The sequence below is a fragment of the Schistocerca gregaria genome, chromosome 3 (genome assembly GCF_023897955.1).
Source record: "Schistocerca gregaria isolate iqSchGreg1 chromosome 3, iqSchGreg1.2, whole genome shotgun sequence".
Classification (NCBI taxonomy): Eukaryota; Metazoa; Arthropoda; class Insecta; order Orthoptera; family Acrididae; genus Schistocerca; species Schistocerca gregaria.
Genome location: NC_064922.1, coordinates 257,597,070 through 257,741,248, shown reverse-complemented (window position 1 = coordinate 257,741,248; position 144,179 = coordinate 257,597,070). Strand labels below are relative to the sequence as shown.

The 144,179-nt window shown below is 39.7% G+C and overlaps 3 protein-coding genes across 4 annotated transcripts; 2 read left to right on the top strand and 1 right to left on the bottom strand.

Annotated features, from left to right (window-relative positions):
• Positions 1–12,146: 12,146 nt before the first annotated feature.
• On the top strand, positions 12,147–35,165 carry LOC126353824 (probable E3 ubiquitin-protein ligase HERC3). The gene is made up of 7 exons (XM_050002945.1): positions 12,147–12,565; positions 12,671–12,759; positions 17,375–17,654; positions 18,087–18,213; positions 25,158–25,444; positions 33,517–33,786; positions 33,955–35,165. The coding sequence occupies exons 1-7, from the start codon at positions 12,400–12,402 to the stop codon at positions 34,161–34,163; spliced, it is 1,428 nt and encodes a 475-aa protein (XP_049858902.1). The 5' UTR covers positions 12,147–12,399; the 3' UTR covers positions 34,164–35,165.
• A 33,590-nt stretch (positions 35,166–68,755) lies between these two features.
• LOC126353823 (ADP-ribosylation factor-like protein 3) lies at positions 68,756–95,638 on the top strand. 2 transcript variants are annotated; one of them, XM_050002943.1, is made up of 4 exons: positions 68,756–68,800; positions 79,467–79,727; positions 85,733–85,969; positions 94,280–95,638. In XM_050002943.1, exons 1-4 carry the CDS (start codon positions 68,771–68,773, stop codon positions 94,319–94,321), a joined length of 570 nt encoding a protein of 189 aa, XP_049858900.1. In that variant the 5' UTR covers positions 68,756–68,770; the 3' UTR covers positions 94,322–95,638. The 2 variants fall into 2 exon arrangements, with proteins under 2 accessions (XP_049858900.1, XP_049858901.1); XM_050002944.1 differs by lacking the exon at positions 68,756–68,800 and adding an exon at positions 69,089–69,273.
• Positions 95,639–103,282: 7,644 nt separating this feature from the next.
• LOC126353822 (uncharacterized) lies at positions 103,283–128,500 on the bottom strand. The gene is made up of 5 exons (XM_050002942.1): positions 127,200–128,500; positions 120,495–120,684; positions 116,291–116,532; positions 113,607–113,694; positions 103,283–103,410 (listed from the first exon to the last, which is right to left on the bottom strand). Exons 1-5 carry the CDS (start codon positions 128,081–128,083, stop codon positions 103,330–103,332), a joined length of 1,485 nt encoding a protein of 494 aa, XP_049858899.1. The 5' UTR covers positions 128,084–128,500; the 3' UTR covers positions 103,283–103,329.
• Between the last annotated feature and the right edge of the window lie 15,679 nt (positions 128,501–144,179).

The window sequence follows — 144,179 nt, the reverse complement described above, 5'->3', positions numbered from 1 at the left end:
TGGTTTGCTGTATTTGTAATTACTTAGTATGTTTATTGTTACAACAGTGCTTATGGTTTAGATTTTCTGTAAGGTTTTTGTAATGAAGTTGTATAGTTCTGTCTTTCACTGCAGTGATAACTGTTAAAGAGACATTTTGTGAATTAGTTCATGTGTGAGAGGTGTGGAAATCTGCGTTTTAGCTATTTCTTAATGAAGTTCAGTAACAACTTAAAGTGTAGGTTCAGTCTTGTGTCGGTGAGATTAGTATCCGATTTTTCATTTAGATTTATGGTTTATATGACTGCACACTCACCTTGCACTGCATGAGTTGTGTGCTGAGAAACATTTTTGAGTATTGATGCAATGTCGTCTCGCATTGCACATTGCGGGTACTATAAAAAAAAGATTGCAGAGCATACGAGCAGTACTTTGCACATAGGCAAGCCACAAATTTCATTACCATTGTACTTCATAGTCAGAGTCAACGCAGTGATTGTAAGAGAGCACTTATGAGAATTATATCAACAGAAGTTTAGAGGTTTAATGTGAGTGAAATATTTTATGAAAGTTTGCACTTTGATTTCAGACAATTTAACAGATAAAGTCAATTGTGTAAAGATGTGTAAAGATAATTTGCTGTGTAATTAATGTAATAATTGTGGTACAGCAATTGTTTTCTAAACTAACAAAGATCGGCAACAATTTTGTGCCAATGTTTAACACATTCATTTTGCCACAGAGGCAGATGGCATATATAAATTTCACTGAGAATAGATTCCTTTATCGCTGTCGTACTGTCTGGTTGACAGGTTACTCTGGATTTAACGTCGTATAGTGTGGGCTTTCCATATTTCTGTCTCAAATAAGACATTTTCAGAACATTTCTCAATTACTCCATCTTTGCATATGTTACTGTCAGACTTCACAACTATGAGTATTAAAACATTTTGAAGTGTGCTTTCAAGATCTCATTGGCTCTTGTGATTGCTGAATACGTTTAGTTTCAACAAGATGGCCGGGACTGCCACATATTGAATGCAACAACATAGTCCTTGTAGCATCACATGAATGTCCTGTCGATTTTAAAAAAATAGACTAGTGAGTGAGTGTTGTTCATGTGTGTACATCTTGCAGACATTTGTTCAGGCTTACAGGCAATGTTAATAATTTATTCACTGATGAAAATTTTTCTCACCAGTCCATTGCATTTTGAAATAAATAGAGATTTTCACAAATAAGTCATCATCAACTTATTTTGAGAAAAAACTGACGTACTGTTAGATGTATTTAGAAAAACTAGATGGGAATATTATGATAGTGGAGATCTGAATCTAGACTTTGATGTAACAACATATAAACAAGTGTCACTGAACAGAAAAATCTGCTAAGAAACTACATTTATCACTCTGTTAATAAAGGGTGACTCGCATTTGATGGAACCGAGCATCTCGCCATTTATAATCATTACACAGTGCATTTCTGTTACTGCATTCACACAGGCCATCATTTGCACAGAATGTCGTGTCACATCACCGTTAAGGTTTCTTGGGAAGAAAGTTTTGAGGTTGGAGTGCGGGTTGGGGAACTGCATCTTTGTCTGAACGACAGAAGTTAAACAATCTTAGCCCAGCTCAGTCATTTTATAGTAGTGTATTTGTGCTTTTCCTTCTTCTATATCTTTATTTTGCTATTTTGCTTTGTTTTCATAACAAATGTTAAATGTTCCAGAAGACATGGATATTTTTTCATTGAGTGATCATACATATGTGAGTCTATGTGTCTAAAAGCGAAAAATGGTTTAGATTTTACAATAACAGAACAGAGCTGATGCCTACACACCTAAACAAGGGCATAAATTGATGAAGAAATTTTCATTAAATAATCTTTTATTATTAAGTGAAAAGTAAACTCTATTGAAGGAGAAAAATACAGTTGTTTATGATATTATTTCAAAGTATCAAAAAACGTAATGGATAAGTTAACCAGTCTCTAAATAGTCCCATACAAATATCGTTTGATCTGTTTGTGTGCTTATGTTTTCCCTGGCAAACAAATTTCAATGCTTTGAAATACTGTTTCACTTGTCAGCAGTTTAACATACGGAAGTCATCAAGAGCATCCATTATGACGTTTGATGGTACATTGTGTAATGTATCGGTCGATTCAGTTCTATTGACCTCTACTATGAATGTGCTTTGATAGACTAATAAGAAATCAAACATGTCTTGACAGTATTTGTGTCACTTTTTAAGCAAGAGAAGAATCATGTGATGTGGCAGTGTTTCCATTATCTGGTCGTTATTCTGTATATTTAAATGATACTATAGGCATATAACTGTGCCTGTCCAGAGAGTTGTTATCATATGAACTGCCACTGAGGGTAAAAGTAAAATGTTTCATAAGTCCTTCACTGATGGTCTGGTTTTGTCAGTATTATGGTAACATACGTCATAATTTTTAAAAATGATTTTCCAGATAAGATAATATTTAATATGTTTTTAACGCATTTTAACACAATTTAATGACAGAATTCCTATACGAAATGCAAAGTAAGTGCTGTGTTAAATGTGGGAATGAGTATAAAAAAGCCATTGCAGAACCCAAAAAAACACAATCTCAGTAATATTAAGAGTTCCATCAATAAGATTCATAAAGCATAATAAATAATGTTACTAAATATGCAACAAATAACAAAATTTATATCTCTCCTCAAAAAAATCTAGTATTTTCATATTGTATCAGTCGAAGAATTAGTAAGTGTCCATATCAAACTTGGTTCATCAGAATTACATCCAACAAATGTATGCATCTCATCAATAAATACAAGTGTGCTTATCTCCTCTGTTACCTTTCCTGGGTTTGTCCCAAGAATAGTAAAGCTGTTCAAATCATTGGACAGTGTAAGATATGTATATAACATCTTGCGGAAATTGAAGAAAATAATAGAGTTACTGCACATCACTTAATGAACTACACTCCTGGAAATTGAAATAAGAACACCGTGAATTCATTGTCCCAGGAATCGGAAACTTTATTGACACATTCCTGGGGTCAGATACATCACATGATCACACTGACAGAACCACAGGTACATAGACACAGGCAACAGAGCATGCACAATGTCGGCACTAGTACAGTGTATATCCACCTTTCGCAGCAATGCAGGCTGCTATTCTCCCATGGAGACGATTGTAGAGATGCTGGATGTAGTCCTGTGGAACGGCTTGCCATGCCATTTCCACCTGGCGCCTCAGTTGGACCAGCGTTCGTGCTGGACGCGCAGACCGCGTGAGACGACGCTTCATCCAGTCCCAAACATGCTCAATGGGGGACAGATCCGGAGATCTTGCCGGCCAGGGTAGTTGACTTACACCTTCTAGAGCACGTTGGGTGTCACGGGATACATGCGGACGTGCATTGTCCAGTTGGAACAGCAAGTTCCCTTGCCGGTCTAGGAATGGTAGAACGGTGGGTTCGATGACGGTGTGGATGTACCGTGCACTATTCAGTGTCCCCTCGACGATCACCAGAGGTGTACGGCCAGTGTAGGAGATCGCTCCCCACACCATGATGCCGGGTGTTGGCCCTGTGTGCCTCGGTCGTATGCAGTCCTGATTGTGGCGCTCACCTGCACGGCGCCAAACACGCATACGACCATCATTGGCACCAAGGCAGAAGCGACTCTTATTGCTGAAGACGACACGTCTCCATTCGTCCCTCCATTCACCCCTGTCGCGACACCACTGGAGGCGGGCTGCACGATGTTGGTGCTTGAGCGGAAGACGGCCTAACAGTGTGCGGGACCATAGCCCAGCTTCATGGAGACGGTTGCGAATGGTCCTCGCCGATACCCCAGGAGCAACAGTGTCCCTAATTTGCTGGGAAGTGGCGGTGCGGTCCACTACGGCACTGCGTAGGTTCCTACGGTCTTGGCGTGCATCCGTGCGTCGCTGCGGTCCAGTCCCAGGTCGACGGGCACGTGCACCTTCCACCGACCACTGTCGTCAACATCGATGTACTGTGGAGACCTCACGCCCCACGTGTTGAGCAATTCGGCGGTACGTCCACCCGGCCTCCCACATGCCCACTATACGCCCTCACTCAAAGTCCGTCAACTGCACATACGGTTCACGTCCACGCTGTCGCGGCATGCTAGCAGTGTTAAAGACTGCGATGGAGCTCCGTATGCCACGGCAAACTGGCTGACACTGACGGCGGCGGTGCACAACTGCTGCGCAGCTAGCGCCATTCGACGGCCAACACCGCGGTTCCTGGTGTGTCCGCTGTGCCGTGCGTGTGATCATTGCTTGTACAGGCCTCTCGCAGTGTCCGGAGCAAGTATGGTGGGTCTGACACACCGGTGTCAATCTGTTCTTTTTTCCATTTCCAGGTGTGTATATAAAAGAGTGTATACCTGATAGATATTTTTCTGATGAACCTTAAGTATCTCAAGTAGTTACAGCATATAAAAAGATAATTATAGACTCTCCTTCAAGTTGAAAAACAATTTCTACAGTACCAGCTTTTCTAAAGAATTGGAATGTATAACTTACCAATTGTTATCTAGGAATAATTAGTACATCACAACATGATTTCAAGAAAAACTTGTCCTGTGTTGATGATATAGGCTCTGTACTCAAATATCTACCTTAAGTATTTGAGAATAAGTGTTCTGCTCAAGTCACTTTTGTGGCATAAGGAAAGTCTTTGCCTGTGTAGAGCATGCACTACTTCTAGAAATAATAGACTACTATGACATTAGAGATAACAGCCTTAAACTAATAAAAACAGATCTGTCGAACTTCAAGCAAGTTGTCTGTGTTGTCAAAGAAATGTCCAGTACAGAACAAGTTGATGTAGGCGTTTCACAGGGAACTATACTGGGCCTTTTTTTGTTCCCAATAACGATTTAACTATTTACTGGCTATTTCCTTTTAGTCCATTACCTATAAGCAAAAATAGACCAAATGTTGTATATTAACTGGCATGAGCATAGCACGTAATATTCTAACACAATTTCAAATATGTTAGTATAACTAAGCATTACGATCAATAAGTGGAGGATCTACATAAAATGGCTACATAAAAAGAAAATAATAATGAAAGTCTATGTACTACCATTTGGCCATCTGGTGCACAGATGTATGTTCTTCCACAAACCAGAAGGCATGTGCCACTAGTATACTACAGTATGCAGCACTGGTGTATCAATAATTTTGCAGTTTTTAATTCTGGACTATGCTACTGTAAACACTACATTACACAATACTACACTGCTGTACTTGACATCAGAACCAAGCCAGTTACCTCATTTGTACAGATGGGTAGGCCCTGGTGGACTGAGGTACAATTCAGCATTTACAGGAGTTGTGCTACTGAGCTATCCAGGTCTTCCCCGAGTCTAATCTCCTCACGGCTTCCAGAAGGTTGTTGCAGCTGTATGTTCTGCTGTGGTGCATCTCATTGTTGTGATGTATGCTCTCTTCTTGGTTGTCTCTCAGTCATGTAGGCTTGCAGTTCATAAGCTGATATATTAGTTGTCATTCCAATTCTGCTTGCGCCACAGTTCCACATTTCTTATTAAGTTATAGGCTGTTGTTTGTTTTCCACACACAATTGTTACCTAATGTCTCAAGAAATAGCCTACTATTTTAATATAATTTACCCCTTATGTTGGCAGATACTACACTTACTAAATCATCTGTATAGGCAATGCACCATGTAGTGTTTGTTATACTCAAGTTCGTTCAGTAATGGTTCTGTGTCAACATGCCAGAACTCTGGACAACAAACAGAGCCCTGTCGGTCACCTGTGGTGATGTTTTCCACAAATTTCTTTCCAGGATATTCTAATACCACCTGCCTGTCTGTACAATAATCTCATTTGCTGTCTCAGTTTTTAGAACAAGGCAGGCCGCAATAAATTATCAGACATCCTAGCTATATCAATCATCATGTCTACAACATACTTGTCTTATTAGATATTCATTGCATGACTCATGACATCGTCAGTGGATTTACGTTTTCTGAAACTTCACTACAGGGGGCTCATGCCTACTAACTCTGTGTGGTCCCTCAGTCAGAGGCATGGAAGCTTACAATCATCATAATAAAATAAGGGAAATTAGAGCTCGTGTAGAAATGTATAGGTGTTCGTTGTTTCCACGCACTGTTTGAGAGAGAAATAACTGAAAATTATTGTGAAGGTGGTTCGATGAACTGTCTGCCAGGCACTCCAATGTGATTTACAGAATATCCACGTAGATGTAGATATACGTCATTATCCCACAGGATCTTCTTAGTGTTGATAATACATTAGGTGATACAACTTTATTTGTCGCAAATTTTTACACAAAACCCCAGACATCTGTTACCACTTGGTTCTTAATGTATGCCTCCCACTCTTATACTTTTGTTTCGTATAGAAGTTCCTTATATCGTTGTTTGACTTTTCCGTAGAAACTCAGCCTTCTTTGTCATTCTGCTAAGGATCTTGGGCAGTATCTTTTTTCCTGCCTTGTTCTATGTCTTAAGGACTGTAGGCCAAGATTCCAGGGAATGTTAAATCCTTTTGACTTCCTACCAGTGCTGAGACTACCTTGTCTTCCGCCATCTACAGTGCTCACACCGATTCATCGACTTTGTCGATAACATCAAATCTGCTTGCTTGCAGTGATTGTATCTTGAATTCTGCCTTTAAGGTTCCCAATTCACTTTGCATAGATTATATAATCGCTTGGCCTGTATGTTACCGTCTAAATCATTATCTAAAGTGTGAAGTAAATGAGATTATGGTCATCTGTTCTAAGTCCATCACAGACCTTCCAGTTTGCAATGAGGTCACTGACTTTCGAATCTGAATGGTGGTATCTCTATTTTTTGCCACACATGTGCGATTTTCGAAAGAAGGGTTGAGAGGCCTCTTCATGACAATAAGGTCAGTCTCTTGCATGTCATCCTGCAAGCAGAGTCCTCTTTAATCAGGCACTCTGCTATGCCACGTTGTTGATTTTGCATTTGTGTCCATTGCGAAAAAGTGTCCTTCATGTTGATCAAGTATTGCTGCTGTTTTTGAGTTTTCTATGTTTGGTTGTATCTCGTGACTGTATCGAAAATATTGTTTCATTGTCGTAGAGATGAGAGTTGGTGATTAGTGACCTACAATCATTTATTACAGTAGCCTTATCACTTGTGTTGCAAAGACTATTGCTCAACCATCCTTTAGGTTCAATACAAATGGATTCTTAGTGAATAAAAACAAAATGCAACAGATGGTTTTCAGTCTGAAAGACAAGATTCTGTCAGACGATCCAGGTTATGTTACGTTTTTACAGTATATTTAGATGATAAATTATCTTGGGATAATATGTATGAAGTGTTAGTGGTATATTGTCTAGAATAATTTATTTGTTAAGCTGGTTTATGGTTTGTTTATTTTAAAAGTATGTTAGAAGATCCTATTTTTTCTTGTTTCCAAAACTTAATGTCATATGCTATTACTGAGACGTGACAAGGTAGTAGTAGGCAAAACGCAACAGGGAATAACAATATTAATGTACTAATAGTAAACTGCAGGAACGTCTATAGAAAGGTTTCAGAATTGCTTTAATTAATAAACGGTCACAAGGCCCACATAGTACTAGGGACAGAAAGTTGGCTGAAACCAGATATAAACAGTAACGAAATCCTAAACTCAAATTGGAACGTATACTGCAGACACAGGCTGGATAGCGCAGGGGAAGGCCTGTTTATAGCGATAAAATGTGCAATAGTATCGATGGAAATTGACAGAGATCTGAAATGTGAAATAATTTGGGTGAAGGTCACAGTTAAAGCAGGCTCAGACATGGTAACTGCATGTCACTATAGGCCCCCTGGCTCAGCAGCTGTTGTGGCAGAGCACCTGAATGAAAATTTGAAAAATATTTCAAGTAGTTCTGGGTGGAGATTTTAATTTGCCAGACATAGACTGGGAGACTCAAATGTTTATAACGGGCGCAGGGACAAAGAATGCAATGAAATTTTTTTAAGTGCATTATCTGAAAACTACCTTGAGCAGTTAAACAGAGAACTGACTCCTGGCGGTAACATATTAGACCTTCTGGTCACAAACAAACCCAAACTATTTGAAACAGTTAACGTAGAATATGGAACCAGCGATCATAAAGCGGTTACCGTATCGATGATTTCAGCCTTAAATAGAAATGTTAAAAAAGTTAGGAAGATTTTTCTGTTTAGCAAAAGTGACAAAAAGCTGATTTCAGAGTACTTGATGGCTCAACACAAAAGTTTTGTCTCGAGTACAGATAGTGCTGAGGATCAGTGCACAAAGTTCAAAACCATCATACAGTGTGCATTAGAAGAGTATGTGCCAAGCAAGATCGCATGAGCCGGTCGAAGTGGTTGTGCGGTTCTAGGCGCTGCAGTCTGGAACCGTGAGAACGTTACAGTCGCAGGTTCGAATCCTGCCTCGGGCATGGATGCGTGTGCTGTCCTTAGGTTAGTTAGGTTTAAGTAGTTCTAAGTTCTAGGGGACTGATGATCTCACATGTTTAGTCCCATAGAGCTCAGAGCCATTTGAACCAAGATCGTAAGAGATGGAAAGAGCCACCGTGGTACAACAACCGAGTTAGAAAACTACTGCGGAAGCAAAGGGGAACTTCACAGCAAACATAAACATAACCAAAGCCTTGCAGACAAACAAAAATTACGCGAAGCGAAAAGTAGTGTGAGGAGGGCTATGCAAGAGGTGTTCAATGAATTCGAAAGTAAAGTTCTAGCTACTGACTTGGCAGAAAATCCTGAGAAATTTTGGTCTTATGTCAAAGCGGGTGGGTGGATCAAAACAAAATATCCAGACACTCTGTGACCAAAATGGTACTAAAACAAAGGACAGACTAAAGGCCAAAACACTAAATGTCATTTTCCAAAGTTGTTTCACAGAGGAAGACTGCACTGTAGTTCCTTCTCTAGATTGTCACACAGGTGACAAAATGGTAGATATCGAAATAGATGACAGAGGGATAGATAAACAGTTCGATTTTACCAAGAGTACTCGAAGGAACTTGCCCCTTTCTTGCAGCGGTGTAGCGTAGGTCTCTAGAAGAGCTTAGCGTACCAAAGGATGGGAAAAGGGCACAGATCATCCCTGTTTTCAAGAAGGGACATCGAACAGATGTGCAGAACTATAGACCTATATCTCTAACGTCGATCAGTTGTAGAGTTTTGGAACACGTATTATGTTCGAGTATATTGACTTTTCTGGAGACTAGAAATCTACCCTGTAGGAATCAGCATGGTTACGTCTGATGACAACAACTACCGCCCAATCTCTCTTCTAATTGCGTTATCCAAAATTCTTGAAAAAGTAATGTATTGTAGAGTAGCTTCACACCTTTGTAAAAATAAAGTTTTAACAAAATGTCTGTTTGGTTTCCAGAAGGGGTTTTCAATGGATAATGCTATATATACTTTCACTAGTGAAATATTAAATGCTCTGAGTAACCAGAAGTCACCTCTTGGGATTTGTTGTGATCTATCAAATGCTTTTTATTGTGTAAATCATGGAATATTTCTAGATAAGCTCAAGTACTGTGGTATGAATCGGACAGTGCTCAAATGATTTAAATCATACCTAACTGGAAGAGTGCAGAAAGTTGAAATAAACAGTTAACATAATATGCAAAAAACTAGTGATTTTTCAAACTGGTGACAATCAAGAATGGGGTTCCACAAGGTTCGGTCTTGAGTCATCTGCTGTTCTTAATATGTATATTAATGACTTTCCATTCTTTATTCACGAAGATGCAAAGCTGGTGCTTTTTGCCGATTATAGAAATATAGCTATCACACCCGAAAGACAAGAATTAACTGGTGAAATTGTAAATGATGTTTTTCAGAAAATCGTTAAGTGGTTCTCTGCAAATGGGCTCTCATTGAACTTTGATAAAACACAGTACATACAGTTACACACAGTAAATGGAATGACCCCATTAATAAATATAGACTTTGCTCAGAAATCGGTAGCTAATGTAGAATATTCAAAATTTCTAGGTGTATGCATAGATGAGGGCTTGAACTGGAAAAAACACACTGAGGATCTGCTGAAACGTTTGAGTTCAGGTACTTATGGTATTAGGGTCATTGCAAATTTTGGCGATATACATCTGAGTAAATTAGCTTACCACGCTTACTCGCATTCTCTGCATCATATTCTGGGGTATCTCATCATTGAGTAAAAGAGTGTTCATTGCACAAAAGTGTGAAATCAAAATAATTACTGGAGCTCATCCAAGATCATCCTACAGACACTTATTTAAAGAGCTAGAAATCTTCACTGTAGCCTCACAATATATGTTTTCACTTATGAAATTTGTTATTAACAATCTGAACGAATTCAAAAGTAATAGCAGTGTACATGGCTACAACAGTAGGAGAAAGGATGATCTTCACTACTCAAGGTTAAATCAAACTTTGGCTCAGAAGGGGGTAAATTATGCTGCCACAAGTTTTTGGTCACTTACCTAATAGCATCAAAAGTCTGACAATAGCCATATAGCATTTAAAAGGAAATTAAAAGAATTTCTTAATGGCAACTCCTTCTACTCATAAGATGAATTTTTAGATATAGTAAATGGGTAATTTCCCAACCCCCACAAAAAACTTAAAAATATTGAGTGTCATGTAATATTTTGTCTAATGTAATATCTTGTATAGACACCTTTTATTAACCTAACATGTCCCACATCATTACAAAGTGTCATATTCATGATCTATGGAACAAGAACTAATCTAATTTAATTTAATCTAATCTAATCTCATTACTGTATAGCTACACTATTAATGACAAACCATTGGAAACAGTATCCGGCGTAAAATATCTAGGATTAACTATCCAGAGCAAACTTAACTGGAATGACCGCATAAAACATAGTTGGAAAATCAGACGCCAGATTCAGATTCATTGGAACAATCTTAATGAAATATAACTCATCCACGAAGGAAGTGGCTTATAAGGCACTTTTTCGACCCATTCTTGAGCATTTTTCATCTATCTGGGTTCCCTACCGGATAGGACTGACAGAAGAGATAGAGAAAATCCAATGAAGAGCGGCACGTTTCGTTTCAGGATCGTTTAGTTGGTGCGAGATCGTTATGGAGATGCTGAACAAACTCCATTGGCAGCCGTTACAATAGAGGCATTGTGCATCACTGAGAGCTTTACTATTGAAATTTTGAGAGATCACTTTCCAGGAAGAGTTGGACAATGTATTACTCCCCCTCCCCCCTTCCTCCCACCGCCCATATACGTCTCATGCAATGAACATGAGGAGAAAATGCGAGAAATTAGAGCTAATACGGAAACTGACCGACAATCATTCTTCCCACGCGCTGTTCTATGGAAACGCCTCAGTGTTATCTCCGGTCTATAGACGGTTATTGTTTCCGCCTGTAGCCTATTGTGCTTCGCAGCTGACAACGGGCAACAGCACTACCACCTGTCTGGAATCTACTCATCTATTCCTGCAATACAATGAAATTTATCAACATTGCTGTATAATAATGTAAATTTGATAAGGGCCCCATTGTTCTTTTAAACTATCAGTTGTATTGTATTGTGTGTGTGCCATTGTCTATTGTTGTAATGTCCTAAGAAAAATAAAATTATTACTATTTTTACAATACCGAAAGGAAAAATGTCCCCCACTTTGCTACAGAGAATCTAACTTTGGCACAGAAAAATGTGAAATACTTTTGAAAATCTGATCTTAGTAATAAAAATGTCTGACGGAAGAGCACTAGTAAGTAGATTAAAAACTTGTTCTTTAACAAGGGCCAGAAGGAGTAGGAATTAGAAGTCAGTTACAAATATGTTTATGAACAGATACTCCCACATAAATATATCCTGTTTTTTTAACTGATTCTGCAATCTCTTGGTCAACTGTTACGTTTCACACCGTAAAGTTTCTCAAGAATATGATTTACAGAGTATGAAACAAAGTAACATAAAATATTATTCCGGTCCTTCACGCTGAAGTACACCGAAGGAATGTAAGTCAACTGCGTTCACATTTTAATGTCACCCTCTTTTTGAAATAATGTGGAGGAAACTAAAATGTACGTTTCTCTTCTATTATCGACGCTCCGCGCGAGGCAGGCAGATAAATATAGTTCATCTCACCCGCACAGTCTGAGGCGGAGTTTCACATGCGAAAATTGAGATGTCTTCGTCTGATGTTCACGGGTTTATGGCAGACAAGTGACATTTGCGTTCCGGCGCTGGTAAATTAGTTTGGGTTAGGGAAGAGGAGTGCTTATGGTAGGACGAACGTAACCTTTATTTTGCATTGTGTGACGAGAATATGCCTTCGTCTTTGTGAGTGTCATAATGAAAATATAGCTTTAATAATTCTTGTTATGAAATGTGAATCGTGCAAAAGTATGAGATTGTATTGCTGCGGATTTAATGGTTTCGGACAAGTGTCACCATCGAAGCAAATTGATACAACAGGGTATACATTGTTTCCGCTGAAGAACGTAACGGATGTTTCGTTTTCGTGGAATTACATGGTGGTCCTTACAGGTATTCATAGTTATCTCTTTCTTAAGACTAATACGTCTTTCTTAATAGGCAATAGTTATGATCAATATTGGTTTTCTAGCATCATAAGGGAATGACATGTTGCAGGTACAGATGTTTACGTGTCTGGGTTTGTGGAAGATGAATCGAATATTAGAAAGAAACTTATTTTGGGCGATGAAGAGAGAGCGATACAGGTAAGTCAGAAAAGGCATTCACCTAACTAAACCTTGCTGTAATTTCCTTCCTGAGACACTCAATCCAACTAAGTTTTTTCTTAAATAATACGGTTCTGGTCACTCGAAATTATCGTGCAGCAGACAGTTTTTACAGTTTCTTTTGGGGTATTTTTATATTTATTTTAAATTTTTAAATTTATTTTAAATATTTTATATTTAAAATGCGCAGCATTACGTATTACCATTGGAGAGATGAGTTTCGCCCTTAGGCGTAATCAGAGGGAGGAAAAAATGAATAAACTAAAAAGCGTTTAGTTGCGGGCTTGTTGGTTGTCTCCTATTATGTGAACTCAAGTACCATTGTATTACATAGTTGACTGCAAAGGACAATGTCTTGTTACCAGAGTTATTTATTGTATCATTTAGTCGCAAGTCCGATACAGACACTATTGGCATTGGTAATTCTCGAAACTCACTCGTCAGTGTATGAGTAGTGAAGGCCTACCTGATTTTGGTGCGGATGGCGTAAAGTTTTAATATCAGCGTTAAAGTAAATAGTGAGTTCTGTCACTCGTATTTACAGTTCGTCAAAGAATTGAGCTCCTCTTTATATTACCTGTAACATTTCTTTTTTTCCGTTTAGGCTATATATCTAATGTGGCGTTGCCAAATAGGGACAACACAACTAAGTGAACCAGTACAGTTACGAAAGTGATGCTTTGTGTGTTGTTAAAACTTTTTTTTTCTTTTATCCTTTTAATCCTGCATTTTCTATAAGTTTCTACCCTAAAGTGCACTATACTATGACAATTCACCAAATGTCTGTTGTTGTTTATATAGAATTGGAGATCAGCAAAATTGTCAGCATCTTGACTGCTGCTTAACTATACTTGAGTACAGCGTAAAATTCGTATGTGTCCATGTGAATTCTGGCGAGTAGAACTTTTCCTGGCTCTTCCTTTATTTTTATTTTTTCAGTTCTATGGTGCTATATTAGTCACCACAGACAAATGGACCCATGTAGCATTACAGCCGCCATACAAACATGGACCCATGTAGGAGACGGGTCCTTATGGTATAAATGAAAGATCTTTAATGTAAATTTTGTGAGCTATTGTAGCTTAAGGACTTAGTGTTAGAAGAATACAGAATTATGTGCGCAGTACCATAATCACAATTGCAGCATCTTCATACACCTTGTCCCTTTCAAACATTTTATTATTCTCAGGCAAGAATGCCGAAGAAACAATGACCTTGTATTGTGTGAAGGAAGTTCATTTTCCTGTCATGCAGAAGTTGCTGATGATTTGGGAATGTATTAACAGTTAACATTTTCATAAACTATTTTATAATGTATTTCACATATCTTTCACGGAGTTAGGAAATGTTTCCTGAATTGTATTTCCTTCAAACTGGGGTACTTATGTCTCCTATTCAGTTTTCATATAAGCAATTGGAGTGTGAGATACTGAGATTTAGGCACCCGACTACATAGTAAATTTCTAAAGCTTTTGTATTTACCAGTCATCAAATAATCAAAGAATATAACATTGATCCAATGTGTGGAATGCACTGACCTGTTTGTGAGAAATATAAGAAACTGCAATTCATGTCTTTTTTTCCCCAAATAAAGTAAACATTTATTAAATACAGAGCTCTGCAAGTTTAGCACTTCACTGTATTTAATTATAGTGAAATTAAATGAATCACTTCAGAGCATCATATTTTATAATATGAAAACAAGTGTTGGTCTTGTCAGAGGTACTGCTATTGTTTCCTAATTGATCTGGTATTGAAGTAAAAACACAGAGCTGTTGTTTCTTCTTTCTGAATGAAGGATTGCGGCGGTGAAACTTCGTTGCTGTCTGTGCCTCAGAGCTAAATTTGACTATGTTAATTTATCTATGTGTAGCTTTGGAATAATTCAAAGAAAATGAATTATTACTATAGCTGATGTTCAGTGATCTGTCATATTATGTATACCTAAATTGCATCAGTGCAGCCCTTTTACTTTAACTGTTCATTTTTGTGCCCATATAAATTGCCCCAGCAATATCAGTGTATCCCTCTGTGTCACTATATCTTCCAAGGTAGAAGACTAAAGTGATCTCAAAGAAAACTTAGGCTACAGGTTAGATGAGGTCTTATTTCGGTCGTCAGATAAGAGTGCCAACTGGTTGGTGATAAGGGAAATTATTTTTCTCAGTACCTCCACTTTTGTGGTAGTCAGAGGTTTCTTTATTATAGATGTCATATGTTTGTATTCTTATATCATGAAACATTTCAATTAATTTCACTGCATATGCTTTCTGACTTACTAATTAGGACATAAGTATATACCCTTTTATAAGCAGGTGTTTTATCTCTTTTTGGCTATCCATTGGTCACAGAGACTAACACTTCCAAACATTAATTTACCAGACCACTTTTAAAATGTATACCAAAGCTCTCACCAGCTCTTGTTGCATTACTTCTTGGGAATTGGCCCTTGCACTTGAATATTGGTGAGTTCTTGCCATTTGAATTATTATATGCATTTCATACTTACTGCTGCTATTCAGTTTATTAGTAAAAATCTGTCACTCTCGTTATTAATTCATGGATAGTATTTCCTGATGTCTTTGTTGCCAAATGTCACTATTTCCACTGGTTTTTTTGTTTATTGTGTGTTCCAAAGTTTGACTGTTGAACATGCTCCAATATGGCTTTGACTAAAGAGCTTTTTAAGACAGCAGTAAAGGAACTTTGTGTGACTGTGTGTAGGTCCTAATTACAACACCCTTGTTATGGAAAGTCACATCGAAAGCTCTCTACCAGTGTCAACTGGCATCAGTTTCCTGGGTTTGGTTGTTCTTTATTAATATCCAGATGGTGTCTATGTGATCCCCAAAGTAAATATCTTGCAGTTCATTTTTACAGAAACTTGTACAATCAATTCCTTTTAAAGTTTCTCCTGAATATGGTGCTTCTTTCGATGTCTCAATCCCTCATAACATAGCTCACTGTTAACTTAGATTTTACTTTCATTATCTTTAATGCTATTGTTTAAACTTGCAACATTGTCTACTACCTGAAACCTGTTTTGATTATTTTTAATCATCAGATTGATAAACAAACACAGTACTATGTACTTTGAATTAAAATTTCAGTCTTCTCACTAAAATTCTTGTCTTCACACAAAATTTCTGCCACACAGAAAAGAGATTGTCCGTGGTGTTAGTTTCATACCACAAACATTTTTGTCCCACTTTTTAGTTATCACCTCTTTATTTGCTTTATTGCTCACGTGTGTGTGCATGCCTGTATCACAGGATCCTCCACCACAAATTAAATGCTACAGGGTGTAACAATTAATAGCAAATACTCATCTTCATTTCTCAGCAATCTTCTTTGCTGCAGTGGCTGTAAAAGAATTTGCAAATATCTGCTCCACCAAAATTTGCTGCAACTTGCTGAGTTCTTGACAGTGCAGCTAATGTTTTAGTAGTTCCAAGAGAAATTTTAAGAAATTAGTTATGTGTGTCTTGCATAATTACATGTTTAATGTATAATATGGTTACTCTGACTGCTAATTTGCCACCCTTCATACATTATTGTAATAATTAGTGGTTCCATAATCCTTTATTAGAAACAGAAAATTTTTGTATTAAATCAAAAACTTGTTGGTGTATACAGGCAGACATCATGGAATTACGTATTAGTTTACTTCTCTCATAGTGCAACGTGAAGTTTTACACAGCTTTTAGTATAGAAATTCATAAAATAGGTTCAGTAACAATGCTTTTTGCAGAGTTACTTACATCATGAAGTTTCTATGTTCATAACATAGGTACATGTTCATTCCACTAATACTAATGAAATGATGGTTTCACTTCTTCCGAAAGGTATTCTGGAATTGCAAAATGAGAATTGTTTGTTTTATGCCTAAGTACCTATTAGTAAAAGTGCAAAGGTGTATATGCGCCTGTTAAAGTCAACACAAAATTGACAGAATTAGTCAGTGTAATACTTTGAGTTCTAAAAGGACCAGATTAATGAAATGATTGTAACAAAATTGATATAAACCTGTGGATGTGACAGCCTGACACTTGATGTCAACATTTTGTCATATGTATCCTAACAATCATATATTGATACATTTCAGTCTGCCCCTTACTCCCCCCCCCCCCTCCCCCTTCCCAACCCAACAAGGAAGGAACTAATAGTTATGAAAACTAGAAAGATGTCTCTCTTAAATGTGCCTGTTCACATTACTGAAATATTACCTTCTGGAGACTGGCTGGCCATTGTCTCTCGTAATTTTAGTTTCCTTAGGTGAACTCTACCTTTGATAAAAATGGAATTTCTTAAGAGATTTGTTCCTTGATTTTATATGTGGTCTGTGTGTTACTGTCCAAAACTGACAGATTTTCTCTCCTCCACTTCCCCATTCTTTCAGGTCCTATATCTTTCAGGTTAGCAGACATAGATAATATAGTTGGAATGTTGATGATAATCCACTTTGTATTCAAGTTACCATTCGTTTTACCCATTGGAGATTGTGCAGTGGGGAAAAAGTTAGAACAACACTGATGTGCAGTATCATAAAAATTTGGGCAGAATTAGTGATCTTACAGAAGCTTTTATTTTTCAGGCTGCTTGCTCCTCTTCACGGTCATTGATACTTACAGACAGCGGTGAGTGTTGGCAGTACATTTCGTCCACAGGGGCCTTAAAAAAGCTGCCAAATTTTGTGAATGTTGAGACTGAGATGTCTACATCTGATGATGAGAGGGAAACTGTAAATAAACAGTGTAGACATGGAAAGAGGATTCAGGATGGAGCACTTCCAAATTCGAGTAGTGGAGAATCCCACCAAAAAATTGTTAAAATATGCTGTGGTGAAGCTATTCATGTGGCAGTAACTGCGGCAGGTGAGGACCTTTGCACTGTAGTTTGCGTTATAATAAAACTGTAAGGAGGTAATAATGTAATTTTAAGCTCACACTGATAAATATACACTACAAAACCAAAAAAAATTCGTAGTCAATACAAGAATATCACCACCATTCAAAATAAATGTTTTGATACAAACCGTCTATAATCAAAAATGGCGAAGTGTGTATTCTTGATTGTTCATCACAATTTTGGTATTTTATCTTTTTAAATTACTTCAAGTGAGTGACAGAAAAATTCTGTACCAAGACTCTCTCTAAATGCTGAAACAGTTCTTTGGCTTCGTGAAGCATACCTCTCTGATGGGATGCATAAAATCAGTTTTTTTTTTGTTAATGATCAGAACATATATTTTCATTGTCAAACAAAAATAGATATCATAAGTATTGACTTCCTTTGTTGCAAAATAGGTTGTGCCTTCAGTATTCCATCTCCATTGCCTCTCACGAAACATCGTGTGACTGCTGTTGCTTGTGGTATAGAACATTGCCTCCTACTGACAGATGCTGGAACTGTTTACTCTTGGGGAACTGGCACGTAAGTAATATGGCACTCTTGCATTTGACTCCATTACAAGACTTTAATATGAAGCTTTACATCTTACGTGATTTACACACATTAAGCAGTGACAAATTTTGCCTAAGACAATGCTGAAGTCACAGGAATGAAATAATGCCACTTCCTTCAAAGATAACCATTAATAAAAAGTTTGTATGGCTAGTTTTGCACAGTTCTTAAGTTATCTGGCATATAACTTGAAGTGAGGCAATTGTTTACTTAAACATCAGAAAATTAAAATATTACCAGAGATGAAAAGGTTGAGGGAGAGGTGAAGTTACTTCTGGTTTTATATGTTCATGCGAATCAGAAAAGACTTTAGAATATAGAAAGAAAAATTTGAACCTTTATGTGATGTTTGCCTGTAAGCTAACAATGATAATTGGTCTTGTAATAAACTAGAAATGTGTAACAGACTGTTTGGTGCAAATGTGTGTTGTGGTATACTCATTGAATGAATGTTCACAAATTAAACTAATTTCTTACTTGAAACTTCCTGGCAGATTAAAACAGTGTGCCCGACCGAGACTCGAATTCGGGACCTTTGCCTTTCGCGGGCAAGTGCTCTACCATCTGAGCTACTGAAGCACGACTCACGCCCGGTGCTCACAGCTTTACTTCTGCCAGTATCTCGTCTCCTACCTTCCAAATGTTACAGAAGCTCTTCTGCGAAACTTGCAGAACTAGCACTCCTGAAAGAAAGGATATAGCGGAGACATGGCTTAGCCCCCAGGCTGAAGACCCCTGCCCTCTGTGGCTACCGGGGTTAATTTAAGAATCGCCCGATTATAATAGTGTGTCTGATGGAGTTTCTACACATTCTCTGGACTTGGTATATATCAAACGTGTTGCTCTTGATTCAGCTTTGGAGACTTGACAGTTCAGGTAAGGGCATTTCAGGATTTTAACCTCCCAGTGGTGTGGTGCCTCTCAATACATAACTGTCTGCATTGGTTTCTCAGCTCCCCTCACTTGGCCTAATCATGGACCCATGATCATTAAAGACATTGAAAACTTACTGGTAAATCTTGACACAAGTCTCTTCAATATTGGTGCCTCCAAACTCTTCATTGTGGCACATGAAACTAACTCAGCCATGATCTTCTCCCATCCATCCACTGGAGGGTCCACAATGACCTGTGGTAGCAACCATTTTCCAATCTTCCTGTCCCTCTCTGTGTCACTCGCATGGGCACCCATCCAGATGGGCTCTCAAGAGTGCCGACTGGCACGCTTTCACCTCCACTGTCATTCTGAGCTCCCCGCTACATGGAGGCATTGATGCATTTGTCGAGGGTGCAACAGAAGCCGTTCTATTGGCAGCTGGCATAGCGATCCCCTATTTTTTGAGATACCTCCATTGGAAGAGAGTACCTTGTTGGACCTTGGAAATTGCAGAGACCATTAGAGATTGCAGGCAGGCTTCATCATAAGTGGCATCCATCAATACAGCACCTCATTATCTTTAAATGGCTATGTGCCCAGGTCCGCCGCTTAACAAAACGGTGGAAGCAAGAATGCTGAGGATAGTATGTTCCAACCATTGAACCACATGTGCCTCATTCTTAAGTGTGGGAGATCAGAACCCCTGTGGATACCAGACCTTTGCAAATGTACTTATTTCCTTGAGTGGCACTGTTTTCATTGACCCAGACACCATAGCCGAACATTTTGCTCTGTATTATGCTAAAACCTCTACATCTGAGAACTACCAACCTGCCTTTTGTGCTATTTAACGATGGATTGAGAAATTGCTGTTATCTTTCACTAAATGTCACTTTATAGCCCTATAGTGCTCCATTCAGGGAATGGGAATTTTCAGTGCCCTTTGCCCTGATACAGCTCCAGGGCCAGACTGCGTCCACACCCAGATGCTCAGATACCTATCGGTGGATTGTCAGTATCATCTCCTGACCATCTTCACTCGTATCTGGAGCAAAAGTGGGTTCCCATCTCAATGGTGAGAAAGCACCATCATCCCAGTACTGAAACTGGGTAAGTACCACCTAGAGATGGACAGCTATCACACAACTGGTCTTACCAATGTTCGCTGTAAGTTGCCCAAATGTAAGATGAGCCAGCTTCTTCGTTGGCTCAAGTCTTAGGGCCTTGAGGCTCTGTTCCGATGCAGTTTTTGTCAATGCCATTCCACTGTTAATTTGGTGTGCCTGGAATCTACCATCTAGACAGACTTTGACTTATGTCAGTACCTTATTAGTGCCTTCTTAGACATCCAAAAGGCTTAAGACATCACACGGTGACACCACAACCTCGCTACCGCTTCTGATTTTTATCCAGAACTTCTTGTCGCACTGCACTTCCTGCATTTGAGTTGGTGCTTCCCACAGCACTTTCATATCGTTTGAGGTCCCACAGGGTTCTGTATTAAGTGTTTTTCTCTTTCTAGTGGCCATCAGTGGTCTAACAGCAGTTGTGGGGTCTTCAGTATCACCTTCCTGTATACTGACAATTTCTGCTTTTACTATTGTTCCTCTAGTGTGGGTGTTACTGAACAGACGAAAGCTGCAGTCATGAGCCGTCACCCATGGCTTTTATTGCTTTCGAGAATCACCATGCAGTTCTGTTGGCATTGTACTGTTTATCCACAACCAGACTTTTACCTGAACAACCAATTACTCAACATAGTGGAGACTTATCACTTTTTGGGATTGGTCTTCAGACTGATGTGGCTTCCCCATCTCAAACTTCTTTAAGGTGCAGGTTACACCTCTGTACACTTTGCTGCCTCAGTGACACCAGCTGGGGTGCATACTGCACTACCCTCTGCAGTTTTACAAAGCCCTGATCCTGTCCAATCTCTGTTACGGGTGCCTGGCATATGGTTGGGTACCACTCTGCTGTCACTGGACCAGATCTACCAGTATGGGGTCCAACTTGCAGCAGGAGTCCTTTGAACTAGCCCTGTGAACAGCCTACTCACTGTTGGCACTGGTGCCCCTCCATGGCAATCAGGGGCCACCAACAGCTATTCAGTTGTGCTTTACATGTTCACGGCTCCCCTAAGCATCCAAATTACCATGCCCTGTTTAGTCATAGGATGATCCACCTCTCACAGCAGAGACCCAGAACTGGAGTCACAATTTTAGTTCAGTTACAGTACCTCTGCTCTGAACTCACTTTACCCACTGTTGCCTCTTGCAAAGGAGCAATCGTGTATATCCGCAGCGTGTGTCCCCGAACTTGGATTTGTCTCGATTGATCCTTTGGACAGAGAGATTCCGTTGACCCCATGGTGTTTTGCCACATGTTCCTCACTGTTCTAGACTTCTGGATTCAAAACAAGGTGCAGTGAATTACACTCTCTGCCAAGTGGATGGAGTGTCTTCCCTGCTGGATTGGTGGCCCTCAAACAAGCCCTCAGCCACGCTCATTCTTGTTCTGGTAAGGTGCGTACAATCTGCAGCAGTTTCCTGAGTAGTCTTCAGGCTAGAGACCAGTGCTACCCTTCTCTTCACAAGACCTTCTTTATGACCTTCCTCAAGCTGGATTGCCAGTCATCCTTGTTAGAAGCTGCGGACATCTTGGTATATCGGGAATGAACATGTCTACTATGTGGCAAAGTTGGCTACTATGTTGCTGATTATTGAAATGGGGCTCCCAAAACTGGACCTTCGATCAACTCTGTGCCATCAATTGTTGGAGTTCTGGAAATCTGAATGGTCTGCCCTGAACTCCCCAAACAAACTGGTGGTAGTAATGGAGACCACAATCATGTGGCAGTCTTCCCTTTGCACTTCTCGCAGGGAATCCACTACACATTACCTACACTTGACTCACCCATGGCCCTAATCCCTGACATGAGGACCTACCTTACTGCTAATGAGGTGCTCAGCTTAGTTACCTACATTGTACCATACTGCCCAAATTTGGGTGCTGAACAGTGATATCTTAACCTTCCTGACACTACCTCTGATGCTAGTGGATGACACCAAAGCAACTGACCTGATTTTACATTTCATCGTTGTTGGTGGTGTCTGCTCATCTTTGTGAGGTGGGGCACTTTGGCATCATTAACCGTCTGAGGTGTTTGAGGGGTATCTAACTGCTCTGGCCCAATGGACACATGGTGGTCCTAACACAGTGGTCTGGCTTGGCCTTTATCCATCCCACCTTTTATTCTCCTCTCTCTCCCCCCTTTTTTTTTACCACTTTTAATGTTTTCTTTCCTAAAATTTTATTGTCTTTTCTGCGCTACTCGTTCTCATGCAGTAATGGTTGGTGAGGTGGTGCTGTCTGGTTGCAGAGGGTGCGTCTCCCACTGCAAATCTTGCTCCAGGGACCTGCAACTGCATTTTGGGCAGAGCGGCTTGCCCACCCTACCCCCTCTGTCCCCTCCTACTTCTCCTTAATTTGTCTGTCTTATTGTATCTTGCTTACAATCAGGCTTCCCAGAATTTTTGTTTTGTATCCTTCTGAGAATTATTCGTGGACCTTGATGACCTCGCAGTTTCGTCCATGTAAACCCAACAACCAATAAACCAAAAATGACAAGCCCATGTGTTGTAATTTTGGAGCTATATTGCAATTTGCTGTAAATATAACCACTATGTGATTTGACTTTTCATTGCTCAGCTCATAAGGAAGTAAAGGCGAAAGGATTATTAAATATGACACACTGATAAAAGTAAAAGATCAAAAACATATTGAAGTGTGGTGTATAATGGAAAATGACCCTCCATTCACATTCTGTTTTCAGTTAGTTGCCAGTAAGTCAGTAATTTGTGTCCCCCTTTTCAAGCAATCATAAGTTCCCATTTTTATTAACCACTTGCCAATCATATTAATTATCTTTAGAAATTGACAAGCCTTTGATGCTTGGTAACAGTGTATAAGCAGTCCACAGATCAGAGAAGCAAGAGTGTGGTCATTTGTTTCCAAATCCTCACCATTATTGGCAGCACATGATGTCTTTCTTTAGTAATGTGGGTGAACAGAATGCCTAGAGAAAATATGTAAGTGTTAAGCACTATTGTATTGGTTTCCTGATTGCACCACCAGCATCACAAATAAAGGAAAAAAATTGCAGAACTGGACTGTAATATCTATAGTAAAATATTTCTTCTGTGTATGTCTAATTGAAAAGAGTTGGAAAAATTTTAGGCTGTTGTTTGGCAGGAACTGAGGTAAGAGACAAAAAGAAAATAATTTGTCTGCTGAAAGAAATTTAAATTCCTTGCTAATGGATAGTCTCAATCTACATGAAGAAAAATAGCTAAAGTTTGTTTGCCCAAGGAACATCTAGTAGTTGAATTTAGGAGAGAAAAGAACACTAGCGAGATATTAGTCGCAAAAGTCCATCCCGCCTGAAAATTTGGGCTGTTATTCTGATTGTACACAGTTACGATCTCTTTGAATGTACAGCTTGTAAACTTCCCTGCATGCACATTGTCATTTGCCCCACCCCACTGCAGCTGCCTAATGCCATAGAGTGAAGTACAGTACAGTGGCATGACACGAAGAACCCTACTATTCACAGAATATTTTTAACAGTATTCTTGTATTTCTATTTTTCAGCAATATATATGCCTCAAAATCCAAAAGAATACACTTAAGCAATTGAAGTATGAAATGAAGTCAACTGTTTTTGATTTAAAATTCAATCATGCCAGTGAAGTTGAAGAACAGCACATCTGCTGTGAATGTTCTTCACTTTAACAATACCAGCTTTAAAATCCAAAGAAACAATGCACAACATCAGTGTTAATTATTAAATAGTGCTAAACTACTTCTTTGCTAATATACTCATTTGTTTCATTCATTTACACTGCATTTGTGAATTAAAACATAAAAATGTTCAAAGCAAACAGATCTTGAGCACTAGCTACAGGTTAGAAACCACACACTTTGACGCAATGAACAAACGACATTACTGCTGTCAAAACAATATTTCATAAACCTCTTATGCACAACATTTTACAGCACTTTGCACTCGGGCATTCAGTGGCTGCAGTGGGGAAAAATGAGTGACAACCAGTGCACACACAATTTTAAAAACTGTACATTCAGGTCATAGCTGTGTACTATTAGAATATGCCCCAAATTTTCACACAGAATTGGTTGCTGGGGCTGATATATTGCACTTGTGCTGCTTTTTTTCCCCTCTCCTTAAAATATGAGGGAAGGATGTTGATCTCTTGTTAGTGTGTAATGAATGCAGTAAGGAAAATATACTGCTGCACAGTGATATGTGGTGCAATAGTTCGTACATTGGCCATGTGATCAGTTCAGGCAATGGCAGGATGATTGCTTTGGAAAGGCATGGTAGATTTCCTTTGCGATCATTGACACAGTTCAAGCATGTGCTCAGTTTCTAATGACCTCGATGTCGATCGGACTTTAAACCCCATCTTCCTTCCTTCCTCCCGTCAGTCAAGTCAGTCTGTCAGTTTACAGCCACATACTTTTTTGGACCCTTAGGTCTCTTTAGTGAAGAAAATTTTGTGGAAATGTAGTGGATGTTACTTGCGTTATTATTGTATTATTATTTGCTGGTTTTATGGGTTGTTGTAAATGATGTTTTGGTAATTCAGAAGAGAATATATGCTGACATACTTTTCATATGAAGGTTTGTGTTTTACATGCATTTACCAGGAGCTTCTATATAATAAATGGAAGTTATTGTCCAAAAATTCTTGTAGCTACTCATTTAAATAGTGATAATGAAAGTAAAGTGTATAGAACCAATCAAAAATTAACCGGTGCCAGTTCCAACCTAGAATACTTCAGTTTTTTTAATTAAGTCTTGTCATAGTTTTCTACACCAAATTTTCTTAACAATAGAAATGATCTGTAGTAAATATTTTTATTTTTGTGTTTTACTGTCCAGTAATAGGATACTTGCAGGTATATTATAAATTTGTATGTTAATACTAGATTAATTTAACATTCTAATTTTTGAATAGGCGTGGTCAGCTTGGACTGGGCACATTTGAAAACGAAGAGAAACCTTGTGAAGTGGAGGTTTTGAGTGGACTGCATGTAACATTTGTGGCAGCTGGTGGATGGCATTCTGCAGCTGTCACATTATCCGGTGATTTGTACATGTGGGGATGGAATAATTCAGGTCAGTTAGGCCGACCGGCTTTTCGTAGAAGAAAAAGTGCCAATGGCAGGCTTGATGACTCATCAAGCACAGCTCTTGAAAGGAAGCTCTCTGAGAAAGGGACAGCTAGGTCACCTGCTGACAAAGGTAAGCCACACAGGAAAATGCTGTTGTTGGTTTTGGACTCTGAAAACACCAATACATGTCGTGATAGGCCATGGAAAGCAGTTTAAATAATTGCCACTGATTGATCATGGAATTCTGTAGGGACTATAGGTATGGCTTTGTTGTTGCTACAGCAGGATGATATGCTAATGTAGTTCGACTTTGAGTCTGGATATACCACAAGTGACACAAACTCAGGAGGAAAAAGAGTTGTGGAACATTATTCCTTTGGGATCAAAGTACCTTACAAAGGGAGTGTGGCATTTTTTGGTCACAAATTTGGTAGAAATTCTACTTAAGTTGTTTTTGAGAATATCGGCATAGAAGGTTCCTCTGGTACCGAAATCTTAATAATGATAACCACATAGCAAGCTGATCCAGTGGGCAAATGCTTAGGTGTCTCATTCAATATTTAGACTTGGATTCATGTTCACTTCAACATTTTAAGAAAAAAATCTGATGTAAATTGTTCATCAAAGTAAATATTTCAGTATTAAAATTAGTTACATCCTTACTGTGGATAAAGATAGCTAATGTTTATTCCATTTCATAGTCATATATTATAATGTCCTTCCATTTATCATAGCTAGCTTAGACTACATTGTTTTGTAGTGTTACTATAATGTTAACTTGTGTCTTCTGCACTACACAAGTATTGGTGTGGAACTTGTAGAAGAGTCATTCCATGACAAGTGGTGTAGAGATTCACACATGACGATAAAGGATTTCGATGAAATTTTAAATGAACAGTTGCACAGGTTCCCAGTGAACATTGGTAATGTTTTATGGTCATTAATTCAATATTTCCAGAGATATGGTCATTTGACACCACAGTGCAGCTATCAATATTGCACCATGGAGTTTTTGATAATTTCGTGACAATACCTCTGGTAACATTTTCATGAAACAAACAAAACTGGGTCATCTTGTACTCTTAAGTGAAATAATAAGAAAGAACTTTCCCAAGCAATTTGTGTATGGATAATTTGAAGCAGTCAACCATAAAAATAGACTTTTAAAAAAACTTGAAGTTCAGCATTTTATATCTCTGGCAGTATTTGTGAGGATAAATCTGAAATTTTGCACATAACTACTTACCAATAAAAGAACTTGGAATCGAAATTTTAAATGTTGTGTTGTTTTCAAATAGTTTACAAGTTTAGGCCAAAGTTGACATTTTTCAAAAAATGGCTATATATTGCCCACTTTTGTAAAAGTCTTCTGCAAACTCTTCCAAACTGTTCCCATTAGAAAGACCATGTTCTAAACCACCAGTTGCGCGGGGTAACCATGCAGTCAGGGTAGTCTTGTTACGGTTCGTGCGGCTTTCCCCGTCAGAGGTTCGAGTTTTCCCTCGGGCATGGGTGTGTGTGTGTTGTCCTTAGTGTAAGTTAGTTTAATTAGTGTGTAAGCCTAGGCACCGATGACCTCAGCAGTCCGAGTCCTTACCACAAATTTCCAATTTCGAAACCACCTGAAAACTACATTTGGTTTTGCAGTACGAGCATTTATACTAGGTCTTATAATTAAAATTTCCACGAGACATTTAAGTCTCATCTTTATCTATGATAATGGTTGAAGCTGAGGAAATAAATTAAAATTTGTGCCATCGCTGGGACATAGAGGTCTCCCTGCTTTTAGGTAGGAAGGCTGCCCATTACACCACCACAGCTCTATGGTTAACATTTTAATTCATTTACTGAGCTTCCATAATCAATTATCATAATTAAAGATAAGACTTAAATATCTAAGAGGAAAATTTAATTATTCGACTTACGTTGTCCGTGCAGTGATGTTGACCATAGTGCTGTGGTGGTGTAATGGTCAGCATTCCTGCCTAGTAAGCAGGGAGACCCGTAGTCAAGTCCCGTGTACAGATAGTCATTTGAAATATCTTTGAACACTTATATTGAGCAGCCATCTTAGCAGCCCACTTGCAATGGAAATATCTTCAACCTTGTAACTACAAATAGGCCGGACCTTATTGACAGTGTCAGTATAGAAACAGGGATTAGTGATCAGGATGTCATTATAGAAACGAAGATTGCAAAAGTTAACAAATCAGTCAAGAAGGCTAGGAGAGTATTTCTACTAGATAGAGCAGATAATCAGTTATTAACATCTCACTTAGTGAGTTGGCATCACTTAGTTCCCTTAAGATGGATGTGGATGAATTATGGGCAAAGTTTAAGCAGACTGTAAATCGTGGTCTGGAGAGTTATATGGCTAATAAGTGGATAAAGGGTGAAAAGATCCACCATGGTTCAGGGAGGAAATTGAGAGGATGGTGAAGAAGCAGAGGCTGTTGCAATCTTGATTCAAAACAGAATGCATAAATGATAGAGATTAGAGCATCTGTGAAAAGATCTATGCATGAAGCATACAACTACTACCACTGTCACACCTTAGCGAAAGATCTGGCAGAGAACACTAGAATATTCTGATCATATGTAAAATCACAAAGCGAGTCTAAGGCTTCGATTCAGTCTGGTGTGGCAGTTGAAGACAGCAAAACAAAAGATGAAGTTTTAAATTTCATGTTAAAGTAATTGTTCACACAGGAGAATTGTACATAAATACTGTCATATTTGACCATTAGACAGACTCCTGTGTGGACAACGTAGTAATAAGCTTGTCTAGCATAGAGAAACAACTGAAAGATCTGAAAGCAAATAAATCACCAGTTCAAGATGGAATTCCAGTTCGATTTTACAGAGAGTACTCTACAGCATTGGCCCTTTAACTGGCTTGCATTTACCATGAATCTATCGCCCAGCACAAAGTCCCAAGTGAGTGGAAAAAAGTGCAGATTACTCCAGTATGTAAGAATGGTAAATGAATGGACATGCAAAATTACAGACCAATATCCCTAACTTTGGTTTGCTGCAGAATCCATGAACATATTTTCAGTTTGAATATAATAAACTTTCTTGAGGCTATGAAGCTTGTGTGCACGAATCATGATGGTTTTAGAAAGCATCACTCTTGCAAAACTCTGCTTTCACTTGTCTCACATGGTATTCTGAGAACTGGATGAACGGCAACACAGTTCCCACATTTCTATATTTCTGGAAAGCATTTCACATGATGCCACATTGCAGGCTGTTAACGAATGTACAAGCATATGGAATAAGTTCATAGATAAGTGTGGCTCGAAGACTTCTTAAGTAATAGAACCCAGTAAGTTGTTCTCAGCTGCAAGTGTTCATCAGAGACAAAGGTATCGTTGGAGTTGCCCCAGGGAAGTGTGATAGGACTGTCACTGTTCTCTATATGCACAAATAATTTGGCCTACAGGGTGTGCAGCAATCTGCGATTGTTTGCCAATGGTGCCGTGGTGTCGAAATTGAGTGACTACAGGAAGGTAAAAGGCAACTTAGACAAAATTTCCAGTTGGTGTGACAAATGACAGTTAGCCTTAAATGTGGAAAAATGTAAACTAATGTTGATGAGTAGGAAGATCAAACCTGTAATGTTCAGATACAGTATTGTTAGTGTTCTGCTTGAGAGCAAGCCATTTAAATATCAGGGCGTAACATTGCAAAGTGATATGAGGTGGAATGAGCACATGAGGACTGTGGTATGGAAAGTGAATGGTAGACTTCAGTTTATTGGGAGAATTTTAGGAAAGAGGGGTTCACCTGTAAAGGACACTGCATGTAGAACACTGGTGTAACCTATTCTTGATTACTGCCAGAGTGTTTAGGATCCATATCACGTCGTATTGAAGGAAGATGTCAAAGAAATTCAGAGGTGGGGTGCTAGATGCGTTACTGGTAGGTTCAGACAACACGTAAGTGTTAAGGAGATGCTTCAGGAACTCAAATTGGAATCCCTGGATGGAAGATTTTCTTTTCTAGAAATTCTATTTAGAAAATTTAGAGAACTGACATTTGAAGCTGACTGCCGAACAATTCTATTGCTGCCAACATGCATTTCATGTAAGGACCTCAAAGATAAGATATATGAAATTAGGGCTTAAACGGAGGCATACAGACAGATGTTTTTTTTTCCCCCTAACTCTGTTTGCAAGTGCAACAGGAAAGGAAATGACTAGTAGTAGTACATGGCAGGGGAGAGTGTGCACCAGAATATGCTTTGTAGGTACAATATCTGTAACAGCATTGGTCGCCACATCAAGTCCCTGTTGTAATGCATCAGTACTGTTCTGTACATACGGTATACTAGGTTGTTTTTTGTTTTGGAATGCTGTTATGTTGATACTAATGTACTTAGGTAAAAAATGGATGTTTTGTGATGTTCCCTTTTGAATTGTTCCTAATAATTGTACTGCATCATGCCTAATTCAGCTCCTCAGTCAGGAGTGGGCGAGTTAAATACTTGAACCGAAACTGTTGTAGAATGGAAACAGTATGTTACAGGACATTGGTTCCAATTCAAAATATTATGTACACATGGAAAATTGTATGAATGTGTTGGTGTGTTCCAGTGGCTTAATCATTGCTGGTTCCTTTTAAAGTGAGAGAACCAGAATCCCTGTTGCCATTGGGGCCCCAGCCGATATCTGTGCAATAGCAGCAACGGGTGGGTTTCTTTACCACAGGTTCTCAAACTCGATAAGTGTTGGAGGCCAAAGTCAGAAGAGTCTCTTTCATGATCATAAGCTTCTGTTTATTTCAAGCTACTTGAATCTTTTAAAGGTTTCATTAATGTTGTGAGGAAAACTATACTGCTGGCCAGATTATTTCACTGACTGGATTGTTTGGGAAGAAATTTTGGTAACACAGAACCAAAAAAAAATATTTTCCAAATGTAATAGTTTAATTTGAGTGCCAGTGGAACATAGGCCCATTTTCAGTACAACTCCACTCTTTATTCTCTTTTTTTTTTTTTTAGGGGCTTCATATGCTTGCATTGCAAAGCCAAATAGTTTAGGTGATTTAGAACATGATCTTTCTAAAAAAAAAGTATTTAAGTTTGTGGAAGACTTTTTTTAATTGTGGGGGCAAGAATAGCCATGTTTGGCATTTTTAGAAAATCAACAACTTTGCTTTCAATTTGTAAACTATTAGAAATCAATAGGAGAACACAACTTTGTATTCTATGACCTTATATTGATAAGTTATGTGGAAAGTATCAGGTGTGTCCCACAATTAGTTCCAGAGGTATAAAAAGCTAAACTTCACATTTTTGAAGTGTGTTTTTTTTTGGCCAAATTTGCTTAGTGTTATCTACATGCAAATTGCTCAGGAAATGTTTTATTATTGTGCTTAATAGGGTACAAAAACTTGTACAAGTTAGTAAAGTTTTGTTTATTTCAAGAAAATATTGCTGGGGATGTTATGCCTCAGGTTTGCAGAAAACTCACATGTGTACTGCTGATAGCTGCAATATGGGGTTAAATAAATGACCCTACCTCTGCAACTATTAAATTTGCAAAGGTAAAACTTCACTAGACAAAATAGATCTCGGGTGAAAAGCCTGGTATGAGTGTGCATAGGACACAATATTTCGGCAATCTACCGCGTTGCCATTATCAGGTGCGCTGATGTACTGACCAGCGGTGGGCGAGTGCCAGGTATATATAGGGCAGTCCCCCTCCTGCGCCTCTGGGATGTTTGAAATTGCTAAGAGACAGAGAAACAAACAAAATGGGGTGGGGCATTTTGCAAAACTAATGGATGATACATGAAAGGAGTTCTTTACTGGATTGCAAAAGGGGGAAAATAAACAAATGGCAGATAGATGCCATTAGGAAAAAAAATGCTGATGTGATGTGAAGAGATTATGGTACACAATACAGTGAACTGTCTGAAGGAAGTTCTTGAATGCTATCCAAGAATTATCCTTCCTGACAATGAAAAGTCTGTACTGTGCCACAGTCACAAATGTTGTTCTTCAAAAAATGCCATTTGCCGTGACATAAACTTGCCCTGAAAACTAACAAAAACAGTTTCATTGGACACACCATTTCCACAGTCCTTAATAACCAGAGACACCAGCTGGTTAAGTTTGTACTATTTGATTGATATGGGAGTTTGTCGGAACAAGGCAGCACAGACCGGTATACCATTCAGGATGTCAGGACTCAAATCCATGACCATAAAGATTTAGGTTTTCTGTGCTTTCCTTAGATGGTTTGGTGCAAATGCTGTGATAGTTTGTTTGAAAAGGACACTTACATCCCCCAGTCATTCTCCAGCTACTGCTCCTTGTTCATATTGTAATCGACAGGAGATTAGATTACAATCTTAATTCCTTCCTGTTATGGGGTAGTGCCTCTTACCTTTCTCTTTGTCGATTAATCTTCCGCTGAAACTATTTACACGGAGTGAGATAAGTTGTATTGTGGGTTTCTAGTGCCCATCTCCAGTAAAAAAGTTCAAATTTGAGCTCATATTTATTTAAGTGATATCAGAAAAGTATTACTGATAAGATGAGAATTACACGCACTTCATAATGGAAGGTAGCTCTGAAGATAGAGTATTTGATTAGGTTGTTACTCTCAGGTATGATGGAAAAGCAATAAATTTGTCTGACAATCAGTTGCTTCTAGCGTGTGTTGGTATGTCAGTGTCATACACAGGTAGTGTGTAATGTCACATTTCCACTAGGGAAGTTCTGCCATTTTTGCTAGGATATTTTGGCATAATCAGTAATTTGTTAGTATTACTGCTTCATGTATGTTCTAAATTGAAGACTGTTCAACAGTTACATGTAGAAATATTGTATTACTCACATATCATTGACTGTTTTCAAATTGTTAGCTACATAGAAAACCATTACAGAGCCACCAAATGTTGCATCCGTATGTCATTTGAAATCCTAAGAACATATGTTGCTCCCATTTACATGATATTTATCATGTTTAATTATTTGAGAATGGTTTTTAGCTTGTTCAAATGATTACTCTGTGGCATGTAATATGAGTTACTTTCCTTCCATTTTATGACAGTTTCATGAAAATGAAAAGTAGATGACAGATGGTGATCAGTGAAGATCAGTGGTACATGGTTTTGCCAGATTTTGTTTCTTTGTATTAGACTGACCTGGAGGAGGAATGGTACTATGGGCTTGAAAATCTCTCCGAAGTAATTGTTACTATTCACATAGCCCTCACTACATAATTGAAATCTTATGTTGTACTCATCAGGTGCCCAAACTACAACATTGACAGGTGTTTGCATATTTCCAGTTTGAAGCCCATTCACTGCATAAGCTAGGCTTAACAAGTTTTCTGCTTGCATAATAGAGGGTGGTGCATAGCCTGAGTCTGTGATCTCTTCACTATTTTAGTTTGCTTTTGTGGCATACTATTCTGAAAATTTGCAGAGTATACATTCATCTCAACCATCGATTCTTTGTGTTGCAATTTGTACAAACAGAAGTGTGTTTTGTTTTGGAACAACCCCTTCTCTCATTTGCCAAGTGTGCGGCAGTTACCACTGTACTTATTACCATTGCTGTTGTGGTCTGGTATCCTGTCAATGGAGAGATTGTTAAAAGTTTATCATAGCCCAGTTGGACAAGAACTAGCTAAGAACTAAGAGTTCTGAAGCATCTTCCCAAACTCCATCTGGCTCTTTCCAACTACGTAGTCTTCCTCTCCCTTCTCCTCTCGCCTCAAATATCAATACTTACATGGGAATTGGGTGTTTGAGTATACTGTAGTGTGTCTTATACAAACACATAACAAAAACTTGGGGCACACAATCCCCCTTGCCCCTCAGTACTAGTCATCATGATTTGATTTTCTTACTTGCAGTTACCCCATAATTTGCAACAGATCTTGTGATGTGGCATGACGACTTTTTTCTAATGGTGGCTCCAACCTTGCACAAAATTGTTGAAGGATTTTTTAAATTTTGTGTCAGTGCTGTATTTGTACATTTCTTCTATATAGGATCTGCTCTGCTTCCTTCTTTTGATAAATAACATATCCCCTTCTCAGTGTCTGTGTAGTATTTTTTGTAGTATAGTAATAGAGGATGGCTAACTAATCATTTGCAGATTAATTATGGTTGGCACATAAGTCAACTTAGCCTGTTTCATGTATTTGTTCTGTGTTTTGTCTAATTATTTCTATCCCATAGGTGGTGATGTTGATGACAGTGGTTTCTCTCAGATTGGGTGTAGAAAGTATGATGAAAGCTCAGGGATACATAGTGATGAAAACAAGGCAAAAAAGCGAAAAGCTGGTGCTGATGAAGATGATGCATTTAAGACTGATGAAAAAGACAGCTCCTTTGAAAAAGATCCGTCAACTCTAATTGGAGTGCCAATGCCTGTAGACTTCCCATCTGGTATCTATGCCAATGTGAAGGAGGTGGGATGTGGAAGCCGTCACACAATAGTACTTTTAGGTCAGTAGCATAGTGTTTCAATAAGAATCAATAGCAAGTAGCTTTATATTCACGTGAAAACGGGTCTGGCCTTTTCATTATTTGCTCACTGCAGGGGCATTTTAGTTTCTCATTGTGTACAATTATCAGTGACCGATTGTTTGTTACATTTATGCATAATGTTTTCAGATGATGGTTCAGTGTGGGGCTGTGGTTGGAATGCATATGGACAGCTAGGCAAGCGACCGAGTGTACTCCTTAATGTCGATGAAATGACAAGGCTAACACTACCATCTGCCAGCAGTAATGGAGAGACCGGCAGTCTGAAAGTTGTAGGTGTAAGATGTGGAGCATGGAACTCTGGTTTGTTAGTGGAAGATGACTTGTCTGCGTGCTGACTTTTTGTTGCTCAAAGTATTGTACAAGATTGTGCCATATTTATTTCTGTGATCTTATGAGTGATATACTTTACAGCTTATAATATTTTAAAGCAAGTCCTAAGCACAAAATAAATTTTTCTTTTATTCCTAAGTTTTATTAGGTCTGTATGTACAAATATGTTGCTGAAGAAAATATCAATTAAGTTTTTTATACATATGCAGTCTTTTATTTTTTATATAGTGCAAATATATATAAATATATATAAATAACTTATTTGTTTATTAAGAAATATCTTGTGTAATTGACTGAGTAATGTGAATGTGTGTCATTTTGCTTGACTGTTATATTAGCAAATGGTACTGTGTGGATCTAAACTTCAAATTTTTTGTAAGGATTAGGTATTCAGGCCTTGGCATAAAACATTATCTCTGTACATTCATCTAATAATCTTCATAGGCTGGCAAGCTGTATGGTATTATAAGTACTTAACAGATTGTTAAAAAGACATTTCCTCTGTTTCTGAGTGTTCCATCAGTATAAAACACGCAATCATAAATGTCCTTAACATGACCTTCACAACAGAAGTATCTTCGGGTTAATTGATAAAAGTACTGGAGGGAAATACTAGTTTTCCCTCTGCTGTTTATCAGTAATTTATTTTATTAAGAACAAAGTAACAAGACCTGAAAAGCTTTTCCTTTCTCAAATTGTTCGCTCATTATTTGAAATTGCACTAATAATCAGAAACATCAAAGATAGGTCAACTTGCTTTTAAATTTTGCTATTGTGAAGTTCTTAAAATTTTTGTCCTAAGCCTGTCATCAACTTTAGTACTTCCATTTAAGTACTTACATTGTCATAATTACTGAATTAAATTTTTCAATACCTGCTAATACCTAACTAATTTTTGAAGCCTGCTAAGACATGAATATGAGTGTTGCCTTTTTATTGTGAGAAATTGCCATTCTGTTGTTCCCAAAAGAAAATAGCTTTTTGTAAAATAAAACTTTTTAACTGTGTGCTTTATTGTGTTTTGACTACTCATGCTATTAATCTGTCCAACAATACTGAAACAATCTAAACATTCAGAACAAAAGTTAAATATACATTTGCGCTTGACCAGTTAAGTGGTCATAGTGATCTGTGAAAAAAGAAACAAATAATGTATTCCAAAATAGCATTGAAAATAAGCCGTGCAATTCTGCATTCTGCACAGAGAATTTTCACTGGTTGTGAGCAATCAAATGAGCCAGTGGCACGTGGCATGACGAGTGTCTTGATCTGCCTGCCAGATCTTACATGATAGCCAACTTCATACTCTTGGCTGCTATGATGTAGCTTCATGCTACTAGATGGAAATTGAAAATTATGAAACTAAATGAAAACTGTTTTAAAAGAAATGGAATTAGTTAATGGGGCTTCTGATATTAAACATTTTCTGCTCAAAACAAGTGCGGAAATATCAGCTGTTGAAGGAAATATCAGCTTGTTGCCTCCTGAAGAAATGATTATTTGTCGTTTTTTTATTCATTTCGTTCCTGAGGACACCTGCACATGATTTGTGCCATATTTTTGCATAACTTGGGAAATTGTTTTTTGCTGTAATGAATCATACCACCATGACAAATTTAGCATGGGTTGTACCTGTGTTTCCACAAAGTTGGACTTTGCAACTCTCTAACTTCTAACTATAGCGACGGTAATTTATTGGGGGAAGCAGAAATGAGTGCTGAACAATTTCACTACACTTCCACAGTTGTGAGCCTTCAGAATCTTGTTTCAAAAGATGTGATGAGCTGCTTTATCTTAGCAGGATAAATGTCGAACTCGTATTTTGGGATAGTTTTAAAGAAACCAGGTGACTGAAAAATCTTTAAAATTCTGTTATAGTACTGTGCTCATTTGCCTCCTCAAACAAATTGTAACTTTTCTATGAACACTCTAATTTGATTGTGCATGTCAACTCTTAATTGCTCTTTGCCCTGCAATGATAAGTTTAAATTGAAATATAAATTTGTCAGCTAGGACCACTTGGTCTGATTCCATTTTCAATCTTTCAGACAATGTATGTCTTTTCTCTTCATTTCAAGAAAGAGAGATTCCCTCCTGAGTTGCAAAGAAAATATCAACTACTTTCACTCAACTTAGCCAACAAACTGTGCAGTGGTAAGGTATGTCCTCAAACTGCACTTCCATTAAATTGGTAACGATTTACACCTTGACACCAATCAAAATGAATACACTTGACTGCAAATTTCATCGTTACTCAGTTCCACTGCTTCAGCATTACCCCTTTGTGAGTGAAACAAAGAATAGTCAAGATACTATTCTGAGCTAGTATGGAGTTTCTCACTTCAAATTCGCATTCTCCACTGATTCAAAAACAGAGAGACCTGTCACAGTGCAATTGAGTAGTAATATATCAGAAGGTTATGATGATATTTACAGCTCCATACTGACATCATGTAAAATACTGAAAGCGGAGCACAGCCAGTAACATCACTGCTTTCATCAAGCACAAGCAGAAATGCAAGAAAGCTCTCAGCTTGTTTCATGAGCTGTTTCTAAATGCTGCCATGTCCAGAATTTGATGAGAGAATGTTTGCTTCAAAAGGCAAACCCTTTCAGTTGTTTGCAGATTTCTTGGAAACAAACATTCTGCATCTGCTACCACCCCTGATTTTATGAGATTCTACTGAAAACAGCTCGCCACTAATCGTTATGATGTGAATGACTTTTTAGCTATCTGAAATTGCTCCTTCAATTGTGCATTCTTCCCTGTCATTCACCTGACACAAACAAATGCATTACAGTATATCAACCATTCTGCAAATTTCTGTAGTCTCCTAGTATATCATTTTTAAGCCTGGCTAATGTCTGTGATTTGCCTCCCACCTGCTAATAATTTGTGGGTCGTGAAGGCATGCATAATGGTGCTGTACTGCTTAGCAGAATTATTCTTTGACTTACCCTGAGGTGACAAGTCATGTGATACTTCCAAATATCATGTTAGACCTTTGCAGCTGCATAGTGTAATTGCTCGATATGGTCAACAACTTGTTGGAAGTCTCCTGTAGAAATACTGAGCCATGCTGCCTGTATAACCATCCATAACTGTGAAAGTTTTGCCAGTGCAGGATTCTGTGCACGAACTGACCATAAATGTTTGGGGATTAATTTTGGGCAGTCTGGGTGGCCAAATCATTTGATAGACTTGTCCAGAATGTTCTTCAAATCAATTGTGTCCTGATGACATGGTATGCTGCCATCCATAAAAATTCCATTGTTGTTTGGGAACATGAAGTCCATGAGTGTCTGCAAATGGTCTCCAGGTACCTGAACATTATCATTTCCAGTCAATAGTCAGTTCATTTGGAGTAGTGCACCCAGTCCATTCCATGTAAGCACAGTCTGCACCGTTATGGAGCCACCATCGTCTTGCACATTGCCTGGTTGAAAACCTGGATTCATGGATTTGTGGCACCTGTGCAACTGTCAAACCCTACCTTGAGCTTTTACCAACTGAAATTGGGACTCGTCTGGCCAGGCCATGGTTTTCCAGTCATCCATTGTCGAACTGATAATGGTCAGGAAACCATAAGAGGCAATGTTGTGCCATTAGCAAAGGCTCTCGCAGAAGTCATCTGCTGCCATAGCCTATTAACATCAAATTTTGCTGCATTGTCTTAAAGGATATGTTCGCCATATGTCCTACATTGATTTCTGGAATTACTTCACACAGTATTGCTTGTCTTTGCAAATGCCACTGCTCTTGGTCATTAACACTTTCGCTGCGGCATCGGTGCAGGCACCCAACTCTCCCGTGCACCGCTCGGAGCTGATGCTCCTAAGCACACCTGAGCTGCAGGCTGACGTCAAGACCTTGTAAGATCTGTAGGATCATGTTCTATACTGACTTAATGATGACGCCTTAGATGCATTACTTCAAATGAGCTTCAACTGTATTTTGGTCATGTTTTAAAGTCTGTTTGCTGTCTGACACGTATAGGGGTCACAGGCGTCATTCAAATGCTCGTGATATGCTGATAATGTAACAAAAAATACAATTCAAACAAGCAACAAATCCACTGCATCCAGGAAAAATTTGGATTCAAAACGCAAATTCTTAAGAAGGAAAAAAAAGAAACTGGATTTGTTTGTAATTATATTTACTTCAAATGCGCATTTTTAAGATTGACTCTGACTGAGGTCGTCAATTTAGTAGCATGTTTGCTCGTGGTATGAGAGATTTGGCTGTCTACATTTATCATAGACGCCCAGATGTGTAGAAATTAGTAAGCAAAACACACCATACATGGAGGCTTCTCTCATGTCCCCCATCACTTCAATTTCGGTGCTATTAAAACAAATTTAGCCCATTAAATTATTTCACAAAAACTGTAGGGAACGCTTTACAACGCAATAAGAAATAAGTTGACTTAACACAACAGAAAACATCATTTTCTGAACACTCTTGGAAAAAAGTTCTAACCTTTCACATCATAAAAAGAAACCATGCAATGTCAAAAGAAATAAAAGAAGTTGTCTTTGATAATTGGAATTTCCCCGATATTATCGCGTTTTTGCTACTTATGGGAAATTATACAGCAGTTCAAGCAGTATCCAGGTTTCTCTGGGCAGGTTGTACACTCATATGGTGGATCAGTGCGCTTGCCTTGTTCTGCGCTCTTCTTTCACCGATTCCTCATAAGTTGCTCCTCCCCTGCAATAGCTTCCCACTTTTGCACAACGTGTGTTCATCTGTGATGTTTCTTGCTCACATTCCGTGTTACGTCCATTGGTGGAAGGAAGCCCTTTATAAGGTTCATTCTGTAATCGTACATCATCATTTTATTTCCTGTGTATTTGTTGTACAGATATAGAGAATTAAAAACTAGCTTGTCAATGACATGAAGGAATAGTTTTTTCGGCCAGCTGATAGTCTTTCATTCACATAAATAATATGGTAACATCTGATCTTGTTTATCAGTCCCAGACATACACGCATTGTACCTAATAATAGACAAAGGTTTCTTGACTATTTGCTGGAGAGCATTCGTCACTTGCTCCATAACATTTAAGTGTCCTGTGGAACTGTAGGAAACCTCTTGTCGATCCTTCCATTTTCCAATCATAGCTCCATTAGAATACCGTGCAATTGTCTCTCCTCTCCCAAGTTTTGTTGATACAGCGTCTTCGGGCGTATATTTCCTATTTAGTTTCAGAGTACCTGTAGGAAGTGTTTTTAGGTTCAACAGAGTTGTAGCTAAATAAAAACTGTTACAATAATTGTCCAAGTAAATGTGATGATCAACATGCAGCTTTTCTGCCATCAATTGCAAAACGACCTTTTCAGTGTGACCTTTTCCCCCCATATCTCCACTACTTCCCCTGTACACAGTGCACTTATTTATGAAACCATGTGGATTGTTGAGCATTTACACCTTAATGCCGTATTTATTACATTTACTTTTTATGTATTGTGTAAATGACAATCCTCCCCTCCAAAGAATCGTTGATTCATCTATTGATAAATCTCTTCCCGTGTAATACACTTGAGACACTCTCGTATTAAAATAATCCAATATAGGTCTTATCTTATATAAACGATGGTCTGGTTTCGGGTTTCCTGGAAGTGGATTTTTTCCAAAATGCAGAGAGCGTAATATGATCAAATACCGGTCTCTGCTTATACTCATCGCTATTACCTCTATTCTCAAATAGCGGTTCTTTCTTCCAGTAGTCTTGTAATGGAAGATATTTAACGTTTCCCATATGTAACGAAACACGCAGGAAAACTAGTAATTTGCCTATACATAGAGGTTTCCATTTACAGATCCTAGATCCCTCTTTTGTATTTTCACTCAGCAATATGTTGACTGCGTTATCGTTGGTTTCGTCAACCACAAGTTGCAACAATTCGTCTATTACCAATAATCTGAATAAATCCATAGGAGAATTGCCAGTCGGATGATTTTGCAAAACTTCTTCCTTCGTAAGTGGGTGAAACTGCATATTATGTGGTTCTTTATGCCAGTACTTGACATGACTATCTCCATGTGACAGGTCGGGATCTTTTTCGTTGTCGATTTCCACACAATTGTCGTGATCCGTATTGTCAGATTCGTAACTGTCATGAAACAGATTCGAAAGCTGTGCTTCCATGCTATCATCACTCGGCAATTCTTCTGCAGCCTCTGAATGACAGTCTCTGTGGTATGCCTCGTCCTCACTACACAGAAAATCACTGTCGTCCAGTACACTAAGTAACTGTTCCTCTGTCAATTTAACACCTTTCCTGTTCCTTTTCGCATTGGAAGGTCCAGGAGTCGGTTCATTAGCTGCCATTACGAACAATATATGTTCGATAACTGACCCCACAAAAAAGAAGTTTACACACTTTGATGCTAGCTTAGACGCTGCAACTAGACCGAGTAATCCGACAGTGAGCGCGGATGCTTGTAAGCATCAGCCGCACTAGCCCGTGGCTTGTTTTGATGCTTACAAGCGTTAGCCGCAGCGAAAGTGTTAAGTTAAGCCCTTCAGCCACCGTGTTGTCCATGGTGAGTGGTAACATGAAAATTGGTATTCTCAGCACACTCTGGACACTGTGGATCATGTAATATTGAAATCCTTAAAGATTTCTGAAATTGAATGCCCCATTTGTCTAGCTCCAACCACCATTCCGCATTCAGAGTCTGTTAATTCCCATTGGAGACATGAATCACTTGAGTACAAATGACAACTCTTACATTGTCCTTTTATAGCTATGTAAGTGTTACCATTGCCACCTTTATGTACGCATATCGCATGACTTTTCTCACCTCAGCATCCTAGGCATTGTGGAAGACCATCTGTCTCAGTAAATAGAAATGGATCCTTCACCTGAGGCACAGGGCTTGCGTGACTATCTATAGCTGTCAGTGAACACAGATTGTTGCACCAGTTATGGCTAGGTGGCAATGAATTCACTTTCTCCCACATCATGGGCTTGGAGTCACTGCAGTGAGGACTCTGGAGTGCTCCACTTCTATGGGGTACTTTTTGAACAACCTGAGTTAGGGTAAAACAAAGTCGTACCAGAAGTAAATTTTGCCACACACAGTAAAAGTGTTCGCAGATATAATCTGTAAACTTGTCCATCCAAATAAAAAAACTAAATATATATTAAGAACATGACACTGGATTGCATTTAGCTTGTATGAAACAGTACTGAGCTGGAAAAGAATGAAAAATGAAATGAATGCAGTGATAAACTGATACAGAAATTCAGTTTGACATGTTTTCCGCTTACATTATTTTATACTGTGTAGCCAAAAATATCCAAAGATACATTGCTGTATAAATGAGAATAATCAATTTTTGAAAATGTATAACTGGATGGATAAAAAAATGTACTCACCAAGCCATGGTAGGAGTAAACACATCAGCACAATATTGGCCTAACCCACATTTTTGGAAAAATGAGATATTTGCACAGAACATCACTTTACGCCCTACCATCATGTCCTACAATCGCCAAACATGTATTTGGACACCATGGAGAATGTGGCAGTGTCAGATGTTGTTTATGCACCATGCAGTGCCATACGAAATGGGGCGCAATAGTGGCCTATGCCACATAGGACACTACTGCGCCATATATGCATAGCAAGTAGGCTGGTGGGACAGTGTACCATACGTCATACAGCACACAATGGCCAGCGAAGGACACAGCTGCAGTATATACTCAGTATTGTGGTCGACACACCACTGGACTGTCATTAGTGTTTGCGTACTACAGAACGACGTGCAGTAGCCCTGGTGATGATGTCGAAGCCGCATATGTTCCCTCGTTGGACTCATATAATGTGATATGGACACCGGTGCAGGTAAGGAACATTTCCATTGCAGACCTATTTGGATCAGACCCTACTACCGATGCCTCAGACATGGAATGTGCACCTGGCCGATTCAGCCAGCATGCACGTGGTACAGGAGATGAGTTATGTGCCGTGTTATCAGAGCCCAATCTACACAGCGCATCGAAGGATACCACACCCACAATGTCAGCCGTGGATGTATCGAAGGGGGATTGTAGTACTGGTACAGTAATTGCTCCACAATGAGGAAGAAAACTGGTGCAGAATGCACAGCTGTGGGCACAGAACACTTGAAAAGAAAAGTGATCGAAAGGGGAAGAATACATTAACGTGAAGGGAAATGTAGTGCCAAAGAAATATCCCACCCTTGAAGCATGCATGCGTCAGGTGGAATGTGGTCGACATTTTTCACCTGAACACCAGCAACATCTATTTGACCCATTCTATGCATTAAGTTGTTTTAACTTGCAGTCGGCATACATTTTTGCCATGGTGAAAGTAGTGTCTACAGCACACATGTATTACTCTGGTGCTACAAAGTCGTGACAAGTAACAACAAGGCCAAGCCATTACCAGAATGAAGAGGAAGTGGAAGTGAAGGTGTGTAAAACGTTCTTTAAGAACATTTCGCAAATATCGGACAGTAAGATTACATGGGTTCTTTCACACAAAGTGCAGCACCAGACCCCACCCATCAATAAGCAAGACGCATGCCCTGCTAAAAACAAAACACCAATAGCAAAGACGGTTGTGGTAGAAAAATTCATAAAACAGTTTCCAGCATATCAGAGCCATTATGCACGAATGAATGAAACAGTCGATCAGAAGTATTTGTCACCAGATCTTAGCATGGGGAAGTTATACCATTTATATAAAGCCGAGCTTGATCTGGTCACGTACTACATGTTTGGTCAGATATTTAATACAAGATTTAATCTGTCTTTCATTCCCCTGTTAGTGATTCCTGCCGTAAATGCGACCTCTATAACATAAACATGCTGCAGCTGACACTGCGGAAGAGAAAGGTAAATGGGAACATGAAAGAGAGGTGTATCAAGAAAAGGCCGATAGCCTGCGGATGAGAATGCATCGCAATGCACCAAAAGGGAGGCATCAGGACACCATACGACCACGATTGCCTTTGATTTGATGAGGACTTTACCAATATCGTTACTCACAACAGGTATCTGTTAGTACAAGTGGCAATTGTGGACATACTGCCTTCGAATACACGACCTGTGTACCAATAAAGCTATCATGTATGTATGGAGTGAGGGCAAAGCATCCCAAGGACCAGAAGAAATTGGATTGTATCTCGTGCATTACATTAAACATAATGTCGAAACAAAGTGACTGATTATGTACTCGAATCAATGTTGCAGGCAAAATCAGAATATAAAAATGGCCTTACTGTGTCAATTCATGGTGCTGCATGCAGACTTCACACCAGAAGTAATCCACCGTAAATTCCTAGTCAGTGGGCATTCATACGTACCACGTGACCAGGACCTCGGTATCATCACGAAGAACAGGAAATTTCACCCGAACATATACACACCCCCTCACTGGATGAATGTCATTATCCCTGCTTGAAAACAACATCCCTTCACCACTATAACAATGACAAGGAATGATTTGATGTCTACAGTACGTTTAGAGAGAAACATACATAACCATAAAGTGTCGACACAAAATACCAGGGTGCAATGGTTGCATATTCACTGGCTTCAGTATAAAGCAGCCTCTCCCCATATCATGTTTTATAAGTACTCCAATGAGCCAGATGTCCCATTTGCCGATGTCAGTTTTGCTAAGTGAGGATCAAAAGTAATTGAGACTCTGGACGTACTATATCCCAATGGACACGCTATTAGTGCATTGAAAAAGACGAATTTAATGACCTTGTTGCAATTCATACTCCACCCTGGTGTACCATGTTTATTACTGTACTTTGAAGACATCTGTACAGCCGTGTGGTGACTCTGTCCCTGTAAATGATGATAAGGATGATGAACATTAACACCTCATGTGTATCTTGTCCAGTGTTTGACTACAGCGTGTAAAGGAGTAATGGCCTATCCCACATGTTTCGTGTATTATGGTCAAATGCGCCGAAACAATAGTGGCCTTACCCACACAAAAAATGGTCTAAAAACACTATTACAGCTAACTCCACATACAGCCAATTACCGGACACCATACCACATTATGTGTACCACAATCATTGCTATATGCGCAATCACTAACTTACACATCAATTCTGCAAACATCAACGTCTTCCAGTGGCTATTCCCACAAACCAGGGTGCTGTGGGTTAGGCCACTATAGCGCTGATAGCCTCATATATGTTTAGGAAATGTGCAAGCTTTGGGAGTCAGTGGCTCCTCCTCCTGGCTGAAGGGGAAGGAAGAGGGATAAAGGAAAAGGGCTGGCAGGGTATATGCAAGGGAGAGAAAAGTTGCTCAGAATTGCAGGTCAAGGTAGACTTACTGGATGGGACGAGGACAGATTTTCCTTCTTAGGACTTGACATCTTTCAATATGAAGTTTCATTTATTTTCTGACCATTGATATGTGTTTCAAGAGTTTATTATTTGCTGCGTGAAACAAATAAATTTGTTTTTGAGAAGTTTAGCGACAGGCTAATTGCTGTGAACTATTGGTATACTTCCTGTGTGCTTGTTTCAGTTGTAGACTGCACTGAAAATTTCACAGCCTTTGATCAAGGTACTAGTGTCAGTACTGTATTTGCATTGTTACTTACTGATGCTGGTAGGTCATTAACATACAGTAAGAAAATCAGTGGTGCAAGGACTGAGCCGTGGGAAACATCATACTTAATAGTTCCCCAAGCTTATTTTATTGTTTCGCCTGCACCTGTTGGGACAACTCTGTTTCTTGTTATGTAAGTAGGAGTCTGGCCAAGCTACTGGTTGGTTTTTGATGCCATTGTATGGTAGTTTTGTACTAATATGTTGTGTTTTACACAGCTGAAAGCCTTAGCTAGAGCACATAAAATTCCTATAAGGGTATCTTCTATGGTTCAGTTCATCTAGAATTTTTTTTTTTTTTTTTTTTTAGACTGGATATTGCATCATCTGTGGAGATCCCTTCATGAAAGCCAAACTGGGTGGTAGTCAGTGAACCATTTGGTAGTCAGTGAACCATTTTGAGTTATGTGTTCATACAGCCTGTTGTACACTACTCCCTCAAATATTTTTGAAAGAAATTGCAGCAGAGGGGTTGGCCAGTAGTTAGATATTACATGTCTCTCACCAACTTTATGTAGTGGCATCACTGTAGCATGTTTTAATTTATTAGGGAATACCTCAATTTTCACAGACTGGTTACATAAGTAGCACAATATATTGCTGATTGAGCCACCACATAATTTTATTGCCATGGTTGATTCCATCGTAACTTGAACAGATGGTGCTTTTTTAGGGAAGTGATGATTTTTATAATATCATTGGGTTCCGTGGATTTGAAGTGCACTGTCAATGTTGATGTACATTGGATAAGATTTAACAATGGAAAATGCAGGATGGAATGTAATAATAATATGATAAGGAAAGTTGCTACTCACCATATAGCAGAGATGCTGAGTAAAAGATAGGCACAACAAAAAAATTCTCACAACTAAAGCTTATAAAGGACCATGGTCGAAAACTTTGAATATGTCTTTTTGTTGTGCCTATCTGCAGCTCAGCATCTCTGCTATATGGTGAGTAACAACTTTCCTTCTCATAATATTGTTGGATAAGATTAAGCAGTTTTGTGGCTTCTGAGGGAGGCTGAGTGTTTCCTGTTCCTTTATCTTCGGCTACAGAGAGGAAAAATTTATTTGATTCAAGTCTTCCATTTTCAGATTACTGTGCTCTGTCCCATTTTCTATTAACTGTGCTACCTCTGATTCTTCTGATATTTTGTTTCTGTTTGTTTTCAATTTTATGATTTTCCATATGGGTTTTGTTTTATTTTTTGAGCTGTTAATTTGCTGTGCATGGTGAATATGTTTAGCCTTCCTAATTATGCAGTTTAAGATTTTACAATATCTCTTCCAGTGTACTTTCACAGCTTTGTGTCTACTATTCACCTGTTCTATGTAAAGTTCTCTTTTTTCTGACACATGATAGTCTAGTCCCAGATTTTAGCCAGTCTTCCTGCTTGCTTACATTTGATTTAGATTTTGTTTGTCTTTGGGGGGAGCTGACGTCAAAGTGTTTCAGAAGTAGCTTTAAAAATGAGCGAAATTTCATATCCATAGTGTCTTCATAGTAGACCTCTTCCCATAGTTCCCGTTGCAGAGTATTTTTAAACATGTTGGTGGCATCATTGTTTAGTATTCTGACATGCCTAACTTGTATGTATACATTAACTATTGTTATGTTGCTGAGTTTTAGGACTGCTATTTGATCATCATGATCAGATAGGCTATTTACTACAGCCTGTATTTTTACATCGTATTAATGTGTGTGAGTCCAGGAAAACATTGTCAATTGCAGCTTGCTGTTGTCATCTACTCTTGTTGGGAAAGAGATCACTGGGGTATAAGTTATAGAAAGACGTCAATGGTTCTAACTGTCTAGGGTTTCTGTTTGGTGATAGAAAGTCAATGTTAAAATCCCCACACAAAATAATTTTACTGTTTCTCTTGTAAAGTTTTATAAGGATAGTTTCTAACTGAGCGAGGTACTTTGAGATATTTCCTACTGGTTCCCTATAGATAGTTATAAATGTGATAGATTGCTTTTCTAGTTTGACAGCATACTCTTCAAAATATTCTTCATTGCAGTATTGACATACACATACCTGTAATCTAAGAGTGTTGTGAATAAAAATTTCAACATCTTCTTTTCTTAAGTTGGTTCTGCAATACTTAGATCAAATTTTGTAATTTTCTATGTCTTATCTGCTCAGTTTCAGCAGCTCTTAGATGATGCTCTGTTAAGCAAAGCACATGAACAGCTGTTTCATCTAAATCTTTTGTATTCTGAGTTGAAAGAAGCAGCTCTTCTTTTTTATTTACCTTATATTCTGATGGAATTTTTGTAAGCAGTGATGATCATAAGAGTCCTTACTTTCATTGTTGGTATCTGACAGGTTATCATCAACTAGAACTACTTTTACATTGTCTCTTTCATTTATCCTAAAAAAGATCTATGTTGAATGTTAGAAAATATTGGCATTGAGTGGATGCCGTATTGCTTTTATTTAATGCTATTGGTGGTGATATGTTTGATAATTTTTTTCTGCTCTATTTAGATGCAAGCAATGGTGTTTGTGATGGTGCTGGCTTATTGGTATTGTATCGATCATTTCGATGTGTGATTGGCCTGGTTGTCACAAATCTCTGCTGAGCTCCTCATGGACATGTTTCATGGAATATTTCATCAATGGCTTATCAAAATGCTGGAAGAGTGAAACTACCTACACATTGGTGCATGTCATTTTACCAGCCATGTTAGAAATATCTTCCTCAACTCTGTAGTTGTAGTTGTAGCCCAAACTGTTCCCAGCACTACCTATCATTATTATTATATTGCCTTGTTAGTCAAGATCCTCCCCCAAGGAGCCTACATCACTTGTAATATGACTGAGTCAAGCTTTTGACTTAGATCAGTAACTACTACAACTACTGCCAAGTGCAAGGACAGTTTGATTATATTGACTATGTGCTTGCCTTGCACTTTTGTTGACAAATTTATGAGGCAGCATCAGATCATCCTGAATATTCTGTGATTCTTCATGACGCTTCCTCTTAGTGCTAAGTTCCTGAAAGTAATTATTACTTTTGGACCACTTCACAACAATGTTGTTCATTTTATCACAATGTATATGAGGTACTGCCCTATTTGTTTCTGGTATAGTGGATGGTTTAGCTAACTGTTTAGTATGAGATAGTTTAGTTGGAGATTTGTACCTAACATTATCACATTTCCATTTCAGAGCGAAGTTCTCATCATCCTTCACCTAGGTATCCTTCTTCCCACAGCAAAAATGAAGTCTTCTGTTGCACTGCCTACACTTAATTCCAGATTTTACAGCTTTCCAGTTTTTGTTACAAAGTCCAGTTCCCAAAACAATATTTTTAATCTGTGCGCTGTCCACACTCTTCTTTTGTATGTGACACATGGCATCTAGTTTCACTTCACTATCTTCTTATTACCTAGGCATCACTTCATATTTATGCTGTAGATAGAAGACCTCATCAATTAATACAGCAATGATCTCGTTGATGCCATCTTTGTTTGGCTAAGTTGTATCATTTTGTGTGTACCAAGATACCAAGATTTTCTGCTTTGGGTCAGCGCTACTTTGGTATGTTATCTTACATTTTCCCTGATTAAGATAATGTTGGCAACCGAAGAACTGCTCCGCCTTTAATATCGCCTCAGTGTCATCCTGAAAATATCTGGTATCTCATGCAAGAAAAGACAAAGAATTCATTGGGTGGCAGGTCATGTGTATGAGGGCTGTTCAAAAAGTAAGGTGACTTTTTAAATTTTGAGGGCAACATATATTCAATTATCGATCTTTTTTTTTTTTGTTTTGTTATATTGATACACATGTCCCATACATATGTTCACAGTTTCAAGTATACAGCTGCAGAATACTTCGTTAGACCTGTTTTAGTGTGCTCAGTGATTTTCTATTATTGTAATAAAAAGAGCAAAGAAAGCTGCATTAAATTTTGTATGAAAATGGAATGAATTGCTCTGAAACACTTGAGATATTAACAATGGCATATGGTGAGTCTGCTCCAAGCAAAAAAAAAAAGTTTACAAGTATTACAAGCTCTTCCAAGATGGCTGAGAAGATGCCAAATTGGCAATGACAAACCTCGCTCTGGATGCCACAACACATCAACAACAGATGATAACGTGGAAGTTGTGAAGCAAATTGTTTTGGGTAATCATTGAATTACCATAAAAGAAGTTGCTGAGTATGTTGGCATATTGGTCGGCTCGTGTCATGCAATTTTTTTGGACATTTTGGGCATGAGACGTGTGTCAGCAAAATTTGTTCCAAAACTTCTCTTTTTTGATCAGAAGAACCGTAGCAGGAGCATTGCCCTGGAGCTCTTGAATGACATCAGTGATGATCCTGATTTGCTCAAAAGGGTCATAACTGGTGACAACACTTGGGTTTACATTTATGACGTCAAAACCAAAGCTCAGTCATTCCAATGGAAGCATCCCAGAGAGAAGACTGAAAAAAGCATGCGAAGTTCAATTAAATGTCAAAGTTTTGCTTATTGTTTTTTTCAATTACCTTGGCGCAGTTCATTGTGAATTTTTTCCTCAAGGTCGCACTGTCAATAAGCAGTATTACCTTGATGTTACGTGCCATTTGCAAGAAGCAATACCCTAAAAACGTCCAAAATTGTGGAAAAACAATTCATGGCTTTTGTATCATAACAATGCACCTGCTCATTCATTGTTGCTCGTGAGAGATTTTTTGGCCAAAAACAACATGACAATCATGCTTCAGCCACCATATTCACTGGATTTGACCCCCTATGACTTTTTCCTGTTCCCAAAACTGAAAAGACCTATGAAAGGTGAAAGATTTTCAACGATTGATGAAATAAAAACTGCAGCACTGGAAGTACTCAAGGCTGTACCAAAAAGTGCTTCGATGTTTGGAAAAAGCTTTGGCACAGGTGTGTTATATCTGAGGGGGATTACTTTGAAGGGGACGACATGAATAGTGATGAATAAATATATATTTTTTTCATAAAAATATAAAGTTATCTTACTTTTTGAACACACCTTCTATGTGAAGCATGAAACACTACAAATTTCATTTTCCAAAGCATCTGTATGCAGCCACTGTTTATTGGAAATAACTTGCTGCAATGAATGTTTTCTGTTTAGGTGGTTAAAGACATTTTTATTTAGTACATGTTTTGGCATATCCATCTTCAGATACAGAACATATAATGGTATCTGAAATAACTAAAAATCTTTTGAGCAGTCTAGACAGGAAACATTCAGTGAAGTGCAGTATGAACCCAAACTTGTATCTGGAATCTTTATTAATAAAAAGTGTTCTGGCAAGTTTGTCATGCAGCTGATGAACCCCCTTGAAGAGACTTCCTCCATGTTTTCTGCCTGATAGTCACTCGAAATCTTGTACAGAGATGCTAGTAACATCTTCCTATGCCACTTGAATTACTTTTGTGTCTCTAACCCATCCCTGTAGTCCTACTGGGGAAAGGGGACCACAGTCTAAAGTGAAATCCAGACTACATGTGATTCCTTGCAAGAACTTTACATCATTATTGTGCTCCCTGCCGCCGTTGGATAAGCAGCTGCAGCAGCAAGTCGTATACTCTTAGCTCACTTATTTGTTACATAGTTTAATTCTTAATTTCTTTGTGTGTTTTTGGTATTTGCATTGTTTAATTCATAAATTTCGGGCGTATTACAGTATTTGAGAGTTGTAGCATCACGTTTTAGTACCTGAATAGTGTAAAATCGCGTAGTCTCCTTCCGCCGCTGAGCAGTGTGTCAGCAGTGCACAAGTAGCAGCATTACTGCATTTACTAGTCAATCTTGTAATTTAATAACCGTTTAAATTTTGTGTTGAATTGTTTGTGCTCGCTGTAGATTAGTTCAGACATTCTTTGCACAACAGTTTTTAACATGGATAGGGACTGCAACTGCTGTGTTCGGATGCACGCTGAGTTGGCATCCCTTCGCTCCCAGCTTCAGGCAGTGTTGGCTTCGGTCACACAGCTTGAGGCTGTTGCCAATGGGCATCACTGTGGGGGTCTAGATGGGGGTTTGTCGGGGACTGCCAGCTCGTCCCATGCATCCCCCGATCGGACTACGACTGTGGCTGCCCGGGATACTGCCCACATTGAGGCTGATCCCTCACCTGTGGTAGAGTGGGAGGCCGTCTCGAGGTGTGGCAGGGGGAGAAAGACATTCCGGAGGGCTGAACGGAAGGCCTCTCCAGTTTGTCTGATGAACCGGTTTCAGGCTCTCTCTCAGGCTGATACTGATCTTCGGCCGGACATGGCTGCTTGTCCTGTTCCAGAGGTTGCCCCTCAGTCTGCAAGATCCGGGCGGTTGCAGAGGGTGGGCTTACTGGTAGTTGGGAGCTCCAACGCCGGGCACATAATGGTGCCCCTTAGGGATATGGCAGCAAGAGAGGGAAAGAAAACCAATGTGCACTCCGTGTGCATACTGGGGGGAGTCATTCCAGATGTGGAAATGGTCCTTCCGGAAGCCATGAAGGGTACAGGGTGCACCCATCTACAGGTGGTCGCTCATGTCGGCACCAATGATGTGTGTCGCTATGGATCAGAGGAAATCCTCTCTGGCTTCCGGCAGCTATCTGATTTGGTGAAGACTGCCAGTCTCACTAGCGGGATGAAAGCAGAGCTCACCATCTGCAACATCGTCGACAGGACTGACTGCGGACCTTTGGTACAGAGCCGAGTGGAGGGTCTGAATCAGAGGCTGAGATGGTTCTGCGACCGTGTGGGCTGCAGATTCCTCGACTTGCACCATAGGGTGGTGGGGTTTCCGGTTCCGCTGGATAGGTCAAGAGTCCACTACACGCTGCAAGCGGCTACACGGGTAGAAGGGGTTGTGGGGCGTGGACTGGGCGGTTTTTTAGGTGAGATGGCCTCGAGCAAGTACAGAAAGGGCAAAAGCCTCAAAGGGTGCGGGGCAAAGTCAGGACATGCGGGAGCCAAGCAGCAATCGGTATTGTAATTGTAAACTGTCGAAGCTGCATTGGTAAAGTACCGGAACTTCAAGTGCTGATAGAAAGCACCGAAGCTGAAATCGTTATAGGTACAGAAAGCTGGTTGAAGCCAGAGATAAATTCTGCCAAAGTTTTTACAAAGGCACAGACGGTGTTTGGAAAGGATAGATTGCATGCAGCTGATGGTGGCATGTTTGTCGCTGTTAGTAGTAGTTTATCCTGTAGTGAAGTAGAAGTGGATAGTTCCTGTGAATTATTACGTGTGGAGGTTACACTCAACAACCGAGCTAGGTTAATAGTTGGCTCCTTTTACCGACCTCCCGACTCAACAGCATTAGTGGCAGAACAACTGAGAGAAAATTTGGAATAAATTTCACATAAATTTTCTCAGCATGTTATGTTCTTAGGTGGAGATTTCAATTTACCAGATATAGACTGGGACACTCAGATGTTTAGGATGGGTGGTGGTGGTGATGGTGGTTAGTGTTTAACGTCCCGTCGACAACGAGGTCATTAGAGACGGAGCGCAAGCTCGGGTTAGGGAAGGATTGGGAAGGAAATCGGCCGTGCCCTTTCAAAGGAACCATCCCGGCATTTGCCTGAAACGATTTAGGGAAATCACAGAAAACCTAAATCAGGATGGCTGGAGACGGGATCGAACCATCGGCCTCCCGAATGTGAGTCCAGTGTGCTAACCACTGCGCCACCTTGCTCGGTAGGACGGGTGGTAGGAACAGAGCATCGAGTGACATTATACTGAGTGTACTATCCGAAAATTACCTCGAGCAATTAAACGGAGAACCAACTCGTGGAGATAACATCTTGGACCTACTGATAACAAACAGACCCGAACTTTTTGACTCTGTAAGTGCAGAACAGGGAATCAGTGATCATAAGGCCGTTTCAGCATCCCTGAATATGGAAGTTAATAGAAATATGAAAAAAGGGAGGAAGGTTTATCTGTTTAGCAAGAGTAATAGATGGCAGATTTCAGACTACCTAACGGATTAAAATGAAAATTTCTGTTCCGACACTGACAATGTTGAGTGTTTATGGAAAAAGTTAAAGGCAATCGTAAAATGCGTTTTAGACAGGTAGGTGCCGAGTAAAACTGTGAGGGACGGGAAAAACCCACCGTGGTTCAACAACAAAGTTAGGAAACTACTGCGAAAGCACAGAGAGCTTCACTGAAAATTTAAACCCAGCCAAAACCTCTCATACAAACAAAAGCTAAACGATGTTAGCGTAAGGAGGACTATGCGTGAAGCGTTCAGTAAATTCGAAAGTAAAATTCTATGTACCGACTTGACTGAAAATCCTAGGAAGTTCTGGTCTTACGTTAAATCAGTAAGTGGCTTGAAACAATATATCCAGACACTCTGGGATGATGATGGCATAGAAACAGAGGATGACACGCGTAAATCTGAAATACTAAACACCTTTTTCCAAAGCTGTTTCACAGAGGAAGACCACACTGCAGTTCCTTCTCTAAATCCTTGCACAAATGAAAAAATGGCTGACATCGAAATAAGCATCCAAGGAATAGAAAAGCAACTGGAATCACTCAACAGAGGAAAGTCCACTGGACCTGACGGGATACCAATTCGATTCTACACCGAGTACGCGAAAGAAGTTGCCCCCCTTCTAACAGCCGTGTACCGCAAGTCTCTAGAGGAACGGAAGGTTCCAAATGAGTGGAAAAGAGCACAGGTAGTCCCAGTCTTCATGAAGGGTCGTCGAGCACATGCGCTAAACTATAGACCTATATCTCTGATGTCGATCTGTTTTAGAATTTTATAACATGTATTTTGCTCATGTATGATGTCGTTTTTGGAAACCCAGAATCTACTCTGTAGGAATCAACATGGATTCCGGAAACAGCGATCGTGTGAGACCCAACTCGCTTCATTTATTAGATACAGGCTCCCAGGTAGATGCTATTTTCCTTGACTTCCGGAAGGCGTTCAATACAGTTCAGCACTGTCACCTGATAAACAAAGTAAGAGCCTACGGAATATCAGACCAGCTGTGTGGCTGGATTGAAGAGTTTTTAGCAAACAGAGCACAGCATTTTGTTATCAATGGAGAGACGTCTACAGACGTTAAAGTAACCTCTGGCGTGCCACAGGGGAGTGTTATGGGACCATTGCTTTTCACAATATATATAAATGACCTAGTAGATAGTTTCAGAAGTTCCATGCGGCTTTTCACGTATGATGCTGTAGTATACAGAGAAGTTGCAGCATTAGAAAGTTGTAGCAAAATGCAGGAACACCTGCAGCGGATAGGCACTTGGCGCAGGGAGTTGCAACTGACCCTTAACATAGACAAATGTAATGTGTTGTGAATACATAGAAAGAAGGATCCTTTATTGTATGATTATATGATAGCGCAACAAACACTGTTAGCAGTTACTTCTGTAAAATATCCAGTGGGAATATGCGTGCGGAATGATTTGAAGTGGAATGATCATATAAAATTAATTGTTGGTAAGGCGGGTACCAGGTTTAGAGTCATTCGGAGAGTCCTTAGAAAATGTAGTCCTTCAGCAAAGGAGGTGGCTTAAAAAACACTCGTTCGACCTATACTTGAGTATTGATCATTAGTGTGGGATGCATCACAGGGTTATTTGGTAAGCGTGATAGCATTACGGAGATGTTTAGCAAACTCAAGTGGCATACTCTGCAAGAGAGGCGCTCTGCATCGCGGTGTAGCTTGCTCGCCAGGTTTCGAGAGGGTGCATTTCTGAATGAGGTATCGAATATATTGCTTCCCCCTATTTATACCTCCCGAGGAGATCACGAATGTAAAATTAGAGAGATTCGAGCACATGGAGGCTTTCAGACAGTCGTTCTTCCCACGAACCATACGTGACTGGAACAGAAAAGGGAGGTAATGAGAGTGGCACGTAAAGTGCCCTCCGCCACACACCGTTGGGTGGCTTGTGGAGTATAAATGTAGATGTAGAATGTAGATGAAGATGTAGATTATGTGGCAAAACCTAGGTTAAAGACAGATTGAGAAATATGGGTAGCCTATTCTTTAAAAAATTATCCTTAATGATTAGAAATAAAAACAGTACCTATAGGATGAAAAGAGAGGAATTGCTAATGAAAGATTCTTTCTCTTCTGTTGACGAGCACCTGACAGCAAATTTATATTAAATGTAAGACCTCATTCTCTTCCCCAGATAATTTCAAGCTCAAGAAGACCATGTCCCATATATATATTATGTACACAGTTATGAGTAGTCCATATAATTTCTTTTTATTTTTGGATCTCGCTCTAAGCACGCTGATTAATGCTCTAAGCATACTGGTAACATTCTAGTTGCCCCATATCTTGTACAACTATTTCACTATAAGATTCATAGACAAAATAAAGAAACAATATGCCTGTATGTATATGTAACATTATATATATCGAAAGTGTTGGTATGTTGATAGACACACAAACAAACACAAACACACACACAAAATTCAAGCTTCGCAATCCACGGTTGCTTCGTCAGGAAATAGGGAAGGAGAGGGAAAGACAAAAGGATGTAGGTTTTAAGGGAGAGGGTAAAGAGTCATTCCAATCCCGGGAGTGGAAAGACTTACCTTAGGGGGAAAAACGGACAGGTATACACTCGCACACACACACATATCCATCTGCATATATACCCCTCCCGCTCCCGGCATTGGAATGACTCCTTACCCTCTCCCTTAAAACCCACATCCTTTCGTCTTTCCCTCTTTCCTGATGAAGCAACCGTGGGTTGCGAAAGATTGAATTTTGTGTGTGTGTGTTTGTGTTTGTTTGTGTGTATATCAACATACCAACGATTTCATTTGGTAAGTTCACCATCTTTGTTCTTAGATATATTTTTCCCACATGGAATGTTTTCCTATATTATATTCATAACATTATATATTGATTTAAATAGATTGAGGTCTGTAATACTCAGCAGAATGTTTACAAATATCTGGAACATTATTAGATGCACGATAAAGTAATATGGCCTGATCGGAAGGAAAAATCAGATGTTGTAGCAGAAAAGGCAATATTTAAGCATCACACAAAAAGAAGGGACTAGAGAATATGCTGTCGCAATACAACCCACAACATGTAAATCAGCAGAAGAAAAACTACATAGAAGTACTACATCAGAATATTCAATGCACTGGTAACTAAACTAGAACTAAACTCCTAAATGAAACACAACCAGACATAGTACGAATCAGTGGAAATGGGATAACTGAAAGTCAAATAGCTCACCTAACAATAATGGTCAATATCTTATCCAGTTATATCCCTAGATATAAACATGGTGGGATTTCTGCATACATTAAAAGAGGGAAGCCTTTAATGACTGTAAACACTAAGGGTGTGAGAGTACCCATAGCTCTAGAGAAAAAGACTCTGAAATTACTGGTGTAGTGACAAGTACCTTTAAAGTGTTTAGTATGTATAGATCACCAGGTAACAACTCTAGCAGCTTTCTGAAAAAAATTGCAAACTTACTATGAATGAATATGAAGAAAAACGTTGTTATTTGAGGATACATCTATATTGGCATATGAAAAGAATCAAAAACAAAACAAGATTTTTAACTACTGTTAATACAGTGTAATACGGAATCAACAACTATCTGCACCAACAACAGTGACTTCTCAAAGTCAGAGAGTTATGGACTACATCATTATTAACACTAGTAGGTGTAACTATCTACATCTACACTCTGAAAACCACTGTGAGATGTATGGCAGAGGGTACGTCCCATTGCACCAATTATTGGGGTTTCTTCCTGTTCCATTCACATATGGAGGGCAGGAAGAATGATTGTTTGGATACCTCTGTGCATGCAACAATTATTTTAATCTTATCCTCACAATCCCTATCTGAGTGATACATGGGGGGGCTATAGTATATTCCTAGAGCCATCATTTAAAGCCGGTTCTTGAGACATCGTTAACAGATTTTCTTGGGATAGTTTATGTCTATCTTCAAGAGTCTTCCAGTTCAATTCCTTCAGTATCTCTGTGACACTCTTCCCCAGATCAAACACTATTTGTGTTGCCCTTCTCTATATATGTTCAATACCCCCTGTTAGTCCTATCTGGTACGGGTTTCACATACTTTAACAATATTCAGGAACCAGTCACACGAGTGGATTGTAAGCAATCTGCTTTGTAGACTGATTGCACTTCCCCAGTATTCTACTAATAAACTGAAGTCTACCGTCCGCTTTACACATGACTGAACCTATGTGGTCATCCCATTTCATATTCCTACAAAGTGTTACATCCAGGTATTTGTGTGAGTTGGCCAATTCCAATAGTGACTCATTGATATTATAGTAACAGGATACTACATTTTTTTTTGTTTTGTGAAAAGTAAAATTTTACATTTTTGAATATTTAGAGCAAGTTGCCAATATCTGCACCATGTTGAAATCTTTCCAAGATCTGATTGAATATTTATGCAGCTTCTTTCAGATTGCACGTCATTATAGATAACTGCATCATCTGGAAAAAGGCTGATTTTATTATTAACATTGTCTGCAAGATCATTAATATACAATACAAACATTGAGGGCCCCAACACACTTCCCCGAGGCACACCAAAAGTTACTTCTACATCTGCCAATGATTCTCCATCGAAGATAACATACTGTGTCCTCCCTACCAAAAAGTCCTCGATCCAGTCACAGATCTCACTATATACTACATATGATCATACTTTTGAGAATAAGCATAGGTGCAGTACTTTTTGGAAATCAAGAAACTCTGCATCTACCTGGTTCCTTTGATCCAAAGCTTTCAGTATGTCATGCGAAAAAAATGTGAGTTGGTTTTTACATGACAGTTTTTGAATCCATGCTGCTTGGCAGTCTGTTCAAGATATTTCATTATGTTTGAGCTCGGAATATATTCTAAGATTCTACAACAAATTGATGTCAAGGGTATTGGTCAGTAGTTTTGTGGATCACTTCTACTACCCTTCCTGTAGATGGGTGTGACCTGTGTCTTTTTCCAAGAACTGGGTACAGATGTTTGTTCGAGGAATCTACAATAGAATGTAGCTAGAAGAGGGGCTAACTCAGCCATGAATTCAGTATAGAATCTGACAGGGATTCCATCGGGGCATGGAGTTTTGTCCAATTTTAATAGTTTCAGCTGTTTCTAAACATCACTGACACTAATACTTATACCATTAATCTTTTCACTGGTATGAGGATTAAATTGAGGCAATTCTCCGGGGTTTTCCTGTGTAAAGGAACATTTGAAAACAGAGTTAAGCATTTCAGCTTTTTCTTTGCTACCTTCGATTTCAGTTCCTGTCTCTTTCACTAGGGACTGGACATTAACTTTGGTGCTGCTAACGGCCTTTATATATGACCAGAATTTCTTTGGGTTCTATGGATCACATGTAGTTCAAACAAAAATGTTTGATTGTCACGGACAGCTGATCTGCTACTGCAGAAGTAATGGCATGGCATCCGAATCAAAACCAATAACCAAAGAATTTGGGGTCATTAATGAGCAAAATATCAACATCTTTAGAACAGTATTAAGTAGAGAAACCTGGAATGAAACTCTACAGGTGCAGAATGTAAGTGAGAAGTATGGTTCATTTATTACAACAATTATATACCATTTTAATGCAGCATTCCCTAGAGTAAAGAGATAAGAAAAGCTCCAGCATCAAACACAGTGGATTACGAGAGAAATAATAGAGCTGTGTAGGAAGCTCCAGACTCTGAGATGGATGGGTGAAGATGAAAACTACAAAATATTACAAAACAAGTACAGAAAAATAATAAAAGAGACAAAAGCAAGAGCAATTAACACCAACAGAATGAACTAAAAAAGACAATAATAAATGAAGGCCGCTTGGAATGCAGTTAATAGTGAAAGAAAGGAAAAAGATGGATCAAACAATGAAATAGAAATCAGATCAATGAAAATAGACAATACTGTGATTGTTCAAAGAAATTTCAGGATTGCAGCTGGTCATCGTAAACTTCATTTCATGATGTTCTGGCTGGACAACTGCCAGCCATCTTCAGATGAGCAGAATGAAGACTGATGAAGATGTTCTCTGCTCCATCTTATATAGTGCGCTGATGGTACTGCCACTCATGTGTTGAAGTCATGGAGACAGAAGAGTGATGGCTTGGTGGGACATTCTGTTTATCGTAATCCTACTCACACTGATTTGTACTTACATTTTTTAAGTTGCCATCACCCACCACAAACCATGAGTGTTCTTAAAACCCTTGTGCACAGGACACATACAGTGTAGGATGCAGGGAATTTGCCTAAGGAACTTGTACATTTAAGGACAGTGTTCAGAGACAATGGATACTCAACCCGGCAAATTAATAGGGCCTTCTCAACTAAAGCCAGGAACCGAGAAGGGGATAAAGAGAAGAACACACCAACCAAGTCCCTAGCTTTTCTTCCTTTCGTTTGAAATGTCTCCTTCAAAATAGTGAGGATTCTTAATAAGTGGTTTTTCACCCACCTTCTAAGATTTCAGATCTGCTCGAATGGTGAAGGATGATTTGTTACTGCCGAAGGTGGGAATTTGTAAAATACTGTGTCAATGTGGTATGGCCTATATAGGACAGACAACACTTACAGTGGAAGAGTGTCGTACAGAACATCAACGTTGCACTTGCCTATTTCAACCCAATAAGTCTGCATTTGCAGAACATTGTATTTACAACAGACATTCAATGGAGTATGAAAAACCTTCGATTTTTGCTACAGGAACAACCTTTTGGGACTCCATTATCAAAGAATCCGTTGAAATGCACATTGCAGAAAATCTAATGAAACGTGACAGTGGTTACCAACTGAATAACGTGCGGAACCACGTCATCTCCTTGCTTGCTTGAGACGAAGACACCAGAAGAATTTGATAGCTGCGGCCAGCGACAATACTAATGGCAGCGAGGGCACTGCTGCTTAGCGGTGTGGTCCTTCTGTCTCTGAGACTTCAACACATGCGTGGCAGTACCATTAGTGCACTATAAGACAGAGCAGAGAACGTCTTCGTCAGTCCTCATTTGGCTCACCTAAAGATGGCTGGCAGTTGTCCAGCCAAAACATCATGGAATGAATTTTACAATGACTGGCTGCTATCCCGAAATCTTTTTGAATAGTTGATTAGCCGAGAAATTTTTAAATTTTACAACATGGAGATTAGAGATGTTAGAGAAATAGCAAACATAATAACCATATAAATGTGGTAGAGAATTTAAAATTGGAAAGAAATAGTTCAGAAAAGTGGTTTACTAAGGTATCAAAAAATTGGGCAGAACCATGTTTTTGAAACCAGTCTTAGAAGACAAACTGAGGAGAAATAAACAGAAACTGCAGTCCTAGATATCAGCTGGTGGTGATGAAACACTGAATCACATACTAATGTAGTAAGAGAGCAAATAATTACACAATTGCTAGATATAGTGAACAGCTCTTGCAGAGATGGGATTTTTCCAGAAAAACTGATGATAGCAAGATAGCAGAGTGGAGTAGTGATCAATAAATGGGATGAGGATGACTCCAAAAATTACAGGCCACCTTCACTGATATCAGGTTTCTCAGGAATCCTGTAAATGCTTGTGTATAATTGGTTAGTTTGTTGTGTGGACAAACATAACACTTTGTACCATTACAACATGGTTTTGGAAATGGTAAACCTACAGAAACAGCAACTGTGAGTCTGACAGAATATATTATACAGTTCTTAGATGGAAAAAAGTTGTATCTGAAACGTTTCTGGATCCCTCCAAAACATTCAACACCAGTGACCATGAAATACTGATTTGAAAATTGGATAACTATGACATTTGAGGGCAAGCATGGGAGTGGATAGACTCATGCTCATTCAACAGCAAATCATCAGTTAGCACTACTCCAGGAACCAGCATCGCTTTCATTTCACGAAATGTGTAAGTTGTTGTCCAATTATCACAGTAAGTGCGCATATGACACTGCACTGCTTGTTGAGTTCTATTGTTGTGATAAACAGCCCTACCATTGTTACCAGGCTTGGGCAGCCAAACTCCATTGGCTCAGTCACAAATGACAGTTGGTAATGGATGCTCATCAGGATTTCTATGCTGATTCTATGGTCTGTGCTGCTATCATTCAGTTGACTCTGGACAGGTAAGTGCATCAACACTACAGTGCAAGAGTCCATCTTTGGCTGAAGTGTTGAATATTGCTCAATCTTTTGATGTATCTCGTGCTGCTGCTGATCAGATTGAGGATTGGTGTGATGTTGGTGCAGTGGCTCCTGTTCCTGGTCATCACATATCAGTTAGTTCTCAGGAGGAGGATGACATGGCAGCTGTATGAACATGGCCTCCACACTGTGCCAGACAGCAACATGTCAAACAACAACCATAGCAGCAGCAGTGCTCAGTGCTCCCATCTTGCCCATACTGTTATGTGCAAGTATACAGGGCTCCATGCCCTAAGTGCTGGGTGACTTACAACAACTGTAGGAAAAAGTACCTATAGCATCTGTTTGTCATTCCCAGCCTTCTCCTGCAGATATGGATGTTAATTGTATGCTTCCAATGTTCACAAATAACAAAAAACTGTTTATTGAAGTGGAAATGGTGGACAAGGAGGTCAAAATACGTGTGGACACTGGTGCAGCTTTGATATTGCTAAATTCACTAACCTGTGTGTACTTGGAATATCTAGCATTGCTTTCAGTTACTCAACATTTGGTGAGTTGCAACAAGCAATATATTCCAGTTTTGAGGCAATTTACAGCTTGAACAGTGTATAAATCTGTCATTCATTCCTTGTCTTTTCTAGTACTGGATGATGTTGGCGCTAACAATTTGTTTGGTCTGGATGCTTTCAATGTTTTTGGTTTTTCCATTGTGGATCCGGCACAGCTCGTTTTCTACCAGGTCCCTTACCAGCAGTTAGATCCTCTGTATTCTGAGTTCTGATCTCTTTTTCGTGTGTTAACGTTGTGCCATTAATTTTATGGCCTGCATTATCATGCAACTTATAGTGCAGCCATGCTTTACCCGTGTGCACCTAATTCCCATGGCTTTGCACATACAAGTGAAATCAGAATTGGTCAAGCAGACATTGTTGTAGGTCATACAGCATATTAAATCAAATGAACAGTCAACTACCCTTGTGATTGTTAAAAAACTGAACTGCCAGCTTTGTCTCTGTGGTGACTTAAAACTTTCCATTAGTGCTCAATTTATAATTGACACCTACCCTTTGCCCCATCAGGACAAGTCGTTGGTCAGACTCACAGGGGGCCAGTTTTTCTCTAAAACTGATTTATCTGGAGCCTATTTACGGTTTCCGTTGGATGAGGCTCCTTGTGATTAATATCGTCTTTGGGTTGTACCCACATCAGCATCTCCTGTTTGGCGTGGCAAGTGCCTGCATGATATTCTAGCATTTTCTGGAACAACTGATGATGTCTGTTCTGTTGTTCGTCAACTGCTTTGATGATATCACTGTGATGGGTTCATCCATGGAAGAGTATTTATGCAACTTACACTCCTTGTTCAAGGTCCTACAAGTGCAGAGTTGAAATGCAACTTGACCAAGTCCCAGTTTTATCACCTGTCCATTGCGTATTTGGGGTTTGAGGTTTCTCAGAGAGGTGTAAAGCCTTTACATCATGATGTTGCCACTATCACAGCTCTGCCTTGCCCTTCCAATGTCAAAGAACCCCAAACACTTTTAAGGAAAATTGCCACTATCACAAATTCATTCCAGGTGTGGCCCATTCTCTCCACAAATTGCTCTTTGTCAGTGGATACCAGCCTGTGAGTACACATTCCTGCTTTTGAAAGGTAAATTATATTCCGCTCCTTGTTTGGCTACCTTCCATCATGGCCACCACTTTGTCTTGGCTACAGATGGCCTCCAGTATGACCTTGGGCCATTCTCACACATCACTGTGGGCATGGTTCAAACATCCAATAGCTTATGCCTCAAAAATGCTCAACTCCACTCAGCAGTGCTTCTCCCAAGTTGAAAAGGAAGTGTTTGCTATCGTCTACACCCTCAAAAAGTTTCATGTCTTGTTGTATGTGTCTAAGTTCCAACTCATTACAGACCACACACCCAATAATGAGACACATTTTTGACAGACCGTGCATGCCAATGCCGGTGCACTGCCTCAGCTTCTGATGTGACCGGATCCTAGTTTTGATCAGATGAGCTCCTTTTTCTCACTTAGATGTTGAGGTGCAACGTACAGTGAAAGATTCATTATTCACAATGTTGATAACGGCTGTTATGTTGGGTCTGAGTCGGGTTCTATCAAGTGGGAGGGGGGTGCCCCAGGGATCAGTGTTGGGGCCACTCCTTATTTATATAAATTATATGCCCTTTAGTATTAAGGATAACTCTAAAATATTTCTGTTTGCTGATGACACTAGCTTGGTAGTAAAGGATTTTGTGTGCAACACTGGCTTGGTTTCAAAAAGTGCAGTACATGACCGAAGTTCATGGCTTGTAGAAAATGAACTAACAGTAAATCACAGTAAGACTCAGTTTTTACAGTTTCTAACACACAATTCAACAAAACCTAACGTTTTAATTTCACAGAACAGATGTATTATTAGTGAAATTGAACAGTTCAAATTCCTAGGTGTTCAGATAGATATTAAACTGTCATCGAAAGTCCACATTCAGGATCTTGTTCAAAGACTTAATACTGCCATTTTTACTATTTGAACGGTATAAGAAGTGAGTGATCATTCGACACGAAAATTAGTCTACTCTGCTCATTTTCATTCACTTATGTCTTATGGTATTATATTTTGGGGTAACTCTTCCCATTCTAAAATGATATTTTTGGCTCAGAAACAGTCTGGGTATATTGACATTGGCCTCTCTCTCTCTCTCTCTCTCTCTCTCTCTCTCTCTCTATATATATATATATATATATATATATATATATATATATATATATATATATATATCTTCAGGAAGGAGAGGGAAAGACGAAAGGATGTGGGTTTTAAGGGAGAGGGTAAGGAGTCATTCCAATCCCGGGAGCGGAAAGACTTCCCTTAGGGGAAAAAAAGGACAGGTGTACACTCGCACACACATACACACACATATCCATCCGCACATACACAGACACAAGCCAAATGTAAATGCTTGTGTCTGTGTATGTGCCAACAAATAATTCCAGACAAATTACAGAGGTTTGACAGAATACATTGTTCAAAATACTAAGTTGAATAGACTTGTGAAAGTATGTAGTACTGTGAAGATCAATAATAAACAACTAGATATGCTTTCAAATACATCTTTATTCATTACACATACAGTACAAAACAAAACATGTCCTCATGACAACTTACAACTTTAGATTAGATTAGATTTACTTTCATTCCAATTGATCCGTAGTGAGGAGGTCCTCCAGGATGTGGAACATGTCAGAAAAACAACAATACATGACAAATATTCACAACTAAAACAAATAAGCTAATGTACCATTCCACAGGTCCCAAGTGGATTGATCGTCATTTTTTAATGAACACTATATGAAAGTCATTTTACAAAGACACTAACAATTACTGCACATTGATTTTAAACCTCCCCTTACACTACAGTGTGGAGGCTTGAGACTCATTATGATGTGCTGTTACATACAGCATATGCTGAATAACCAGTGGTATAAGTTGTGCAGTAATGTTGCTGGTTAATATTTCAAACTCAAGACAGAGTTAACATACCAGACTCTTCAGGTACTCCATCAATATGGGGTATCTGTAAGATTCAAATATATGCAGTTTCTCAGAATGGAGGACAAAGACCTAATAGTGCTAGGCCATCATTATATGGTATAAGAGGTGCACTAGAAACAAATGAGGTTGGTTGGAATTTATAGGCAAGTACTGTCAAATAAGTGAGCAACTAAAGACCATGTAATGTCTACGATGATCAGTAACAGATAAATTATAACTGGTCAGCATAATATATGTGGCATTTTAACTTACAGTGACACATACATAAGTGAGCAGCTGCTTGCAGTGTTCTTCTATTACCTTGGTGTAATGTGCTTGGAATACAGTATTTACTCTAATCTAAGCCGCACTTTTTTTCCGGTTTTTGCAATCCAAAAAACCGCCTGCGGCTTAGAATCGAGTACAAAGCAAGCGGAAGTTCTGAAAAATGTTGGTAGGTGCCGCCAAAACTAACTTCTGCCGTCGAATATATGTAGCGCTACACAGACATGCTTTGTAGGCACAAAGATAAATACTGGCGCCAAAACCTCTGCGTCAGTAAATAAATTTAAAAAAAAAGGTGGAAGACGAGCTTTTTTTCTCCGCCCCGAGTTTCGACCACTGCATTTTCGTGCATTATCCAACGAAGTAAATACAAAATCCGTATTGTTCATCTTCGAATGTAGCAGAATTTCAATTTACTATGAAAATCCGACTGGCAGAACTGTTTGGGATGTTTGTCGACATGGCCAACTCTATGTTCTGAATTTTTTCCTACCTTTGAAAAGAGATGGTTGCTAATAGGAACCCGATGAAATGTGAATCACATGCAGTATTTTCTTCACCATAAGAACAATACGAATATAAACATTTTGCCACGTATTCTTTCGTGTTTGCTGCTATCTCATTTAAATCCTGTCTGCCTAGTAAACTACGAAACTAGAGTGAGACAACAGCAAACGCGGAAGAATATACGTATCGTGTCATGTTTTTACTCGTATTACTCTTATGCATAATAGTGATACAGTCAGAAATGAAGCAAGGCAACTGACTAGATTTTTTAATCTAAGATGACCCTAATTTCTGTGCAGAATTTGATGTACCATAGAAGCGGCCGCAAAGATTTTCAAACGGAGAAAAACTTTCGCCTAACTCTCGTTCAGAACATGTTCTATCATACATGTTCTTGTTGATCATTACCAAAGAAAGCAGCAGTGTAAGTAACAACAAATAGCAGTCTCTTGCCACTGTTTCGCTAATGAGACGATTCCTCTCTTTTTTTATTGTTTTATTGTAAGCGGTGATAGCGCGCACAAAAGAAAGCCTTGCCGCGAGCGGCGACAGGCCGTAAACACGCACTATCAGAATGTGACAAACAATGCATGACACAGTACAGTAATGTATTTTCAGCTTAGAGTGACGTGAACACCTATAACAAAGAAAACAGCACTTATCAGATCAAACAAAATAAGCAATCGATTCAAACAAGACGAAGCACGTGAAAAAGGAAGGGTACCCGTATAAATACGGACGGAGCGCCTAACGCATAGCAATGGCTACCTGGTAAAGCTTAACTGCTTAGCTTACGACTGTAGCTGTATCGTCATTCATTAAACCTAAATTGTGTCTCATATTACAATGGAACAACTTTTTTATAGTGGCTCTGTAATTTTGCTCTCCAACTAGAATATGTTTTATGTGCATGTGAAGGGAGGAGCTGGAAACGTGTTCTAGTCAACTGTGGATAATCCATTAGATAAGGGTGTGTCTAAGCCTTCTCAGTGTCCAGCAGGGATAGCATCAGTGATCCTTATATTCTTGAATTGGTGACTACGACAGAGTTGTCTGTGACGTTCAGCTGAAATACAGGGCTTAAGAATGACATATGAAGAGAGATCCTGTCCATGTTGGTCTTGAACAGTTTGTGTCACATTCTGCAAGCTTACAGTGGCGTGAAGGTAGTAAATGCTAGTAGAGTTCAAGACATGGTGACATTCCAGTGGAACAAAGAGGCAAGTCATTCCACAGAAGCATCGAAGATCTCTACCTTCATCATAGGCCACTAACATGCAGAAGCTGCAACGCTAAAATACAACAACAGACATATGAACCCAAATGTGCAGACCCAGATCATAGTGTACATGGTAGCACTGGATGATGTCTTGATCTGTCACATGTACCAGATTGGGAATAGTGTGATAAGAGTACTCAGGGAGGATTTCCACAAACTTTCAGTCTCCTAGCATAGTAGCATGTGTACTACCCAAAAACAGCAAGCTCTGATGTGGAATATTGCAGTGCATCTGCATCTTGACCTATTGGACTATGGGTGGAAGAAGAGCATTAATAATGTGGTGACCACTGTTTTTTTATGTAGAATCCAGGGAAATGATGTGACAAACTATAGCTGACAAGTATGAGAGATTCTAAATCACAAAGACTTGCATCAACAACCTTATCCAGCTAGGACAAACAAAGATACCAAAAGGAAAATCTGACAATGTATTCACCACAGCAAACCACATTTATGCCTTGGAAAACTGAAGCCCAAGTGCTCCTCTGATGACATTTTTGATTGACATCAGTCCCTTTCCAATAAGCATGAAGTGTGGCTATAGCTTTCATTCTGGTCATTTCCCAATGACAATTGTGAAGAAGCACCAGCACGCAAGTGGGCAGAGATTGAGGAATGATCAGTCCCTTCCACTGATCCATACTTTGTACATCAGTTTTGGGTGATGGCAGTGACTCTGTCTAGCAGCAATCGGGTAACTCCAGTGCTGTGGGTTGGACTATCTTGTTTGATAGAAACTAAATAACACTGAATCTAACTGAGGAATCTGAATAAGGTAATTGACATTCTTGGTTTGAACAAATTTATACTTGCAACTAACATCACATACATCAACAAGCCACATTTAATATCACAGTGACCTTAATACAACTGTATTGGTAGTTGCACACTCTAATTAAATTTCAAATGAGTTGTATTTGATGTAAAATATTCACCATGTTACAGATTCAGCATTTTCGCAAGGATCTACCAATAACATTTTGTGTCGCTGCCCTTCTCTCCATTGTTTCCATCAGGTGTGGATCCACCAAATGTTCAGTTCTTAAGAGGGGGGGCACATTTTTTCACCATCCCTCTCTGACCCCTCCCACAAAAGACATAATGTACCGTCGCCTCTTATAACACATTGTAATATAATCATAATAATTTGTTTATATTAGTGATTAGTTCAGCGATTTTTCTTCCCTTTTTTGGGAGGGGGTGGGGAAGGGTCATCAGACCCACGCCACTCCCCGCCCCCCCCCCCCCCTGGCTCCCTCCCAAACACTTGGACCCGTGAGTGTGCCTTCAATTCATTTAATTTCAGAGAATTTAATTTGATTAAAGATCACTTGTATGATAGGATAAGCCATGGTCCCCAGTCATTACCAATTCTCTGGTGATGTTATTCCTTAACGGAGAACCTCTGGTTGTTTGTTCAGAAAACCAAAGTGATGCAAAATGTTTAAATTGGTCCTGAAAGCATTCTTGGGTGACATAATTGGTCAATTGGTTAAGTGGTTAAGTTGCCTGCAGTAAAGAGGAAATCCAGCTTCAAATCCGAATCTGGCACAAATTTCCATTTATTGTGACAGTCAGTCAGTCAGCACGGACTGAGTGATGGAAATTACGGAATGAAAATATTTGTAGTAAGGATACTACCACTGTCTTCAAAGTCAAATGAATGCAAATAAAAAGCTTTGATGATAAAAGTAACATAAAACCTGGATTACAAACCACCTGAAAAACATAATTTGATTCAGTAGGCCTTTGATTACTTTGTTTTTTCCTGTAGAACTTTATGCAAGAGAATACTGGGAAAATATAAAACGCAGGCAGTGAACTTGTCACTGTGCAGTATGTTGAAAATTTTGTAGCTATCTAGTTAGTTTAATGTTTCATACTCCATTTTCATAATTTGTATGCAAATGTTATGTCACAAAACAGATTTAAATGCTAGCTGATATGATTTGTTTGTGTGTATTCATGATTGGTAGCCATTTGGAGAATAGTAAATAGCATAATATTTAAAGTTAATAGGAAGACTTAACATACTAATCTTTTAGAATACTAGAACATCTGCTGGCCTGGCTGTGTGTCAGACATTTTATGTTGTGTAGTTCATGTAATATGCATGCTGCACACCTTTCTGAAACGTGTGAAACTTCAATGATACCTCACTCTCTTTCTTTGTAAGTGTTTTGGCAGTCATCACATGGTGCCCACTAGGTCCTATGCTTACATAGATAGTTAGTTCACCATGTTCATCAACGACGAAAGACGAATAAGTGTAAGCAATGGATTGTGCTTTCCAAAATGATGATGTTACAAATTATATGACTGAAAATTACAATGCCTGTTTATACTGCAATGAATTAACGCTGCCACCAGATATGAATATTATTATATTATTGAATCAGTGTGGTCTGTATCTCATAAAGGTCAGTAGCAGTGGCGGTGGTAGTGCTAACAGCAGCAGTCACCAATGGAAATTCGTGCGTTACTTCAAATGGCCCGCCCAACTGTGACGGGATCCGTAACCAAGACTATACCAACGATGTACAAAAACCAAAGATTTACCACTTCGGGGTAGACACAATTATCATCGTAGTTGTGAATATTATCTTAGTTGTTTACACTCGTGATTATCAACTGTAGCGTAGCGCCGGGAAGAATTTGTTTCCGTCAGAGTTGTGTTTATTTATGCGAGCAGGAGAAGGAAATGTAATATATTAACAAATTGTTATAAAATAAAAACAAATGGCAAGTATTCGTTATGGTACCACATTATCATATTTTTCGTAGCCATATGAAAATATGTTTTAGTTTTCACAGCGCGAAACGAAGTTAGTACGTGTTATTAGTTGTTACGCATTTATGCGTATTGTTTTATGTAATAGAAGCAACAGGATTCGTGATAGCGGTAATGTGAATTTTCTGCTCGCCTTTTTTTTTTTTTGCTAAGGACGCATAATAATAAAAAACCTTAGTAGTCCAATTTTTTGATGTTCGATAAAGGTAGTGCAGTGTCTGACGTCCTGCACTCACGCTCAGCCAGTTCTATTTCTTTGATTTGTAGACTAATGGCGATATGGTTTTTACAGTAAAACCATAGCTAATTCTTCTGCCCTTGTCAACCCAGATTGTGCTCCGCCACAAAGCAGACCTACCTAGCTGTCAACAGAGCGGTAACTTCTTCTACTGACTTCGTTTTTCGGACTACATATGAGATGTGTTCATACAGTTAACAAATGTTTACACGACACTGAAGTTTTACATAGATTTTATTGCTTCATGTTTTAATCCTCATTTCTCATGCTTCCTCTACTTTCTGATTTCATCACCAGCAAGCAATCATGTAGGCCTATCTAACTGGATTGAAGCAGTTGCTTATAGGTGATAAGTAATTCACTCTTTAACTCCACAATATTACTCAAGACATTGCATATGCTCTGGGAGATCGTGGAATTCATTTATGTGACTTCTCTCTGTACTAAAGTTAAACCCTCAAAGTCTTTCTAGGGATTTTCTTTCGTCCTAGAAGGACCATTTATTATGACACTTTGTTTCCCAGACACAGTCACATTTTATGTTGCAGTCACAACCAACTATGTGTATGAAATAAGAAGTAGTTCACTATATGTCAATCACTGATCTCCTCCAAGTGCAGAGGCACAGTGATTAAGCACACTGGAGTCACATTCAGGAGGATAATGGTTCAAACCCGCATCCTGACTAACGTTTTCTGTGATTTCCTTAAATCGCCCCAAGCAAATTCCGGGATGGTTCCTTTGGAAGGGTACAGCCTATTTCCCTCCACATCCTTCTCTAATCTGAGCATATGCTACCTCTAATTGCTTGTTATTGATGGGGTGTTAAATGCTAATCGCCTCCTCCTTCTCCTCCTCCACTGATGTCCTTTGATGAAATGACATTTTTCCAAAAGATTGCAGAACACTTGTCAAAATACTGAGCTTTTTAAAGAGAAATCTGCAAGATTTTTGACACAAGGTAGGATTCTTGTAACATTCTTCTGTATTCCTAAACTGGTGTCTCCGTCAGTTAAGTTTCCCCAAATAGTAATTCTGTACCTAAACAGTGACTAGAAATATAGGTGGAGTGTTCATTGATTTCTTCCCTTTTAATCACCTGTAGTTGTTGTCATGGATATTGCAAATGTAACTGAACTGAGGTGCTTCATTAAGTCTTGGGTGATGGATTTATAGATGAGGTAAAGAATGATCTGTTAATAGTCCCTAAACTGAGCTCAGTAAAAGAAATGTTTCTTTTATTTCATTGTTTGAATAGGTAAGTTAGACAGTCTGGTATTGTGTGAGAAGTGTTGCACTGTGTGTATTAATCTTTTCACGGTATAACACTTCACTATTTATCTTGACACAGTTGATATCAGATATTTCAGGAGCTGCTCATTCTGTAAGAGGACTATTACTGCTTTTTATTTTTGTACTTCTGACATCTGCAAGGAGGACAAAATTTTGCATAATTTAAATTGAAGTAATCTGCTGTGTTGACTCCTTCATAATGTTATATAACCAGCATAATGAGGGTACTCTGGCTCACAATATCAAAAGCTGCTATTTGTATCCTCAAATGAATTCATTTTTTAAATAGTAAGTCTAATATGAAGAAGACTTTGTTTCCAGTAAGTAAATAAATATTCAGAACATAATCAAAATGTAACAGAAAAAAGTGAAATTTCAGTAAAGGCAGAAGATGAATACAGTGCCCCAAAGTTGCAGACACATCTTTATTGCCCCAAGTTGCAGTCACATCTTTATAACATCTTTGTCATTAGCTGGTAAGTTGGTTTGTACACTACCTTGGTAGATAGCTTACAGTTTCTAAGGAAAGCCTACCTAAACAAGTCTGATAAAAATAAAGTTAATCCTCTATCTCCAGAAGTAGTTTTCATTATAATCAATTCCTTTAAGAATAAATTTCTAAGCAGTAAAATAACAAAATGTTTTTCAGCTGAACTTAGTGACATGTTGAGTTACTTAAGAAATGAATCTTTTCTCAGTAGTGCTTTTTCATGCTGTTGTCATGCAGGTCCACAATAAAGAATACAAGATATTAGTAAAGAATTACCAGTGCCCCTCACCATGCCAGTTCTTTTGAAAAAGGCGTGTAATGCAGAAAAACCCAATAAACCAAGAATCCTTATCTTTTGGAGTAATTTCTGATTTGTAAACTACACTACTGGCCATTAAAATTACTACACCAAGAAGAAATGCAGATGATAAATGGGTATTCATTGGACAAATATATTATACTAGAACTGACATGTGATTACATTTTCACACAATTTGGGTGCATAGATCCTGAGAAATTAGTACCCAGAACAACCATCTCTGGCCGTAATAACGGCCTTGATACGCTTGGGCATTGAGTCAAACAGAGCTTGGATGCCATGTACAGGTACAGTTGCCCATGTAACTTCAACATGATGCCACAGTTCATCAAGAGTTGTGACTGGCGTATTGTGACGAGCCAGTTGCTTTGCCACCATTGACCAGACGTTTGCAGTTGGTGCTGGCCAGGGCAGCAGTCGAACATTTTCTGTATCCAGAAAGGCCCATACAGGACCTGCAACATGCGGTTCTGCATTATCCTGCTGAAATGTAGGGTTTCGCAGGGACTGAATGAAGGATAGAGCCACGGGTCGTAACACATCTGACATGTAACGTCCACTGTTCAATGTGCCATCAGTGCGAACAAGAGGTTACCGAAACGTGTAACCAATGGCACCCCATATCATCACGCCAGGTGATACGCCAGTATGGCGATGATGAATACGCGCTTCCAATGTGCATTCATTGCGATGTAGACAAACAAGGATGTGACCATCATGATGCTGTAAACAGAACCTGGATTCATCTGAAGAAATGACTTTTGCCATTTATGCTCCCAGGTTCGTCGTTGAGTACACCATCGCAGGCACTCCTGTCTGTGAGGCAGCATCAAGGGTAACCGCAGCCATGGTCTCCGAGCTGATAGTCCATGCATAGTTGTTGTCTTGCAAACGTTCCCATCTATTGACTCATGGATCGAGATGTGGCTGCACGATCCGTTAGAGCCATGCAGATAAGATGCTTATCATCTCGACTGCTAGTGATAAGAGGGTGTTGGGATCCAGCACGGTGTTCCGTATTACCCTCCTGAACTCACTGATTCCATGTTCTGCTAACAGTCATTGGATCTCGACCAACCGAGCAGCAATGTCGTGATACGATAAACCCCAATCGCGATAGGCTACAATCTGACCTTTATCAAAGTCGGAAACATGTTGGTACGCATATCTCCTCTTTAGATGAGAGTTCACAACAATGTTTCACCAGGCAACACCGGTCAACTGCTGTGTATGAGAAATCGGTTGGAAACTTTCCTCATGTTAGTACGGTGTAGGTGTCGCCACCGGCGCCAACCTTGTGTGAATGCTCTGAAAAGCTAATCATTTGCATTTCACAGCATCTTCTTCCGGTCGGTTAAATTTCACGTCTGTAGCATGTCATCTTCGTGGTGTAGCAATTTTAATGGCCAGTAGTGTATGATGTCCTCACACAAAAGTTGAGGAACAGTAGACTCAGTTGGTCATGATTTTTATCCTGTGTGCAGATAACAGTGTGTATAGGGTCCATGTCAGTCACTTAAGTATAAGCATTTAAGTGTTTGACATATTTAGACATACTCTTCCATGGTTTTATTTTGAATACTCTACTGTTTCAAATATACATAAATGATATTCCACTTGCTCTGTCAGAATATGAAAGTTTTGTCATTTAAGATGAAGGTTTTGCCCTTTTTGCTGATTATACAAGTATGGGAATAAAAATAAATCCCCTTAGCTAGTAAAATATTTGGAAAATCGGCAGCTGGTTCAAGACAAAGGGACTGAATTTTGACAAGCCATGGTGCATAAAATGTGGGTTTTTCACCGAACTAACTCCACAAGCCAGAAAAATAGCTTACTCCTAGAATGAAATACAAGAAGTAAAACATGTTACACCTTTGACACTTCAGATAGGTTATAGACTTAATTGAGAATCATTGTCAAATTGTTCAAAGCAAAGGGAATGAATTTTGACAAGCATCAGTACAAAAAATGTAGTTCTTATCAAAGAGCTGTACAAGCTTTGAAAATAGTTGGGTCAGCTGAAAGTTGTAATTCCACCCATCCACTTTGACCCTTGATGTAAGTGTGTTGTACACTTTGACCCTTGATGTAAGTGTGTTGTACTCTGTTGTGGTGTGGTGTTTTTGATTTGGGTTGTTTTTGTAGATATGACGTGTTGTAGTATTTAATGCTGCTCACTTGTGTTGTATGTTTCCGTTGCTTGTTTGGTAATTTAGTGAGTCATTTAAAGTTGGGACCTGGATGTTTCAAAAGGATAAAATGTGCATTTGCATTAGAGGAGTTAGTGCCAGTTTGCTAATCAGTTATTCTGACTTTGGGTATTGTGGCTACTGGATTCATATGTGCGTTTGCAATTAGTAATGCCACATGTATTTTATGGTTGGAGATATAATATTATTTATTTCTTTTTGTCAGTCATGGCATGAACATAAATTTATTAGGGTTGGGTTGTTTGAGGGAGGAGCCATAGGTCTCATCGGATTAGGGAAGAACGGTGAAGGAAGTCGGCCATGCCCTTTCAAAGGAACCATCCCAGCATTTGCCTGGAGCGATTTAGCGAAATCGCGGAAAACCTAAATCAGGATGGCCGGACGCGGGATTGAACCGACGTCCTCCCAAATGCGAGTCCAGTGTGCTAGCCACTGCACCATCTTGCTCGGTCATACATTTATGAGAAGGCTAATGGGCAAAGATATGTTCTCTATGATCAAGTTCCTACAGTTATTTGGAATGATTGTGAACAGTTTTGTTTTTGGTGTTTGGGGGATTTTTTTTTGGGGGGGGGGGGGGGGGTTTGATGGGTGTACATGTGTGTACGGGTGTATTTGACTAACCCAGGTATATGTAATGGTGCCTGTAGTTGGTAAGTATTTTTTTTGTTTTTTATCTGTTTTGTATTTTAATATGTACGGTATGTGTGTTCATGTTTATAATTGTTTGTGTATGCCAAAATTGGCGGTGATGCAAATTTTCATGAATTTCAGCGTTTTTCTTGTTAGTATTTGGTAATTGTGTTGGATTGTGGTTGGTAGGTATTGCGAGCAAACTGTGGTTGATTAGGTTACATTTTTTATATTTGTTGTGTACATGAGTTTTGGTTTGGAACTTCCTGGCACATTGTACTGTGGATTTTATTTTAGACAGACACAGGATAAGTGAAGGTTTGGATAATGTGTAATGGAGTTGAAGATTTGAATGTGTTGTGTTTTAGTGCTACTGGCTTCATTTTAACTGCCATATAGGCTAGTGAAATTTGTGGTTTTGGAGCTATTTGTGTGTCCATGGTATGGAGGGCTTCTTGTGAACTATACAGCAAATGAAATTTGTGGTACTTGGTTTTTTAGTTGTGAGGGGGTTAGTGCTATTGTGGTCTTCATCTGATCTATGTAGGTGATCCAAAATTTATGATGCCAGTGGTGTTCCTTAAAAAGAGAGAGAGAATTTTATGTTCGTGATCTTTGGGTTAATATTTGTTTTGGGAAATTATTCTCATCATCATATATTTATTTATGGGTCAAAGGAGACAGGTGGACTCACAACTTTCATTTTTGCCAAATAGTGTATATACAAGAAGCAAAAGGTGTTAAGTTTTGAGACTGCAGATAGATTACCTTAATTGGAAAACTTCCTGCAGAGAAGCAGTATTGTGCTGTAATTCAGCTATGCTCGCAGTACTCATGGTTATTGCTATAGCTGATTTAAACAGTGGATGAACTAGTTTATAATGCTCGTTTCCATTACTTACAAGTTATGGAATCATATTTTATGGGAAACTCAACTTATAGCGATAGTATTTTTGGAATACCAAAGTGTAAATGTAACACAAGGGCCGAAACATCTACTACAAAGACTTAGGGTTGTTAACACTAGCGCAAAAAGGAATCGGGTAAATGGGTACACATGTAGACCTGCTGAGTATCTTGCCAAAACATATTGAATGGCATGTAATTACTGTGGTAGACTTTAACACTTAAAGAACTTCTTGGCAACCCCTCCTATTCCATTAAGGAGTATCATCACAAAACCTTCTTAAAATTTATTTTATGAGCATTAACACTGTAATACAATGAAATGTTAATGTCGTTTTATTGTATTACACTTCGATCAAGTCTACATCTTCGAATTCTTCACACATCCCAGAGACCCCTCCACACCTGATCCAGGGAATAAGACTAACGTAGTGTACCATAATTGATTGCCATACATTATTTATTAATCTGAATGTTGTTTGTTCATGGGGCAGAATATTAAAAGATACCAACTGTTTGCTACTTAATGTGTTTGATGGTGAGCTTCCAGATGTTCAGCCATTTTATGCATAAAATCCAGAAGTGCACTATCAGTCAAATATGCAAAGGAAACCTGAGAGATTGCTTACAATATTTTCAACAGTGAGTTTTTATAAGTTATGAGATTGGTCAGTAGTCCTTTACTGTTGCTGTATCTCCCTTGTGTGAGATTGTTTGACGACAGCATACTTAAGTCCATCTGAGTTCCTAGTCTCCCTGATTTGTTTTTACTTTTTTTCCTTGGAATATGTACATTCCAATATACATTAAACTTTTAATTTACATCTGGCAGATTGTGTGTTTCTTTCCTGTCTATATTTCACAAATTCTTCCAAAGTGAAATTTCTTTTAATTTATTGGGCATGCGGCTGTCCACTTCTCATTATTTGTGTAGCAGCAGTAGTAGTAGTTTATTCATCTGTGGATCACTTTTGCAGGGATATTGGACATTCCATGAAATTACAGTTGCAGAAAGAAGAAAAAAAGTAAAAATCATAAGTAGGCTAACAGAAATTAAACTTGTACAGATCTTGCAAAAAATCATTTTATTTAAAAGAAAGCGACAGATATTTTAGGCTTCTTTACAAAATAAGTTGTTGTTTTATCACAAAAGTTTTCCGTTATCTTTGTTGCTTTACGTAATGTATAAAATTTAATTTTGTTTCCATCCTGGAGTTTGCAGTGTTTAATTGTGTTTTAGCATACTAAAATAAAGTCACATGTAATTGTGTGGCTTTGTGTGTGCATAAAAAAGAATAGGAAAGCTTCGTGCAAAATGGGTTTATCATGATTTGGCTGACAAAAAATTAAGTATGTAATCTGAAATTTTCTGAAAGCGACACAGAGCTGATACTTTTGGAATTCTAGCTTACTAATGTGTTGTTGCGGCAAAATTTTCTGTAAACTGGTGTGAACTTGCGGGTCTCCACTCATTGATTTTTGAATATATCCTAATATAATTATATATTCTATAATATCAGTTATCCTCAGAAATTCACACAGATATGTAGTGCAACATTATAGATATATTTCACTTATATCAGGATTCACACCCTACTTGGAATGAATATTCTGACACTTACAGATTTTATGCCCATGTAATTGTTGCTCTTGATAAGCATCTTGTCTGGATTGTACTCAACAAAATTCTTACTGTACATTATAAGGGTCAAGAGGAAAACAGAACATAAGTTTTTTTCAGTTTTGGCTATTGACATAATGTTAATGGCTGCTGTGATGTAATGTATATATTCACAGTTTTGCTGTTAGTTGGTGAAGCCGTCGAATGTGAAAGCAAAAATACGTGGTTGTGACAGACTGATCTGTAGCTTAGCCTCAGGTCTAAGTTAGTTTGGAAGGTGACAGTTTGGCTGTGAGTTGGTAAATCAATGAATGTGAAAGTAATAAAAAAGCCTGATTGTGGTGACAGAGTGACACGTAGCTTTCTGTTGGTAAAAAATCACCCCTGATATCACATTATAGTCACCATATTATTTATGGTGTTTGTCGTATGTTTCTGATGACTTGTATCAAATATTCCTCTTTATCCCATTATAAACTATATGAACTTTTCTGATGATGATTTTCTCAGACCTTACTAGGCCCACCAATTACGTACCCCTTAAAGTATTAGCTAGCATGATCTACTTTCTCATCTATCCCCCTACTTTCAACGTCTCCAACTTTCATTTAAAAGTGCCAGTGTTGTTAGTTACAGTTCTGTTTGTTACTGTAAATTTCTAGAAGCTTCTACAAACTTGTTTCCATTCTACTTGAACAATTTTGCATGTAAATGTCCTATCATCCATCAGCTTAGCAATACTCAAGAATGGACTCTACAACAGTGCATTTACTTGAGAATAGTGGTTTTGGTGTGAAAATAAAAATTATTGAAGTAGCCAGGATACAAGATAGGTTTACATTGAGAATTTTCATTCCTTTCTATGTTGCTGAAAATAAATATCATTCTGGCACAAACAAACTGGCAACTAATTTGAAGACACAGTTTAAAAACTTGATGTATATAAAAATAAATGAAAAAGTGTACCTGATTAGCCACAGATAACAGCCAAAGATTCAGCAAATGATTTTTTTTAATTCCTTACAGAACTTTGGCTTGCTAACAGTGTGTGCAACTGAACAAAAAACAAAGTATAGTATTATTTAAGAAGACCACACTCCACATTTTTAATACTATGATCTTTCCATTTGGAGTGTTGTCTAAAAACAGGCAAACACTGAAGATGCTTCAATAATGGTATCATATAAGAGAAAATTGTATATTGTTGCACAATGTATCTCATGCCCATTGCTTAATTAGCTTACCCATATGCACAAGTTGATCTCTGCTAGTGCAGCATATACTGCATTACAAATGTGACCACAAGGATTGATGCTCATCTGCTTGACAGGAGATTCCTTTTTCTCATTCTACTGAAGTATTCTACCCATGAAAGGATGACAAGTGGTCTAGCACTCTACCTTTTGCTTTTGTTTGAATTGCAGCATTGTTGCTTATCATGGCTGGTTTGGAAACTGCAAGTTTGCATTTTACCCAGCTACAACCAGTGTGGCAGACCCTATTCTGTGCGAACATTGGCCATGTGTGGAGTATACAATATCAAAGGACATTCGCTGACCTTGGCTAGTAACATGTGCAGTTGATTTTCATAAGCTGCTTTGTCTTGGTTCAGATATCCTCTGTGATTTTCAAGTTGCATATCTTTACATACTAAACAAATAGTTTGATTTCACCTTGCTCAAGATGCAAAGCCATAACACATTTATGGGTATAGCTCAGTGAACAATCTTGGTGAAATTAGATTGCATACTCGCACACAGGGTAAAATACATGTTCCACAATACTGTATGTGGCATACTAATAGGCATTGAGGGTATGATTAACATGATGAACTATTTTTATACAATAGGTTATTTCCTGAATAAAAACAGTAGCTGGGGTTGCAGCTCTCTAAAGTATAACAACATATTAATTTATTGTCACTTACAAATATAGGTATTATTATTATTATTATTATTATTATTATTATTATTATTAGAAGGTAATATTATTTGTAATTTAAGTCACATAAAGGCACACAGGATTTTTACTGATGCATTACCAATTTGGTACAACCATTCTCTTACTCTCCCATAGGAGACCTATATATGGAAGTTTTTCGAAATCTGTACTAGGGTGCAAATTGATGATATTTATGTGCATAAGGCATTGCCAAATGTGGAAGTTATGTTAAGTGGAAAAGGCAGGTTATTGGCTGCCGAACGTTCGAGATAAAACTGTAAATAGCAAAGAGTCAAAAATTTGTTAGTTGAACTTGTTGGAAGTGTGTGTATGATTGCTTACTAAATAGTGTAAATTATTATAAAATACGTGAGTAGCTTCACAGAATACCTTTCCACATAGGTAATGTCGGATAAGCTATATTACTTTTTTTATCACATGAAGTATGAACAGACAATTCATACATTATGTTTTTTCATGTTGCATATAGGGTTTGCTTTCAATTCTTCGGAAGCTCAAGTCCTCTCCTGAGAAGGAACTCCGCTTATTGTTGTTAGGCCTTGATAATGCTGGAAAAACAACGCTGCTCAAAAAACTAGCGTCTGAAGATATATCACACATCACTCCAACACAAGGTTTCAACATAAAGAGCGTTCAGTCAGAAGGCTTTAAGTTAAATGTTTGGGACATTGGTGGACAAAGAAAGATTAGGCCATATTGGCGAAACTACTTTGAAAATACAGATGTTTTGGTGAGTAATATATTTAGATATTTATACATGAACTATGAAATATAAATGTGCATGTGCAGACTTACAAGTGTATGTACATTCACAATATGCAATTGACTTCAGCCTAAAATTTAAGCTAAATTTTCATTGGCAAATTATCCTTATCAGTGCAGTGTTTCTTCCAGATGTACACCCTCCTATTGTAAGAAAACACACATACTTGAGAGTTAATCAATAAAAGTCCTGAAAATTTAATGAAATATATTTCTCATAGCAGAGTACTGACACATAGCTGTATGATTTTTCTGCAGGCTGTCATTCTTTATGGAAGTCTTCCAGCATTTACACTGCACATAAATTCCTGTGTATTGATCCACGATTTTTACATAAGAAAGGAATATCTGTCCTTACAGTGACTCATTGAGTGGCTCAGACGTATAACAGATGGTGGAATTGAGAATTGCTTAGTATAGTGAACAATGAACAGTCGCATAATATATATTTTTTATGATTGTGATTCTTACAGTGTTAACTGAAGGCTAAAGACAAGTGTTGGCATTCTGTAGATCAACAAATTATGCTAGTAGATTTCTTGGTTTTTCTTTGTTCTTATTTCCATTACCAAGCGTGATATCAGAATTGTATATTACTTACTTCCTGTGTATTTAGCTCTTCCACAAGAAGACTGCTTCATTCTAAGAGAGACTTTGGGAGGTGGAATGGTGAATTACCTAGTCACACCATATTATTATTATTATTATTATTATTATTATTATTATTATTATTATTATTATTATTATTCAAGCCTTCTTCGTGTGTGTTTTTATTTCCCCTCTTCCAAATCATTATAACAGTTTGCTGTCATCAATTGGTCTTTCAAGTCTCAACTTCTCAACACCTCTGAAAGTAGCTGTTGTTATTCGGAGTCAGACTGCCTCTCTGGACCATGATGATATGTAGCAAAAGCTTTTGAAGTGGAATGCAGCTCAGGGGAAAACACAAATATGGTACATGAAGTTGGACCAGTCCCTGGGCTCACATACATCATGGGTATTTCCAGTTTTGAGGATGTGATTCTTACTTTTGTAAATACTTCCACTCCTGGAAAGGAACAAGACTGCTACCCAGATATAAATTATTACTGTCCTTGCTGGTACCTCAGGCATTAAAAATTCTATAGAATCATTTCATGATGACTGCCAAGTGTTCGGCCATATCCTTCAAATCTCGTGCAGAGGCATCATCCCAGGGAAATGATGATTTGGGATAGTGGAATGCTGTGCTTCTGTCTTGTGTGGTTCATTTTTGGGGAAGGTAGTTCTTGATGCCAATGGTGGTGATAAGTATAGATGGGTCCTGTTGCAGAAATCCTCAGTTAGATTTCCAGTGACCACTTCAGATTTCCACTTAGCCTTGTGAGACCATATGAGAAGCTGCATAAATGAAATAAGCAAAAAATTATTACATAAACTGACAGTCTATTACATGAGATCCCGTTTTGATCAAGGTGGGGAGGGTAATAGTGATCTAGAAATGCCTCAGCAAGATTGATGCTCAAGTGTGATTTTCTGAGAACTGATTGATGATTGTGGTATGGATCTGTTGGGGTTCTGGATTTTCTTAGATTGTGCATGTGAGTTTTTAGGCCTGACAGTTTGAGCAGGTTAGCAAGGTGAGATTTTACAGCTGAGAACCAATGGTGATGTTTGCTGGAGGCTTTTGTAGCCAGTGTGAGAAGAGTTATTCCAAAGCAGAAGTATGAGGCAAAACAAGTAGTATTGTGTTTGTTGGAGGACAAAGACTTCGTTTTGGGAGATGGGATGCAGTAATTTTGAATGGCAAAGCAAGAATATCTTGGCAAGAGAATGGAGTTAGTTCATAGATTGCATGTGCTTTATTGATGATGTGAATTTGTAGCTCTAGGTTAATGAGAACTTTGAACTGATGGAACTCAATTGGATCATCCACTTATGTAGCATTCTGCCTAACATAGAGCAGTTGATTGTTACAGCTGGTTTACAACCATGATATATGAGTTCTTCCCCATAACATTAGTTTCTCTAAACTGTGCAGACAGAAACTTTGCCTTCAACAGAACTGTGTCTGCTCACACAATGTCGACCTTGCTCCTGTCATCAGCCTGCCTTTACTCCCACTCCTGTTCTCATCTCATTTAAACATGACCAAATAATTTTCTACAAATAGTTATCCTCAGAAATTGAAGTATTAGTAATAGTTTTAAAGTGAAAAAACTGTTCCTACCTTTTGTAACTGTTATGAGGCATACATGAAAGGTAAGACGTGTCCATTGCCAAAGTAAATATATCCATTAGAAATAGCTCTTATTGGTAGTTTTAGTTACGTACAAAGCTAATGTGTATGTCTACATGATCGTCATTCACTTCTTAACACTTTCCATGTGTTGGAATAGCGTCTGCATCAAAGTCCCTATGTGGGAATTAAGCTTGTTGTCAATGGTGGCCTGGATATCATCATCTTCAAACCATTGTCCACTGAGCAATTGTGTGAAGTGCAGAAAGAGGTAATAGTTGCTAGCCATGAGGCTGGGGCTATAGAATGAATTATCAAAAATCACCCAATGGAAATCTGTGTTACAGTGGTACAGGCAGTGAAGCAGTATGTGACTGCACATTATCATGGAGGAGGATTATTGTGGACAGCAGTTTCCAGTGCTGCTGATTTAGGATGGAGATGCCAGTTTAGCAAGTATTTTGCCACAAAACACAAGCTGTAATATCGATATCAATTATATCACCATTTTTTGTCCACTTACTGCACAATTTTAGGGAACTGGATGCTGTGCCTCCCATTGTGCTGTTTATCATTCACATTTATATGGTGATTTTTAAAGTCTTGCCACCACTATCTAACCTTTCCTTCATTGGAAATTGGAGGTCTGTAAACTAGGTACAACTCTTGAATAATTTGAGCAGCTGTAGATCCCTTTTGCACACAGGAAGTGACTTACAGCACCAATGATTTTCGAGGCCTTTGTTGTCTGCTTTCATCCACAGTCAAATGAATACTGAATCATTACAGTGAATTCTGACTCTTCGTAAACGATCAGTAGATGGTGCTGAATTGTGTAGTTTTGTTCCATGTTGCCAGCATGTAAATTTAAAGAAATGACCTTCACTTTTGAATAAACCTCACAGTTCTTTCCTCAGGGACAAAAAGTGGATAGATATGTGAAGTTTGGGACTGAAGTTTGTCGCATAGACTAGAGGTTGAGAGGGAGACAAAGGTGAATGAAGAGGGGTGTCCAAAAAAGTAGCTAGTCAAATATAGTATGTTGGTAATCACTATGTCAGCTTTAGTCCAGAGACGACTGAACAGAATGTGAATTGAAGATGGACTGAAGCGAAGAAGAATGAGTAGGAGAATCCAAAGTACTGTGAAGAATTAAAAAGGAAAATAAAAAAGGGGGAAGGGGGGAGAGAGAGAGAGAGAGAGAGAGAGAGAGAGAGATGAAGATATGAAGATATGAAGATATTAAAAAAACCTCAGAGGCACCCTGTTTGCCACTTGGATGTCAAATGGTTCATACCATTACATTGCCAAGGCTATGACTTTCTTGAGTTAAGCCTTGAAATATGATCATCTATCCCACTTTTGTTTTTAGTTGCCTGTCTTACCTCCATAACACTCCTGTCAACCGATATGACATTCCCACACCATTATCTCTCTACCCCAAATTTCATACCACTGCTATTGTTCCAACCAGTCCCACTGTAAGACCTGCTCCATGCATCCACCCACTACCACTTAAACTCCAACCCCACCCCAGGTAAATTGTATAACATCAAAGGCAGGATAATACATGAAACTAAACATTCTGTGTACCAACTAATGTGTTCACAACATGGCTTTTTATTTGGTAATATTTACCAGTAAACAGTGAGTACATGATTGGACGCAGAGCAACTATCTGCCTTTTTGTTTGTCCATCCTTGTGCCTGGAGGTCTGGGGAAGTATGGCTGTTCACTATTTCAAGAAAATGAAACACCTACAGCCGCCATTATGATGTCATTTATTGTGTATCTACCATTTTCAGAACTTCAATGCAACATTCACGGCCTATGTTGATGCTGAAGGGGTTTTCACGATTGAACACCTGGTTTACGCAGACTACTACAGACGTCACAGTTACTGGTAGTCCACGTAAACCAGTTGTTAGCCACTTATGCATCGTATATATGAATCGTGATAACCCCTTCAGCGTCAACTAAAGCCAGAAGATAGTGCATTCAAGTGCCGAAACTGGTAGCTACACAAAAAAGGCATCATAAGGACAACTGTAGATGTTTCATTTTCTTACTGTCTGCCTTGGCTGCTGAGCATGCTCTACAGCAGCGGTTCTCAACCTTTCCAACTTTGTGAAGAACAACTAAAGATTATAAGGAGAGGGTGTGACATAGTTCGTGAACTCCATCAGTGGATTCACATCCGCAAGTCAATATGGTAAGCTGATTGGAGAATGTCCAGATGACATTCCTGAATACAAAAAAACCTGTAAAAGTTCAGAGGTGTCTCATAACAACACCAGGAGGTATTGCATGAACAATTGTAGACTTCATATGGCTATCATAGCTGAGTGCAGCCAGGATTAAGGTGTCCATTAATATCAGGTGATGCATGAGAGGGGTGTTTTCGATTGGGATTTCAGGGGTACTGAGGAATACAACCTCTCCTTATCTCTATGTGAGCTTCTCCATGCTCAAATTGTATGCTAAAACATTCAAAGAGACTTTTTCTTTAGAAGTTTTACTAAATTTGACTAACCAGCATTCAGGGTTTAGAGAAAGATTGACCCAATTTAATTGATTTGTATTTCACTATGTGTAAATTGTACACGAACAGTGCACATACCAGTCAAAAGATGAAGTTTTAGAAAAAAGTCCACAAACCAAAGGTTATAAATATGCCCCCCCCCCTCCTCCTCCTTTGCTGCTGGGCAAATATCTAAGCGGTAACCAGACTCGTCCATCATGCGAAGAAGCATGTCTCATGTTACTGAGTTCACCAGCAACAGTGACACGGTTCCATGGGTTGGCCATTGTTGTTGGTAAAGGTGGGACATAAACAGCTCCTTAACAGTATAAATGTGTAAGCCTCCATCTTTTTAAGCATCACCACAAAATTTAGTACGCTATTCTTTGTCATTCTCATGGAGGGCTTACCCCAGTTGTAAGCAATAAGGCTTGTACAGTATTGTAAACACTGTCTTACAACTCACCATACAGTTGGTTGATGTATTCCTAGTTCCATACTAGCTCTGTTGATTGACTTACATGGACTAAGAACAAAACTGTCTCGTATTCAGCTGATGTTATACTCTAAGACACCCTTGTCAGCCAGGACTTTTTCCTTTGCAGAGATTTGTTGAAATTGCTTAAATCTATGGCTTATGCATTTCCTAGTTGGTGGTTCAGTACAGAATCTGAGAAATAAATGCCCACTCCACTGCAGCTGCCAACTCACTTCTTGCAAACTTAAGAACGCAGAAAACTTCCTGCGGCATTATAGCCTCTTGTTCACAGCTACCTATTTCCACGAGTACCCTAGTTTACACAACTATCACAGCTCTTGCAGCCATTTACGCAGCTAGCGGTTAACAAAACAAATCTTTGACCTTCCTCTTTCCGTTGGTATATAGACTGTTCATGTTCTTTTCATATGATGTGAAATGCAAATTAATGAAACTGTGTCTGTCTTTTGGATTAGCCCCATATTTTCTAACAACTAGAAAGAAGACATCTTAATAGCAATTTTAAAATCAGTAGTGAACGTTACTTCTCCCAGTAGTTATTGTAGATCCATTATCTCTGGCTTTATAGTAAAGATCCAAGAGTGCACAATCAGTTGACATCTAGTTCCCTCTTGCACAAAATAGATAGAGCACTGTGGCATTGCTTTATTAAAATATTAAGATTTTGTTTATCACTTGACTGCTTTGTTACTTGGTGAAAATACATACCATTATTAATACCTCTCTACTCTCCAGATATATGTCATTGACAGTGCCGATCGTAAACGCCTAGAAGAAACTGGACAGGAATTAGAAGAGCTGCTGATGGAAGAAAAGCTTTGTGGTGTACCATTACTTGTCTATGCCAATAAGCAAGATCTTCTTCATGCATTACCAGCATCAGAAATTGCTGAAGGCTTAGGACTACATACTATTAAAGATCGTCCTTGGCAGATTCAAGCTTGCTCTGCCACTACTGGCGAGGGGATAAAGGTGTGCATATGATGTTTTTCCATCTCTTTGTGCTCGAGGCCAGTATCTGTGTCTTTCAGTCAATATTCTATTTACTGAGCAAGGGATTGCAGCAACCACTTATTAATGTTAACAAATTTATTTTATTACCCTTTACAGGTTTCAGGTGTTTTCATGTCTCTGTATGGAAAGTGCACATCTAGATTGTTACTATGAACAAATAGCAGGTCTGATATTTGTTCTCAGATCTCATATTTTCAGCACCTTTTTTGGAAGTGTGGCTGCCAGAATTTTAATAGAATGCATCATAATCACGGTCTGCACATCTTTTACAAGTGAGATTTCTATGGAGTAATTTTTGTCTATTGGAACAGGATGCCACAACCAGTTTTGTTTCATATTATCAACTTGCACAACATTTACTGACAGGTTGCATTCAATTTTGCACAGTATTAAGTTGTTTGTAAATAAACTTAATTTTAGAAACAACAAGCTACAAAACAGCTTTATACATTCACAAATTATTATGTTGTTCATAGATAACATCCCCCCATGAACCATGGACCTTGCCGTTGTTGGGGAGGCTTGTGTGCCTCAGCGATACAGATAGCCGTACCGTAGGTGCAACCACAATGGAGGGGTATCTGTTGAGAGGCCAGACAAACGTGTGGTTCCTGAAGAGGGGCAGCAGCCTTTTCAGTAGTTGCAAGGGCAACAGTCTGGATGATTGACTGATCTGGCCTTGTAACAATAACCAAAATGGCCTTGCTGTGCTGGTACTGCGAACGGCTGAAAGCAAGGGGAAACTATGGCCGTAATTTTTCCCGAGGGCGTGCAGCTTTACTGTATGATTAAATGATGATGGTGTCCTCTTGGGTAAAATATTCCAGAGGTAAAATAGTCCCCCATTCGAATCGCCAGGCGGGGACTACTCAAGAGGATGTCGTTATCAGTAGAAAGAAAACTGGCGTTCTACGGATCGGAGCGTGGAATGTCAGATCCCTTAATCGGGCAGGTAGGTTAGAAAATTTAAAAAGGGAAATGGATAGGTTAAAGTTAGATATAGTGGGAATTAGTGAAGTTTGGTGGCAGGAGGAACAAGACTTCTGGTCAGGTGAGTACAGGGCTATAAACACAAAATCAAATAGGGGTAATGCAGGAGTAGGTTTAATAATGAATAGGAAAATAGGAACGCGGGTAAGCTACTACAAAGAGCATAGTGAACGTATTATTGTGGCCAAGATAGATACGAAGCCCACACCTACTACGGTAGTACAAGTTTATATGCCAACTAGCTCTGCAGATGACGAAGAAATTGAAGAAATGTATGATGAAATAAAAGAAATTATTGAGATAGTGAAGGGTGATGAAAATTTAATAGTCATGGGTGACTGGAATTCGGCAGTAGGAAAAGGGAGAGAAGGAAACGTAGTAGGTGAATATAGATTGGGGCTAAGAAATGAAAGAGGAACCCGCCTGGTAGAATTTTGCACAGAGCACAACTTAATCATAGCTAATACTTGGTTTAAGAATCATGAAAGACGGTTGTATACATGGAAGAACCCTGGAGATACTAAAAGGTATCAGATAGATTATATAATGGTAAGACAGAGATTTAGGAACCAGGTTTTAAATTGTAAGACATTTCCAGGGGCAGGTGTGGACTCTGACCACAATCTATTGGTTATGACCTGTAGATTAAAACTGAAGAAACTACGAAAAGGAGGGAACTTAAGGAGATATGACCTGGATAAACTGAAAGAACCAGAGGTTGTACAGAGTTTCAGGGAGAGCATAAGGGAACAATTGACAGGAATGGGGGAAAGAAATACAGTAGAAGAAGAATGGGTAGCTTTGAGGGATGAAGTAGTGAAGGCAGCAGAGGATAAAGTAGGTAAAAAGACGAGGCCTAGTAGAAATCCTTGGGTAACAGAAGAAATCTTGAATTTAATTGATGAAAGCAGAAAATATAAAAATGCAGTAAATGAAGCAGGCAAAAAGGAATACAAACGTCTCAAAAATGAGATCGACAGGAAGTGCAAAATGGCTAAGCAGGGATGGCTAGAGGACAAATGAAAGGATGTAGAGGCTTATCTCGCTAGGGGTAAGATAGATACTGCCTACAGGAAAATTAAAGAGACCTTTGGAGATAAGAGAACCACTTATATGAACATCAAGAGCTCAGATGGAAACCCAGTTCTAAGCAAAGATGGGAAAGCAGAAAGGTGGAAGGAGTATATATAGAGGGTCTATACGAGGGCGATGTACTTGAGGACAATATTATGGAAATGGAAGAGGATGTGGATGAAGATGAAATGGGAGATACGATACTGCGTGAAGAGTTTGACACAGCACTGAAAGACCTGAGTCGAAACAAGGCCCCCGGAGTAGACAACATTCCATTGGAACTACTGACGGCCTTGGGAGAGCCAGTCCTAACAAAACTCTACCATCTGGTGAACAAGTTGTATGAAACAGGCGAAATACCCTCAGACTTCAAGAAGAATATAATAATTCAAATCCCAAAGAAAGCAGATGTTGACAGATGTGAAAATTACCGAACAATCAGTTTAATAAGCCACAGCTGCAAAATACTAACACAAATTCTGTACAGATGAATGGAAAAACTAGTAGAAGCCGAACTCGGGGAAGATCAGTTTGGATTCCATAGAAATGTTGGAACACGTGAGGCAATACTGACCTTACGACTTATCTTAGAAGAAAGATTAAGGAAAGGCAAACCTACATTTCTAGCATTCATAGACTTAGAGAAAGCTTTTGACAATGTTGACTGGAATACTCTCTTTCAAATTCTAAAGGTGGCAGGAGTAAAATACAGGGAGCGAAAGGCTATTTACAATTTGTACAGAAACCAGATGGCAGTTATAAGAGTCGAGGGACATGAAAGGGAAGCAGTTGTTGGGAAGGGAGTAAGACAGGATTGTAGCCTCTCCCCGATGTTATTCAATCTGTATATTGAGCAAGCAGTAAAGGAAACAAAAGAAAAATTCGGAGTAGGTATTAAAATTCATGGAGAAGAATTAAAAACTTTGAGGTTCGCCGATGACATTGTAATTCTGTCAGAGACGGCAAAGGACTTGGAAGAGCAGTTGAACAGAATGGATAGTGTCTTGAAAGGAGGATATAAGATGAACATCAACAAAAGCAAAACGAGGATAATGGAATGTAATCAAATTAAATCAGGTGATGCTGCGGGAATTAGATTAGGAAATGAGACACTTAAAGTAGTAAAGGAGTTTTGCTATTTGGGGAGCAAAATAACTGATGATGGTTGAAGTAGAGAGGATATAAAATGTAGACTGGCAATGGGAAGGAAAGCGTTTCTGAAGAAGAGAAATTTGTTAACATCGAGTATAGATTTAAGTGTCGGGAAGTCATTTCTGAAAGTATTTGTATGGAGTGTAGTCATGTATAGAAGTGAAACATGGACGATAAATAGTTTGGACAAGAAGAGAATAGAAGCTTTCGAAATTTGGTGCTACAGAAGAATGCTGAAGATTAGATGGGTAGACCACATAACTAATGAGGAAGTATTGAATAGGATTGGGGAGAAGAGAAGTTTGTGGCACAACTTGACCAGAAGAAGGGATCGGTTGGTAGGACATGTGTTGAGGCATCAAGGGATCACCAATTTAGTATTGGAGGGCAGTGTGGAGGGTAAAAATCGTAGAGGGAGACCAAATGATGAATGCACTAAGCAGATTCAGAAGGATGTAGGTTGCAGTAGGTACTGGGAGATGAAGAAGCTTGCACAGGATAGAGTAGCATGGAGAGCCGCATGAAACCATTCTCAGGACTGAAGGCCACAACAACAACATAGATAAACTTAATTTTATAAATTAGAGAATACAAAACAGATGCATACGTATGTTTAATAAACAAGTAAATTGTATAATATTTCAGTAACTATACATATGGAAAGTGCGGCAGCGTAAAGCATTTTCAAAGTTCCACTCACTTTGTGGTCAATCTCTTCCCAAATGCACGCCTCCTTAAAGTTACTGAATCACAGTTCACAGACAGAAAAAGCTATAGGAAAAAAGGCGCTGTACACCTTGTAACCACAAGTCGCACTGAAAATTGTTTTGTCGGTGGAAGGAATAGTTAAATGAAACTGTTTATGTGCGTAACATTTCACTCTATTACAGTAAGCTTGCATACACCAGTCACTACCAAGCCTTATTCTAAGCTGTCTGAAAAGCACACATAATTCATAACTGTAGCCAGTTTATGGAAATTATTAATATTTACCAGAAAGTTTACAAACAGATTGTTTCTTTTAGAATAGCTCACTCAAAGGTTGCTATAATCAATCTCATGTAACAAAATGTTCATGTTCACAAGTAAGCAACACATCACATGAATTTAATTATTTAAAATGTCACCAAAAGCTTCTGAATTTCACTCTGTGCATTAAATCAAACTCTCTTCAACACTTGACAGCACTTCTAAAATATTTTGGTACCAAAATGTCACAGTATTAATAATTTTCATCAGAGCACATATCAGTAGGTCTGATCACAATGAGACCCAAGCCCCGACTCTACTCATCTTTCTCCACAAAAAGAAGTTTCTAGTTCCCCAAAATACACAAGAATATACTTATTTCTGATTGGCAGATAAATGGCGCAGCCACTTGAAAAGCAGCTTCAATTCCACTCAGTCCTGCACATATATACAGAACTGATCAAAATGTGTCACTGAATCAGAACAGTAAATTACCATAAATAAAGTTTGAAAACCCACAAATATAAAATTAACTCCCTTTTAAGAATACTACTTATACCAATATCATAATCTCATTTCCCCAGTCCCATAATCTGACAAAATAATTTGTAACAAATTCCTTGGTATGATTCAGGAACACAAACATTGTTCTCGAACATTCCTCACATGACCAATTACTTCAGTGTACAGCATAATAACTTTACATGAAACATTATTTCACATTCGCATCTTCATTCACTCTCATAATTAAGCACAATAATGGTACTAATTAACAGACAATTTGAAAATTAAACAAACAGAATTGCCAATAAAAATGACAGTATTTTGACTGCAGCTCAGAGAATGTCAGCCAGCTTGTGACCTGTACCAGATTTCATAGAAACTACATACTCAAGCATCTGACTCCACCAGTCCTGCACGACTCATACTGCATGTTTGTTAACTGTTGTTATGTCCCATCTAAATAGACATGATGTAAGGTACTATGCTTCAAAAGAAAGAAGAAAACGCCAGTATTGATTGAGAACAAGTATTAATCTGGGCATATAGTATTGACGCAGGGCAGGAACCTAGGTCAGCACACAGTAGGGCAGGGCAGCACAGCACGACACAGCACATACTGGGGCACAGACAATCAACACAGCTACTGTAGGCCCTTACGTGCAACATGTACGGGCAGCTGCTGGTCTGTAAAGGGAGTCACTATACAGTTGTAATTTGCACTTGCTGGTTTTTTGTTCTAGGGCAGGGTAAGCCAAGAATTTGGCTAGTGCCAAAGTGCTCAGACTTGCTTCACATTTCCCCCACCGCCAAATCACACTGTCTGAGCACAAGAAGGGGGAAGAGGAGAAAACTGAACACACCACATTTAAATGGCAGCTGCATGTGACTTGGTTTTATATTTCACATTTCTCAACAATATAGATCACAAACAAAATAATTTTTTAATATTATTTAATTATTTTTGGCATGCTGAAAATATAATTAATTTTTATGTTGTACAAACTGTCGACATATGGACAGACAAAGACAATTTCACAAATTTTTGCAGTCAAGCTACCACATTATGGTGACTGATGTAGTTTCACAATTGAAAAAAGTCTTTTGCCCAAATATCGTGACTTTAAATACTGAAGCGAGGAAATTTTACATAAGGATAGTAATGTGGACATGCTGAACAATTTTAACATAAAAATATTTGTTATTAAAACTGGAATTACCTTACAGGCGAATCACTTATATCTGCATATGCACAGGGGCACTTTCAAGTGAAATGGCAAGTGGTCTAAAAAACAACTCGAAAAAAAAAGTAAGATTGTCCTCAAAACCTTTAGAAAACTATCCTTGTACCTCTTTCAGAGCCAATTCTTCAAACGCCGGCCGCTGTGACCGAATGGTTCCAGGCGCTTCAGTCTGGAACTGCACTTCTGCTACGGTCGCAGATTCGAATCCTGCCTCGGGCGTGGATGTGTGTGATGTCCTTAAGTTAGTTAGGTTTAAGTAGCTGTAAGTCTAGGAGACTGATGACCTCAGATGTTAAGTCCCATAGTGCTTAGAGCAAAGTCTTCAAACCTCACATTTTCTTTAATGCAAGTGAGCTTATGGAACTGGACTGTCTTTGCCAGAATCTGCCCCTTCTACAACGTGATTTTCTTTTTTAAATGTATCCCCATCAACTCAAAAAGAAATTATCTTGCAATGTTTTACTGTAGTCAGTGTGAGGTCAATCCACTTAAAATCTGCAAGCCATTCCAGATGTTCTAATTTTCATTAATGCATTCCTTTTTCCTTCATTAATTCAATAATATCCAGTTTTAAATCAAAAAATTGTTCAAGGCATGCCCCTTAACTTAACCAACATACTTTACAGTAATATATGAAGACTTCAAACTCTTCATTCATTTCTATTGAAATCAACTGACAATGAAATAATATGTGAGACTTCAGAAATTTTACTGTTCATACCGCCAATTTCTTCACACCCTCCAAGCCTGCATATTTAGCACAAAGTACTTTTTGATGTTCAAAACAACGAATATATCTGTTGATCATTGTAATTTTTCACGTTTTCATTGTCAACTAAATCTTGAAATTCTTTCTGCATGATATTGTAATGTTGTTTCATAGCAAATGCGCAAACCTGCCTCTTACGCAAATTGAGGATTCTCCTCCCTCTCCTTTGTCATTCCCATTTATTTTAAAGGATTGCAATGATAGATCATTAGACTTCCTCTTTTTGTGCAAACAACCACTATACATGTGAATGTCCTTCTTGCCATGAGCAAATAGTTTACTCGGAGTGTTGTGCCAAGCAAACAATACAACACCGCAATGCTGAATGAAATGTCACACTTTTCTGTGTACTTATGAGAAGGACCGAGCAAAGCAGTGTGACAGCTTGGGGTTTGACCCACACATGGTGTGAAGTTTGGCACGCTGTGGCTGGCCCTGTTCTAGAGGGTATGAGTCTTTTCCATTGTTTAAGGATTTAATGCGATCTTTCACAAAGCGGCAAGTTTTGAAGACCAGGGCAACAACATTTTCAATTATAGGTTGTTACGAACATGACAAATGGTTGAGTGTGCTTTTGGATTGCTGGCAAATCAGTTTAGATTATTCAGGAGTCAAAGTTAAAGTAGAGACTGTAGACAACTTGGTAAAGGCTGCATGTGTACTTCTCAACTGCATGTCATTAAATTTGCTGTTATCGGAAGGAGAGAGACAATGAAGAACTTCGAGAAAAGCCTAAAATCCAGCTGTGCCCATTGCAGCACACGCGAACTGTAGCTAGGATGTATGCCTTTGTAGCAAAAAACAGCTTTAAAAATTATTTCATCAGCCCTGTACGAATCATGTTGTGGCATGTTGCAAGTATCAGATAAGGACAATATTAATTTAAATTTCTTTTAATGTTATTTACCAGCACTGTTTGATTTATTGTGGCCATTATTAAGTTACAAGGAAACACAGCTGTTATAAGTGAGTAGTGTATTTCTTTCACTTGTTTAGTCTTTGAGTGTTTTCTTCATGGAACCAGGATGACTCGTGTCATACAGAAGAGGTTCTTTACACCCTAGTCCTATCAGTTCATCCAAAATCATAGCAGCTAGCTGTAGAGCAAGTCAACTGCACCATTCAAGAGACAGTAAACTGCAGCACTGCCACAACCATAGCACAGTGAGTGTAGGTGCTCAGGATTATATGGTAGGACACTTCACCATTAGAAAGCACGTACTGCAGAGAACTAGGTCACTCTACTCTGCACTGTCTGTGCCACCTACAGCCAGGTGTACACCCAGCCTTAGTCATATGTGTTTTATGAAATTACTTGAATGTGCACCTTCCATAGATTGACATGAAAGTATGGACACACAAATTTTATAGCATGAATAAGGACTGGTTGCTTCAGTTCATTGCTCATAAATATGTGACACATTCATGGTTTACTGAAATCAGCTGTAGAAAAAAAATCATGTCATACTGTATTTAATTTTGTTTAAACTACAGTTTAATTTGTATTGGTTACTAAGCATTTTTATCACTAGGAACTATGTTTTTGCACTTACTCTCCTTTCTTTTCAGGATGGAATGGATTGGGTGTGTAAGAACATCAAAAGGAAATAATTTTGCCAGTTAAAATGTATCCATCAGGTACACTGATACTCAGTTTTAATATTGAGTCAGTACAACAGCCACATGAGAATGAGTCTTCAGTGCAATTGAGATCTCACTTTTGATTAATTGTTTTTAGTGTTCCAAGAGTTGTGGACCATTAAAGGTTTTAGGTGCCTTCTTTTAGTTGTAAGCCAGTTGTTGGTACCCGTAATGAATTTTATTTTTGTGTTTCTCAGCAAGGGTTAAAGAAATGGCATTATGTAGTGTTATGTGCTGAGATTTAAAAGAGCGCATTGTTGTAATGGGAAGTTTTAATTTAATTTTGATAGAAACTGTAGATCTGTTTTCAAAATGATTACACAGGGGTGGGGGTGGGGGGTGTCAGTTATGTAACGAAAATATTGACATGCTTAAAATATGTAAGTCAACCAACATTAGACATGCGATGAATAGTTGACTTCACTCTTCAAATTTTTGTCCTTAGTATTATACTTGAACAAATCTTATGTTGCAATGCATTATGTGTGGGTTCACTAAAGCTGAGAAGTAATTTCATACTATGTGAAAGTTGAATAATGTGCTAGTTTTAAAGGGAATCGTAATTTTAATCTAGTGTACCACTCCTCTCATGACACTGTAATAGTCCTCCTTGTAATTACAGTTCCATATTCAGTGGATGTAATGCAGATTTCTTTGTCTGCCATTTTAAATTGGAGGTTCTCATTAATTGTGTAAGATAGCTCCTGATGCTTCACAATAAGAGAGGAAAAAAAAATCAAACTTCAGAGCATATCCATTACATTGATTATTTAAAATTTTAGTGAGATAATTCTTGAAAGTCAGAGCACATGGTTAATGAATTATTCGTCACAAAATACATTTATGTAGTTTAACAATTAGGTCAAATGTCTTCAATCAAAGAGCAAGTGATAAAATTATTGAGCTTTCTAGTTTTATCCAGAGATATTTTTAATGAATCTATATCATTATGACTTGCACATATTAGAGTTTTTAAGAAGTTTTAATTTTTATGACGGTTTCCATTTTATGTGAAGAATCTCAGTTTACAGTCTTCTGTAAACTAGTATTACATGACAAATGCTTATTGCTGAAATATTGTCAGTGCCTTGCATCTTTTTCCTGAATGAAATTTGCTTTACAATGCAGTTGTTAGAGCACAGAAACTATCTAGTCATCCGTCCAAAACTGCTTGTGATATTGTTTTTTATTTTCTCATGAGTAAAAATGTAAAGTAGCTCTATGATCTCATATGATATACAAATATTTATATATGGACATGTGATGTAATAAAGCGGTTTTGCTGAATATCTGTTCTCATTATTATTATTATTCTTACATAATTTTTTGTTCTAATGGAACAATTCAGACTTAGGTTTACTTAAATAATTTTTGGTGAATGCCAGGGTAAGATCAGTAGTGATGAAGTTGTGAAAGTCCTGAGCATCTTTATATGTAACAATTAGGAGGGCTTGTAGTATACTTTCCTTACCTGAGGCTGTTGTTAGTGAACATATAGTATGAAAAGGTATGTTCGGAGCAGAGATAAATTCAGTTTCAGTGGTGCAACAGGAGTGATTGCTTACATGCCTCTGTAGCTTTTTTAATTTGTACAATCTCATTTTCATGATCCCAATATGAGTGATACATAGAGGGCTGAATAACTTTTCTAGATTCTCAGTATCTGTTCTTGAAAGTTTGTAAACTGGCTTTTACAAGATAATTTATGTCTTATAACCAAGAGTCTTCCAATTCATGTTTTTTTAATGTTTCTGTGACCTCCTTCTGTAAGTCATACAAACCTGTGATTATTCATGGCACTGTTCTGTGTTTACATTCAGTAGGTGCTATTGGTCCTACAGGTAATTGGTCTTGGTCTATCGTGCTGTGTGTAATACTCTAAGATGAGATGTACAAATGATTTTTAGGTAGTCTCCCTTGTAGACTGACTGCATTTTCCAGCTATCTTGCCAATGAATCAAAATCTGCCACCTTGCTTACCTAAAGCTGAGCTCTTATGATAAATATCTCTACAAACTATTACACAGGTATTTGTATGACTTCACTGATTCCAGTTGGGACTTATCAGAATTGTAGTCGAATGATACAATTTTGTTTTGTTTTGTGAAGTGCATAACTTTAAATTTCTGTTCATCTAAAGCAATTTGCCACTCTTGGACCACTTTGATCTGACTGAATATTTCTGCAGTACTTCATTATAGATAACAGCATCATTAACAAAAGGTCTGAGGAGGTTACTATGAATATAGTCTGCTAGATCATTAACATACAACATGAACTACAAGAGTGTCAACACAGTTCCATAGGGCTTGCATGAAGTTAGTTTTACTTCTGTCAACAACTCTCAATACGAGATAACATACTGCGCCCTTCTTAATCAATCAACTCAAGCCAAACGCAGATTTTGTTTGATGCCCCACGTAATCATACTTATATTAGTATACATTGGTGTGAAATTGAGTCAAATATTTTTCAGAACTTAAAAAATAATACATCCAGCTTGATTCAAGGCTTTCAGGATATCGTGAGCAAAGTACAATTTGCATTTTCACATGCTCAATGTTTATGGAATCCAACAGATGTAAGTCAGTGAGACTGGACAGTAGTTTTTTGTATCATTTCTGTTACCCTTCCTTTAGACCGCTGCGAACTAAGTTTCTTTCCAGTCACTGGGTCCAGTGTTTTATTTAATGAATCTACAGTAATTGTGGTTTAAAGGTGAGCTAACTCTGCTGCAAATTCTGTATAGAATCTGATAGGGATCCCGTCACCCAGGAACCTTTTTTCATTTTGGCTGCTTCTCAGTGTCACTGATGTTAATGTGTGTAGCACTCATCTTTGCAGTAGTGTGAAATGTAAACTGTGGTAGTTTATCTGTATCTTACTCAGTAAAGGATTGAAAATAAGAGTTTAATACTTCTTCTTTTGCTTTGCTACACTTAATTTCAATTCTTGTCTTTTTTGTGTCTGGGCACTAACTTTGGTGCCATGGATAGGCTTCACTTATAACTAGAATTACTGTAGATTTCGTGAGAGGTCTTTTGATAAGATTCTTCTATGTAAGTCATTAAAGGATTTGCATATTGCCCTCACTTACTAATTATTGTTGTCACAACTACCCCATGTTCCCTGATAACATTTTCAGTATGGACATTTTCAAAGAGGTCATCATTAGAGTCCCGGAATATCTGTTCTAGATAATTTTCAGAAAATTTTAGTAATGTTTTACAGAATGTCTTGTCATGTCCACCACTTGGGAATCTGAGAGTATACCAGTTGGTTGTTGGATTGTTAAGGTCAGTATGATTTGGGAACATATGGAATAGTGGATTGAGATTTTCTCCAAATTTTTTGGTTACAAGTAGGAGTGATTCTAGTGGACAATAGAAAGGTGTAATTGCAATTACAAGTTTATGCCCACTCTGGTGGATAGTGAGTGTTGGCTAAACACTTTCACACACAGGTTTCCATTCTGCCCTCATGGATTTGAGTAACTTGTCTGCTGTGACAAATGCACCACTTCCTGTTAGCCTATCCCTTAAATATATGCTTATATATTGCCCAAAACTCTCACTGCTGTCAGTTTAGGTTTTAGCAATTTTTCTGTGCCAAGTGTTGTATGAACTACACTACTGTTTATGACTGCTTCAAACTCTGGTTCTTTGTTGTGAATGTTTCATCAGTTGATCACTATGATTGTAACTGTTTTTCATTGAATCCTGTGTTAATACTTTGCAGTCTCTTAAAGCTATCATGATCTGTAATGCATGGAGAGTCACCTAAAATAAACGCCCTTGTATATGCTGTACATATAGTCAGCTACCTGGGTAGCAACTTCTGTTGTGTAGTGCACCCCTGGTCCATTTAGGGTGACCCTACAATTTTGAGCCCTATGACATCAGTCCAGGAAGTCACAACCTGCTTGTCACATAACCTTTGAAGTCTCTGATTCGAACTTTCTGCTCAGGTCTGAAACAGAGGTACCCAGTCAGTTTTGAGAGCTATGCTACATACTGGGAGCTTTGTTGTAAATTTATAAAGAAGGCTGGTCTCATCAATCCTCCCTTCCAGTCATTGGAATGATCCTCAGATCCCAGATGTCAGGTATCTGTGGTTCCACTTATCAATCTGCAGTCAGTTGCACCCTGCTCTCTCAATGACTGCCAGAACAATGTTCAACATGTTGATGAGCCTGCATCCATACACAGGACACAATTGCCTAAGGGGAGCCATTACACACCATACATTTGAAATGCCAATAGTACGAAGGAGGCTGCTCTTCTCAACCCTCCCTTCCAGTCATTGGAATGATCCTAAGATCCCAGATGTCAGGTATCTGTGGTTCCACTTATCAATCTGCTGTCAGTTGCACCCTGCTCCCTCAGTGGCTGCCAGAACAATCTTCAACATGTTGAATGAGACCCCAGCCACACACAGGACACAATTGCCTAAGGGGAGCCATTACTCACCATAGTAAACATAACCCTATGCTTCTGCACTTGCTTCCTCATGACAGAAGTCACAACAGGCTTTCCAACAAGTGAAGTGTGTCTGGCTCAGTTTCAGTGCAAAACAATATCTTAGATACCATTTTTAGGAGGATAGGAGTAATATATCATGTTCTCATTGGGTCCTGCCTTCACTGTAAAGGGTCCCTAGACCTACCACTAACACACCAGTCATGGTAAATGGATGAACAGTTATAGACCCTGTACTTGCTACAGAGGAAATACACTGAAGAGCCAAAGAAACTGGTACACCTGCCTAATATTATGTAGGGCCCAAGAACACGCAGAAGCGCCACAACATGACGTGGCGTGAACTCGACTAATGTCTGAAGTAGTGCTGGAGAGGGCTGACACCATGAATCCTTACAGGATTGTCCATAAATATGTAGAGTTTGAGGGGGGTGCGGATGTCTTCTGAACAGCACGGTGCAAGGCATCCCAAATATGCTCAATAATGTTCGTGTTTGGTGGACATCAGAAGTGTTTAAACTCAAAACAGTGTTCCTGGAGACACTCTGTAGCAATTCGGGACTTGTGGGGTTCTGTATGAAGAGCCCAAGTCCATTGGAGTGCACAATGGACATGAATGGATGCAAGTGATCAGACAGGATGCTTACGTATGTGTTGCCAGTCAGACTCATATCTAGATATATCGGGTCCCATATCACTCCAACAGCACATGCCCCACACCATTACAGAACTTCCACCAGCTTGAACAGTCCCCTGCTGATAGGCAAGGTCCATGGATTCATGAGCTTGTCTCCACAATCGTACACATCCATCTGCTCGATACAATTTGAAACGAGACTCGTCCAACCAGGCAACATGTTTCTAGTCATCAACAGTCCAATGCCGGTGCTAATGGGTCCAGGAAAGCATTAAGCTTTGTGTCGCGCAGTCATTGAGAGTACACGAGAGGGCCTTCAGCGCCAAAACCCCATATTGATGATGTTTCATTGAATGGTTCACACGTTGACACTTGTTGATGGCCCAGCATTGAAATCTGCAGCAATTTGCAGAAGGGTTGCACTTCTGTCACAATGAATGATTCTATTCAGTTGTCGTTGTCCCTGTTCTTGCACGATCGTTTTCCAGCTGCGACGATGTCAGAGATTTAATGTTTTACTGGATTCCTGATCTTCTTGGTACACTCGTTAAATGGTCATATGGAGAAACCCCCACTTATCGCTACTTCGGAGACACTGTGTCCCATCGCTCCTGCGCTGACTACACCACCACATTCAAACTCATTTAAATCTTGAAAACCTGCCATTGTAACAGCAGTAACAGACTTAACAACTGCAGGAGAAACACTCGTTGTCTTATATAGGCATTGGCGACTGCAGTGTGGTATTCTGCCTGTTTACATATCTCTGTATATGAATATGCATGCCTATACCAGTTTCTTTGGCGCTTCAGTGTTGTATCCATGTGAGAGCATAGTACTTGAGATACTTATGGTGTCTTCTGTACATAATTCATAGTATTCTGCCCAACACCTACATTCGAAGCAGCTTCCAATCGCATGTCAGCAGTCAGAGTGACTTCCAGCTGCATATGAACAGCAGCTAACCAATCCTATGCCTGAAAACAGCATTTCACAGTGGGGCTGCAATCTGACTGGGACAGTGTTTACCAGAACACTAAATACTGTAACTTCAAAGCAGCCCCACTGTCATTGCTTTATTTTAAGGAACTGTTATACTATGCTAACTGCAAGTTCCCTTTAATACCTGGTACTACAACATTCAAGCAATTGGTTGGTGGAAATAACAAGAGAAAAAAACCCGTGATAAAGTTTACAGATTGCTCAAAGATAACTCTATTTCTTGAAACCTTTGAAGAGGTTATGCTCGCTACCAAGCTCATTTAACTGTGTTGAAAACATTGCTATTACATGTTGACAATATTAACTACTGCTGAAGTGGGAAACTAAATGGGGTGCAATATGACAGATATGATATGTGCAAAACACAATATTGCAACACAGTGGTTGAATTTGTAAGAGCCAAAGTTACGGATCGTTAAATTTCAAACAATGACTTAGAAAAAACAGGTCAATGAGCAGAAAAACATGGAAACATTACACTAATGATATAAGTACCTAAGGTGGAAATGATTTTCTACAATGATGTTGCTGCCACAGTTTACAGAATGCACAACTGTTGCACACAATTTACTGTAGAAGACATTACACAAAACATTTGTAAATGTCCAAAGATTCTCAGAAATATAACCTTTTTCACACAAATATACAGTAAAATTATAAAGAGATTGTTTTTGGACAAGGATAATGTTGTGGAAACATTATAAAAAGAAATTTAGTTAACAATTCACAGTATGGTTCAAATTTTTCATGGGGCTCACAAATGTTTAAAAATGCACAATAATTATGAAAGACACAAGCCTTGACATAATCAGTGAAAGATTATGAGAAATTTTAGAATTTCAAATCGTACTAATCTGGCAAATGTGGTCTCTGACATAGGATAATCTGGAAGTCATGGTCTCTGACATAGGATAATCTGGAAGTCAGCATATATTTGTAAATAAATGTGCGGAATTCACCCATTTTTTACTAGGGTGAATTTGAGACACCTTGTACACTAGCATGTCAAAGATGAACAATACAGCATCAGAATAGCGCAAATTGTGGATCATAAACAATTTGTGTCTTCTGTTGAAGGTGGCTAACAATGTAAAATAAGGTAATTTTTAAAACATTCTATTAATCCATCAAAAGAGAGAGAGAGAGGGGGGGGCTTTATGACTCTGGCTTTTTATGTATCTTTGCAGTTAATTATAATGAAAATCTAAAGCTTTGAAGAGAGAAAAAATGTCAAGGAGGAGGACTGGTTTAAGGCCCAAGTGATACAAGCCACCTCTGGGGTTGCCCAGCTGTGGGGGTACCACAATTATGATTTCTATAGAGAAAGCATTACAATTAGCAGTGGCCATTTGTGGCACTAAGCTGAGAGGGTTGCCCCAGCACAAGATTTGTGTACAGTATGTTTTACAATCAACAGCGAAAACTACCACGGGTGAAAATTTACAAAGAAGTGGTGGGGCAAAGGGGGTGTCAAATAATAAGTTGCTTGTGTGGATATACGTTCATTCTGAAATGGGCCCTGGCCAGGATCACCTACCTTAAATATTCAGAATACCAAAAACTGACGCTATAACAGTCACTTCTGCCAGTGACATACATTCTTCCAGTTAATACGTAAATAACACTATACGTAAACTTCTGCCATCAGAATTATGCAACAGTTCAACTAACACATACAGCGCAATAACTGATATAAATGAAAGCTCTGGTCTCCTTGTTCCTTCAGTTGTAGGACTGCTACAGTATTACTGAAAGCAAAAGGCACAGGTAGTATTGAAATTGGCCTGTACATAGAATTGGGAGTTATTGTCCTTATATTTTGCAGAGGTGGGTAGTATGCCCTTTTATCAAGGTTCTAGAAGTGTTCATTTTATGCATAATGCAATATTTTGTTCTTTGATTGGGTGACCAAGGTTTCATATGCATGTGTGATGGGGACCTGACCAAACCACATGCAAAAAATTACATGAATCAGACACAGTGTATCCAAATAAAAAGGAATGTAGTCTAATTCTGAATACAAAAATTCATGTTTGGGTTGACAATAATATGTAAAACTTCTTAAGAAAGGTTTCTAATTCCTCCACATACCTATGTTTCATGTCATTCTGCAGCAGAGTATCACTAATTAACAACTGGAAAAAAATTGTGTGGTATTACCGGTACAGGTGTGCTTAGAATATGAATTCCACACCTGGGATCTTGTACTGTGTCTTTCAGTGTTTTCCAGTAGTGACCATCACGTCTTTTACCATGTACTTTACTGCAGATACCAAGCACTTGTCAGCCTTGGCCTGAGATAATTTAATGGACAGCTCGATTTCATCAATTGTGTTATGAAGTTCCAATATTTCACTTTCACAAATATAAGAATGCTTCAATTTGAACAATATGTTGCCGTACATCTGCTGCTACAGATGTTGCAATAAAATTCATATGTTTACATTACCACTTCAGTACAAAATTGTGGGATATTTCAGAAATTGTGGTGTAAGAATGGTTTCAAAGAGGAAAAGTATATTACATCTCATAATATGATAGAAAGAACTACAAAGAGCCAAAGGAATATACTTACCCACTTGGCATCGCAACAAATTGTTGTGAATAATTTAACCTTTCTGTTGCGATCTCTCTGTTCTGTAAATACAGAGGCATATGTGACTAAGTCATAAACAGTGTCAAATGTAATGTGATAAGACATACTATCTCAGAGCATAGTTCAGATAGTGCTTTTGCTGCAACAATTTTGAACCCGAGATGCTCTGTTGATAGCACAGACAACAGACACCACATTATTTTGTTTAAAAGACCAGCTTTGGTTTAAAATGTATAATTTATTTGTGGAAGTAGGATGATATGCATTACAGCTCACTGTGAATATATTCTGTTGTTGCTTTGATGTCTTCTTCATGAAATGTTCCACAGTTTGCAGGGTACTGAATCTGTAAGAAAAGGATTTCAGTTATTCTTCAAGAAATGAAAATACATTAGACTCTCACTAATTGGCCTCAGTAGTATGGCCTCTCGGTATTCTGGCACACATTCAAAAACACATGCACAATTAATTATCATGCATAACAATGCTTTATATACTGTATTTGAAATTGTAGCTTTCTTTACAGTTTGGAATCGTGTCTTTTAAAAGGAAACACGCTACGCTAGACCTAAAGCAGAAATTCAGAATTTTAGATGAGTTAAATCGAGGTTCTTCACAAAAAGCCATTGCTGCTGAGTTGGACGAGTGACTATTTATGACATTAAAAAGGAAGATGTTATTCGACAGTACTCAACTCAAATGGGTATTGAGTTGGGAAAACGAAAAGTTATGCGAAAGAGAGAGAATGAAGACCTGGATGTAGCTGTTTATAGTTGCTTCATACAATAACGCAGTAAAGGAATTCCTGTTAGTGGCCCGATTATAAAGGAAAAAGCAGCTGCATTTAACAAACAACTTGGCAGCAGTAACTTGTTTCCAGCAAGTGAAGGTCGGCTTTCAGACTGGAAAAAACCGCCTGGTATTCGGCAGCTGACAGTCACTGGGGAAAGTCACTCAACTAATGCTAATGATGCTGATGAGTTTGTAAGCAAGATATGGAAGATAATAGTGGAAGAGGAGTTAACTGCTGATGCCTTTTATAATGCTGATGAAACAGGACTCTTTTACAGGATGAACCTTAAAAAACATTAGCTGCCAAGAATGAGAAGGAAGCTCATGGTTACAAACAACAGAAACAGCGTGTAACATTAATGGCGTGTTGTAATGCAAATGGGAGTCATAAACTACCGCTTACGGTGATTGGAAAATCGCAACATCCACGTTGTTTTCAACACACTGGCATAAATACTCTACCAGTGCAGTACAGAAGAAAGCATGGATGGACAGACAAATATTCCCTTGGTGGTTCCAGCAGTGAGAAAAGAGCTATAGCAGAAAAAGCTTCCACTGAAAGCTATCCTTATAATTGACAATGCTCCCAATCATCCTTCAAATGTTTCTCTAAAGTCCAATGGTATACAAGCACTCTTTTTCCCACCCAGTGTGGCAGCCCTAATCCATCCCATGGACCAGGAAGTTTTGGAATAAATTAAACATCATTATTGACATTCACTTCTCGTCTTGTTGCTGAACGAAAGTGAAAACGACTCTATCGAGACTATGCTGAAGGCGTGGAAAGTAATTAACATATGTGATGTTATTTTCCAATCAGCCGAAGCTTGGGATAAAGTGGGGAGCACTACCATAATGAAAGGCTGGAGAAAATTGTGCCCATCCATTGATGCCGAGTTGGGTCCAGTATTGAGTGACAACAATGAGCCAGTCAATTTGGAATTATAAATTATTTTGGACATTGATATGTTCCACAACCTTCCAGAAGGAGAAGAAATTGGTGAACATGTTACTAAGTGGCTGAATGAAGAAACTGTGATACAGACCAAAACTTTAACAGATGAAGAAATAATCAAAAGTGTGCAAGAAAGTAATGATGAAAGTGATGAAGAAGAGGACACAGGAGGAGAGAGCATGAAGATTTCTCAAACTGCTGGTGATGAAGCTGCCAAGTTCTTCCTGGAGTAAATTATGCCACAAGCAGATATATGCAGTACCGATGTAATGCTTGTAAAGCGGTTGCATGAAAAAGCATGCCACCATTGAGTATCATCTTTGTGACAGTTAAAAATTAGGGACATCTTTCATAGTGAGTGATATGACTGTATAATTATGGACAGTATGCACTCAAGCACAAGTTTTCTTTTAAAATTAATGTATTTTTGGATTTAATAAAGTATATCCTCTATGTTTTAAAATTGTATCCTTCGGTTTAATAAAGTACAGTACACTATATCCCCTATGTTTTCATAATAAATAAAAAACAAAATAAATGAATAAAAAAATTTCAGACACTCAATAATCCGGCACTTCCGCTAATCCGACACCCATAAGTGCCAAGAATGGCCGGAATAGTGAGAGTCAGGTGTAGTATTTTATAAGAGAATCAATGTCTTGGCTTTATTGTCCAAATTCTCAGGAAAAAAAACTCATTCCACAAAGTGCGTAACATCCAGCGCACTTTGATCTATTGACTGTTCATATGATTTTGAAATGCATCCCTGTTTGGTTTTGAACATTTCTGAAAACATTCTAAGTTGATTTCTAAATCGATCATAAATAGATGTTTGAATGTGCACTTAGCGTACGTGATGTCTCTGCCAGGGGAATCCCCGTCGCATCTCGAAATAGAAAACTTTCCTGCAGACAAAATGGCAAGGGCTATATGCACCTTTTTTGTTTTAGGGTGCACAACTACAATGGTCATTAGCGCCCTGACTAAGTTAGGAATGCACCGCGAGGCACAAGGTTAAAACATCAACTAAAAGGGACAACACTATAAAAGACGTATTAACAGGCATAGGATTAAAAAAACAACAGCATAATCAAACGTCCTTAGACAGGTGTGTCAACTTGATAAAACGAAGAACGCGAGCAGCAGCTCCTGGGTCATTTGCTAAAATGGCATCCAGAGTACATGGCAGAAAATGTGGCGGACTGTCAGCAATTGCCCACATGGACAGAACGGCGCAGCCGTCAGCAGATGGCGATGGCTGAACCGGCAGTGTCCAATTCGTAGCCGGGCCAAAACGATCTCCTGCCGAGAAGGACGTGAGGAGGACGTCCAAGCCGCGGGAAGAGGTTTCAAGGCCCGAAGCTTGTTGTACGTAAGTGCAGCCCAATCGGCATGCCACAGCGATAAAATGCGCCGACAAATGGCCCTGCTACAATCTGATGAAGGGACACAACAAGAAGCTGTCCAAGGCTGGAGGACCGCAGCGTTGGCCGCGGCATCTGCAGCTTAGTTCCCAGGGATACCGACATGGCCAGGAACCCACATAAAGCTAACTGGAGACCCATTGTCCACCAGCTGCTGAAGAGAGCGTTGGATCCGGTGCACGAAAGGGTGAACCGGATACGAATCACTGAGACTCTGGATGGTGCTCAGAGAATCGGAGCAGATGACATAAGCAGAATGTCGGTGGTGGCAGACGTAAAGAACAGCCTGGTAGAGGGCAAAGAGCTCAGCTGTGAAGACCAAACAATGGTCATGTAGCCGGTATTGGAAACTTTGTGCCCCAACAATAAAAGAACACCCGACCCCGTCATTGGTCTTAGAGCCATCTGTATAAATGAAGGTCATATTAATGAACTTCGAACGAAGTTCAACAAAACAGGAGTGGTATACCAAACCGGGGGTAACCTCCTTTGGGAGCAAGCTGAGGTCAAGGTGAACGCGAACCTGAGCCTGGAGCCAAGGTGGCGTGTGGCTCTCATCACCCACTCTAAAGGTTGCAGGGAGTGAAAAATCAAGGTGTTGAAGGAGGTGACGAAAGCGAACTCCAGGGGGTAGCAGGGCAGAGACATACAACCCATACTGATGGTCTAGAGAGTCGTCAAAAAAGGAACGATACGATGGGTGGTCGGGCATTGATAGTAGCCAACAGGCATAGTGACAAAGCAGTACATCACGCCGGTAAGTGAGTGGCAATTCACCGGCTTCAGCATGAAGACTCTCGACGGGACTAGTATAAAATGCTCTGATCGCAAGACGTAAACCCCGATGTTGTATGGAGTTGAGGCGGCGTAAGATGGACGGCCGTGCAGAGGAGTATACGAAGCTCCCATAATCCAGATTGGAGCGGACGATCGACCGATATAGGCGGAGTAGGATGGTTCGATCCGCTCCCCACGATATACCACTGAGAACACGGAGGACATTTAGAGAACGGGTACAACGGGCAGCCAAATATGACACATGTGGAGACCAGCTAAGTTTCCTGTCAAATGTAAGACCTAAAAATTTTGTTGTCTCCACGAATGGGAGAGCAATGAGACCGAGTCATAAGGATGGTGGGAGAAACTCTTTGTAGCGCCAGAAGTTAATACAGACCGTCTTCTCAGCAGAAAAACGGAAGCCATTGGCAACACTCCAGGAGTAAAGACGGTCAAGAGAACGCTGAAGACAGCGCTCCAGGAAACATGTACGCTGCGCGCTGCAATAGATGGTAAAATCGTCCACGAAAAGGGAGCCTGATACATCAGCTGGGAGGCAATCCATTATTGGATTGATTGCTATGGCGAAGAGAGCGACACTCAAAACTGAGCCCTGTGGCACCCCATTCTCCTGGCGAAAGGAGTCTGACAGGACAGAAACCACACGTACCCTGAACTGTCGATCCATTAAAAAGGAACGAATAAAAAGAGGGAGGCGATCGCGAAAGCCCCATGTATGCATGGTGCGGAGAATGCCCGGCCTCCAACAGGTGTCGTAAGCCTTCTCCAAATCAAAGAACACAGCCGGGGTCGGGCGCTTCCGCAAGAAGTTATTCATAATGAAGGTCAACAAGGTAACCAGATGATCAACAGCAGAGCGGCGCCTACGAAATCCACATTGTACATTGGTAAGTAGGCGTCGAGATTCGAGCAGCCAAATCAAATGAGAGTTAACCATTAGCTCCATCACCTTGCAGACACAGCTGGTAAGCGAGATGGGTCGACAACTGGAAGGCAAGTGCTTGTCCTTCTCCAGCTTAGGAATCAGTACAACAATATACTCGCGCCAGCATGTGGGAACATGTCCCTCAATCCAGATGCGATTGTAAGTACGAAGAACGAAACCTTTACCCGCAGGAGAAAGGTTCTTCAGCATCTGAATATGAATAGAATCAGGCCCCGGAGCGGAGGACCGTGACCGGGCAAGTGCAGTTTCAAGTTCCCGCATGGTGAATGGGGCATTATAACTTTCACGATTCGAGGAGTGGAAGTTAGGTGGCCTAGCCTCCTCTGCCTGTTTTCGGGGGAGGAAGGCAGAGTGGTAATGAGCGGAGCTCGAAACCTCTGCAAAAAAGCGGCCGAAGGCATTGGAGACATCCTCAGGGGCCACAATGATTTCATTCGCGACCATCAAGCCAGAAACTGGTGAGTGGACCTTAGTGCCAGATAGCCGGCGCAGGCTACCCCAGACAACAGAAGAAGGAGTAAAACTGTTGAAGGTGCTTGTGAAAGCAGCCCAGCTGGCTTTCTTGCTTTCTTTAATAATACGACGACACTGCGCACGTAATCGTTTATAATTGATACAATTCGCCACTGTAGGGTGGCGTTTAAAGGTGCGTAAGGCACGTCGACCAGCACGTAAAGCGTCTGTACATGCTGCGGTCCACCAGGGGACCGGTATGCGATGTGGAGAAAAAGTAGTGTGAGGGATGGAATATTCAGCAGCAGAGAGAATGACTTCCGGGAGGTGTGCATCCTGACTATCGCAGTTTGTGAAGGTTTGATCCTGAAAGGTCGCCCTGGAAGAGAAGAGCCCCCAGTCTGCTTTGGACATGTTCCAACTCGTTGAGCAAGGGGGGGGGGGGGTATGATGCAGGAGATGGATAACACACGGAAAGTGGTCGCTTGATTATGTATCAGAAAGTGCATACCACTCAAACCGGCGTGCAAGTTGGGTAGCACATACAGACAGGTCTAAATGGGAATAGGTGTGGGATGTGTCTGAAAGAAAAGTAGGGGCGCCAGTATTGAGGCAGACAAGATTGAGCTGGTTGAAAATGTCTGCTAACAGGGAGCCCCTTGGACAGGATGCTGGAGAGCCCCAAAGAGGACGGTGAGCATTGAAGTCTCCAGTTAACAAAAATGGTGCAGGTAGCTGAGCAATAATTTGCATCATGTCTGCCCTGGTAACGGCAGATGACGATGGAGTGTAAACATTACAAATGGAAAATGTAAAAGTGGGGAGAGTAATGCGGATGGCAACTGCCTGCAGGCCAGTGTGCAATGTGATGGGATCATAGTAGAGATCATCCCGGACCAGCAACATAACCCCTCCATGAGTCGGAATACCTGCCACAGGGGGTAGGTCAAAACGCACAGAGGTGTAGTGTGCCAAGGCAATGTGATCGCATGGGCGTAGCTTCGTTTCCTGGAGGGCTATGACGAGCAGACGGTGCAAGCGGAGCAGCAATTTCAAGCCCTCTCGGTTGGAGCGAATGCTGCGAATATTCCAGTGAATAAGTGCCATCGTGAGAAGAAGAAGATGCAAGAAGGGGTCATCTCGTAGGCCGCTGAGGGCCCGGCTTCGAGCGAGCACTGCCGCTGCTAGCAGTAGGTGGACAGTCATCGTCCATTTGTTCTATAGGTTCATCGGCCATCTTGTTAAGATGGCCAGGAGGGGGAGCTTCCTCCGCTGGTGAACGGCCAGATGTTCGGCTACCAGCGGTGCGGCCAGGCGAAACGGGTGACGGCCTGGAGCGGCAGCCGCTGGGTGGTGCAGGAGAAGAAATGCGCCGTGGCGGGGAAGGAGAACTGTGCTTCCTATGAGCCTTCTTGGAAGGACGTTTTGTGGAAGTATTGGTCGATGGCTGGGAGTTCGAGGTATGTAGGAGGTCTGCACGAGACGGTTCCTTCTTGAAGGCCCGTGCATCTGACTTCTGGGTCTTCGTCTTGGCAGAACCTGATAAAGGTGCTTGTGTCTGAGGGGTGATGGGAGGAAGAGGAGACGTCGACCAGGCGATCTTAGCATTGGCCGAACAGACGACCGTAGTGCTGAAGGTCAGATCGCATGTCTGCATCGCCACCTCCCTGGTAGTCCGAGGAGAGGCGAGGACAGTACTGTATTTCTCCGCTTGGAGCAGCATGGGCTTCCTACTAGCAAATAGCTTGCGAGCAGCCGAGGTGGACATTTTTTTTTGACCCGAATTTCTTGGATACAGTGTTTGTCCTTGTAGATGGCACAGTCGCGGGAGGACGCTGCATGGTCACCCTGACAGTTCACACAACGAAGAGACGGAGGTGGACAGTCACCCTCATGGGCATCCGTGCCACAAGTGACACATTTAGCCCCGTTGGAACAAGACTGGCGAGTGTGATTAAAATGCTGACACTGGTAGCAGCGCGTAGGTGTCGGGGCATAGGGGCGAACAGAAATAACCTCGTAGCCCGCTTTGATGCGCGACGGCAGCTGAACACTATCAAAGGTCAAGAAAAGTGTCCGGGTTGGTACAAGGTCATTGTTGACCTTTTTCATGACCCTATGGACAGCCATCATGCCCTGCTCAGCGAGGAAAGACTGAATCTCCTCATCAGTCAATCTGTCGAGTGATCTAGTATATACCACACCACGAGACGAATTTAAAGTGCGGTGAGCCTCCACCCGGACAGGGAACGTGTACAGGAGTGTGGCCCGAAGCAGTTTTTGTGTCTGAAAGGGGCTCTCAGTTTCCAGTAACAAGGTACCGTTACGCAACCTGGTACAAGACTTGACCAATCCGGCTATGGCATCTACGCCCTTCTGGATAACGAAAGGGTTGACAGAGGAAAAATCCTTTCCATCCTCAGATCGAGAAACTAAGAGGAACTGTGGGGCAGGCGGTAGTACTTTTGTCACTGGTGGCTGGTCAAGTTTCCGTATGTGGGCAGAAATCGAGAGAGAAGAAGAAGAGAAATCCATTGCGGAGGAATCCCCCATGATTGCCAGCGTCTCCGATGGTGCACTCCTTCCTTGTGGGGACCATTTCAGAGGGCACTCCCGCCTTAGGTGATTGTTCACACCTCAGGTCACACCTCCCGAGAAATGGACGGAGGGACCAATCGGCATGGTTGGAAGGTGTCAGCTCAGGTAATCACCACTCCCTGGGCTTGGCCTTTACCAGGGGGTACGTGCGTGCCTTACTTGTCTACCCAAGGTGGGGAATTACTCGTTACCCCATCACTGGCTACACGTGGGAACGCGCAGGTCGGCCTTCAGGCACGCACAGGGAGGAAGGAAGAAGAGGAAAAAGAAAGGAGAGAGGGAAAGAAAGGACAGACTGTCTCAAACACCGAGGCGGAGACCAGAGAAGGCAAGGAGAAGAAGGCAAGGGAAAGGGTAAGAAAGACAGTGAGGTGGAGAAGAAGAAAGAAAGGAACCAACCAAATGAAGGAAGAAACCAGAAGAAGTGAACAAACCAAAATGACCACAAATATAGGTCGTGGAACTGTCCGTCTCCGGACGCAGGCGCTAACTACCCTCTTGAGGGGGAGGGACTCCTTTTAGTCACCTCTTACGACAGGCAGGAATACCTCGAGCCTATTCTAACCCCCGGACCCGCAGGGGGCCAGAATAGTGCAGAAAACTCATTGTACAAACATGTAATAAAAAGTAACCGGAGAATAAACATGGGATAACTGAACTGGTGATTTGGTCTGGGTTAGTGAAACCAACTAGAAAATAAGTTTCGACAATGGCAGGAATAGTTACAGAATTAGTGATGACAAGATTGTTTTTTAGAATGAGGAAGGAGAAGAAATGGGGACATGACACAAATTATATGTAAGAATATGATGAGTCCAAATTTGTATAAAAATTTCATACTACTGCTACAACTTTTTAATCCCATGCTTAAGAACTGGAGCACATGAATGAAATGTGAAACTATTTCCTAACATAAAACTCTTTGCTTGTGGTAGTCCTAATAGGCATTTGATGTTGTTATTCCATGAACTACATTTGGCTGTGTTATTTATGTAAATGAGCTAGATAAAAATGACCGTGTGTGCCAAAACAGTCTCACTTATTTGGCATGTCTTACTATTACTGCAATATTAGTAAGTCTTATTTTATTTTATCCAGCAGATAGCGACAACAGACGTAATCAAAATGAAAAACCGCAACATTCTTGGGTACTACTCATATTAACAACTTTTTCAGTATCAATCAAAGACACTTTGATTTTTCATGTAGAAAAACATTTGAAAAACTTTGATGAGGTAATAGATTCTTTCGTAGAAAGGAAAGCTTGCTGTATAAAGCTGTAGCAAAATTAGAGACAAAAAAATGCTGGAACTTAAAGTATTGAAGAAAAGTGTACTGTCTTGCTTGTCTCTTGTCTTTACTGGTTTTATTTTGTTGTTTTTTTTAAATTTTTTGTCTTAGTAAAGAGTAAGTTATTATCTAATAAGCAATAAAGAGTGCAAATTTTCTTAGGAGTTCTTATTCTCTTGGTCACAAATAAGCCCACCCAGTATAAATTGTGTGTGTGTTTTTTAGGGGAGTAGTATGTCAAACCGCCCGACTGGGAGTAGGAGAGGGACCACAGGGCATTTTAATTTTCACTGTCCTGAATATAGATCTGGAGGCTTCCATTACAAAATATACATGCTTGAATTCCACAGAGTAAAATACTGTGCCGTGTGATAGAAGAATGCTGTGTGAAGAGGTGTAGCATACTTAAGACCAAATAACATGTCTTACATTTTCTCGAATATATATATATATATTTTATATATCAAACTCTTCAGAAAGATGTGGGATACAAAATTAAATATTTTTGAAAAATAGATTTTTTTCTATCTCTAAAGTCCTATCTCAAATGCTCAAGGGAGATGGTGGCGTCACTATCAAGTTTTTCCCCTGATTTGGAAATATTGTAGATCTAGGGCTGCATTATGGTGATTACTTTTTAAATAATAAACAGTTGACTTTCTTTTTTCCAGGTGTCTCATCATTTGTCTGCCCCTTTAATTATTCTGAAAAGGCCCATTTGGTTTTTTATTTAATTTTTGTTATAAGTTTACAAAAATTACGTAAGACTGGCCAGTTAATAAAGAATAATTACTGGAGGTTGGATTTTGGAAACTTACTTTCTAATACTTTTTAAATTTTGATCCTGAGCCATCAGCAACAAATCATTCTGGCATCCTGTGATGAACAATGTTGTGACATATGTAACAAACTGCTGCTTCCCTTTGTAGCATTTCACATTCTTTTATTGAGATTAAAAGTTAATGATAATACTGGATGTAGGTCCAACTCGAAGATTAAGAGATTGGCACAACAGTTGTTGACTGCATCAGACCAGTTGGATGACACAGAAAAATAAATGACTTACCTGAGCTTTTTTATATTGTAATGAGTACATTTGAACAAAAGGTCAAATAAAGTTTTGGCACATGTTAATGGCTGTTTTTGAATGAGTGTTTTATGCTGCTACAATTTTGTTTCTGTTGTATAATGCTGGTTACTATCTGCAGTGACATGATTAGAAAAACAATTCTGGAGGTATGAAGAAACTTGGAAACACATTGGTACTTTATTTTGATTTTACTTACTGCGCAATCATGACCTTCAACAGCAGCACTGTAAAGCTTCCAGAAAGAACTCCCATTGTTGCTTGACAGGATCCATATGGCAACCATGCTAAAAGACAGTAATAAGCAAATTAAGTTGCAGTACCTATTGAATGTAGTACTTCTATGATAAGAGTATTACGTCAAGAATGACAGAAACATAAAAATTCCATTCATTACATTAACAATCTTATGAAAGGGATAGATTGCTACTCACCATATATTGGTGAGTAGCAATCTATACCTTTCATAATATTGTCATTACTCTATCCTGGATTCTCTACTGTTCCATTCATTGAATTCATATTTAATAAAAATTCATGAGTAATGATACAGAAGTTGTAAACAGATACAGGCAGTGTTGTAGACATTTGTTCAGTATGTTAAGCAGTTTGAAAGTTTAACTTTAATTATAATCACCCTGTATTAGTTTGCAAATTTACTTCTGGGCTGAAAATAAGATATTCTTATGCTTGACCCACCTAACAACTGGTGCTAACTGTACAGTTCCTCATCAAATGTTCGCTCGTAGTCACGCTTATTTGATTTCGTTACTGTCTCAATCAAAGGAGCTGTTCTGTGAAAGCCTAGTTTCTTTGTGGCTAAATTTTCCTGGTAATTTGCTTTTCTGTTCTCAGAATGAGATATTCACTCTGCATCAGAGTGTGCACTGATATGAAACTTAATGGTACATTAAAACTGTGTGCTGGACCGAGACTCAAACTTGCGACCTTTGCCTTTTGCAGGTGAGTGCTCTCCCAAATGAAGTACCCAAGCTAAACTCACGACCTGTCCTCACAGCTTTACTTTTCTGTTAGCATTTAAAATAGAGTCAACATAGTTCATGTTTACACTGTGCACAAAAGCCAATTCTCACACAGTAAACAGCCTACTGCAAACACAAAGTGACATTTGTGGAAATGATTAAACTGAAGCAGTAATGTCCACCATCAAGGTCACTTGATTAGAATACAAATGAGGCACTGAGACTCATAAGGGCCTAAACCACACTGCTGTTGAGCCCCCATTTAAGTGAATATCAGTGAAACCAGTGGTATAACTTTTCATGAATTTTCATATATACACAGTGTGAGCCTACAGCACAGATAAACCTGACTGACCATAAGATCAACAGATTTCAAAAGCATGAATAAATGCTACAATCTCACAGCTGACGGTGATGTGATTTAGACCCTTATGATTCTCAGCATCTCAAATGGATCACTGTATTATGAAATTCAGAACTTAATATACTATAACCCATTCAGAAACCCACAAAATAGGTTTACTGTCAGTACAACTTTAACATATAATGATGTCAGATCTAATTTTACTACAGTATATAGTGAGTGAAGTAGCATATCTGAGTAAAGTGCTGTCATCTAGCAGGATTTGTGCCGAGAGAACTGGGATGAAAGTCTTCCACAGTGTGCTACCACCTGGTGGCACTGGCTTAAACTTCTAGTTGAATGGCAAGGCCTAGCTGTGCACATCTTCAACCTTACACGTTGTTTATCAAATCCCTATGTATTGGTCCAGAAGGACATTACGTAATGCGAGTTGCGCATGTGCAAAAGCACCTTAAAATGTTCACAATTGAAGGTTTGCTTGTGACCTTGATGCCAAGTTTCATGGAATCTAGAGGAGCAATTGCATGGTAGATTTAAGTGCCATATCTTTCAGATTGCAGCATCTATGCTACGTTTAACAGCACTGAAAGAAAAATAACCAATAAATCTGCAAGGTGTCGAAAGTTAGAGTGTTCACATGCTCTCATGCTCTCACACAGCAGCTGGCATTGACTACTTGGCCATCTAGATTTAATTTTTACACATTTCTCTAAACACCACTTAAAGTGGCTCCATTAAAGAGACTACAGTGCTATATGTGTCATATCTGAACTAGTGCTCCATCTCTAGAGACCTTATCATCTACTGGATGTCAAACCCTAATCTTCCTTCCCTCCAGTTAGAATCCAACGAATTAGTCTCTCAAAATTCATTGTGGAAGAAGACAACAGTAAACTCTATTTCTTATGGATATAATTACCTTAGAGAGTTATCATTTGTAACAGTTTTCACAAACTGCACAAGGAAGCAGGATACAGAAATATGTTTCTAAGAAATATCACACACAACTTCAATATGAAATCAGAAAGGATCTTAGAAATGCATACTAGACTACATTAAAGACAGATGCACATGTGGGTTTCTGAAATGAAACAGCACTCATGCCATCACAATAGTTTTCAAAGAAGGAAATGAGCAAACACATTCACTGGATATGGGAGTTGTTGAGCAATTTGACAAACATACACACGGAAAGATAAATGTTCTAGATCAGCTTTCAAGCTTGTGTTGTTCTCCATAACATAGGAGCAGAGTGTAGTCAGTCTCCCCCCCCCCCCCCCCCCCCCATCCTCTCTCTCTCTCTCTCTCTCTCTCTCTCTCTCTCTCTCTCTCTCTCTCTCTCTCATAGTCTTTTGTGATTAATATTTTATTTCTTTTCTTTTTATTCCTCTTCATAGCAAAAATGTCTTATGGTAATCTTCTCATATGTTATTTCGGTAGATACAATCATAGCATCTATCTGTAATGTTGTTATCATAATTTTTTAATAGCAGAGTATTGAAAGACCATTGAAAGACAAACTGAATCATAACTTACCTGGATAATTTAGTGACACCAGGCTTCAAACCCCCTTCTGTCGCAGTATCTCTCTGGTTGACAGTACATATTACATACTCCTCACACTGAGGGTGCCTTGTTGCGTACCAGTAAGCTCTCCAGACCCTCATTGCTGGTTCAATTATGTGACCACTTATTGTGTCTGTAAGTTTGTCTTCAATCTCCTTTGGACTAAGGTGTGATAAGCTGAGACCTTTCGCCTGTCCCAGCTTGAAGACTTCCTGTACATAATTAAGTGAGTTACAGAACATACTCTTAGTCTCATATGGCAGGTATTTACAGTAAAGACACTTCATCCTCACTTCCCGAAGGATAGCCATTTATGTGTACAAAGAAATAAAAGCTTTTGCATAGTCACCTAAAGCTGTTCACCATGATCTTCCAGCTAACAATGCAAAATGACCTTATTTTATTAAATAAATTATAGTAAAGAGACTCCCAATAGAAGTATATTGTTAATATAAAACATAATGGAAGCATGATTTTTGCATTGATTATTTGTTGTCACTGGCATGAGCACCTTTTCCATGTTTGACAAACATACAAAAATGAAATCGCCCAAGTCTGTTATCCAGCTCAAATGATGCAGCAGATGACATGCCACACATTCCTGCCTCACCATTTTGTTGCACCAGTAAGCCTACGAAAATCTCAGTGGCCTGCTCCAATCACTCACCTGGCACCATGTGGTAGTGTGTGTTCGGTTGTGGCCTACAGGAAGGGAATTGCCACAGGCTACATATGTCACTCTTGCAGCTATGATTAATCTCCTCTTGGAACACCTACTACTGTGGGCACATTGCTGGATCTTTGTTATGGACTTTGTTTTCGAACTGCATCTGGAAACCCTACTGCTACGCAAGATGACTTGGCTTGGTATCTGAACTTTTCTCTTTGAGCTCTAATGATGTGGCCTCAGTAAGACGTTATTCTGTAATAATTGGTAGACTTTATATAGCCTGAACTTAGAGTGCTCTGTCAACATTATAGCACATAACTAGCTTTACATTTTCAATTATTGGGTCATGTGGTGTGCATGTTTGTTTAGAAATAAAAGATGTGATTTGACAGTTTCTTCAGTGGCAATGATGACTTACAAATGCTAGCAATAAATGATAAGATCTTATAATAATGGTGTTGGTGATTAACAGTGTATACATGGAAGAATCCTGGAAATACTAAAACGTATCAGATAGATTATATAATGGTAAGACAGAGATTTAGGAATCAGGTTTTAAATCGTAGGACATTTCCAGGGGCAGATGTGGACTCTGACCACAATCTATTGGTTATGAACTGTAGATTAAAACTGAAGAAAATGCAAAAAGGTGGCAATTTAAGGAGATGGGATCTGGATAAACTGACTAAACCAGAGGTTGTACAGAGTTTCAGGGAGATCATAAGGCAACATCTGACAAGAATGGGGGAAAGAAATACAGTAGAAGAAGAATGAGTAGCTCTGAGGGATGAAGTAGTGAAGGCAGCAGAGGATAAAGTAGGTAAAAAGACGAGGGCTGCTAGAAATGCTTGGGTAACAGAAGAAATATTGAATTTAATTGATGAAAGGAGATAATATAAAAATGCAGTAAATGAAGCAGGCAAAAAGGAATACAAACGTCTCAAAAATGAGATCGACAGGAAGTGCAAAATGGCTAAGCAGGGATGGCTAGAGGACAAATGTAAGGATATAGAAGCTTATCTCACTAGGGGTAAGATAGATACTGTCTACAAAAAAATTAAAGAGACCTTAGGAGAGAAGAGAACCACTTCTATGAATATCAAGAGCTCAGATGACAACCCAGTTCTAAGCAAAGAAGGGAAAGCAGAAAGGTGGAAGGAGTATATAGAGTTTATACAAGGGCGATGTACTTGAGGACAATATTATTGAAAGGGAAGATGATGTAGATGAAGATTAAATGGGAGATACGATACTGCGTGAAGAGTTCGACAGAGGACTGAAAGCCCTGAGTCGAAACAAGGCTCCCGGAGTAGACAACATTCCATTGGAACTACTGACGGCCTTGGGAGAGCCAGTTATGACAAAACTCTACCATCTGGTGAGCAAGATGTATGAGACAGGCGAAATACCCTCAGACTTCAAGAAGAATATAATAATTCAAATCCCAAAGAAAGCAGATGTTGACAGATATGAAAATTACCGAACTATCAGTTTAATAAGCCACAGCTGCAAAATACTAACGCGAATTCTTTAGAGACGAATGGAAAAACTGGTAGATGTGGACCTTGGGGAGGATCAGTTTGAATTCCGTAGAAATGTTGGAACACATGAGGCAATACTGACCTTACGACTTAAATCTTAGAAGAAAGATTAAGAAAAGGGAAACCTACGTTTCTAGCACTTATAGACTTGGAGAAAGCTTTTGACAATGTTGACTGGAATACTCTCTTTCAAATTCTGAAGGTGGCAGGGGTAAAGTACAGGGAGCGAAAGGCTATTTACAATTCGTACAGAAACCAGATGGTAGTCATAAGAGTCGAGGGGCATAAAAGGGAAGCAGTGGTTGGGAAAGGAGTGAGACAGGGTTGTAGCCTCTCCCCGATGTTATTCAATCTGTATATTGAGCAAGCAGTAAAAAAAAAACAAAAGAAAAATTCGGAGTAGGTATTAAAATTCATGGAGAAGAAGTCAAAACTTTGAGGTTCGCCGATGACATTGGAATTCTGTCAGAGACAGCAAAGGACCTGGAAGAGCAGTTGAACGGAATGGACAGTGTCTTGAAAGGAGGATATAAGATGAAAATCAACAAAAGCAAAACGAGGATAATGGAATGTAGTCAAATTAAATCGGGTGATGCTGAGGGAATTAGATTAGGAAATGAGACACTTAAAGTAGTAAAGGAGTTTTGCTATTTAGGAAGTAAAATAACTGATGATGGTCGAAGTAGAGAGGATATAAAATGTAGACTGGCAATGGGAAGGAAAGCGTTTCTGAAGAAGAGAAATTTGTTAACATCGAGTATAGATTTATGTATCAGCAAGTCGTTTCTGAAAGTATTTGTATGGAGTGTAGCCATGTATGGAAGTGAAACATGGACGATAAATAGTTTGGACAAGAAGAGAATAGAAGCTTTCGAAATGTGGTGTTACAGAAGAATGCTGAAGATAAGGTGGATAGATCACGTAACTAATGAGGAGGTATTTAATAGGATTGGGGTGAAGAGATGTTTGTGGCACAACTTGACTAGAAGAAGGGATCGGTTGGTAGGACATGTTTTGAGGCATCAAGGGATCACAAATTTAGCATTGCAGGGCAGTGTGGAGGGTAAAAATCGTAGAGGGAGACCAAGAGATGAATACACTAAGCAGATTCAGAAGGATGTAGGTTGCAGTAGGTACTGGGAGATGAAGAAGCTTGCACAGGACAGAGTAGCATGGAGAGCTGCATCAAACCAGTCTCAGGACTGAAGACCACAACAACAACAACAAATGCGGATTAACTCCCCACACCAAGGGCTTGAATCAGCATGCAACATCAGAGTGCAAGCACAACAACCAATAAACTTGTTTATCAGTTGTTGCTACTGTCATACCAAGCATATGATCAGACAATGGAGATAAGCAAGAGTACATTCAGCTCTTCCTGCAGTTCGTTGACTTTCAAGGTACTCTATCCAGAGCTGGAACATGCCTTTTTTCTTATATGGTCAAAACATGAACTATTGTCATTGTTGTATAAGTTGTCAGTACTGGTAGATGATTAGTCACCTGTGTCACATGGTTTCAGAGAGGCTTGAAGTTCTCCAATACGTAATGAAGCAATCTCTAACGTAAGCAGTTTAGGTAGATGACTTGCATTGATTAAGTAGAAAGTGCAACTAATATTCTTAATTACCTTTATAAAATTAGAAATGTATAAAATATTATGTAACATCAAAATTAGAATTGAAAGCTCAAAAAGGAAGAAGGTGCAAAATCAGCAAATAAGTGTCATGATTTGTCATTTTTGGCTTTCATTAAAAAAATGAGGCCAAATTTTCTTAAATCAACAAACTGTATGTGACAAAATGAATTTCAGCATCCATGAAAAATATCTACTATTTTTTATTTGAGCTCTTTTCATTCACAACCCTTAAAGTGAGATTTTTTTGAACTGTGAAAAAAAGATTTGACCACCACCATGAAACTTCAATAATGCTGTATAGTAGCAATAACAAATATATACCTGAAGATAAGCAACAGCTGGTTTTATGTAAGTTGCTGAGTCAATTTTTAAACCAAATTGTTTCTTAAAAACTGCATTTACGATGCGAGTGAGGGATTCTGATGGTCTTGCAGGATCAAACATCACAGATTTAGGATAGCCTTGCGCCTTCAGAAATCCATTTCCCATGAATTGTGCTGTTGTTAAGTACCTGAAAAACAAAATTTATATATATTTGTCATGAATCAGCAATAGATGTCGTATCTCATAATTTTGCAGATTTTGGGTTATAATTGAGGTTGATTTCTCAGATCTGTATTTTCATTTTTTTCCAAGTGCAGCAGAAAATTGATTGTAGGATTCCACGGGGAGGGGTTTCCTTTCTTCATGAGGACTTGAAGACACTTGTAGAGGCAACCTTGACTGTCTCACACATCCTCAAATAGTGTTCCTTGAAAAGAACGTCACTTCCCTCCAGGGATTCCCATTTGAGTTTTGAAGCATCTCCATAACAGTTTCACGTTGTTTAAACCTACCAGTAACAAATCTAGCAGCCTGCCTCTGAATTACTTCAATATCTCCTTTAATCCTGGTATGGATCCCAAACACTGAATCAGTGCTCAAGAACAAGTTGCATTAGCATCCTATATGCCGTCTCTTTTGCATATGGACCATTTTTTTCCAAAAATCTCCCAATAAAGTGAAGTCAATCATTTGCCTTCCCTACCACATCCCTCACATCCTCTTTCCATTTCATATCGTTTTGCAGCATTACACCCAGATATTTAAATGATGTGACTGTGTTAAGCAGGACACCACTAATTCTGTATCTGAACATTACAAGTTTGTTTTTCCTATTCATCTGCATTAATGTGCATTTTTCTACATTTAGAGCTAGCTGTCATTCACCACACCAACTAGAAAAGTCATCTTATATCCTCCTACAATCATTTCTCTTTGACACCTTTTTGTACATCACAGCATCACCAACACACAAACACAGACTGCTGCCCACCCTGTATGCAGATCATTTATGTTTACACTAAATACCAGCAGTCCTATCATAGTTCTGTGTAACACTCCTAAGGATACCCTTGTCTCTGATAAACAGTCACTACTGAGAACAACATACTGGGTTGTGTTACTTAAGTGCCTTCAAACCACCCACATATCTGGGAAACTATCCCATATACTCATTAGAGAAGAACTAGGATTCAAATCTCCATTGAGCCAATTTTCCTTGGTTTCCTTTAAGGCAAATACTGCAATGGTTCCATTGAAAATGATATGTGGCTGATTTCTTACCTCACCCTTCTCCCATCTGAGCATTTGCTCCGTCTCTAATGACTACATTTTCAGTGGGATGTTGAATCCTAATGTATGCACATGCCCTGCAAACCAGTGAGAAGTGCACAGGGGAGGGGGGGGGGGGGGGTACTTCACATTGAACTACGTAGTAGATATCCTTCTTGTGTCATTTGTGTGTGGATTGTGGGAAGAATGACTGCTTAGAAGCTATAGTGGACACCGTAATTAGATCAGTCTTGTCCTTGTGCTCTTCATGGGAGTGATGTATAGAGGGCTGTAGTACATTCCTAGATTCATAACTTAATTTTTGTTTTTGAAACATGGCACAAAGACTTCTGCAGGACAGTTGGCATATACCTTGAAGTACTTGGCAGCTTAAATTTTTCACAATTTCCATATGCACTCCTGTGGACAAAAAAAGAGAAACCACTGGAGACCACTGGTGCACCCCTTCTTTGGATGTGTTCAGTATCCTCTGTTAGTCCTATTTGGTACAGTCCCATACACTTGATCAGCATTGTAGGAAGTGTTGTGTGACTGTTATATAATCAACCTCCTTTGCAGAGCAGTAGCATTTTCCCAGTATCCTAACAATGATCCACCTGATTTACCTACGAGTGAGCCTATGTGTTCATTACATTCCATATACCTGAAGATGTTACGTCCAGGTAGTTATATGAATTGTTGGTTCCAGTTGTTACTCTTTGGTATTGTTGTCATATGATGCTATGTTTCTGCTTATTGTGAAGTGCACAATTTTACATTTCTAAACATTTATATCAAGTTATCGATATTTGCACCACTTTGGATGATTATCTAGATTGGAATGGAGTACTTTGTTGTAGACAACTGCATCATCTGTGCAGTTCTGGTTTACAGAACAAGCAACACATGCCCCTGATTGGGGTGCCAAGGTGAGAGAGGTACCAGATGTGCTACAATTGTAAAATTTCTATACAGGACATATCACAATTTGTAGTGGTCACTTGGTGTGCAAAGGTGTGAGGGGTACCGAAGTGCAAGATCTGTATACTGACACAGGTGAAAGTGTATGAACGTAAAGAAGGGAGTGGAAGGAAGCCAAATGATAAATTCTCTTGTGTGGAAAACTGTTCTTGAACTGTTCCTGCATCTGCGAGAAGTCTGACTATTAATATTGTTTGTAAGGTCATTAATATACAACATGAGCACCATAAAACTTGCCTGAGACAGTTACTTCTATATCTGTCAATGACTCTCCATCCGAGGTAACAACCTGTGTTCTTGCTACCAAGGAATCCCCAGTCCACTTACAAATTTCATTTGGTATCCCATCTAGTTGCACTTTCATTCATAAATGTTGAAGTTAAGAAGTATTGTGTTTATCTGATTGCCTTGATCATATTTCTCCCTCCATTTGTTCTATTTTACAACATGTGCCAGTGTTACATGCATAGCACCCATGGTCTGTATTGTCTGACACAAGGAGATCCAACTACACAATGGAAATCAAACTACACAGCATGCTCAGATAATGCAGTTGTATAAAACTAACTGAGTGAGAGACATAAGTGTAAATCTGAACAAAGGTCTAACATCAATTGGAACAATAATAAATACAGGCTTGTCTGTCTCCCACACAGCAACATAACTTTAATGTTGCTTTTTGGGTTTATATAATTTGGATATATTGTAGAAACATGCAGACAACCATTAACATTTTTATGGGATATAGTTTTGCACTGCTGGCATTTGTGGCTATTGTCAATAACCAACACAAGTCACTTAAATTACTTGCACTAATTGTATATATTTCTATAATTCATGTTGACCCACAAGATTCCTATTAGTAATCAGTAGCAAACTGTATAGATATGCCCACTAGGCTCATATTTTTGAGAAAATAATGTTCCAGTTCCAATGTGAAATGTCCTGACTTAAGCCTTTCACTGATGAGCTTGCCATTGTCCAGCTGATGAATTAAAGTAAAATTGCACTTTTGCCAGCAGGTATTACATACCCCAGCTGTTTTAACATAGCTATGAAATTACAGGTTTCAAAACTGAAAGATTTTTGTAGACAAAGGCACACATTTCATTTTATAAAATTTATATGTTTCCTTCCCTTTTTTGTTGATCTTCAGACATTTATTCTTTCAGTGACTTTTTGCCAATTTAGGTACTCAAAGTTTTAGTAAATATTGCTGCTAGAGAAAATTCTATGACATTGTGGAAAGACTGATGTTTGATGTCATTAAGCTAAATATTGCAGCAGATGAAAAACATGGATAAAACTGAATTTAAGCAGTTCGTTGAATTCTGCACACCCAGTCACAGCATCACAAAATTGCTGGTATGATCCTGTGTCCCAGACTCACCACTAAAGTGTTGTTCACAAACTATAAAATGTATCCTGCTATCTTTGGATAAACAATTCAGTTTTGCAACTGCTAATTTTAAACATTTGTGTAAATTAACAATTGTGTCTCATCGCTGTCTTGAATTTAGTAACAAAGGAAGAGAAATTAGGGTTTAATACCCTGTCAAATATGAGGACTCTAGAAATGGAACAAGAAATTCCCAACACATCAGGCATACTAATTTCAAAGGAACTATTCTCCCATTTGTGTTAAGTGATTTAAAAAACTGTAGAAATTTGTACCTGAATATCCAGGCAGGGATTTAAGCCCCACTGTTCCCAAATGTGAGTCCAGCAACATAACTGCCTTGCCATTGTGCTCAATCAACTTCAGTAGTAAAGTTGTTGTGCAGGGAGCAGTCAAAAAAAAAAAAAAAAGGACTGATGGGAAATAGTAAGTAAACTGTTTATTATTTCAAAAGTAATCACCATAATTATTAATAAATTTATCTCACTATGAGACAAGAAGGTCAAACCCTTAATGGAAAAAAATATTTGCTGTTGCTTACAGAAACATTCAATTGTGGACCTCTTTGTCCAAAGCAAATCAACAGCCATGAATCTTTTTTTGTCAGGGCTCCAAAAATATGCAATCACAGGAGGAGATATTGGAGGATGTGTAAGGCCTTTCCAGGAAAACTCCTGCAGAATAATCCTAATGCCCCGGCATATTGACAGACGGCATCATTCTGTTGTAGTATAATGCTTGTCCACATGCTGCCAAGGTTGTTTCGCCTGCACTGGAGAAGTTTCACTGCAAAGCCCTTAAACATCCTTTGTACAGTCCCGATCTCTCCCCATGTGATTTCCATATTTTTGGAGCCCTGAAGAAAGACTTTCGTGGTCATCAATTTGCTTTGGATGAAGACACACAGGCACCATCATGGTTCAGAGGGCAAATTGCAAACATTTTTCCCTGAAGGCATTAAGCGTCTTATCTCACAGTGGAATCATGTATTAATAGTCATGGTGATTAAATAATAAACAGTTTACTTACTTTTCTTATATCTGTTACTTATATGCCCCTTATGCGAAATGAAATTATATACAGTGTGCTGACTTTTAAATGGCATCCTATGCTTCTCGAGAAACAATAAGTCATAAAACTTTTAATTATGATGTCTAGATCGCTACAGTTTCTTTACAAAAGGTGACGTTTTTCAACAGCACTTTCCTATCATCTTCAGGCCTAATGATAACAGACAAAAAGAAAAATCAGGAAGGTCAGTGTGTTAAAATCCTGGTACTATATCAAATAAAATATATAGAACATACCAAGAGTCATTACTGCAGTAGCTCAACAGTTCACTAACTGAGCAGTTGTCGTACTTAATACTGCACAGATGTCACAGTTTGTGGTTTAATGAACTGTCTTAATGACTGATTGGTATGTTGTGTGTATTTTATTCTATGTAGGGTAGTTTAACACACTGACCTTTTCTCTTTCTCTCTGAAATAGAATGTGAAGTTTGATTGGAACTGACTGCTTTATACAGGGTGCCACAGGCGGAATGGTCAGTATTGTATGATTATATGATAGCGGAACAAACACTGGTAGCATTTACTTCTGTAAAATATCTGGGAGTATGCGTGCGGAACGATTTGAAGTGGAATGATCATATAAGATTAATTGTTGGTAAGGCGGGTACCAGGTTGAGATTCATTGGGAGAGTCTTTAGAAAATGTAGTCCATCAACAAAAGAGGTGGCTTACAAAACACTCGTTCGATCTATACTTGAGTATTGCTCATCAGTGTGGTATCCGTACCAGATTTGGTTGACGGAGGAGATAGAGAAGATCCAAAGAAGAGCGGCGCATTTCGTCACAGGGTTATTTGGTAAGCGTGATAGTGTTACAGAGATGTTTAGCAAACTCAAGTGGCAGACTCTGCAAGAGAGGCGCTCTGCATCGCAGTGTAGCTAGATCGCCAGGTTTTGAGAGGGTGCGTTTCTAGATGAGGTATCGAATATATTGCTTCCCCCTATTTATACCTCCCAAGGAGATCATGAATGTAAAATTAGAGAGATTCGAGCATTCGAGCGCGCACGGAGGTTTTCAGACAGCCGTTCTTCCCGCGAACCACACACAACTGGAACAGAAATTGGAGGTAATGACAGTGGTACGTAAAGTGCCCTCTGCCACACACCGTTGGGTTGCTTGCAGAGTATAAATGTAGATGTATTCAGGAATATAACAGGAAGGGTCATTTGAAGCAAAAAAGTCTAGTAAATACAGGCTCTAAAAAGCATACCTTAAGAGGTATGGAACTTGTTCATCAACAGTGCCAGTACTGCAAAACAAATCTTTTCCACTGCAAGCTCTTTGCTTTTGATACTTTGACAGGTGGTAGTAAGGACGAAAACAAGAAAAATGTCAAGTAAACATGGTCTTTAAAGTGTGTATCTTAAAAACTATGAGCACCTGTTCATCTTCACTACTGTGGAACACATCTCTTCTACTGAAAAAATGGTTATAGCTCAAGTATGCTGGCCGGAGTGGCAGAGCGGTTCTATGTGCTACAGTCTAGAACCGCGCGACTGCTACAGTTGCAGGTTCGAATCCTGCCTCGGGCATTGATGTGTGTGATGCCCTGAGGTTAGTTAGGTTTAAGTAGTTCTAAGTTCTAGGGGACTGATGACCTCAGAAGTTAAATCCCATAGTGCTCAGAGCCATTGTAACCATTTCTTAAAGTATTCACTTTAGAGCCCATGCTGGCTGAACTTTTGTTCTTGTTGTGCTCCATTGTACCACTTCTCAAAGTATGGATAGCAAAGAGCTTTAATTCGTGGTACCAGATCGTAATTAACGTAGTTCTCAAGGTAAGTATTTTAGAACTTATGTTTACTAGACTCTTTTGCTTCGAATGTTCATGTCTATTGTATTGATGAATACTAACTGTTCCTCTCGGGACATATTGTATAAATAAGGTGTAATGATCTAGACATTATAATAAAAAAAGTTTTGTACTTGAATGAGATTCACGATTTAGCCAAGTAAAATTTCATAAAGAGAGTAACTGACCTTTTCTGCGTAGAAGGATCTGAAACGTGAGCAATCCACTCAGAGACGTAGGTCGCCAGACTGCGCACCCACCGCTTCCGGAAACTGGCGTTTTCCAGAGACCTGTATATGCGTTCCGTATCGAGATTTCCGTCTTTGTCGGTGAACAGCCTGAACGTGGCCTCCAGGCCACTGGTTTTCCACAGCGTCTGGCCCAGTTCGGAACTCATGAAGTGTTCCCAGTAGTCGCGGAAAGCTGCCAGCACGGGGGCGAACAGAGAGGGTCTGGCCTCACCGAGGCCGGCTCCTTCGGACCTCGGCGATTCGCCACTGCTGGCGGCCTGCATGAGGGCAGGCAAGAGGCCGAGCAGCCCCTGCAGAGGGTTGCCTCCGCCTCGTGGCTGGTCCTGCTGAGTACCTCCGGCCAAGCTGAGGGCGAGGTCGAGCATGCTGCTCCAGTCCACTTGCCCCTGCTGCTGCGGCCTCCGTTCGTCTCGGAGGTCGCGGCCCTGCTTCACGTCATTGTTGTTCTCGTCGCTGTGGCCGGACGTGAACGCGCCGACCAGGTCGGCGATGAGCTGCGGGTCTATGACGCCCGAGTTGGGGCTGTCCCCGTAGGCCTCCTTGCCCGCGGCGCCGGCCAGGGCCGAGCCCACAGTGGCCACGAAGTCCGAGTCCTTGAGCAGGTCTCCCAGCTGTCGACCGCCCCCGCCCTGCATGAAACTCTGCATCATCGCGCCGACGGCGCCCAATGCCCCACCGGCGCCGGAGCTGCCCCCCTGGCCTTGCATCTGCTCTTTCAAGAAAGTCTTCGCCATCTCCACGAAGGGGTTCTCCTCCTCCGCTGCCACCAGCAGCGCGGAGGACGCTAGGGAACACAGCACGAGTCGCCACAGCCCGCCCATCTCACTCTGAAGTCCTTCTCGTTACAAGTCACAATAGTACTTCTCCGCCTTCAGTGCGTCGTTTGCGACATCGCTCGCTGGTGCGCCAGCGTATGCTCGTCAGCCACGACTGCCGGCGAAGGCGAGTTGGGCCGGCGCCGGCTCTAGCGGTACCTGCTTCCCTCTGGGGAGGGGAGTGGGGGACCGCACGGATTCCTGAGCAGTGAGGCGAGTGCTGTCAATGACCTGGGCCGCCTCCTCGGGGCGCAGCGCAGCTGTGCTCCGGCCGACAGCTGAGCCGCAGGTAAAAGGACTCCCCCTCCAGCCGGCCGCTGCGGGCGCGTGTGCTCCTCGTATTCGCCGCCTGCGAACGGCACGTTTCCTCATTAACGGCGCGTGGCGATAACCGGCGCCCGTATACTGCCGGCTAGCGGCGATACCGTACTGCGCCTCTGTTGCTGTGTCGTGCGTCATTTTCGCACGTTATCTAGATTACCAGCAGGAGAATACAGCGTCAAGTAGGTCCACCCGCTCTTCCCAAGTTACTAACGCAACCCTCCGGACAAGGTTCGCGCTCTCCTCGTATTTGCCGTCGTGAAAGATATCAGCTTTCTGAAAATATCGAAACGTTAGGAACTGACAGGCTTCAAGAAGAATACAGTACCGGCCATTAAAATTGCTACACCAAGAAGAAATGCAGATGATAAACAGGTATTCATTGGACAAATATATTATACTAGAACTGACATGTGATTACATTTTCACGCAATTTGGATACATAGATGCTCAGAAATCGGTACCCAGAATAGCCACCTCTGGCCGTAATAACGGCCTTGATACACCTGGGCATTATGTCAAACAGAGCTTGGATGGCCCATGCAGCTTCAACACGATACCACAGTTCATCAACAGTAGTGACTCCCGTATTGTAACGAGCCAGTTGCTCGGCCACCACTGACCAGACGTTTCTAATTTGTGAGAGATCTGGGGAATGTGCTCGCCAGGGCAGCAGTCGAACATTTTCTGTATCCGGTAAGGCCCGTACAGGACCTGCAACATGCGGTCGTGCATTATCCTGTTTAAATGTAGGGTTTCGCAGGGATCGAATGAACGGTAGAGCCACGGGTCGCAACATATCTGAAATACAACGTCCAGTATTCAAAGTGTACCAATGGCACCCCATACCATCACACCGGGTGATACACCAGTATAGCGAGACGAATACACGCTTCCAATGTGCGTTCACCGCGATGTCACCAAACACGGATGCGACCATCACAATGCTGTAAACAGAACCTGGATTCATCCGAAAAAATGACCTTCTGCCATTCGTGTACCGAGGATCGTCGTTGAGTACACCATAGCAGGCACTCCTGTCTGTGATGCAGCGTCAAGGGTAACCGCAGCCATGCTCTCCGAGCTGATAGTCCATGCTGCTGCAAACGTCGTCGAACTGTTCGTGCAGATGATTGTTGTCTTGCAAACGTCCCCATCTGTTGACTCAGGGATCGAGACGCGGCTGTACGATCCGTTACAGCCATGTAGATAAGATGCCTGTCATCTCGACTGCTAGCGATACGAGGCCGTCGGGATCCAGCACGGCGTTCCGTATTACCCTCCTGAAACCACCGATTCCATATCCTGCTTACAGTCATTTGATCTCGACCAACGCGAGCAGCAATATCGCGATACGATAAACCACAATCGCGATTGGCTACAATCCGACCTTTATGAAAGTCGGAAACGTGATGGTACGCATTTCTCCTTCTTACACGAGGCATCACAACAACGTTTCAGCAGGCAATGCCGGTCAACTGCTGTTTGTGTATGAGAAATCGGTTAGAAACTTTCCTCATGTCAGCACGTTGTAGGTGTTGCCACCGTAGCCAACCTTGTTTGAATATTGTGAAAAGCTAATCATTTGCATATGACAGCATCTTCTTCCTGTCGGTTAAATTTCGCGTCTGTAGCACGTCATCCTCGTGGTGTAGTAATTTTAATGGCCAGTAGTGTATAATAATGCCAATCCCAAAGAAAGCAGGTGTCGACAGGTGTGAAAATTACCGAACTATCAGTTTAATAAGTCATGGCTGCAACAAACTAACACTAATTTTTTACAGTCGAATGAAAAAACTGGTAGAAGCTGACATCAGGGAAGAAAAGTTGGAACACGTGAGGCAATACTGACCCTACGACTTATCTTAGAAGGTAGATTAATGAAAGGCAAACCTATGTTTCTAGCATCTGTAGACTTGGAGAAAGCTTTTGACAATTTTGACTGGAATACTCTCTTTAAAATTCTTACGGTGGCAGGGCTAAATACAGGGAGCAAAAGGCTATTTAAAATTTTTACAGAAAGCAGATGGCATTTATAAGAATAGAGGGGCATGAAAGGGAAACAGTGGTTAATAAGGGCGTGAGACAGGCTTGTAGCCTATCCCCGATGTTATTCAATCTCTATATTGAGCAAGCACTAAAGAAAACAAAGGAAACATTCGGAGTAGCAATTAGAACATAGAGAAGAAATAAAAACTCTTGAGGTTTGCCGATGACATTGTAATTCTCTAAGAGACAGCAAAGGAGTTGGAAGAGGAGTTGAACGGAATGGATAGTGTCTTGAAAGGAGGATATAAGATGAACATCAACAAAAGCAAAACGAGGATAATGGAATGCAGTCTAGTTAAATCAGGTGATGCTGAGAATATTAGATTAGGAAATAAGACACTTAAAGAAGTAAATGAGTTTTGTTATTTGGGGAGCAAAATAACCGATGATGGGCTGTGCCAAGGAAAGCGTTTCTGACGGAGAGAAATTTGCTAACATCGAATACAGATTTAAGTGTCAGAAAGTGTTTTCTGAAAGTATTTGTATGAAGTGTAGCCATGTATGGAAGTGAAACATGGACGGTGAACAGTTTCGACAAGAAGACAACAGAAGTTTTCGAAATTTGGTGCAACTGAAGAATGCTGAAGATTAGATGGGTAGATCGCGTAACCAATGAGGAGGTGCTGAATAGAACTGGGGAGAAGAGGACGTTGTGGCCCAGTCTGACTAAAAGAAGGAGCTATTTGGTAGGACACGTGCTGAGACATCGACGGATCACCAATTTAGTACTGTGGAGGATGAAAGTCGTAGAGGGAGACCAAGAGATGAATACACTAAACAGATTCAGAAGGATGTAGATTGCAATAGTTACTTGGAGATGAAGAAGTTTGCGCAGGATAGAGTAGCATGGAGAGCTGCATCAGGACTGGAGACCACAACATCAACAGAAACTGACGCTCAGGTTCCACTGCAAAGGTATGTTTACAGAGACCATAAAAACTGGCCGTTGTCGACAATACAGCTTGGCAATGTTGCTCGACAATACTGCGGCCACACTAGTTTCGGACGCATGGTTGGCGGCCACTGTTGCCCGGCTATGTGTGCGCAAATTCTTCCGAGTCACAAATGTTTACACGAGCCACACTATGGCCGCGAAATTGACGAAAGAGCTGGTGCAAGTGAGTGCAGCACTCCTACATTTACATTCCACAAGGAAAAAATAACATGAAAAAGTGAAAGTGCGCTTGACGGACGTTTTCGTTTTATGGCGCCGAACCTCAGTCAACAAACTCTGAGCTCTTGTATGATCACTTTGTTGTCCGTCGGCGTCTGTCCGTCCGTACGATCGACCCTTTTCCTCAGGAACGTGTAGAAGTATTAAGCTGCAATTTATGTCAAATACTAAAGTCTACGGTGCCTTGACGGTGTAAAAGATTAAAGCTCCTAACTCAATGCAAACAAAAGATAGGGCAATTCACGCCACATATTTTGACACTCGCAATCTCACTCATCGAAACCCATAGGATACTTCCCTTTGACCTAGATTCATTAAATGTGGCAAGAAGCAAGGTTTCACATTGTAACTAAAGGAAAAAAAAACTGAAAATTATTAATTTGTAATTATATCACACGAGAAAATTATTTCGCATTTTTTTTTATCCGCGTGCTTGCCAGTCTGTCTATCTGTTAAGGCCCCTTTTTTTCTCAGGAACGGATAGGCAAATCAACTTCAAATATATGTCACATGCTGAAGTCTGTAGCCCCTTGGTGGTACAAAGCATTTAATCCCCTAAGTCTACGCAATCAGAGGATACGGTCATTCATGTCATATATTACGCCACCCGCAAACACACTCATTAAAAATTCAAATGGTTCAAATGGCTCTGAGCTCTTAACAGCGGAGGTCATCAATCCCCTAGAACTTAGAAATAATTAAACCTAACTAACCTAAGGACATCACACACATCCATGACCGAGGCAGGTCTCAAACCTGCGACCGTACCGGCCGCGGTGGTCTTGCGGTTCTAGGCGCGCAGTCCGGAACCGTGCGACTGCTACGGTCGCAGGTTCGAATCCTGCCTCGGGCATGGATGTGTGTGATGTCCTTAGGTTAGTTAGGTTTAAGTAGTTCTAAGTTCTAGGGGACTAATGACCACAGCAGTTGAGTCCCATAGTGCTCAGAGCCATTTGAACCATTTTTGAACCTGCGACCGTAGCGGTCGCACTTCCAGACTGAAGAGCCTAGAACTGCTCGGCCACTCCTGCCGGCACACTCATTAAAACCTATACTATACATTCCCTTGTCCTAAAATGGTGAAATTTGGCAAGAAGCAAAGTTTCACAGCACAAGTAAAGGAAAATAATCAAAAGTTATTGAAAGATTTTAAACATGACTGAAACAGCAACTGTTGAAATTCTTCACTGTAAATGATGACAGCCAAAGCATCTGTCTCTAAAAGATGGCTTTGTTCTTAATGAACAGGTGCAACTTAGAAACAAAATGTTTTTGGACAATTCCAAACAGCTCCTTGCCTTAATGTAATTTAGTCTGGCTGACGAGAAGTTAGTTTTCTTGCCTGTTTTGCCGGTGAAATGCGCTTTGCCTGTCTTGTTGGGATTTTACGTATTTTTTATGTTTGCTGTTTGTGATTTTTGATGTGCATGTGTGGTTAATTGACTAGTATGTTTTTATTCACAACGACAGATGGTTTCGTTTTACTGTAACATTTTGGTTGTTTTCGCTAGTATGTATCTTACCGCTTACGTTACGCGAGATTCTCGCGCATTACACTAGAGCTTTCTCTCGTTAGGTGTGTTTCATAGCGCAAGCTTCATCTGTTTGACACTAGGACACAGGTAAATTGGTTCCATATTTTTCTATTTTACATAGATGTTTTTAAATGATCTGATATGTTTTATTTATTACGAGAGAAGATTTGAATTAGCACAACTTTTAATAATTTTGATGCGCTTGTGTATGTATCCATGGATTTTAACATGCGCGAGTGTCTGGCACATAACACAAGTGCTTTCTCTCGGCGAAACCATCTGCCCTATTGCTTTCACACACTCGTCACGGCAGTTCATAGGCGAAGTACTGGTGCTAAACTGTGTTGGCGCTGACCCTGTAGTCCATTATCGTGTTGCACAAATGAAGATGATGTCTTAACTATTGACGACGCTTTTGGCACAACTGTTTTATTAACCTCCATTGCAGGATGTAATTTTAGCAAGTAACTACTAGATTTTGTGCCTGTATTACTCTTAAGCTTTAGTGTATTTTCTGTCTCATTTCCGATGCTAAGTTTTCGCTAATGAAAGTGTATTCCTGTTCAGGATTTTTTACTTCTGATGAAGGTATATTTATATACACCGAAACCTTGGTCAAGATTTTATATCCTGCAACTACTTTGGCTGTCATCATTTACCGTGAAAAAAGTTATTGATATGTAATTATATCACACGAAAAAATATTATTGTCACTTGTTATCTGTCTGTCTAGCCGTCTGGTAAAACCCCTTTTTGTCAGGAACGCGGTGATATATCAAGTTGAAATTTATGTCACATACAAAGGTCTATGTTCCTTGGCGGTGTCAAAAATTTAAGAGTATGTCAATGAAATCAAAAGATACGGCCATTCATGTCACATATTTCGATAATCGCACACTAACTCATTCAGTCTATGGTGTAACTTCCCGCTGACCTAGAATCATGAAATTTGACCAGAATCAAGGAAGGCTTCACAGTACAAGCAAAGGAAAAAAAAAAATCCGAAAATTGTTTAATTGTAATTATACTACAGGAAAAATATTTGTTTGCCATTAGAAGCTATATTGCATTCATCATCCGTCAAATGCATAACAGAAAAATATTGCTGCTCGCAAATATAAATTTTAGTACGTAAATAAAAAAAAATATATTAGTAAATCTTCTTGTATGTCCGGGCTAGTATCAGGATCCACAGTAGAAATTTTGATACGATCTTAGAATTACCGGGACCGATATCTTACCATATCGATATCGACAACAGCAAAAAATCATGAGATCCTCGAATTCAGGGATGAATGAACTATCCGTATACATAATTAAGTTGTGCGGAACCTCAGTGCGCGGTTCCACTCGCACTGTCCGATTTTTTTAAGCAAAGGAACTGCTTCCGAAACTTAACTCGGGAATTGATAAATATAGTCAATATATTTGGGATATTTTGAATATATCGTTTAAAAGCAATTCGTCTGAGAATTTCTAAGTCCAATACGAATACGAAAAACTCTATACTTGACATCCAGACAGGCAGTCACCCTTAAGTTTTTGCCTAGTGATGATTCATAAAGAAGTTTGACGTATCTCCTTAAAGTGCAGTTCTCATCAATATCTCTCACACGACATAGCGTTTGCAATGTTTTAGTGGGAGGATTCAAGGAATCCATTAATGTAGTTTAAAATAATGCTCAAATGTCTATGTTAATATTTCGCTGAGGTTCGCCAGTACAGTGAGACAGCTATTAATTTGATAAATGCGATACTCATGCATTCAGAGTTACGGGACGTGAGAAGCAATATTTATAATGACCGTAATAAGAAAACGACAGATGGCAAGTTGCTGTCAGTGAGAAACACGCGATGAAGCTTCAAAAAAGGTTAGACGTCTTAACAGGTTAAGCAAAATACAGATGGGTTACTGCTGCATATCTTCAATTAAGACAATAGCAGTGAGAATTTCGTTTTTCAGATTTCGGTTTTTGTATATACTCTATTATTTTCTGTGCACCACAGCCCTGGTCGCAGATGTACCTGTCACATGAATGGATTTCGCTCTAGTCACGTTTGCCCACCTCTACATTCTTTTAGGCAACAATCAAATCGAGTGCTTCTACGTTCGCACTCCAACTTTCGAACTGTTGCGAAATATTGTTGCACGTTACATTACAGATAGGCCAAGACAATTAGGATTCTACTTTCTAAAAATTAGTGGAATTCTGGAAACTGTTTTCATCACCCAAATAGGCCTCTTACATGAATGATCTGAGTTTTCTCCGATTTCAGAATGGAGCTTAAGCCGTGACGAAAAGAAACCCACCAACATTTCTGACTTTTTCCGATTTTCTTACAAATTTCTACGAAACTAAGCTTTCAATCGAAAAGGCCAAGGTTACTAAAATTTTACGCTTTTCGAAAGAACTCGTTTCTCCACTATAAGACGTGCAGCATCTGAGAATTGGACAATTTGAGCAAAAATTTTATTGGAGAATAATTGTTGAGCATCAAATTAAAGGCCGAGTTACTTGTACGTGGAGGATTTCTGTTGTGTAGAGGGACGAAATGCGGTTGGTGTCCCTGAACACATCTGTGTTTAATGTGTAACTGCCGGAAGTTTCATTGTTGTATGTCTGTTAGTTACTGTTCAGTGCTGTATTGAGTATAACGTTGGATCGCAAATTTGCGAATTTCGAGATAGCAGAGTTAGAGGAGCAAGCGTTTGGATTAAATTTTGAGTGAAACTCAGGAAAACATTTACAGAGACACAGCCAAGTGATGCGGGAAGACTACGGTGATGAGTGCTTAAACCGTACTCGATGTTACGAATATGACACCCGGTTTAAAAGTGGCTGAATGGAGGTTAAGGACGACCCTCGCTTAGGACACCCTTTGACGTTTACCGACGCTCATGTCAGAAACGCCAAAGAAATCGTGCGTGCCAGTCGAAGACTGTCAGAGAGGATGCAGAAGAATGTAACGCGTCATGAAATCCTGACACAGCACCTTGGAAAACATCATGTTGCCGCCAATTTCGTCCCATGGCTCATGAGTCAAGACAAGAAAGATCTTCGCCTCGCAATGTGTGAAGAGCTTTTGTATCGCGCGAATGGGAACGAGATGTTTCCTAAAAGAATCGTAACTGGTGATGAGACGTGGATCTACGGTTATGTTGTTGAGACCAAGGTTCAATCTTCAAAACGGGTCGGGAATGCTTCACCAAAACCCAAAAAAGCTCGTCAGCTCAGGTCAAAGTCATGCTGGTAGTTTTCTTTCACTTTGGAGGATTAGTTCATCACGAATTATTGCCACAGGAGCAAACTGTTAATCGATGGTACTATCGGGACGAGTTGCGACGCCTGCGAGAAAATATGAGTAGGAAAATTTGGCGAGGCAATTCATGGCTCTTGCGTCATGATAATGCAATCGCACATCGGTGCGTGACAATTGCACAAAAAACGAAATCACTGTTCTGTCTCATCCTCCGTACTCTCCAGACCTGACACCTGCAATCTTTTATAATGTACGAAGTTGAAAACACTGTGGAAAAGACGAAGATTTGCAACGATAGACGAGATAAATGAAAATTCGCAGGCAGCGCTTCGCGTTATCTCGAGAGTCGTATTAAGACTGCTCCCGGGAGTGGAAACGGCTTTGGGAGCAGAGTATCAATTATGGAGGAGAGTATTTCGAAGAGGCCGGCCGCTGTTGCCGAGCGGTTCTAGGCGCTTCAGTCCGGATCCGCGCTGCTGCTACGGTCGCAGGTTCGAATCCTGCCTCGGGCATTGATGTGTGTGATGTCCTTAGGATAGTTAGGTTTAAGTAGTACTAACTTTAGGGGACTGATGACCTCAGACGTTAAGTCCCATAGTGCTTAGAGCCATTTGAACCATTTTGAAGTATTTCGAAGAAGACCACACACAATAAGTAAAAGGTACAGGTAGAAAAATTTTGTGGACAAAGATCCGGAATTTTTTGAACATACCAGATCTATTTTTATAATATGTGCCGGCCGGGGTGGCCGAGCGGTTCTAGGCGCCACAGTCTGGAACCGCGCGACCGCTACGGTCGCAGGTTCGAATCCTGCCTCGGGCATGGATGTGTGTGATGTCCTTAGGTTAGTTAGGTTTAAATAGTTCTAAGTTCTGGGGGACTGATGACCTTAGGAGTTAAGTCCCATAGTGCTCAGTGCCATTTGAACCATTTATAATATGTATGGATACTGTATAGATATTTCAGCCCACATCGCTCATTATTTCCGGTCACGTCTTGTCATCAAGTAATGATCAGATCAAATGATAAAAATTAAAGAAAAAAGGTGAAAGTGAATATTAGGAAAGTAAATTAGACATAAAACTAACCTCTGTGTACAAGCAGCAGGACAGTTCAAAGTAAATATAGCAATTAGGAACGGCTGTAACTATTTAACACATAGCGATACATCGATAAGAATTACAGAGAATGTAAAAGAACGTTCACTATTTCGATCGTCATGCAAGCGCAGGGAGTCGCGAGCTGCTGCAGAATTTTGAATCAACAAACTCCAAGGCAGGTCTGGTCGTATTGGACATGACGATGCTGTTTTCACCCTTGGGCACTCGACCTCCCGACCTGACATCCATGGCTTGCTTTCTATTGTACAAAGATGGGTATGTGCTTCCTTTGACGAAAACAGTTAACAAAGCTGCAAATGTGCATTTCTAGAGCACGCTTCAAAATTCACGGCGTGAAATTAATAGTCGCTCTGACCTTGCCCGTGTGGCCAAGGGGAGTTGTACAGAACACTTACAGCGATGAGCCAAAACACCATAACCGCCCACCGCCAGATTGAATGTCACCTAGTGGCACTGTGGACATGTGATGCGGCAAGAAAAGTATATAAACGGAGTAGAGACAACGGGGGAAACATTCTAGCGACGATACGTGCCGCAAATGGGGAAATTCACCGACGTAAGCGACTTTGACAAAGGGCAAAGTGTTATGGCCGGGCACCTAGTAACGATTATCTCACAAAGGGCTAAGCTGGTAGGCTGTTCGCCCATTACTGTTTTGAGTGTTCCTGCGTAAGGCCAAGCGCCGACACTCCAGTCGGGAACGTTAGAGCAGAGAGGGCTGTGAAGAACACGACAGCTAATAGCACGCTGTCTGACCCATCTCTAGAACGACAACCTACAGCAGCGGTCTCTAGGCGAATAGGACAGAATCGTCGCTTCGATGGTCGCGCCGAGTTTGATCATTTCTAGAGAAGCGTCAAGACCACCGACCTACATAGAAGCATCCTCAGCATTACTTCACTTGTATTGGAATCGTCATACTGAAGAACATTATTTATATTGGATGTCGCCCTTTGCTTGCGACACATCTATGTATTTCTCAAAGTCTGTGGCTCTTGTGTGCAAAAGTAACAGTTTCGATGCCTCAGATAATTTTCTACACTGCCCACAGTTTCCGTTCAGCCCTTATCGTGCGCGAATCTAACCAAGTTGTAAATTACTATATTTGAAAAAGTTAATTTCAGCTTTTTCATCACTTTATAACTGTTTTCCGCGTATCTGTTTCACAGATGTTGTTTATATGCACAATACACACTGTCACTAAAGGTGTCTGTTTTCTGTATGCAGGAAACGCAATCACACACATACTAACACCGCACAGATCCATTGCCTTTATACCGAGTTCCGCCTTCTATCACCTGAATCGATGATATCTTGTTATGTATAATACTATTGAACTCAAATGCAATACAATTTGACTGCTTTTGTCATTGTATTCCATCTCATACTATAGCACATACACTGTGCACAACTTTCCCATCTGACAATTTGAATTTTCCTAAGATATCCATGCTTTTATACTGATGTACATTTGGCTATAATACCCAAATCTGGTTCTTGTATACTTTTCTCATATTCTGTATCGATGGTGAACCGTGAATTTACTTTCAAAACTTTTTCTTAAGAATTTACTTTATTTACTAGCGATTCATCAAGAACATCAACACATATAGTCAAACTGTGTGAGCGTGGACGTAGTTGCCAGTGGGTAACTGATGAAAACAAATCAAATTTCTCTCAACTAATGGAAATTTTATTCTTAAAAGCCTTATTTTTTAGTAACAGACTTAAAATTATAATGATAAAGCACCCTCTAAATATCAAGTTACAATTTATTCAGAGACAGAAAGAACAAAATTTTGACAGTATGAGTTTTCGGGCTGAGAACCTTGCCGCTCCTTTTTTACACGGCTGTAGTCACAACGCTCACAACAACCTCTGAAAGACTACACTGGTGCAAATCTGCAACACTCCAGATTACCTTAAACTAAAAATTTTAACAACATACACAAGCACACAAACTATGCACCCCGTAGGAGGGATGGAAATGGTACATAACACTAACATTAAAAGATTAACTTGCCACCGAAGGTGCAACTTGATAAAAAAAAAAAAAAAAAAAAAAAAAAACACTCCTACGGTGGAAGGGTGGCAACTTTATATACTAACATATTTTGGGAGTTCGGCCGTTAAACTTCAAGCAATAAATTCGTTAATACACCGAATCCGACAAACGTGACAAAGGCAGCTATTAACGTACGGCAGACCGAGAGACAGACAGACACTAACTGCCTAACAAATGCGGACGAGAGACAGACAAGGAAGCTGGGGACGAGCGACTGACCAAGAAAACAACATATGACGAATCACTTAACTTCTAATAAACTTAATAAACTGCGATGTCTGGCGAAGATCTGGCGCAGCACCTCCAAAACGCTCTCCTGAACAGTCTGCTGCCAGCCGCTCCAACGGACGCAGGAAGGCGCGCCGATCTCCCGTCTCACGGCGTCGCAGCTCGCACCCCCCAGACTGATGTCCTGGGTTGACTTCTGTTGCTCTCGTGTCGGCCGCGAAGTCACTACCCCTCGCTATACGACGCGGCCCTCTGGACTGGATGTGTACCAAAGGCGATTTGTCGCTTCGCACTTTGTTACCAGTAGGATTTTTATTCTATACTACTGTATCCTGTGTTACATTTTCGTCTTGTTTACTCGTTTCATTATTCTGTGGATGTAAAATTTGTTTTATGTCGGCATCTGTCCTTTGGTAAGTCTATGTTACTTTGCAGTAGGTTACGAGTTAAATTAATGTATACCATGAATTGTCAAAATGAACTGTCGTATAAACTTCCAGCGTTGTACGGACACGTTCCGAGAAAAAAGAGAGAGAGAGAGAAAGAGAGAGAGAGAGAAAGCCAGGTACGAGTGGGGCTCGCACACTGGGGGTTCCTTAGACAATGTTTCAATTTCAATATTATGAATGTGACGAAGTAACGCAGGAGACAGGCGACTATTATTATAATAACAAGTAGTTCTCAATACAGGCTGGCTGCGTAGCAATGGTAAAAGTCAAACATCAGGCAAAAAATAACTTTATTGCTCCTATGATGCGTTTCGAAATTTATCCATCATCAGATAATCCAGGAGCGATTAGTGTGCATAGACATGGCGTTTCAAAATTAATGTGAAACTAGCATTTGCGGACTAGTCATATGAGCCAAAGAGTCATTCCTTGACTAACGTTTGACATTTGCAATTGCGACCCAGTCAGCTTGAATGCAAAATTACTGATTGATTTAATTTCAAATTAGAATTCTGATAACAACTGACAAAAGAAATATTTTTTCGTGTGATATAATAATAAATAATCCATTTTCGGAATTTTGCCTTCATCTGTACTATAAAACCTTACTTCTTGCAAATTTCATCACTGCAGGTCAACGGGAAGTATCCCATAGTTTTTGATCAGTGAGATTGCAAACTTCAAAATATATGACATAAATCTTTTGATTACATTGGCCTAGACGTTTGAAAGTTTTACACCGCCAAGTGACCTCAGTATGTGACACTAATTTCAACTTGATACGTCTACCTCTTCCTAAGAAAAAAGGTTTTTAAGAGTCGGACAGACAGACGGACAAAGAAGCAATGCTACAAAGATTCCGTATTCAGCGATTGTGGCACGGAGCCGTAAGAAATCATGTTAATAGACTCACAGTATTACTTTCATGCCATCTACACTCAAGCTCATAAATTAAGGATAATGCTGATACATGGTAAAACAACGACCTGGTGGGTGGTTTGCGGGTTTAAATCACCTCGAGGGTATGCCCATGCGGTGCATTTGACCTGCGGTCGTCGCACGGTGCCGCTGGCAGCAATCCACATACGCAGGGGTGGGTTGTTGCATGTCAGGGTACGGTGCTGCGAGTAAGTGTGCAGACGTTATCAGACGTGCTAATGATGACTGTGTGGTGAAAATGGCTCAAAGAACACATACTGGTGACGTTATGAGGAGTAGAATACTAGGGCGACTGGAGGCTGGTCAAAAACAGCAGGTCGTAGCACGGGCCCTCCGTGTGCTACAAAGTGTGATCTCAAGAATATCGCAACGATTCCAGCAGACAGAAAACGTGTCCAGGCGATACAGTACGGGACGTGCACAGTGTACGTCACCACAAGAAGACCGGTATCTCACCATCAGTGCTCGCAGACGGCCACGGAGTACTGCAGGTAGTCTTTGCTCGAGACCTTACAGCAGCCACGGGAACAGTTGTCTCCAGACACACAGTCCACAGACGACTGTACAGACATGGTTTATTCGCCCGGAAACCTGCCAGGTGCATTCCACTGACCGCTCGTCACAGGAGAGCCCTATAGCCTGGTGTCAAGATGCAGTACGTGGTCATTGGAACAGTGGTCCCAGGTTATGTTCACTGACGACTCCAGGTGTAGCCTGAACAGTGATACTCGCCTGGTTTTCATATGGCTTGAAGAAGAAACCAGATACCAACCCCTTAATGTCCTTGAAAGGGACCTGTATGGAGGTCGTGGTTTGATGGTGTGTGGTGGGATTATGATTGGTGCACGTACACCCCTGCATGTCTCTGACAGAGGAACTGTAACAGGTCTGGAGTATCGGGACGTCATTTTGTACCAGTATGTCCGCTTTTTCAGCGGTGCAATGGGTCCTACCTTCCTCCTGATGGATGATAACGAGTGGCTCCATCGAGCTGCCGTCGTGGAGGAGTACCTTGAAACAGAAGATATCAGGCGAATGGAGTGGCCTGCCTGTTCTCCAGACCTACGCCCCATCGAGCACGTATAGGATGCTCTCGGTGGACGTATCGCTGCACGTCTTCAAACCCCTAGGACACTTCAAGAGCTCCGACTGGTGCAACAATTGGAGGCTATACCCCAGCAGCTGCTCGACCACCTGATCCAGAGTATGCTATCCTGTTGTGCGGGCTGTGTACGTTTGCATGGTGATCATATCCCATATTGATGTCGGGGTACATGCGCAGGAAACAGTGGCGTTTTGTAGCACATGGTTTCGGGACGGTATTTCAACTTATCACCAATACCGTGGACTTACAGATTTGTGTCTGGGGGGTTCCCTATGTTCCTATGATATTAGCGCCAGTTGTGTGTAGTGCCACGTTGTGTGGCACCACATTATGCAATTATCCTTAATTTATAAGCATGAGTGTATTTTTATATGTTGACTGGCATAACTGAGAATGGACAAAAGCATTATTTTAAAGTGTGGCCCATGACCAGCAGTGCGACATTCCAAAACAATCAAACTAATCAGTGGAATTGGCTCTCTCTTAAAACCAAGGACTGAACCAGTATGGTCCTTGTCTGCCTAGTTTGACGCGTTATGGTGCAGGCCTGGCAAGAAGACTGCAGAATTATTGACTCCATAACTGCATGTTATACTGTGTTTCACCCTATTGTCATAAAATACTGGTATGACTAAGTTGTGCAGAGGAGGAAGCGGATTATCTTTGTAGGACTTCAGGACGATGCTGGGCTTGTTAGTGCAGCCATGTTTATTTCTTACTGTGAACTGGCGTTGGAATCGATGCGTGAAGGTGTTGGAAGACCTCCTGTTTGCAGCTCAATAAGAGCTGTACGAGGACGCGACAAAGAAAATACTGCAGACTCTACTTCGACAATTTTCTGCAAAGATTCGTACCCACCCTGACTCCTGGGCAGCGTCGAAACCGCCTTCGAACCAACGACACAATATGGTATCGCGTGAACAGCCTGACAATCAAACAAAGCCCAGTTATACAGGGGGAGTCAGCAGGAATGGTACATGCTTAGATGGGTGATAGTATTGGTGATTCTGAACAAAAACTTCATATGGACGTACGCCCTTTTCGGAATTGTTTCCAAGATACCACACAATCAATGTACATTGTTGTTTTACATGTATTGTTCAAACATTGTCATTGTTCACAACGTACCACGGTAGTGTAGAGGAATTTGTGACGATCAATTTGATACGGGACGCTTGTGGCCTGTCAAATCGACAAACTACCTCAAACTGGCTTTTACATGTATTGTTCAAACATTGCCATTGTTCACAACGTACCACAGTAGTGTAGAGGAATTTGTGACGATCAATTTGATACGGGACGCTTGTGGCCTGTCAAATCGACAAACTACCTCAAACTGGCCTACAAAAACTACCTGAGCTACAGAGCATGCGCGTCGCACGAGGTTTTCAATATTCTTGCGCTTCCTTCGCGCAAACTATTAGTCCCACAGACAAAATGAACACAACTGTTTTTGTAGGAAATTCAGTGTAGTTTATATTTTGTACTGCGACACACTGTCGTTGGAAGGGGCGGCATTTGAGTTATTCAAGAAAAACGTACGGAAGTGATATTTCATGTGATTCGTCTCGGAAATCATTCGGAAAAGGGCATATATCCGCGTGAAGTTTTTGTTCAGGATCACTGTAGTCCGATCCACGAACGGCGGTTCGTACATGTCGAGGCACGGATGGGGATCGCACGATTCCAAGCGACAGTTGCGGTAAGCGCATGCGCGTGCTTTCTTCCTGAAGAAATCGTGTATCCCGCAAATCATGTCTCCCGCTTGCTTATGCAGAATTTATCACTTAACCACCACAATCAGCTATGACAACTAGCAACAAATGGAATCGAAACTCACTCGCCACGAACACGT

Excerpts from the sequence above, each read along its gene's own strand:
- LOC126353822 (XM_050002942.1), bottom strand. The coding sequence starts at position 128,083 with ATGGGCGGGCTGTGGCGACTCGTGCTGTGTTCCCTAGCGTCCTCCGCG. Across the intron at positions 116,533-120,494 it reads CAGCTGTTGCTTATCTTCAG|GAAGTCTTCAAGCTGGGACA; the intron begins GTATATATTTGT and ends AATTATGTACAG. Across the intron at positions 113,695-116,290 it reads GGTGTCACTAAATTATCCAG|CATGGTTGCCATATGGATCC; the intron begins GTAAGTTATGAT and ends ACTGTCTTTTAG.
- LOC126353824 (XM_050002945.1), top strand. The coding sequence starts at position 12,400 with ATGAAATGTGAATCGTGCAAAAGTATGAGATTGTATTGCTGCGGATTT. Across the intron at positions 12,760-17,374 it reads ATGAAGAGAGAGCGATACAG|GCTGCTTGCTCCTCTTCACG; the intron begins GTAAGTCAGAAA and ends TTTATTTTTCAG. Across the intron at positions 33,787-33,954 it reads TCACACAATAGTACTTTTAG|ATGATGGTTCAGTGTGGGGC; the intron begins GTCAGTAGCATA and ends TAATGTTTTCAG.
- LOC126353823 (XM_050002943.1), top strand. The coding sequence starts at position 68,771 with ATGTTCATCAACGACGAAAGACGAATAAGT. Across the intron at positions 68,801-79,466 it reads ACGACGAAAGACGAATAAGT|GGTTTGCTTTCAATTCTTCG; the intron begins GTAAGCAATGGA and ends TGTTGCATATAG. Across the intron at positions 85,970-94,279 it reads CTACTGGCGAGGGGATAAAG|GATGGAATGGATTGGGTGTG; the intron begins GTGTGCATATGA and ends CTTTCTTTTCAG.